Here is a 129,461-nt window from a genome sequence, read left to right as displayed (position 1 = left end):
TTGGAGGAATAGCCCCGGGATGGGTGTGTGTGCCCGCGGCGTGGAGGAGGGTGTAAGAGGATGTACTTCTGCTTGCGGGAGAGCACGCGGTGCGTGCGCCCACGCTCGTGTACGCAGAGTTGGGAATGGGAGAGCACACACAGCCAAGAAATACTTGGGATGGGAGCACCCCGGCAATGCAGGAGCCGGCACAGCTGTGGAAGAGTGCTCAGGGTGGGATCATCTACAGCTGTAAAGAAGTGCTTTAGATAGGATCACCTAGAGCTGTAGAGGAGTGTTCAGGGTGGGGTCACTTACAGCTGTGGAGGAGTGCTCGGGGGGGGATCACCGACAGCTGTGGAGGAGTGCTCGGGGGGGGATCACCGACAGCTGTGGAGGAACACTATGCATCTACAGTCAATGGAGGACTGCACTGGTTGTTTGTGCCTGCAGTTCTGTAGATGCATGGTGCGTGCAGATGTAGGTGTGCAGAACATGGTATAGGATCATCCACAGCAATGGAAGAGTATTCATGGGGCATGGTCTTGTAGCTGTGGAGGAGTGTATGGGGCGGGTGCATCCGTGGTTGTAGAGGAACACTGAGGGTAGGAGCATGTGGGGTGCACACACCCAGAGCTGTGTAGGACCACCCATGGTGCAGGCACACACGGCTGTGGAGTAGTGCACGGAGTGTGCACACCCACACTCATGTAGAGGCACAAAGGGTGTGTGAACCCGCGGCCCGGGAGGAGTTCACACAGGATGGCTTCTGGAGTGCTGTCGGTGACATGTGCGGTGCACAGAGCAGATGGCCAAGTGGTGGGATCATGTCCTCCTCCAGTGGTGGCTCAAGCAAGTATGAGAGAGAACCGAGAAGAGATTTCTCCTTTAGTTTAAGAAGCCTGTGATTTTGATCCCTGCTGACAACTATGAAAACTATACATCCAGACAACTGCATGCTATGGATACACTATCAAAGCTCAGATCTGCATTTAGGACCTAAGTTTCCCTTCTGTTTCTCTCCCTTCCCCCCTCTCCCCATTTAACTCTTTACTACTGATCATCCACCGGACGGGACAATTGGAGAGCAAACAGCTCAGAAATCAAAGGGCTGTCATGTTCCCCTGCGCAGAAAACCTTTCACAGAGCCTCCCCCTGCCTTTTCAGCGCCCCGGCTGCCCCCCGTCCCTCCAGCAGCCAGCCGGCACGCTGCTCCTCTGCTATTCATGGCCAGCGTGCAGCTGCAGCTACTCTCCTAGGCTGACACAGCAGCAGCTGCTATATGCGTGCCAGCTGGCCAGCCGCTCTCCAAAATCCTCTTGTCCGCCCCGCTCCTCTTGCTCTCCTGCTTCCCCACCTACAGACCTGCTTCTCCTTCTCCACCACGTCTCCCACTTGCCACAATCTGCTCCAGTTTCCTGTCCCCCCACTATCCTTAGCCTACCCCTTTGCTGTTCTGGTTCACCTTACTTGCTCTCCAGGAAGCATCCCTTACTTTCCCTCTCATCCCTCCGGAGCTCAAACAGGAGCTCTCTGAAGTGGAGCGGTGAATATTGCTTTTAATTATTTTATGTGTCCTCTCTTTGAAACTGTGCCTCCCAACATAACTGCACTCAAGCATTTTTTTGGTTAAGATAACCTCTTGGATAACCACCTTTAGAAGGCGGCAGTGAGAAAGAGGGGGGAGCTGAGGGAGGGCTGTCACGGTGAGATGTTATTTTGAAGTTGCTGCCTTTTGCTAACCAGACACATTTTGCCCAGCTAAGCTGCTTGCTGGCTTGTAAATGGACAGGCAAATGCTCTCTAGTTTTTAACTGCTTTTTCTGGTGGCTGAAGGGAAGGAGTTTCTTAGACAATCTTTCTGCCTAAAGATTATTTTGTGGTGGATGGCAGCCAAAATATTTTGCAAGACAGGTATTTTGTTTGCATGTATCATCATAAACAAACATAAAACCTCACAATCTACCTTCAGCGTTATGCAGTCAATATGCCTGTGGAGGAAGACATATATTTTTATCACCAAGCTGAGCAAATGTAATACAGAAGAAAGATGATCCAGTAGTTACAGCATATGCTCTGTCTCTACAGAGCCAAGCTCGGTTACCTGCTGCATCACAGAATTTCTTTGTTACCTTGAGCACAGTGCGTGCTCTTTTTGTGCTTTGGTTTCGCCTTTGTAAATATTCTACAGTACTCAAAAACTCTGGTGCCATTTTAAAATGCCTTTTCTTGCTGTAACCTGACTTCACAGGAGCAGAGAGGGGAGGTATAGCTATTTCCAGGAATTCTCTCTGCTTAGGGAAATTTTCATTTTATTCTTCTCGGTGCTGCAGCCCCATTTTCAGCCTGAACTCCTTAGTTCCCTTGCTGTGGTTATTATTTTTCAAGTGCTGTGGAATTTCACTCTACTCTTTGGGTATGGAAAGTTATTTTATTACAGTTAAGCACAGATATAGTGATGGTTTTCAGGTAATGCAGCAAAAATATTTTTTAACAAAAGCCTGGTGGCTAGATCTGAAGGTGAATGCTGAGCAAGGCTAAGAGGAGCCATCGCTCACAGATTGTCCAAGCTACAAGTGACCAGCCTGGAGGGAGGACAGTCCAGCCCCTCTTTCCCATTAGGGCTGCCTCCTGCTAGCTTCCGGAGGGAGAAGAAGTTGGGTAAGATAAAAAGCAAAATGTCCTATGCAGCCTTTGAGTGCCTCGGTCCCTTCCAACAGGCCACCAAACTTCTGCATCCAGGAGTGTGGTGGCAGGATTTGCCCCCTTCTTCCTCCAGCATTTCCCAGGCTCTGGACCCCTGACGCAGGGCAGCTCTCGGGGCTGGGCTTCCCCCGCTCTGAGCAAGCACGCTGGAGGTGGCTGGCTCCATAACTCATTCCCAACCAGCTGCACGCTCCAAGGCCTGCTTGAGGCCCCGGCTGCCAAGTGTAATGTGTCTCCTCTTACAGCCACACCTGCAGCCCAGCCTGCTGTCACCCAACCCGCTGCCTCTCCCGGCCAGCCTGCATCTGGCTGCACCCTGCGCCAGCAGCCATCCTTTTTCCAGTGGGTGAGGCCAAGACCTTTCCTTCCCAGCTGCAGGGTCATCCTCCCCTCACCTTCCCCAGAAAAGGGTCTCCGTGCCTTTCCAGGTGGTGGGGCTGTCCATGCAGTCCCATGCAAGCAGGCACGCACCTGCCTGCTGCTCAGGGGGAGTTAATACAAATTTCCCTATGCCAAGCACAAGCTTTGAGCTGCTGCTCTTTTCCTCCCTCCCTACCAAAACAAGGGCTGTTGAGATCTAGATTAAAAAAAAAACCAAAACATAAATATCCTCCCATTGCTGCTCCCTCTCTTCCTCCTGCTGCTGCTCATTCTCCTTTCTCTGGCAACCCCTGCTGATGGTAGCAAGCAGGAATCAGGGGCTGTGCATGAAAGAGGGGTGGAAATAGGACTGAGAAAACTCATGCTTGACTTTAACTGGGGTTTGAGCTTGAAGCTAGCAGTTACTCATCCTGCACAGGGAACACGACTGGAGAACATCGGTCCCTCTGGAAGGGAAGGGATGCGCTCACCGCCAGTCTCAGGCAGGGTGGAGTGCCGGCATCCCGCACCTCCTCATTCCCAGCCCTCTGGGCCAGGATTTTTTGCTTTTGAGCTCTGGCTGTGAACTTGTGCTAAGTTTACGCCTGTATGCAAACCCTTTGCAATTATGCTCATTAAATAATTTGCATAAAATATCCCTGGAGGATCATAGCATCTAGGAAGTGACGGGGTTCATCCATGTGCCCTAGGGAAGGCATAGGTATAGGGATGTCATTTACGTGTATGCATATGGATATGGACATACATCTCACTTACCCAGGCCGGAATGTGTCCACTTGGGAAAGCTAAAGGCAAGAAGATCACTTTGGACGTTGTCCATGTGAAATTTGGCAGGGTAGGAGTTAACCCTCCCTTTCTGGCCAGAAAGGCTACAGCTGCCTGTCCTGAGATCAAGGCATTGCAGGACAGACCCAGCTGTGAAGAATTAATTTCTCTCCTTTCTCCTCCAGGAGAAGCCTTACGGGCCAGGGCTAAGAATATGGATGGAGAATGCTGCTCAGGAACAGAGCTAGAGGGTAACCAGAGGAGAAGGATTTTTCTTTCTCTCTTGTTTGTGGAACTTGGCTGGAGCAAGGTATTTTGAGCTTTGCTGTGGACTTGGCAGGACAAAGACATGTCTTGTCCCTTGACTTTGACTGAAGTCCTGTTGGATTTGTATGGCTCATGTAATGTCTTTAACAAGTGTGTACATGCATGTGCTTGCTCTTCAGGGCAGCAAAGCAGACTTGAGCTGCAAAGATGTTGTTTTAAAATATCTTTCAGTATAAGACTGGGGAGTGTTCTCTCTTAGTTAGGGTTGAGCTACTGGTACAGCCCAAGAGAAGACCAGGTGGAGAAAACATAAGGTAGTGCTTATATTTGTCTTCCTTCCCAACTACTACTAGGAAAGAAAAGTTATGCTTGATAGAAACTGTGCCAGGAAAGGAGCTAAGATCTTGGCACTACCCTTTCCTATTTCAGCGGTTGCCCAGCTCTGATCTGGCACCAGTCTCTGTGGGCTTTAAAGCAAAAAAAAGGTGGTTTCCTATCATTTCAGCTTTGCAGCCTGGCATGCTTTCTTCTTGTGGGGCCTGGTCTTCTGCCAGCAGAAGCATATGCTGAGTCTGGCCAGAGAAGACAGTTGGACTCAGTTTGTACAGTTGGGTACTAAAGGCCAGCAATATTGATAAAGTGAAGGAGAACCACTGAACACAGCCTTTGAGAATTCCTCCCTGCTCATCACCGCCTGTGTTTGAGCCCTGCCTAAACTGTAAACACTTGGGGTGAGGGTGGAAATGTTAACTGGTTACTTGGGAAAAAAAAATTAGAAAACCAGATCAGTTGATCTCACTTCTGAGACTTGATTTGCCCCCTTAAAAGCGGAGTTCTTGCTTTCCTAGTGGCTCATCTTTGTGGGTTTTCAGAAAACAACCTATCAGAAAAACCTTCTCAAAACTGACCAAACCATACTATGTCTGCTATCCACAACCAGCCTTTGCTCCTCAGGTTCATTGCAGTCAGCCTCAAAGAAACCTCTGCCTATGACCTGCCTGGTGCATGAATCACAGAAAACAAGGTCAGATCCAGAGATTGTCTAGTTTATCCCATTCCACAAGGAAGGACAAACAGTGCCGGCTTCTTGCATAACAGGTGAATATCCCACCTCTTTTTCAAGCATCCCCAAATAGAAATTTCCTAGTTGTAATAGCCTGTGCTAGTGGTTAACCATCAGAACATGTACACTACTGCATTACTGAGCTTTGATCCTGATTCTTGACCTGCTTGCCATGGATGTGGAGCACAGCAAATTCCCTTCCTCTCTACCCTTTGTGTATTTAAAGACTACTGTTTGCCTCCCTCTGATGTCTCTTCTTTACACTGAGGAAAAAAAAAAGGTATCTTTCTGGTCTTATGTGATCATAGACCACATTTTCTAGACCCTTTATCACTTGTGAGGTCCTATTGTAGTCCCTCTGCCCTGTTTCCTCAATTAACTTAAAATCTGATGCCCCAAATTGGACACAGAGTTCCAGTGAGATCTTAGCAGCACTGGATGAGAGGAACGCATCACAGGCCAGGCAGAAGTCACTCTTGGCTATGCACTCAACATGATGCTTGCTTAAATATTTTTTTCCTTCTCTTTTCTTTCTTGCAACAGCATAATGTTGTTGACTTCAGATGTTTATAGAACATTCCTTTATTTTTTCCAATTTTCTCTGTAAATTCCAGTGGCATTGCCTTGTGCTTTATTCTTCAGCTCCTCCCCTTCCCAAAAAGGAGTTATGTCTCACTTCTCCAGTATTCTGACACCTTGCTGGTTCTCTGTGGGATCCCAGAGAGCTGGTAACAGCCGTGAGATTGCTTTAACAAGCAGTCTAAGCACATTATATGTAATCCAGGAGAGTATTCTTTACTTATTCTTTCTTCTTTCTACACTGAGGTCTTTCCCTGTCATCCATGGCACTAATTGTGTTAACCATTTGGGCACAAGTGGTCTCTTTACTCAAAGCTGTGGTGAAGAAGGCAAGTGTTTCCACTCTCTTTACATCACTCATTGGTAGTTTTTCGTCCCTGTTGGACAGTTCTTCTGTGGCCTTTATGTCACTGATAGGGTATTTTATGTTTTCTTGATGCGCTGTTGATCCTGTTGGTTGTATTTCTTTTTGCATCTTGATTTTTCCTTCTTGGTCCCCGTATCTTCAGCCTATGCATTTACATTCCCATGCAGGTGAATCTCTTTTCCATTTTCTGAATTCACTCCTTCTAGTGTTGGAAGTCAATGAAGTGGTCATGATTTATGCAAATAGTCTGACTCTTACACAACAGTTGTTTTCCCTGCTCTGCTGGGATTGTTTGAATTGATGTCCTTACCATTGTTTCTTTAGTGTGTTGCAAATTTTCCTGAGTCCTCTTTCTCAGGATTATCAATTCTATGAGGTTTTTGAAATATAGATTCTGGAAGTCCATTGTGTTTATTTTGCTGCTTTCCTTTGTTGGTTTCCTATGACATGTGAACTCTGTTGTTTCATGGTCATTCTCACCCAATCTGCATTCCTCTTGTGTGTTGTAAGTGATTCCTTCTCTTTTAGAGTCAAACTCAGCTCTCATTTGGATTATGTAGCAAGGTTTTAATCTCTTCTTATTTATTCCTTATGCTGTTTCCATGATTTCAGCAGATGATGCCTTATCCTCTTCAGCATCCCTCCAATGATTTTCTAATGAGTAATGGTATTGGCCCTTATTTATAATATCTCTGCCCAAACACCTGATGTTTGTATTTACCTGTTCACTTTTGAAATCAGTCCTCGTGGATCCTACTTGCATTAATTTAGCAGGTCAGGGCACAGAGATGCTCTTTCTGTCTTGAGCTGAATGCTAGCTCTGATCACCAGTTCTTGGAATGTCCATCCAGGTTCAAGCAAGTCAAAACCTTCCTGATGATACCACCTGCACAGCCATGCATTCATTTCCAGGAATAGAGTTATAAGTAGCTGATGCCACTCGTGACCAAAATAGCTAGTGCTTTATTCATGGAAGGAATTTTCCCTTCCTCCTTTCATACATCAGTTGGCCTGACCAATGCTATGAAAACCCACTCCAAATATGTTGAATCCAGCCAAATGCCAGCACATCAGATCTCTAATTCCCATGGAAAATTCATGGGGAAATTCCCCAAGATGCAATTAGCACTTTATCTAATTGAAACCCAATCTAGATTCAGACTAAGACACTCACATCTTTGATAATCTACTGTGAGAGGAGGGAGACCTGACATGCCTCTCCTACATCTGAACCACTTGGCAGAGCAGGAGCTGTTGCTGACCAGGATCTACTTTTTTCCTGCTAAATGGAGGTGGCAGAATTCAGGAAAAGGCAGTAAAATATCCATGTCTTTAGAAAGGACGTATTCAATGAGTAGGGAGGAAAGCAGAGACCTGTCTATGCAATAAATTGCTATGGTGCAATGTACTGAGGCATCAGGTGTATGTATGCATGTAGATATAATGGTACTTTTCACTCCTTTCACCACGATAGCCATGTGGCTGGCCTTGACCAGCTCACAGCTTCTTAAACTTAAATGTGTGTAAGATAGAGAGTGTGGTAGAAAAAAAAAAAAAGAAAAATATGAGGTATTTAAAATTATTATTCTACCTTCTTTATTTGAAAGCAACCTACTCACTGTCAGTAGAGTAGGGTTCATGCACTCCCCACTGATATTATGCTCTTACACAGCAGCATCCTCAGCTGATAATGTCCATTATTTCTGATGACCTGGAAAACCTACCCAGCATTGGAGGCGTAGAGATTGCTTTTTGTTAGGGTCCTCTGTCATGCAGAGACCACTAACACAATGTGCTTTGCTGCAAAGCAGTCAGACCTAAGGAAGTGCAGGCCTGTACCTGGCACTGCTGAACGTGATGTCGTGATGTCCTAGTGTGAGCATCACACCAGTCCAGCCTCAGCAGCAAGGAGGTACAAGAGAAAGCTCTTCCAGGGCAAAGATCTGGTATTGCACTTACACAGTGACACAGATTAAAAGAATAAAAAAAAAAAAAAAAAAAAAGGAAAATAGCCATGAATTCCTATATATTCTTTCTAGTTACTAATGCATTTATTTGAATTGCTGTTGGATGCACGGTTTGATCTGATGTGCCTGTTCATATGATCTTTCTTCTCACTGACACCATATTTTGATAAATGAAGTCAGGTATCTTTCTAAAAAGTTCTCTCTCTGGGATTCTGTATGGCTGAGGTTGTCAGAAAAGTGATTGTCCACATCATAGCTATTTAACTAAAATGCTTAAGCTCCTGCCTCTCTTAACACTTGGATCTTGATCAGTCTTTGACTTTTCTTTCATCCAGTGCCTTCCAGCACTTTCTGTAAGAAGGCACTGTGCAGGAACAGACCTCCAGCTTGTAGAAGACAGCTCAATTCATTTGAGGTAAGTGACTGGGAGCCAGGACCATGCCATCCACTGTGCTGGATCAGAGTCATGCTCGCAATTCATCTGTTTATGCCCAGATTAACCATTCAAATAAATTTTTTTATCACTCCTAGTTAAAAGCAGACATAAATGAGAGCTTCCTCTTCTGAACAAGAGGCCTTGCTCTGAAACAGAATTCCTTCTTCCTGGAGCCAGGCAAAATAACCAAGTGGGGCGACAGATGATTCATCTACCAGCACTCTTCATCAAAAACTGTAGCTAAAACAAGATTACTAAGAAGAAGAGTGCTATTAAAGAAGGAAACTGCTGCTGTAATTTTGTTAAGGAACATGAGATTATTTAAAAGCCTTTTAAAAAGTGTGTTTGTTCCGGGAGAGGAGGGGTTAGGGAGGATTTTAGAGGAAAGGAGAAGGGAGAGAGATTATTAGTCTTTCTTGCCTATAAAGATTCATGCTGCCTCCCTTGCCCTAACCAGCAACAGTAGTGATTTCAGAAGCTTTTGTAAGTCATTAGTCCAGCACTAACGAATAGGGAACAACCTGCACCTTAGCTTTGCAGGGGCTAAAAGCATGGAAAATAAAACTTTGTGGGACGTCAAGGATTTGGTGCACTGTGCTGCACATAATTGCAGGCTAAGATTTCTTTTTTTCCAGCCTATGTTTTTGTTCCTGAGGGTGACGAGCCCCAGAATACTCACACAGCAGCAGTCTCACATTGTTCAGTTCTCAAAGCCGTGAACAAGTGAGTCTCAAAGCGTGTGCCTCGCTTCACTCACCGATAACCAGGTTTGCACCTGCTCAGCACACAAAGCAGCGATGGAGCAGGTACTGAAACAGGCTGCCACCACTTCCAGCAGGCTCCTCTGTGCCTTGTTCACAGTGAATTACACAGCACACACATGTCAGTGCAGTGACCCTATGCGAGGGGGTGCAGGGGAAGAATCCCAGAGCTTGGGGAGCAGGGATCTGGGTGATTCTGTGGGGATTGGGCTGGACCTGGCTGAAGACCTTAGGGAATTGGGTCTGTTCCCAGTCCCCTGGGTCTCTCACCAAGCCAGGCCACCACAGCTGTCCCCGGGATTGAGGGCAGAACATTAGCTTGGAAAGTCTGAGATCCTATTTTGCTTCTGAATGTGGCTTCTTCAGATACCAACTGCATGTACCACAGGTATTATTGAGAGAGATAGGAAGAGGACTTGTGCGCTGCAGACACAGGTCACTGTAGTCTCTCTAAATGGGATTCTGCATAGAGAAAGCTAAGGCATCGAAGGCATCCATTTAACCACATACTTCATTTGTACAGAAAGCATTTTGTGTACAGTGTCAACTTGCAGCCAGAGCTGTGCATTTTGATCAGGTTCTCAAGGTCAGACAGAACCTTGGTGGTGATGTGGTCTGACCTCAACTGGTTTTCAGACTTTTGCTCTGTTTGCTTTTATTAGAAGAGAGCCTCTGCATCAGGACTCCCTGTGATTGAATCAGGATGGGCCACTCATGGAGCAGAATTTAGACCAGGGGATGCCTAAAATATTGGGGAAACACTGTTGAGCAGCAGAAAGCTCTGGGACCCAGCACAGATTGTCTCTTCATTTCTCCAAGATAATAGAAGAGTGCTCTGGAACGGAGCTGATACCTGTTCATTCACTGTGTGTCAGTTGCAGTTCTGTCATAAATTAATGGATGTTTTAAATGCAGAGCTCTGCTGAGTGGAATGCTATAAAACTTTGGCTTTGTGATGTGCCAGGATGGGGGGTTTGGGAGAACTGCAGCAGCTCTGGACTTCAAAAAAATGAATTTTATACAAAGCAGCTTGGAAGTTGAGAGGCGTTCCAGTAATGAACAATTTTGTATTTATGTTGGGGGAAAAAAAAAAGTTCAGGATGTGGCTTGTTTTCTGTAGTTAATCCCTTCTAAATATTTAAGGGGAAAAGAAAAAAAAAAGGTGGGGGGGGACTGGAAATAGTGGTTTGTTTAAAAATAGGATCAGAGGTTCTACTAAACACATGAAGAAATCCTTCAACTTACTGTGCCCTGGGATCCCTCCCCTCAAACACGTTCACCCTACTCAATGCACCCTGGAAGAGCCAAAAATGAGTTTGCATTTTTTAAATGTATGTCTAGGATTTGGTAGCTTCTGGATTTGGTTTCAGCCCTCCTAGTGTGTGTGTCCAAAGCATGTGTCACACACGAGCTGTGATGGGAGTATGCGAAGAAATAGGGAATCAGACTTGCTCTTAACCATAACGTGCAAACTGACCTGGGGCTGGGGAGAAACCCCTCAGCTCTGCCATCAGAGCCTTTGTACAACTGGCACAGCCTCCGCTCACTGCCCTGCCTTATGAAATCTCTCTCTGCAGGCCAGCAACGTGCCCAAGGCCTCTGAAACCCTGGATCCATCCAGCATGGACCAAAACACACGGAGCTGGCTGCACGCCCAAACGCAGGGTTTTGTGGGTGTATTGTGTCCTTGCATACATTTCCAGGGAAAACATATTACACCTAGCTTCAGATGCCAAACTTTTACAATTATGAGAGAACAGTAATTCACCAAGGAGCAAGTATTCCTTCAATTTCCTTTCCTTGGAAATGATACTGAGAATCTGTTCTGAATGGAGGCAGATGAAAAATGCTACATGTTAATGCATATTCTGGGTTAGCTGTCTTTGTTAAATTAGAATGAATGCTGCTCATTTCCCATCTGGTCCTCTTTGACATTACTTCCAGAATATATTCACAGCTCTTATTTGTACAGTACAAATGGCTGGCTGTAGTACCAACTTTACCTTTTATAGGCTGCTAAAATGTTGGTGCCAGATCGCAAAATAACGTTCTACTTCTAGGAAGCATCTGTGGGCATCGCTTGCTCCAACAGCTTTCTTTTCTTCTTACTCTTATTTTCTTTCAATGTAACCATATATGTGAAGTGAGTTTGTTGTCAAACCAAGTGAAAGTTGACGGTTTGACAGCCCTGGAGCCTGCAATCTTCCTCGAGCAGCGAGGATGCAGCAGGCAGATCAAGCAACGTGCTATCAGCTCTCTCATCTCTTCTGCGCAGCCTTCCCCGAGGGCTGAAAGCGCAGATATTTCTCCATCTGCAGCTGCTGGTTGGTGCTTTTGCTCGCTGTTGTGCCCAGGGATTTTTTTTTTTTGCTCTGCACGCTCCCGGTTGCCCTGAAAAATACCAATGCAACAAGCAACAGAACAGCTCTCAGCCAGCGCTGGATCCGGCGCTGCTGACCTGAGCTGGTTTTCTGATTATTCCGAAATCTTCCCGTCCGCGAGTGTTTGTTTCTGGCAGTTTCCTTAGCAGGCTCCCCGTCCCAGCAACCTCCGCCCCTTGCTCTCCGATGCATTTCGGACCCACCTCGGTAAACAGAGCGTTGTGATCCGAAACGCCCACGTTTGTCTGCCCGAAGTGACCAAGGGCTGCGGCGTCGCGCCGGGAATTCTCACCATAGCAACTACCGGCATCGACAGAATTTGGTACTCATTAAATAGGCTGTTTGTTTACCTCTCGGGCTGCGAGAGCAGACTACAACCTGCGCTGAAACTCCACCAGCTCAACAATGCTGGGCTGCCACTAGAAACTTCACCTGTGAAACACATAATTACTGTGCTCTGCAAGTGAAACAGATACAGAAAGCCCGCGTGGGTTGGGAGTGTTGAAGATGTAGGGTGACACGGTATTATTATCAGAAGATCAGCAAGCACGTTCGTCAGATGCGGCGAGGTGCTCTCGATGGATCCAGCAGGAAGTGAGTCCTTCTAGTCACATCCCCCTGACAGAAGATCTAAATGGATGCGTTCACAGAGGTCAGTTCATGGACTGAGCAAGCAGCAAAAGCACGGGATGGGAAGGGGAGGGAGGAATGAATTATTGCTACCCCAGCAGAAAATACTGAAGCTTGCAGACAGAAGTTCAGTGCTCAGCCTCTCAGGGTCAAATGCACGGGAGTGGTTTTTAAGATGATTGTCAGTGTCCAAAATGCAGAATCACCTAACAGTGCAAAAGTGATTTACAGAAAACATCTCCCATCATCCATTGCCACAACCAGCAATGTGGCATCAGCCAGCCTCTGGGCAACCCTGTGCTTGCAGTGGGACGTAACCTGGAGTGGGGCTGCTGTCAGCTCTGTCCAGCAAAGGATACAGGTGATAAGAGGAAGCACCACAGGTGAGTCTCATCTGCCCACCTCAGAGCTGCCCAACCTCCTTAGCAGTGCCTCTGTCAGGGCAATGTCTTTCAAAGACTACACAGGGGTGCTGCTGGGCACCCACCACTGCATGGATGGGAGCAGACTGATGATCAGCCTTGGCACAAGACCTCTGAGCTGTGCTGTCTGTCCCATGGGTGCTCTGCACTGGCTGAAACTGCCCCTGCTGCACCCTCTCAGCAAAGCCTTGAGGCTGCCCTGTAAAATCAGCCAGTGAGTCCCCAGCACAGCCAAATCCACGGAGAAGGAGCACGTGTGGGCATGGCCAGAGCGCAGACTGGCAGCAATGAGCACTCAACATCCAGCATCCCATGGCACACAGCTGCAGTTTCTGTCCAGCACCTGAACTGCAGTGACCACTCCTCCACAACTCCCCTGCAATCCCACCCTCTGATCTGGATGGGAATTCCTGCTTGCAGGAATGCCTGTTTGCTGCCTCAGCACCACTGAGGTTTAGGCAGTGAGGGGCCCAATCCAGGCAGGAGCCACAATCGGGGGCTATAAGACACTGAAAGAGGAAAGAGAAGTCACAGTGCATACCCCCAGCTGGCATTCCAGCCCCATTAAAAGGGGGCCGGGCTGCTGCTCAGGTCCCTGCCCCAGGCAGGGAGGGGACGGGAGGTGGACAGAAGTCACTTTCCATACCATCACCTAATTAGAGCATTTCAGTCAGAAGGACAGGTCCAAGCACCATCCCCTTTGCCTTTTGGGGAGCACAATAGATGTTCAGTCACAGGTGGCATGCTTAGGACTCTGTGCAGGCAGGGGCTTGCAAGAAGGGAGGGCAAAGGGGATAAATACCTCTGTGACAAAGGTGAGCCTGGAAACCAGCCTCCATAGCTCTGCTGACTGCAAAAGCCCAAGGATTCTGCAGGCTTTTATTAACACTTTTCCTCAGGTCTCACCTTGAATTAACCTTTCTCCATTCCCTAGGCTGTAATTTTTTTCCCTTTTTTCCCTAACCTTATCACCTTGCTAATAGTCCTCCCTTCTTTGCGGGTGCTAACCCTTCTTTTCAGTTACCTAGAGTAATTAACAAAATTAATCTGAGTGACTTGTGCTAAGATATCCCCAGACTGGAACTGCCTCTCCTCTTTCAAACCCAAAGATGGGATTTTAGACCTTTAAACCTGCCTGTTTTCTCTAACCATGTGAGCTTGTCTGATGAGGGTCACTATACCTCCATACAACCCTGGTCTTGCTTAATGGCAGGGAGGGGAAAGTCCTGTGCTCTTGTATCTGTTCCCCCAATTCTTTCAGCATCTGCTCAATTTTTAAAGCACAGGGCTTCCCTTAGGGGTGCCTTGAGCATGATGCTGGAGAGCTGTTTCCACTCCCCAGCTCCTGGCACAATTACCTTTGTTTCACCATCAGTGGCAGGAGGGATGGAGAACCCTGCTGCAGGTGTGGATGCCGTCCTGGGGACTTTCAGTGCATTTGGCTCCTCATCTGAGTGTGCCCATGGTGGGATCCAGGGAGCCTGGTCCCCATATCTGCCTCCTCCCTGCTCCCAGCAACAAGGAGAGACTCCAGAGGGCAGCGGGGAATAAATTGTTACTGCAACAGTGATTTCAGCTACCAGGGGCTTGGGAAGGCTTTGTGCAGGCTGGGCCACCGCAGCTTTGCCACCACCAGCCAGGGCACAGCTCTGAGCCCAGCTGATCTCACCCAGACCCAGATCTTGAGGTTCACTTGGACATCACAGCCCCTCACAACTTCAGTATCCTCTGCTTCTGGATGCTCGACTTCAGATGGCATAGGTTTCATTCTCTGAGGTGCCAGACTCTCCTCATTCCTGCTGCAATCAGAGCAGAGCACAAGCATCAAACTGAGCCTCCAGTTTGGATAGAGAGTGGGGGTAGCAGCAGCATGCCCAGAGGGGAGAGGTTATTGCTCTCCTTTGAAAGGACGGGGATGGAGTTCAATGAAGGTATGAGGATTAAGCAAATGCTAATGCTGAGGAGGTAAATGGGTGATCAGATTAGAGGGAGAGCTGCAGGCCCTTACATGTGGGGACAAGCAGAACGGTGGGGCAGCTATGGGCTGTGGGGCTCTTCCTGTAGCTGCTCCTGCCTCCCAGAGAGGTGCTGCTGTGCCTTGTTTCCAGGCTGCTTGTGGCAGGTTGGGATGTTGCTCTCCTTCCAGCTTTACCACTTATTATGACCAGGCACATTTCACATTTCAAGCTATTTTTCTACTGACTGTCCTATAAGCAACAGTACGACCCAAAGTGTGGCCTTGAATATTTCATGGCAGTCAGAGGAAGACCTTCAACAGCTAAAATTTCTTAGGTGTCAGACATTTGCTGGATCTTGAAGATACAGAGATGTTGAGAGGTGGTTCTCTGCCATTCAGTTCTGCAAGGAGAGGCGTGCTGGCATGTGCCAGGCACTGATGGCATGGCAATTCCCCAGTCTCATGGGGGACCTTTCAGTCATCCTTGTGTGGGCCTTCCCCGATACAGGATAAAATCGTGGTCCCTTAGAAATTCATCATGAGTTTCCATGGAAAAAAAGAGACTTAAAAAGTGTATCTTTGCCCAAGAAGTAAACAATGTGCAAAATGAATTACATAAAACAGGAAAAAAATGTTTGCATGCATGTTGTGGTTTAACCTAGGATAATGTGGATTTTGTATATGAATTAGGGAATAATTCATGTAGGAAGGAATATACTTTTTTTTTTCTCCAGAGTATTTCTTTCTTCTCTCCTACTTCCACGATTTCTGATGAGCTGCAATTCCCCAACTGCACTTCAAAACATTGAGGAGAGCAGTTGTGAACAATATGGAGCTGAACACCAGAAACTGGCCTGTTTTTCTCCGTTTATAGCGGGGTCCCAACCTGGGTCTTTTGCTGGACTCAAATTGTCCCTGAACACCAGGATTTGTTTCTGGTTGCTGCTTTAGAATAACACCACTGGCTTTCCAGGGGCCCTGTTCAAAACACGGGCTGCTTTGGATTTCTCTGTGGGGAGGGAAGGACATGAAAGGGCATTAACCCTGCTGGACCCTTCCTCCCTGTGCTGGGCTGGGCTGCCAGGGAGACAGAGTTTGGGAGATGAGCCTCTGCTCTCCCAACGCTTGGGACTGCCTGCACATCCACCCACTTTAACTATGCTCTTTCCCACTGTGAAGCTGCACATCCATGGTTTGGGGCTGAATTGAAGCTGATCTTCGAGGGCAACTAAGCCCGAAACAGATCTGAACCCCCCACATTTACCCTGGTTCAAATACCTGGGAGACAACTGATGTGAATTAGACAATAAGTCCCTTTGTTTCCTATTTCTGACTCATCCTCTTTTACTGCCTCACATTTCCAGTGAAGAATGAGCCCAACTGCCAGTTTGGAGAATTATTTTTGTGGCAGAGCATGCCTGATGGAAGAGACACCCATTGCTATCCATTTCCATTAGCAGCCTGTCAATAGAAATTAAATTACATGAATAAGGCACTATCAGTGCCAACATCACTGCAGGAAAACATTAATTAATCCTCATTTACATTAGTCAGTGCTACCATCAAATAGACTCTTCTGTTGCTACAAAAGACATTTCCACAAATGATTGTTGCTGTCTGATAAACAGATTCACAGAACCTCACTGACTCACTTGTTGGGCACTTGCCATCATGTTCAGGGTCTGATCGAAGCAAATGCTTTGTGGGAACCTATTCAAAGCCCAGGTTGAACACTGGGCCTCCCAGTCCTATTCAAACCAACCCAGACACTGAAGAGGTCGGGCTTTGGGCTTTAAAGAAAATAAATCCCCAATTACCTTGAAACAATCAGAGCAAATGTATTTTTCTGAGGATTTCATGATGTGCCTGTCACCGGTGTATCTAAACATCACTAAGGGTCTAATGATCTTTCAGACTGAGCTACACAACAGGAGGAAAATGGAGGGGACTGATCCTTGCCTCCTGGCTCGAGGAGGAAGGATCAAAAGCTAAACTCTTTCCCTAGTGAACGTCTAAGTCAGATACGCCCTATTTAAATCACAGTATGTCTTTACTTTGGGATTTTTAAGCCCTGCTGAAATCCAGATTTGCAAACAGGCTCTGCCTTCTCTGCAGACTGAATAAAGACATCCAAAGTCCCACATCCAAACACTGCTCTCCTCTGAGGGGCTCCAAGCCCCGGCTCTGCAGCGGGAGAGATGCAGCACCTTGTGGTGCCTGATCCCTGCCTGCCTGCTCTCTGTCCAGGGAAAAGAAAGCAAGGAGCAGTGCTGCTGCATCAGGAGAGCTGTCCTTTGCACCCACCTTTTGGGAGATAGAGAAGACACGGTACATGGCCAGATTCACATCTGGGGCTCACCCGGTGCAGGAGAAATGACAACATAAGGAGTTGACAATAATGAGTCATCATGACCCCAGAGGCTTCCCTAATGCTCTCACCATCCCATTCATCCACTGAGCTAACACAATTCACTTCACCACCAAACAACATGGACATGGATCTGTAGCATAAGCAGTGCAAACCCTTGGCTTCCCTCCAGGCACCTCCTGGGAAGGGAGGGTCTGCAGACTGGAATAGCTCGGAAAGCCCTTTGGAGAGGTCAGGTGCCTGCTTTGGGATTGAAAGCCCTGTTCCTGGATCTGAATGCTGGGCACAGCAACATTTATGCTGTTTTCAAGTCCTCCCATGAATGTGCAGGAAACACTGTGACCTGATGGAGCAGGTTGTTTCTCCAGGAGCTGTGTAGATATTGGTTCAGGCTGAGCCAGACACCTGGCAGAGCTGGTCACTGCCGGTGTTTCTGCCTGTGGTGGAAGCCAGAAACTAAGACAGCAGTCCTGGTGGCAAAAAAAACAGAGGGATGAAGAAGGAGGATTGAGGGAGAATCAAAGAAAAATCCAGAACATCCCTAAATCATGGCAATGACTTTCTTAATAAGCTGCATTGCAGGGCTGGGTTTCGTGGCTGCTGAGGTGACTGTGTACCGGCACAACAAATATTTTATTCCGCTTTGCTGCAGGAGACAAAATGGCCTAATAGGACGTGGGAATGGGTGGAAATGGAAATTACAATCATCAGCAGCTTTTGCCAAGAGATAAGAAATGCCATTAGCAGCTCTCCTCCGTGGCAGATTGCTGGGTCATGGGCGCTGCTCCTCCTCCCTGAGCGTTCAGGAGAGCATTTCATCCAGCCACCAGCACTGCCCGGGACCTGCTTGGAAGCACAGACTCCAAATTCTTATCTCCACTGGAGACCTGTGTGCTTGTGCTTGGGGTGTTTCTTTAACCCATGTGCAGCAGTAGCCCTGGTACAGGTCTATACACTGAAGACCACTATTTTGAGCTAGTAATGAGGAATAGAGAAATAACAGAAAAATCAGCCTAAAAATCACTAGGTTTTGGTGGTTTTGAAATCATATTAAATGTTTCAGCTCTATAGTATCTGGCACGAACTGCTGGTTACTGTAATAAGTCTTTAAATCTGCTTTAAGTGCCCTTCCACTTCTTTTCTTCCTTTCACAAGGCATGTGTTCAGCTGCCAAGTGACTATATGGGGATGTATTAAGCAATAAACAGCAGAGCCCAGATAAAAAAGCTTAGCTGGGATAAAGATAAGGCAGCATCCACACAATCAGTGCATGCATGGGCAAAACTGAGAGCAGGAAATGTGGGATGCATCTCAAGAACACAGTAAAGCAAAATATACCTCATAACCCTCCTGAAATTTAGATTGAGGAAATGGAAATGTGAACAGCATTTATTTATTGGTCCTGCTCTTGGGGCTGTCCTGGGAGGGCAGGGATAGGAAGCAGTTTCCACTCTGGCTAGGAGATGCTGCAATGGGTCTTTGAAGCTCTGCTGGTCCATGGAGGGGCTGCATTCTGCAGAGCTCAGTCTGATCCTGCTGGATGTGGGTGTGCAGGGATCAATCTCAAGCTCCATCTCTCTCTCTCCATCTCTCCATCTAAGAGGAGAGAGCATTTCTGTGCACGTTCCCCCCCGATGCTGGTGCCTGAAAAGGTCTCCTCAGGGGATAGTGGTGAGCAGCCCTCAATGAAAGCTAAGTCTGACTCACAGGGATCGCTTGAAATGTGTTACCCAGTCATCTGCTACCTTGTACCGTGTGCCAACATTAATATAATGAACCTCTGATCCTGCACTTAATAGCTACACTGTGGCTGAAAAGCTGGGGACTCCTACATCATGTAAATTTGCCTAGATTTCATACGCCTACTGCTGACCTTCAGTCCCTTTCAAAATGGTTTAGTTCCTCAGAATAGAATGGATTTATTCTGGGGGTTTCTTTCAGTGAGATAAATGGAACAGGAGTCAGGTCCCTAATGTTATATTAAACTGCATTGAATCAGATGTGGCAGAAAAATTTCGACTCAGGTAAAATGTCAAGTATATAAGATTTTTCAATGCTAATCTCTAGCTTTCCTTGCATGAACTGTTTTGTTTGGTTGGTTCTTTTGTTCCAGTAAATAAATTTCTACTCCCTTTTCCAGATAATTAACCTTTCTGTTTCAAAGCCAAGGGTGAGGATGTGAAGGCTCATACTCCGGGGGATTCTCACCAAGCTGAACAAGTAAAATAAGAATCATAGAATCACAGAATGGTTTGGGTTGGAAGGCAACTTACAGATCATCTAGTTCCAATCCCCAAGCCATGGGCAGGGACATCTGATTAGAAGTAATCAGATAATGTGGCACCATGAAAGACTGATAGTGCCAAAAGCAGAGAAGAAACTATGGATATTCTTACCTTGGTGTTTTTTAAAAGCAGTGATTTAAAGAAGCCAACTGCAGTACGTCTAAGAAATCAAACCCAAAAATCACCTTCAAATTACTCATCACCTTAGAAAATTGAAAACTATCTCCTTAACTGAACTCATAGACTGGTTGCCGCCAAGACCTTCAGCCATCTGGCCAAAATTATACTCAACATACAGCTGGGATGTCTCCCACATGGTCAGTATTCCCGAGGCACCGTGAACAACTTGGTGTCCATGTGACATGCGTTCCCTGCTTTCTCCCACAGGCTGTGGATAGGGGTGCAAGGGGCAAACCCTGCTCAGTGGCAGTGGCAGAAGTGATTTCCTTCTGCTTTACTCCTGGCTACGAGATGAATCCAGCTGGCTGGAGGTTGTAAGAGAAGGTGGGAGACTCACTTCCCGAGCTATGTGCTGCTTCCCACCAGCCTCTCGGTCTTCCTGCTCCAGGAGGGGCTGGGGGCTCACTGGGAGTGCACAGGACTCTGGGGGTCTGACTGCTGAAGAAAGCAGATGGTGGGTTAGACGAGGGAGAACAGATGGTTCTGAGGAGGGTTCTCGAACACCAGGCTGGAGAAATTGGTTCTTCCCTGCACCTCCCAAGTTGCACAAAGTACATAGTAAGTTACTCGCATGCAATTTTTTTAGTGTATTCCTCATTTTCTCTGTGCCCAGCATGGGACACTCATTTATTTCACTGTGATACATTGCCACCACACTTTATAGCACCTGAGTGCCTTCCACATGGAGAGCCCAGGTGAAGTCCCTGGAGATCACTGATCATTGTGTTTTTTCTCTCATGTCTCTCCTGCCCCTTTGTGGGTCCTCTGAACAGGCATGTACACAGGCATCTGGGGAGGGAAGAGAGGGAAGATGTGGGAGATATCCACTGACTTGGCTGTGTTTCAGTAGAGATGTAAAGGTACAAGCACTGCATTAATACTTGACTTCAGATTTCCAGATGTCTGAGTGCTCATAGGCAGCACGAAGTCTTTATGTTCAAACCACAAAGTCTGCTTGGTGCTATAATACATGGAGCAACAACATTGTGGGGTTAAAGCTTCTGTAGAAAGGAGGTGGAGAATGGCCAGGATGGTGGGATATTGAGTCCATTTGGCTACATACACTTCTTACTTGTGTTGCTGTAATACTCGGAGGCCTAGCTGTGGTCCAGCAACGCCTTTTGCAGAGTTCTTGTTGGTTCTCCTTCTCTTTTGTACATTTGCTTTGAGATAACAGGTAATTGCATAGGAAACAGAATTTGGGCAAGAGACCAGGTCGGGCTTTAGTTCTCAAAGGCTATCCAAAAAAAGTGAGGCATTTCTATGGATAAGTACATGCCAGACATCCCATCAGGATCGTGTTTAATCAGCCAACAGTGATGACCCCCCTAAAAATTGCCACTTGCCTTAGATAAGACATATCTCTCTGATAACCTCAGTATTTGCCTTATTTGAGATAATTCCCATAACGAGTACAATGAACTAGGTGCTATTTATTCAAGCAAAATTATTTATGAAGGGAATGGCTGGTGCTGTGACTCTCACACTCACAGCCACTCTCAGACAGGTGATGGTCACAGTGATGGCCAGGCTGGGGCAGAGACTACAGTGCCTCGTGGCTCTTCCCACCTGCTGCCTCTGGGAAGCTCACCCAGATGCTGCCACAGCCACGGAGAGACTGCGCAAAGATGTTGTTACAATTTTGGTCAGTGTTTTCAGCGTCTTTTTTCAGATTTCAGCCAAGGCCTCCCCTAGTTTCCAGGTGCCTTGGTGGCTGTGGCCAGGAGAAGGTGGTGGGTGAGGATGTGACTGGGTCCATCATCTGAGGGACACTGAGGTGGACTAGAGCTCATGCCGATGAGGAGGTCAAAGTTGTTTTCCCAGCCAGGTGTGATGGGTTTTTCTTACCTGGTAGAACAAAAGATTGAATGTAGGAGGCAATTCTATGCAAGGCAAGACATGGATAAAATACTACAGAAAGGGAACTGAAGAGAAAATCTCCTGAAAGCAAGGCAAGCTTTCACACTCAAGAAAATTGTTGCAGAAGAATCAACAGAGATTTTAACTTTTTCATTGTAGTTTATGAGCATGTACATATATATACATATATCTCCATGGATGTGTGTGTGTGTCTATGTCAAATTCCCCAGCCCAAGCCTGGTATGCTGACCACTCGATTGAACCTGTGAGGAACATTATACAGACCTACAGACCCAGGAATGACAAGGATTTTACAATGGGCATATACACACACAGGACCCTGAAGCCTAATAAGGAAACTCTTTACCATTTGTTTAAAGACTACATAATTTATGTTTTTCATCATCTCACAGAGGAGAAGAGGTTGTTTACTTTGATTTGTTGATGCAGCAATTTTAAACATACTGTATGGTATGTGGAGTCTATCTGGAAAAAAACCCCACACCTTATTGATCATAGCATAACCAACCCAAAAGCCATAGCATGAAAAGAAGGAAACTCTGTGTAAAGGGCAGAGAGTGAACCATTCTCATTCATATTATACATCAGAACCCTTTATGCGATGTTTGTGATTGAAAACACCTTGCATGGTGGGAAAATTAAAAAGAAATATTAAAAATGCCGGTCTGAGATGTGCTTTGGGGGCAGAAGGAGGGAGAGGTACCCATGGAGCCACCCCAGGCGGCACAGTTCCTGTGGGTCAAGATTTGAGCTCCTGGGGGCAGGTAGTTGTGTAAGCAGAGGAACAACAGCGAGGCAACTCCATGGAAAATCCGCAGTGATAAATTGTTTGCTCTTAAATATAAGCAGGCTCATAAACCAATCTGATCCCTGAAGCTTGATAGAGACCAGATACCAGAAAGCACATTTTCAGCTGCAGAGCTGGCAGGAGTCATACCTGGGATCCTGACCCAGGTGTAGCGTTACACGGTGCTTCGAGCAGGTTTGATTATTCGCCATGTTCTCACTGGGTTGTCCGGTGCACAGTGAGGCTCTCAGTGAGGCTCTCAGAGCAAGAATAAGCTTAGATTTTGTCATCACAGGCAGGGTGTTGTGCCTTGGGTGTGCACAGTCTGTCTGATGGTGCTTTGGGAGCGCAGGGTGCTCTTTGCTGGGACATCAAGCAAAGCCCCATGGGGTGTGGGGCTGAGCCTGGCCCATCACTGCTACCTGCAGCACAGAGCTGGGCAACCTGGACAAGCCCCTGGGACAGGGCTCTCCCTGAAGCTGCCCCTTCTCCAGGGAAACCTGGCCAAAAGGTGCCCCCCCTTGGTTGCAGGGCAGGTACAGCAGTGATACCACGGGTATCCTGCCGAAGCTGGGGTGGCCTTTGGATCTTCCTCTGTGCAGGGCTCATCACCCCATCCTGCCCTCAGTCTGAAGGCCCCTCCCTTTGCTCCCGTATCCTCACATCTCCTCTTGTTTTCATTCCTGGTACACAAGCACGCTGATGATAGTAAGCGGGGAGAGCAGACCTTCAATTCTTCAAACTTTTTACAAGAAAAGAGTGCACTTTGCCTAATATGGGCTGCTCCCTGGGCTCTTTGCTTACATCTCTAATTTTAAACAGAAGGAGTGGGTTTTGCTGGTGGCTTTTATTCCCTCCTTGTTCCCATTTGTTTTACTGTGAGGAAAATGTAGCCACATAGTCTTACTTCTCTGTGCAAAGGGTTTGGGTTCAGGCAACAGATGAGAAGTAACAATTTAACTTCGATAGCACATTTTCAGAGACCTGATAATCAAATGGTAGGTGCACACTGGAAAAGCCAGATTCTGCCTTCAGTTCCTGAGCCAGATTGAAGTAGGTGGACTAACCAAACTAAAGATGTAATTCAAACCTTTAGCTTTGTTTACAGCAACTACTTTTGTTTTTTCATCCTGAATGGTCCTAACCTAAATTGTTGTTCTTTTTCCTTTTTTTTTTTTTTTTTTTTTTTTTTTTTTTTTTTTTTTTTTTTTTTTTTTTTTTTTTTTTTTTTTTTTTTTTTTTTTTTTTTGTAATGGTTGCTTTTTATGTTTACATCCTAATGCAGCTGGGAATTTATTGAAAATATCTCTTATCAGGACTTCTTGCACTGTGCCAAACATTTACTGAAGCATTTTGTAGAGGCAGAAAAAATAATTTCATCATGGAGGGACTCTTCCTTGTCCTGCAGTTTAACTTTTTATTAGATGTCATGAAATCAAGATATCAAGCCACAAAGTGGCTAATGGCTAGAGTAGACTTAGAAAATCCTCTCCTTATCTCTTCCTGCCCTTTTCCAACTGAGATATGAAGTTTTAGCTGCAGTGAAGCATTTTGGCTTTCCTCAGGAAAACCTGCATTTCTTTTATAGAGAATAGGAATAGAGAAACCCTTTTTTTATTGTAGAATTTACAGTTTCTGCCAGCAAAAATGTCTCAGTAGAAATGTTTCAACTAAATTGACTAATAGCAATGTGCCTCTGATCCTATCTATTAGTAGGATGTATTCCAGACAGAACTTGAAATGAAGGAGACAGCTATTAATACAACATAGTTTCAGCTTTTGAATTTTTATGTTCAGATGATTCCACCTGAATTTTCTTTGTTCATGCAGTAATCCTTATTTCCCCGTTCAGGACATGCACTTGGTTTACCTCCAGTGTTCATTTTGCACTGAAGTTGCCAAATGTGAACGGCATAAACGTTCAAATGCTTTTCAGCATCTCATCCCTCTGTTCCCTTGGTTTGTACTGGAGTGGTACCCAGGGTGTTATAAACACAAATATGACCTAGTGTTCTGATAAACAGCAACAGCTAAAGGAGCATCAGGGAGTGTGAGGGAGGAGAGGCCACTGCTGTGTTGTCTCTTTTGGAGTCTTTGGAGGCCTGAAGGTGATGCCCACATGGATGAGTTTGGTGATTCAGGTACCAGGGAAACATGGGGTGGTGTGACAACCTGCCAGGATGCACCAGCCCAGGCCAGCAACCCATCTCTGGGCTCCTTAGCCTCAGCCACACTGAGTTTCAGCCAAACCCTTCCAACTCTTCCCTCCCAGCTACTTGCTCCGTTCTCTTGGCCATGTTTCTGGAAGGGTACTGGGGTCTGGTAAGGACAACATCAGAGATCGGAGTTGGTTGTGGAGAAAACGCAGTTTTTCTTTTCTTGTCCCCTATGTTATTTTCCAGCTAGATCAGTTTCCTAGACTGGCTCAAAGATCCCACAGGGGCAGGTATGTGGCAGAAGGGATTTTCCCCAGTCCTGGCTCAGGACGAGGTGTAGAGAGATGTGGGGACACCAAGAACCAGCCATGCTATTGGACAAGACCCCTCAACCCCACTTCTCGGCCCAGGTGGCTGCAGCAGCCTCTGGTGAAACAGAGCCCAAATATCTCCACCAGGCCCTTGATTAAGCCATTATGTTCGTGACTAATTTCTTAAATATCTGCTTTCCTTCTTATGTTCTCTCAAGAGCCTCCCGCCCTGCAGTTGACTCACACGCAAGCAGGTGCTGCTGGCAGAGCCAGCATATGCCAGTCCCTCCACCCCTGCCTCCAAACCAAGCCCCAGTGCTGCTCCTCTGGTATCCCCCATTCCCAGCATTGGGGATGGATTTTGCCCAGACCTGTCCTGCTGCTGGTGGGTTCAGGGAAACGATGCCATGAAGTAGCTCACGATATTCAAACATCCACCTGGGTGGGTAAAAAGTAATTTTGCTGTTTGCTTTACTTCTTGATGAGGAAGAAAAGGGTTTGCAGTGCACAAAGGGGGTTATGGCATAAGAAATTTATGGTTCTGGTGTTTTCCATTCAGAAACTGTCTCATCATTTCTGCAATGCATCTATATTTCAGAAATCACCATTTTCAGGGCTGAGTACTGCGCGGAGCAGGTGATGCAGACCAGGGCAGGCCTGTGAACAAGCTGGTCAGCTGCACAGTGGGGATGAGAACTGGGTTTAACTGCAGCTGTTACACCACTGACAAATGAACCTGCCCTCCACACCAAGTCAGTCTTTCTAAGGGGAATAATGGGAGGGGCCGAACTCACACAATGCTGTAATGAAATAATCACCAGAGCACTTGCTTGAAAATTGCAGATCCGGCATTGCTTGAGAGTAAAGTAATCCAGCAGCCTCAGTTCTGTGGGTACAGCTCACCATGCCCCAAGACAAGGCATGGACACCAGAGCCAGATCTTGCTTTGCATGTACTGAAAAGTCAAGAAGGGAGGAAGTCAAGGGAAGGAGTTGCATTTCTTTGGCAATGGGAGAGGAGATATGGGCTATGGTGCTACTACAGGATGTGTCCTCTGTCTTCTGGCAAAGCCCTGTCATGATTAAGGCATGATTTGGGTTGTTGTGGGCTGTGGTAGAGGAGAGAAGGCACTTGTGTGCACACCCCCGTGCATTGAGGTTCCCTTGGTGGCTCGAAGGTCACATCCCTGTGCAGCAGCTCAATCCACCTAAAAAAGGCAAGGAAGGGTTGTGCTGCCCAAACAGCTTTCCAATTGCTCTGCATGAATACTGGGTTTACTGGAACCAAAATGGCAGATGCCAACTTTTTTGGAAGCTACAGCTGCTGCTTTGCTCCTGCAAGCCATTTGTCAGCCTTGCTCTGCCCTCTCTGCTACTGAAGAACCAGTGTGGTTTCAGCAAGGGCCAGGAAAACCAGCTATCCCTGCAGCAGCAAAAGACCATCACCTCAGAGCTCTGCAGCGAGGAGAGAAAGGGCAGCAGTTGCTTGCCTGCAAGGACCTCACACCACGCTATTAAGGTCTGGTGGCAAGAAAAACATCACCGGGAAACTCTGTACTCTGCAGCGCAGGGGCAGGGCTGGGCTCTGCATCGGGGCTGTGCTGAGCCAGCCGGTGGATCTATACAATTTCCAGACCCCTTCCTTGCTCGTCTGCAGCCTGGGAGAGCAGATGCAGCACCACTGAGCTCATTCCTGCTTTTTCTTCCATATTAGGCAGACCCCTAAGTGTCGTGCCCTTCCCAGAGCTAACATGATCTCCAGATAGCAGCAGATGGCACTCGACGGCTTGTGTTGTGTCCGCAACTCCTTAGGCACGTTGCACCCTTCTCTGGGCTCCAATTCCCTCCCCCAGCATCGCACCCCATCACATCATCTCTTGGGCGTGCAACCACTGGGCCATGTTCTTCCTTCTAGTTAAAGATATTCGAGTGCCACCAGTGGATGTGGGCTCCTAGGGAGCTGGTACCGCTTAGATCAAGCTACTGATGCTGTGGAGACACGTTCCCCAGAGAGGTGGCAGAGATGTCTCTTTGCCTTCACTAGTGGCCTCCCTGTGAATTGTATCAAGCTTGGGGCCTCGTATCAAAGGCCCCAAGAAGAGCCCCCCCTCAAGCAGAGAGATCAGCACTAAGGGAACAGATCCCATCTCACCGGAGGGGATCACGAGGAGCAAAGCAGCTGTGGGTCAAGTCACCCGATTTTATATTTGACAGGGCTTTTGGGGAAGCTTCTACCTGCTTTGTAAAGGGGGCTCTTGGGGGTCCATTCCAGAGCGGTGGGTTTGCATTTTGTGGGTGCCAAGGCTTTGGGTGGCCTGCACCATTACAGGTCACTAAGCTGGGATGGGGACGAAGGGGCAAGGGTGGAAATGAAGGAGGTGTCAATATTGACACAAATCAAGAAGAAGTTGATGGAAAGGAAGGAAAAGAAGGCACTGAGGATGCAAATGATGCAGAAGCAAACAATGATGGGAATGTGGAGGAAGACGACAATGGTGGCAGAAATGGAGAAGAAGGAGGCACTGTTGTCACAAATGAAGGAGACGATGTTGGAAATGGAGGAAAAGAAGGCAACAAGGAAGCAAAGGAAGAAGCAAATGACAATGCAAATGTGCAGGAAGACAATGCTGTTGCCAGTGAAGAAGGGAAATACAATGGAAATGAAGACGGAGACCATGGTGTTGAAAGTAAGTTTGGAAGGCTCTTAGAGGAGCACATACAGCGGCCTGTTCTGGGCCTGAACAGAGGTTGTGTGATGATCACTGACCTGATGGACAACTTCACAAGTACTTTTGGATACCAACTGTTAAATCATTTCTAGCCAGTGCCACAACAAACCATCAGGGTGGAAGCACATTTGAAGGTTGGAGTCACCATGTGGAGGATGTTGTGCCCTGTGTGCTTGTACCCCTGAATCCCCCCCCAGGGCATGCCTTCCACCTGGAGCTGGACACTACAGAAAAGAAGATCCAGAAGCCCTCACAGGGGCCATGCAGGGGCACACTGGCCTGCAACACTGGCTCAAAGAACTCCCGTTTGCCACTGTTGAAAGAAGTCCTCACACACAGAGCTGTGCTTGTGGGGCTCATACCTGAGGACATGCAGATTTTAACAGTAGTTAATATATAAATAGTGAATAGGTAGTTAGTGCATTTACCCCTGGTAATCCTGAACCTGCTTCCCTGTTATTTCAATAAAAAATACTGTTCCAGAATGTGGATTTTGCAAGTTCTTGTTGTACCCATAGTGCTGAATTGGTTCTGATCAGAAATTAACCTATTTGCACCCACCAAGTCGTATCTCAGATGACAAGCTGGAACTCAAGGGGGCTGCTTTTCTGCTAAATTTCTTTCATGCATCAGACACCCTATACCCTCCCCAGGGATCTGGTGCCACCTGAGTGGGCATGCTGGATACAGAGAAGGGGCTGCTGTACCAGCAGTGGGATTTGCTGCTGTACCTTTCCTCCACAGCAAAAGCAGGCTCTGGGCAGGCAGAGTTGATGCAGTTGAGGAGGTCATGGAAGATGACTTGAACGTGGAGGCTGTGCAAGGAGAAATAAGTTGAAATTTGGGATGGTGTTCAGACATTTATGGTTTCCCTTCCCTTCACATGCAGACACTGCAGCCAAGGCGAGAAGGTGTGCACTTAGCTCATAAAAATAAACAGTGTTCTCAGCTGCATTCCTGGATGTAATGTTTGCAGATCTGATTTTCACTTGTGCCACTCCGGCAGGCATTAGTTGGCTCAAATACTAAATATTTACATAGCGTGTGTCACGTGCAGACTGTGAGGAGGGAAAGCATCATCGCTCCCACTTACAGGGGAGTTAAGTGACTTTTCCATGACTGTTCTGGAAAGAACCTAGCAGGACCTAAAATCCATTAGGGCCCCTGGGGTGCAGGGCTGCTCTCTTTCGCTGGAGCTTTGGGAGACATCCTTCTGGGGAAAGCTGTGCCTTGACAGGGGGAAAGGAGCAATAGGGAATTCAGCACAGGCAACTGGACAAAGCTTTGGGCGCCCCATGAAAAAGTCAGGCCCTTGCATACACTGTGATGGCATCATCGAGCCCAGGCAGCTGGGCCTCATGAACAACTTAATTTCATGCAGGAGACAATGACAGAGACTTTAAAGAAGCAGCTGCCCCCTGATTCCAAAAATCACCCAGACTTCTGAGAAGGCTCATCTCTTCCAGCCTGCACGGCAAACAGAACTGTTGCTCTTTCTATTGACAACAAGCTATAAATTATCCCGTTATAAAAGGGAACAGCAGCCAGAGGAGCTGTGCTCCTGCCAGCTAGCAGGCGTTTGGTTTAGCAGGGAGGGGCAAAACACTTGCACTTAAGGGAGATGCCTCTCAGTTTACCCAGGTTTTTGCCCAGTTGCCTGCTGGCTTCTATAGGTTCCTACGGTAAAGGTCGCATAGATGGCTTGGGAATAATGCATTCCCCTTGCTCATGTCAGGCGGATGGAGCTGAAAGTCTCTCAGGACTGGTTGTCTCCTGCATGTTTATTTTATTCAGTGGTATCATGTCAGTGTGTCTGCCTAAATATAGCTTCTGTGAAGAGCATTTCTAAGTTTCCTGTTACAGTTTCTCTCGCAGTTACCTTACAGTAAATGGAGGAAAATCAATGCAATCTCCATTACGCGCCGCCTCTAAATGTGCCCTGCTGGAAATTCTGCCCGGATTGATTCTCTTCTCATACAAACTGCCCATCCTCTCTGCCTCTCTGCCCCTCTCTCCCTCCTTTTTTGTTGGAATAAACCACAATTTTATCATTTAAAAACCCCTCACTCTCCTTTGTCTGATGAGCCCTACAGATAAGGCTTTCACAGGAACTGACAGTGCAGAAACCATGGAGTCCCTGGACAGAGTTGCGACTGCAAAGTCGGGATTAATTGACTCTGTGGCATTTGGACATGACAATTTCAGCAGCTTCAACAGAGTAAATTGAGCAGAAGGGTCAAATTCAAGGTAATCTCTGAAAAGCAAACATAAGCCAAGAGATCACCTCCTTTGTCTTTTACAGGCAAGACAATCCTACAAGTAGCAAGAAAATGATTGATTTAAAAATGTATTCCTTTTGCCATGGAGTTTAAACACAGCCCTTTTACCCGTCCCCGCTGCCTTCCAGTAACGTGTATCCACAGATACACAGAAAAACTACTATTATCAAATCCCCACAGTGTCAGTGTCAGCCGGTCACCAGTAAACAATCACAGCTATAAAGTGATCCAACAGATGTTATGCTGGAGATGAGTAGTCTGAAATAGAAAGGCTAAAAATACACCTCCAGGGCCAAATCACACCCTCGTTTTTATGCCACGCTCTGCCGTTTTTGGCCCACAATTGGCACTTTGGTCCCAACTGTAGGTAGTCACACAGGTCACCAGCACACGCTGGGAGGGGGGCATGTTATCCTATGGGGCCCTCCCTGCCTGCAGTGACCACCCAGTCATTATTCTGAACAGGTTCATTGGAGATTTAGTATTATTGTTATTATTATTATTTACCCCTCAAATGCCCCTGTAATCCACCACCAAGGGCTTTGCTGATTCAAACAGGTTCTCAGAAATGGTCCATACTGATATATATTTTTAAAATCTCATACCTGAGGTAGGATTTAATACCCAGTGGGGTTGTGTTGGTATCTGCAAAAAGCAAAGGATCAAACCCTCAGCTGCTGCAGGAAAGTACGGTGGGGTTATGGCAGAGACAGATCAAGTCACAACAGGGGATGACACCACTGTGATGCCCAAGGCAAGATGGGGCTGGGGCTGGGTCCTATCATGGCAATCCTATCATGGGTCCCCAGTCCCTCAGTCCAGAAGGGATGTTTCATCAGGAGATTTTGCTTTTATCTTGCTTCCACATCCCGAGACTGAGCCAAACGGAGAGAATAGATCCCTCAGGGGCTAAGCAGCTGCTTTACATTGCAATATCTATCAAAGCCTGGAGACAAATGCAGGGTTATTTTGTGCTCTTTTGAAAGGATGAACCTAGAAGACGTGTCAGCAACATCCTCCCCTAAGAGAAGGGTGTGGACAGGAGGATCCCAAAGAGGGACCTGCCACCATCAGGTCGTCGGGAGCTTGTTCCTACAAGTGAGGAGCAGATGACACCAGTAATTCTGGCCTGCGGTTGTACTATCTCAGGCTCTGATCCTATCAGACCTCGTGAGCCAAACAAGACAAGGCCACAGCAGCAGCTGGTTGGGAGATTTCCAGGAAAAAGAAGCAAGCAAGCAAGCAAGCTGTCTTTTTGAATCCGACCCTCTCTTCAGTTCATGGCCCCTGCAAGGAGATTGGGATAATGGGCAGGATGGGGCATTAAAGCCCCAAATCCAAGGTCAGTTCAAAGACCCCAGTCCCAGCCCAGCTCCGTGATGTGGCCTGGGCAGGAGGCAGCATTTCTCAGCTTTCCTGTGCTGTTGTTAGAGTTTATTTGGCTGTTTAAAAGTTGTGTCTTCAGTTTGGACCACCATCGAATGGAGATGGATGGACACAACACAGTCCCTGAGCAGAAATGGAACTTGCACAGCCAGAAAAGGGGGGATGGGATAAAAGGAAGATCAGGGAGCAGAAAAACTCCTGGGACAGAGTAGTAGGTTCTGCTGTCACCTCTGAAGGCAAGTGACCAGCTGCTTCCATAAGAAGCAGCCACGGCCAGAGAAGCCCTGGCAGCTTCCATCAGTGCCAGTCTCTGGGGCAGGAGGGATGATCCAGAGGACATGGTGAGCCAGCACAGGGAGTATCCCAGTGCCCAGGGATGGGTCTGGCTGACCCTCCAGTCTGTTTGGCAGGACTGGTGTGCAGTGGGCCTGACCCACTAGGCACACTGGTCCATGCCAGTGAGGCACAGCCATCAGCCATGTATCCATGCTCACACCAGCACGCTGGTAAGACTGGGGCTGAAGGAATCTCTTCATGCTCATTCTTACCAGCTACTGAGTCTGTTTGCCACCTCTGTTGGCTGCTTCTGGATGATCAGAAAGGAGCCCCTCCTGCTCAGCCCACCTGCATGAACTATCGGCCAAAAACTGCAGGGCAAAAACTGCCCTGCCTTGCCACGCTCCTGTTCGCCCCTCCCAGGGTTGTCCGCGTTCCCTGGAGCCGTTTAAATCTCCCTCTGATGCTCCTGGTCCCGCCCTCTCCTCGCTTCTTTTGGCTTCCGAGAGCTGCTGGGTCCTGACGAGGCTCGGAGCTGCTGCTCAGATGTCCCCGAGTTCAGGACCCCCCTGTACAGCTCCATCCTACTCCCACCTCGCCGACTGAGATTGTCAGTGTTGCTCCTCCAAGTCTGTCGTGGTGCAAAATCAACTCCCACACCTCCAATGGGATGGGGATGAGGTGGGATGAGATGAAGGCCAGAGACTTAGCAACTGTCTGCAGGCACTGCTGCACAAAGTGCTGATTTCTCATCTCCCAGCTTGAATGGACAATTTGATGTGATCACAGCATCCCCCTCGCTTCCCCACTGCCTTTGCCCGGTGGTGAAGATGCTTGTGCCAGCCCAGTTTCAGAGACTGAACTGCCACCTCCCTGTGGCAATTACAGGAGCTACCAAAGACACGGAGGTGGCTTTGTAATTGGAGCCAAATGAGATGTCTTCCCAAAAACGTTGTCTGGAAAGATCCTGGCTCAGCCCCAGGAGAGGCAATGGCCCTTCAGTGCTGCCTGGTACGGGCTTTACACGAGCTTTCCCTGCCCAAAGGATATCAGGTCTGTATCCGCCATCCAGCTCCTTCTCAAGCTGGGGCACACAGCATTAGCTAGGATGTTCATATTCGTCTGTGAAAGAAAATAATAAAACCAGAACAAGTGTTAAGGGATGCCCAGCCTGTGTTTATTTTCTTCTGCTGTGGCCCACACATCTCTAATTTTTCACAGATTAATTCTTGCTCCCTGTATTGTGGTTTGGTTTTTGTTTTTCTTTTTTTTTCAATTTTACAGAGACTTGAAGCTGAACTCATTTGCACTAGAAAGAATGTTTCTTGCTTCAGTTTCCCGACATGGGTTAAAATCAATAACATTAAAGTTTATTTTAAACACTTTAGTTTATCAAAGCAATTTTCTCAGCATTCCAGCCTGCTGTCAGTTTTTTCAATGCTATTTGCAATGCATTAGGTGTAGTAAAAGAGTGTTTCACAATCTGCTTTCAAAGACCTTTCTAGCAAACCCTGCAATGAGGATATAATTCATTTGATGACCTTGGTCAAAAACAAACACAGGCCCCAAGGTGCAGCATGTACAAAGGGGTTGATACACTCACAGGTTTTGTTATAAAAGAGGTTTTATATGTCCCTGTCTTGCCAAAGCTGGCTGGCCTTGGCTACACCAAGCAGCAGCACTGCTGATGGCCAGGGAGCTATTCCTTTGGCTCATTTGGAAATCCTGAAACACAATTTATGGTTTTAAGTAAACCCCATAGCCTGGCCAATTTCTGTGCCTGTGAGATGATGGTTGGAAATGCACCATGCTGTTACCTCATCAGCCTAATAAACACATGCGCAAGCAGAACTTAAAAGGGATGACCAGACATTTTTTGTGAGTGAAAAGGCTTTGGAGGATGCAAAGTGGGCGAACGGATTTGCCACGGATGACACACCTCTGCCAGTAGGTCCCCTAAAGAGAGGGCAGTTGGGTTTTCCATGCTTGGAGCCCTTACAAGCTGCAGACCTGTCCAACTGGTGCAGACCAGGGTTTAAGCAGCTGAACCAGAGCAGCTGCAGGCTCAGCTGCTTCCACGGAGCATCGAGCCATACATGGGCCAGGCTTTGAAATTTCCCCCCACTTCTGAAAACCAGGTCACCTCTTGGGTGCTGGCGGTGGCATTAAAAGTCTAATTTTAGGCTCTTGGCTGCAGCAAGCATCCCTGTAAATGCTCAGTTTCTCTGCCAAGCTTCTGTAGGCTGGAGTGGAAATTTGCATCAGGGAGGTTTTACTGTCAGCACTCCGAGTGGGAATAAGAAAAAAAGACGCAGGAAGATCATCTGGATGGAGCTCCCCCAGAGGAGGGCAACACAGGCAACGGAGAAAGAACTAGTTGTTTTGTTTTTCACCACAATTTTAGGGCCAAACTTGTGACTTTTCCTATCTTTCCACCTTCCTCATATCAGTTGCTGGTGCCACCACACTGACTGTCCCCTGGAGCCCCTGGAGTGGTCCGTGCTCAGCACCAGTTACATATAGGAACAAAAGTGGACCAGAAAGTAGCTCTGAGCAGCTCAATGTTGGTTCTGTTGTCCAATCTCACATCTGCTGCACATGGGGAAGGACATGGGGACTGCAGAAAACTTGTTGTTTTGTGGGAAGGAGGTGGGAGCAGGAGGGGATGGTGGAGGCTTAGAGGAAGGAGGGGATGGCTGCTTGCCACCCTACACCCATGGTTCCACACACATAACTGATGCTCTGAGGTGACCCCTGGGTTATCTGAGGATGCAGATTAGCTAAGTCCTTGTTTGAAAGGACAGCTCTTTTACAGTGGTGTGAGTTATCTGAGATGCAGGCTATATGCATGAAAATACAATACTTGGAGCTCCTCCATTCAAAGCACTGTGATGTGATAGTGAGATACATATTATAGGGTCTTAAATCATGTCTACAGCACTGATTGTGAATTCGCATAGTCCTGTCTCAGCATGTACCAGGATCGGAGTCAGATCTGGAAAAAATTCTTTGGGGATGGACTATTCAAGTGCTCCAAATTCCTGCTCAGTCTCTGGGAGAGGATACTTTTAGTTTTCCAAGCCTTTCATCTTGGAGAAAGCCTGTGCCACTTGCGGAGAAGGTCCTGCAGATATCTGGGGCACAGCAGCTACATCCAGCCACTGCCACCCTCCTTACACAGCATGGCAGATACAGGCCAGCTGGCAGAGAGTCAAATCCTGACCCTACAAAAACTTTTGGATTGACCTGCATAGGCCAGGGTTTTGCCAGGCACATTCCTGCTCAACCTCCTACTTTTTTTAATTGTTCATTAGAGCCTAAAATCCAACTGAACAGACCAGCCAGGCACTGGTCAGGGAAAGGCGTTAACCAGTGTCTGGAGGAACAAGGATATTTTTTATGTCCCTTTGTCCTGTGTCTCTTGTGCCTATTTACAGGCAGAATCACTGCATTAACTACAGCAGTAACTGCCCTCCAGCTGTTTATTCTGCATTTTACAGGGAACATCTGGACCGCTCCTGTGTTTGCTCTCACTCAGGGTCTTGTGCCTTTCCAGGGATCCTGGAGGATGAACCTGCAACTGAGCTACCTGGTGTGAGTGGGTGGGCTGGTTTTCAGGGGAGCTTGCTTTTTTAAAAAATTTATTTATTTTAATATTATCTTTATATTTAAATGTCAATATCGAACTTTTGCCATAAGTTCAGGTCCAAAATGTCATATATAAGGGTGAGATCTTTGAGACAACCATTCTGCCAGAGGATCCAGAGACATCAGGTAAGGAAGGTGCTGTAAGTATATGCCGAGATGTTAAACATCCATCCTGACTCTTCCTGTGTGCACACCAATATAGACCCCTGAACAGGGATTGCTTTCAGCAGCTGTGTTTTCCAGGACATATTTCTAAAGGAGAGAAAAGCACTCAAATATGAAGACTGTGAATTAAAGGCAGAAACTCTTCATCTCCTCAAGCCTCTTTAAAAAAGCCTCTAAACTTGCAAGGCCCAGTGCTGGTAATGATGCTCTTTTTAAATGAGGCTTCCTTAAAGAAGCCCCAGTTGGTGTGCTGAAGATGACTTTAGATAGGGGAGCTAATTAGTTTGCAACCCACAGCTGCGAATATCAAACGCTGGGAAAAGCTTCTTGTTTTACCCAACTCTGCAACTCTACAGAGGAAATAATGGCCATGCATTGCTAGGGTAGCCTCAAGCCAGGGCTGCTGATAAGCAGCAGCAGCAGTAGGCAGGCAGACAACATCTTGAGGAGCCTCAGGGCAGGACTTTATGGGGAGCAACCACAGACAGATGCTGGAGACACTTTCCTGACTGGGAAAAGGTGCTGCGGGGAGCTCAGAGGCAGGTATAGCTCTGGAGGGAGGGAAGAGTCATTTCTCTGCACATGTCCATCCCTATGTCCTTTTTCTGGTGGGCTCTGTGGTCAGAAGTCCTGAAAACCCTTTGAGTACTCCTTTTCCTCAACAGCAGATCTGGATTTCGGTGTTGACAGTTCCTAGAAAGCTGGACACGTTGCTTTCAGAGCTGTGCCAAAACAATCAAGGCAAAGAGAAGTCATTCCATCTTCCTGTGCAGTGTAAGTCAACAGAGACTCTTCTCTGGCAACAACAGAGCTATATTTATTTACATCCATCCTGGTTTGGCCCTGAGGTGGCAAATAAAACCATGTAATTTCTACCAGGGAGCAGCTAAAATTTACCCTCTGCTTTCAGAGACTTCTTGGAGATGCCTCATGTTTCCCAGAAAACTGATGAAACCTTAAAGGATTAAACCACAGTCCTTTATCATTACAGTGTGGGACACCTGGACTTCTTTAGGGTGTGGCAGAAAAAGGTGCCCGTTTGAGGTGATCAGAAACATGACCATGGTTGCTAAGGTCATACTTGCTGCAGTTGAAAGTGTAGGAAAGAGCCTGCACCAGGCTCAGGCTCCCCAGGCTGATGCCACTGAACCTGTGGCCATGTCTGTGCTGTGCTCAGGGGAGCCACCAGCCCGGTGGTTGCCCCAGCCTGGGCAGCAGCCACCCTGAAATATTCTTCCCTGTGACACTGGGAGAGTGAAAAGGCCCTGGAACAGGTTGCCCAGAGAAGTTGTAGGTGGATGTCCCATTCCTGGAAGTGTTCAAGGCCAGGTTGGACAGAACTTGGAGCAACCTGGTCTACTGGAAGGTGTCCTTGCCCATGGCAGAGGGGTTGGAACCAGCTGATCTTGAAGGTCCTTTCTGACACATATCATTTTAGGATTCTATGATGACGTGAGGATGGTGGAAAGGTTTTCATGGTGGATATTTATGGACTAATGATCCTTTCTGGGGCCCTCAGTGGTGGGGGTTGTGTTGTGCTGTGACACAAGTTCACATCCTCTTGAGCACTGCAGGGTGATGATGACAGAGGGCTGTGTGCGTCCAAGAGCTTTCCTCCCATCCCTGTCTGAGCAGATCCCATCCTTTGGGATTCTGTCTCTTCTTTTGTAATGATTTTCACCAGTGCTGAAAAGCAGCTTTTCAATTAATTCAGTGTAAAAACATCCCCTTTGATGGGTACCAACACACAGCTTACTGGGGAAAACACCTTCCAAGTAAGAGCCTTGGTTTAGCTGTGTGGCAGCAAAGCTCCTGCTGATGGCTGTGAACAAAATTAAGAGCTCTTGGCTCGTGCGTGTATAATTAGACTGAGCAGAAGGCAAAATACTCCATTATGACAACTTCAGAGTTGAAAGAAATAGGTCTGAGCAGATGTTGATTTGCAGGATAAACAAATTAATTCAATTCAATTTATCCCCCTCTACTTTTATAGTCCTTTGTTCCTCGATTTAAAGTGTCAAATACAGCACTCATGCTGTATGCATAACAAAAACCACATGCCAGGATAGACACATCAATCTGCAAATAAAAAATATATCCAGTATCCTTGAAGTCTGCTGTCTTTACCTATCGTCCCTTAACCCTCAGGACCTTGGCTGTTACCCAGGGCTGGTGTTCCACAAACACACATTTGATTTACTGAGCTCTTGCAGCTTGACAATGAAACGATTGCCTTTGATGCAGGGACCTCTAAGAGTACAAGGCTGCATTAGGTTGGGCTAATTAGGCATAATGAGCCTCCCAGCCTCCAGGTTTTCAGGTGAAAACAATGTCCCTTGTGAAAGGCTGTTTGGTGGCTTGATACTGGGAGGGTGTTGGGCCCCTTGTGCCGAGTTCTTCCCTGCACATCCATCTGTTATCGCCTGGGATTGCACAGTCCTTTGGGCTGGGACTTTCCTTGAAGCTCTGGAAAGCCAAAGCCTGTAAAGGGTGTTTAATGCAAAGTGCTTGAAGGTAAGCTTGGTTGAAAACACACAAGAAAACAACCAAGCAAACAAATGAGGGATCCCTCCTGAAGCTGAATGGTCTTTCTGAAAAGCTTTAGTTTGAAGGACTTCACTTCCTTCAGAGGTCTTGAAGAGGTCTGTGGCTTCTCTGACTTCCAGGTTTAGACCAAGACATAATTCAGCCCTCTTAATAACTGAAAGGCATTGAGTCTTCTTAGTCCCGAGGAACAGATAAGCAGCTTTCTAGGTACTCAAACTCAGGCTGGTTTTATAAGGGGCATTAGTGCAATAGTCTTTCTGTGCTTAATAATGTGTTTTGTAGCCTAACAGGAATATCAGTGTACACAAAAGTGTACAGACAATTAGAAGAATTGTCTAATATTTTTATTGTTAGGCATCTACATTTCTTTAAGTGGGAAGCTTTAAATGTAAGCTACAACTGTTACAAGCCAAGATGCAAAATCTCTGTTGTATGTGAATACACTAAACAGCAACAGCTGAACAGTGTCATTTGGAAAAGAGGACACACCCTCTTTGGAGGTACATCCAATAAGTCAGTGCTCGATCCCAAGGCAGAGTGTACATGGATGAATGAAAGAAATTAGTAGAGAGGAAAATTAGATCCCAGCCTTCCTGCTGCAACACAGTTCCTGAAATCCTGGTTTTTTTTTCCTGACTGTTTTTCACTCGTTGGACTCATGTACACAAATGCTGAAAATTACAGAAATTTTAGAGGAATTCATCTTATCTAGAGCACTCATTAACTGTACACAAGTGGCTGGTGGGCGGGCTGAGCACTGCATCAGTTTAATGACCTGGAATATTGTGGAGCAGCTCCGTATCGGATGCTGCTGCATGGGATCTAACATCTCCGGGGGACACAAAGGGGCAGGCACACTTCCTCGTGCCTCAGAGTGACCCAGCTGGCCCAAAACAGGTTAAAGGGAAGGAAATAGTTCCCAACCTGCACAGATGGCTCCTGTTAACTCCCCCGTCTCATCCCTGTGGCTCAGCCTGGTGTTACACAGCAGAGCTTGTGCTGCTTTGCTGGAAAAATGAGAGGGGCTGCAAAACGGCCCAAGCTGCCTTTGATTGCTGTGCTGTAGACAAGTGCTTAGTTTTTGTTTTGAACAACGAATAGGATGGGTATTTGCAGCTGTATTGCTCAGGCATGTTGCATGAAGCACCAGACTACTGCCCTGACAGACTCGTGGGCTCTTCCCAAGCACCGAAGGCTTCCTCATGCTGTGGCAATCTTGGCTGGAGGCAGGTCCTGAGCCCCCTGAAAGATTTGGAGTGGTCCTGCCTGGCTCCAGACTCCCCTCCCAGACATACCTGCTTCCAGCGGCTCAGCAATCTCTACTTTTCTTGAAAAAAAACCCTCAAATTCTTATTCCACATGAAAGATCTAAAAATGGTAGCCAAAGGAAAAAAATGTTCCTCCTTTTTGTATCAAGATTAAATGCTCAGGGTTAATTCTGCACTGCTGTGTGCACATTCTGGATGTGCTTTATGAAGCCAGTGAGGTAAAACCAGCCAGGGGAGCACCAGGGCTGCAATGACAAACTACGCTCAGCTCTGACCCACAAGACCCTCTCTCATCTTGTCCAGGAACAGGACCTTACAGAACAACATCCTTTATGAGCAAACAAATTCACTATATTAAAATGAGTCTTTTTTTTTTTTTTTAATGTTAACCTGGTTGCATTTCACGTTTCCATCTTCAGTCTCTCCTTGCTTGCAGCCCGGGGTGGGTGCTTAGGTGCAGATGGCAGAAGAAATCCTGGGAGAAATGTATCACCCTGCAAGAAGCAGAGCTCCTCGTCTGGCTCTGTGGGATGCTCATGTTGCCCTCTCCAATAGCATTATTAAACTAGTCCTGCAGCAACTAACCCATCCAAGAGGTGGAGATGCTGGGGTGGGCACTAGCCAGAGTCCCTGCACTTGGAGGCAGGCTGCATAAGCCTTGTTTCTCTGGAAAAGCAGCTAAAAATAGCTAGGGGGGGATGTGCCGCAGGCTGCACGCTCCCAGTGCCAGGTTTGTTTTATATTGCAGCAGCGCTGGGACTCGATCCCAGGACATGCACGGTGCCTGGGAACCAGGGCTGGGGCTGGGGGGGCAGGGGGCTGAGCAGCCATGAGCCAAACAGTGCAGCTGAGCTGGGGCTACATGTGATGGCCTGTGCTCTGCCCCCCTTCCCTCAGAGCCATCTGGGTCCCATGCCCAGCTCCTGTGTAACCCCCCGACCCAATCCAAGAGCCGCTCGGGACGATCCTTAGGACTGAGGAAGTAACGAGGAGGATCGAGGTGGTCTCAGTTTCTTTATCCCCTGTAAGAAGGTTTGCACTATAAGATGATACCTTACTCCAGAGCAGCCTGGTCAAGTGGAAATCAACACTAGCTAAGTAAATGCTGATCATCCTGCTTAGAGACTTGAATTAAAAAGCTTTGCCAATCAGCCTTGATTGATAGAAAAAGGACAGGGCATTAGGATCAGTCATGCGGCTTTAGAAGGCAAGAGCTCCACTTCAATCTTTTCGTTTCCCAGTTTATCAAACTAGGAACAGACCTGTACCATGAATGGTAGGATATTTAAATAATGCTTTTGCCAGTGAGAAAAACCAAGTGTACATATTAGAATCCACCTAGGATAAATCCTGTGCTAGAGAGAGCTGTCACTCCACTGGGATCAATAAGCCTGTTGGCCTTCACTCAGTGCCTTGGCTCCGAGAGAGCCCCTGGAATCAGATCTGATTATTGTGATGTATTGGTGTGATTTTGCCTGTGCTCATCTGAGAGGCTGGGATCAGATTGCATGGAAGAGCAATAAAAGAAAGAAAAAAATAGAAGTAAAATAATACCCTGAACAAAGACATTAGAGGTAAAAGAAAGCCATTTGGAAAACCGAAGCTGGCAGCATGACTGCGAAGATGCAGCAGATGAGAACATTGGGTACAAAGCTGGTACCTGTCTTGGCTGTCTCCTGGACATTGCTCTGGCTCTGGGCAGCCCAAAAGCTGCTCAGCATGATGCTGCTGCTGCAGATAGGACAGTCTCCACCCTTCCAAAATCAGCTGTTTGGGGATGCGAGGGGTCAAGGCTGCTTTGGAGGGCCAGTGTGAGGCTGTGCAACTTTGATACACACCCTGCACCAGTCTAACCCTGTTCCTTTTTTGTCCTGGGAGCCTGTTGCAAACCCCCCTCCCTGCTCTTTACAGATATTTCATAAATATCAGACAAAAGTATTGGAGGCAGAGGTTGCTCGCTCCAGCAAATGCAGTTTTCTGAAGCACTTCCATGACTAAGCAAAAACCTTGGATGTGATTTCAGCTGCTTCCCCCTGATGCTTGTCTCCCAGTAATCCTGACCACAGTAGGAAGAGATGGGACAGATCCTGATGCCAGTCTCAAAGATGAAGGAGACGTTGTTGTCGATGTCCCCTTCCCTCTTTTGTCACCTCTGGAAGGTCCCAGCTCCGGTGGCTGCATTTACCCCCTCCAGGCCTGGGGCTCCCCTGTGCTGCTGACACCCTGCTAACCTGCCCTAGCAGAAACAACTGGGCTGCAAACCTGCCCCGGGGCTCTGCACATGATTGATAGCAGGACAGAGCCGAGGGGCTGGCAGAGTGGATTAGCAGCTGATGGATTGCTGTAACTCAAGCCTTCACATCCCTGCTGCACCAGGGTCAGCAGCACTTGGGCTGCAGTACAAACCCAGCCAGGTCAGAAAGTCTGCTGAAGCTGGGAATTTGTGGAGCAGCAAACCCAAAGTTTTGTCTCTGGGGAGACCCATGGGGAGTGCTGAAGTCCTTACAAAGTCCCTCACCCTCACTGCGAATAGAGAAGAGGCACTAATGGCACTAAAAGCACGGCATGGGCTTGCAATACCTCTGGGTTTGTTTTCCTGATTTTATTGCAAAATGAGGACCCCAAAACCCCAGGGTGGGAGTGGGGGGAGCCTGAAGGGCCAAACGAAGGAGGTTACAGGAGGAGTGGAGCGGGTTATCGGTGTGAGTGCATTCCTGTGGGGCCGGGTGGGCCGGCAGCCGGGGCCCCTTCCACAAACCCCGGGGAGCTGTTTGCACAGCGCCCGCCGTTGGTCCCAAGAACATTTCTTAAATTGTTTCTCGCACTCTCAAGTGCGTGACTGTGCCTTGTCCAGTTATTTTAGCGATTGCTGCACGAGCAAGTGTTATCCAAACACCCCCTCCCCACAAGCCAGGGCAGGGCTGCTGGAGGGACCCACACGATGGGCAGGAGTTTGGAGGCACATTTATCCAACACCACCTCCATTGGCCAAGCGCTCTGGAAACCCTGCTAGTGACTCTGGTCCCCAAACCCATCCCCATCTTCAGGCTCACAGGAGCAGCTGCAGCTCTGGAGGGGACCAACAGGCTGGGGCACAGCAATTCTCATGGCCCCAGGCCCTGGGGAGGTTTCGGAGGTGGTGGCTGGGCTGTGCCATTCACAGGGCATGGAACCCATCTTTGCCCACCATCAGCTGTTGAGGACTTTGGAAAGGGCCCACACTGCTCAGGGCTCACACAGCACCTGGTCCATGCCCAGCTGGTCGGATGTGGCTGAGCCCAGGCTGGCTCCTGGCTGCCACAGTCGTGTCTGTAGCCAGCACTGCAACATTTTGCTCTTGCAAAATGATCAAATCATATTTATCTTACTCTTGAATGCTCTACCCATCAAACCCATACCCTGAGAACTGACCCACAGGAAGGCACAAGAGGAGCCCAGGGATCTTTCTGTTAACGATTCTGAGGCATCGTTTATGATGACAGGTGACAGCCATTCCCCCCATTGCCTATTTCCAGCCCATTTTCATCGTAACCAAGTGTCCAAAAGGGGTTTCTCAGAGCGCCACTGCTTTTGAATGTTTTATTAGAGACCAAAGCCAGCACAGGATATTGAGCACTTCAGCAGCAGAGCAGTACAGTGCATGGTTGTCAGAGTTTAATACGTATCTGATCATATTTCCAATTACGAGAAATGCACTGAAGCCAGTCCTGAGGCCAGAGAGCCCCAAGCACCACAAATCTGGGCCATTTAGCTGTTATGAATTCTTCCTCTCTTCCCTCATGATTCATCTCGAGAGCATTTAAAGTCCTTGTAAAAATGCCTTCCCAATTAAAGAGTGAGACTGGCTCTGAAGTACTAGACTAATTGAGGAGTACCTTTTGCAGCAGCGCAGGATTTGTATGAGCATCCCTTTTTTTCATTTATATCAAGAAAAATCCTTTGTGAACCAGTAGGAGCGAAAACTCCTGCTGAAAACCTGCTCCAAAGCCCCGCATGCCCTCCCTTAAATAAAATCCAAGCATGGACTGGGGATGGGGGGTTTGGAGCTCCACCTTAGTGCTGTGCTGTGTGAGGTGTAGCATCCCAAATCAGAGCAAGCAAAATCCTTTTTTTTGGAGGGGCTGAGTTCCAAAACAGGGGCTCGATTGCAAATCACTTGTACCACCCTGGGGCTGCAGAAACGTGGACCTGCTGCATCACTGAGTCATAGAATGGTTTGTGTTGGAAGGGACCTTAAAGATCACCTAGTTACAACTCCCCTGGCATGGAAAGGGACACGTTCCACCTGCTCAGGTTGCTCTTGTACCACGTCCCTGCTCAGGCAGCAGCACTGCCCTGCCTATTGCCTCCACCTCGGCGCTGACACTGAGGAGCTGCAGATCCATCTCTGTGTGCACAGGCCTTACTCTGATCCCCTACAAGCTTCAGGCGGTGGCTCCCAGCAGCTTCAAACAACCGCATTAATCTGCGAGAGCCTCCCCTGCCCCTGCGCGGGGCGGCCGCGGCACAGGGCGCACAGCGGGGGCCGCCCAGCCGGACTTTTATGGCCACAAAGGCCACCTCGCACCTGCTGACGGTTGTGAATAGACTTGCAGACAGCGCCAGGTGTGCCGCTGCAACAGATTGCACAACTGGGCGTGCCTTTCATCTATGTATAGAGCCCCGGAGAGGGGATGGAGCGCGCCCGGCAATTGCCCTAATTTAGAAAAAATCCTATTTGTCCAGCGGGTCGCCCTGCTCGGTCGGCACGTGTATTTCAGGAGCAATTATCTCGGTTGCCCTTGGCCTGGCCCCGGCCGCAGCCCTGTGGGGAGTCGGGAACGTGGCTTTTATGGTTGTCGGGGAGGGATGGTAATGAGGGAGCGGGAAAAGGCGAGCTGCCGCCTGCGAGGGCAGCACTTCCAGCGGCGCAGGGAGCATCCCTGCGCGTCCAGGGGAGGAGGGCAGCCGGGACCCCGTGCCCCATCCCTGTGTCTGCCCCTACCAACCTCAGGGTGTAATTCGGCTCGTTTATTTACAGTGTCAGCCTTTTAGAGAAGACGTTTTAATCACGTCACGTTTTAGTCACTGTTCGGTGCTAAATACCATGAGACCCGGGAGGAGCTCAGGCCTTGGAGGCACTTTACAAACAGGGTCGTAAAGAGCAGGAACAAACGAGACACACGTGCTTGAAAGGTGCTGGTGACGTCTCTTCTGCCACCTAACAGTGAGTCCCACAGTGACACTGCATTCAAGATTCTATAATTTCATGCTTCATTAGAAGTCTTAAGTCATAACTTTGGGTTCATTAGATTATTTTTATATCTCCAAGTCACATCACGGAGGTGGCAGAGATGCTCAGATCTGTATTATGAATGCAGACCACTGAGTGAAAGACACTGATCTCATGGGGACGGTGGGATGAGATCAGATCAGAGTTCTGCAGGCTGGAGCCAGTATTCATTAGCAGCAAACGGGGACTCTGAACTCTTCGCTCTCCATGGATGCATGAGTGGTGGCACGTCTGAAGGTTGAATCTAAAATGCAGACGCAATTCCGAGATTCCATTAGAAGAACTTTTTTCCTGCCTGGGCTTGGCCGATGTATATTGGATTTGCTCTAATTATGATCTTTGAAATGAGCCCTGATGACAGAATTGACATCTGAATTGTTCTGGGTTTATTTTTATAAATATGAATCATCTACTTTTTTGGAAAAAAAAAAAAAAGTTCAAGCCCTTTCTCCCACATTCTCAAACCTTCCTAATTACTGACAGAAATCCCCACCAAAATTACCATGGAAAAAGTAAAGTTTGAAGATATATATTTAATACTGCAAATTCAAACACCAGATACTCCATTGCTTTGTGTACAGCTTTCACTATATTGCATCACACTGCTGTTTCTGTGGAAAATTCCTAAAACTGGGGAAGAAAATTAAAGTAATCCTGTGATTGTTTTCTTTCTGTTTGAGAATTGCATATTGTGTGGGCAGCCAGGCAGAGCACAGGGACGGGGTGTAGCAGCCTTTGGGGTGTAAAGGGCCTCAGAGACACCAAAGCCCCCCAGGATTTTATAGGTGTGTGCCCAGCAGAACCCTGGGGAAGAGCGGACTGTGTATTCAGACTGCTGAATCACACCCTGAATGTCCATCACACACAGGAGGGTCAAAGCCACGGGCTCTCACCATGGTCGTCAAGGCAATGGGAGTGCACTTTGTGAGGTACCGACTCCAGGTCCTGGATGTGGCAGGGGAGGGAATGTCTGACTGGAGGAAAGCTCTCAGCAACACATGAAGAGCCTCATTAGAAGTGGAGTTGTGTCCATTTGTAATTCTGGTGCAAACAGTGTAAATAAACAAATGATGCTTTGAAAATTTTCAAACTCTGAACACTCTCCAGTACACCAATTTATTTTCCAAAATTACTGCATTATACAGAAAAAAAGGCTTTTGACATGTATACACTCACACTTTTTAGATTGATACTAACCAGGTAACAATCTGCTGTGTAATTTAATAATTTCTAATGGAATCAAATAGATACTTTGGTAACTACAGCCTGGAATAAAAGTAGTTCATAAAGGGCTCAGCAGCAATCAGGACATACTGTCCTAGACAGAGCAGTGGAGACCCCACCTTAAAACACCTTCCTATGTAAATACATCAGACAGACAGAATTTATTTGCCTCTCACAATAACTCAGCCCTTGACTCACCACAGACCAGGCCCAGCTCAACATAGCTGTGTCTGAACTCTCACAAAAAGTGTCTGACTCCACAGACAAAGGCTGCTCTTTCTTCAGTGGCTTTCCAAGGACCTTTCCTCCAAGTCAGCAAAAGAACCAGCAAGTAGCAGTTCTAAAAGCTTTTTTTTTTTTTTTTTAAAAAAAGAATTGTTTATTTATACACCTCTTAAGACATGCAGTGATGTAAAATCAGCCACTCGACAGCATCAGGCACCTGATGTGCTGCATTTATTCCAGCTGCTAAGTTCAAGTTTGCATATTTGCAGTCCTCATCTTCTAAACACCCCTAGCACCTCAATATTCCTGGAGGCACACGCAACGTAGGCATGTTGATTAAATCAGTTAATAACATAAACCAGTGCATAATTAAATTGACAGAATCGATTCTCTTTCATTTATGCTCATAACAGTTTCACATGACAAATAGTTCACATCTAAACTATGTTGATACAAGGTCTATTATATATTCTAGTTAGGCCACTTTATTAAATCAAATTGTGTTGCTCAGTATGTCTGTGCAGGTTGCACAGGTTTCCATGCAAACTGCACAAATCATGATTAAAAAAAAATTAAGCACTTCCAATCATTAGATTCCCAGAAGTGTTATCTGAGGGATAAGTCCCATTCTCTCCATTTGGGTTATAAGGAAACTGAGACCTCAGAGAAATCACTTGTAGTGTACTCACCTCTGAGTCAAATTAAAAGAATTTGGCCTCTCTAGTCCTGGCCTAGAGGACAAAGTTTGATCTAATTAATCAAGTATTACCCATAAAGCAAACAAAGGAGCATGTGTTCCAGCAGAAGCCCCCATCCTTCACCCCTCTATCACCATCACTGCTGCTCGGCATTGTAGTGGGAACAAACAGAAGCACATAATCTTACAGCTGCTCTATTGTCAAAATGACACGATAGCAGAAGGATTTACAGACGTGTTTGCTTATGATAAAGGTCTGCATGTTCAGAAATGCAAAAGCCTCCTCTGCACTGGAGCTGCACTCCACAGAGAAAGCTGCTCCCTGGAAGTTGTGCTGGACTCAGGAACACAGTTAAGGTATCTGTGACTATTAAGGTTTGCTGCTTCCCTCCAAAAAGTATCAAAACCTGCAGTGAATACACAGCTGTCACGTACAGACCATGATGACAGGCTCGTGTGGCAGCCACACTGAGGGCCTGAGCAGCTCTTCAGAACAGTGCTGTGAAAAAGGAGGACTGGACACATTTACTTAACCTTTGCACAGAAATCAACATTTGCCTCTCAAAGGCAAATCCCGGCCCCAGCCATGCCAGGAAGTGTTTTGCTAATAATGGAGATTGGGTCAGGATTTTAATTCAGATTTTACTTCCAAATTTATTTCAAGAAAGATTTGCTCCGTGAGAAGTTGAGTTGATAAGTCAGGAAGAATTGCAGCTTTCTGTATTCACAGAACCAGCAGGAAAGCTTTTCTTAAGATCATGGTGCTTTACTTCTTTGGTAATTTGGGTGCTATGTTGTTTTGGAACCACATGAAGCTGAAGATGACACCCATCGTCTTTGGGAAAGTCTCATCATAAGCAAACTTCATGGATTCTTCTAAAGGTATTTCCACAACTTCAATCAGCTCTCCTTCCTCGGGCTGGCCACCTCCTCCACTGGTTCTCATCTGGTCTGTTACTTCTGCATAAAACAGTGTCTGCCTAGAACCCGTCACACCAACTCCGGCCCTGGAAAAAAAGCGGAGAGGAAGCTCTGTTTTAGATAAAAAGAAGGCAGCAAGGAATGGAAACCTGGGTCCTTAACATGTGTCACTAAGCAACATCAAAATGCATGCCCTTACTCTCTGCTGATGTCAATTAGAACCTCTATTTGCCATTTTGTTACGACAGAAATTGATTGCAGCTTTCAGGCAGAAATACCAACACTTTTGAATACAGCTGTATATGAAATGGATCCATCTTCAAACGTATTCTACAACTTTGGAAAAATGTGAGTTTGGGAGAATATAATAAAAAATTTGTATCGGTGAACTGTTGTTCTGTACATACTGAAGTCAACAGAAGTTTTTCCAGCTGACCTCAGGGAGAGCAGAACTGCAGGGTGACTCACAGAGATGCACAAACAACAAGCTGAAGCTCCCCCAGAGTATCTGTGTGCTATCGTGCTACATTTGTTTGCTTGTTTTTACACAAATATTTAGATTTTTTACTCTTAAGAAGATTATGTCCATTCACAGCTGGGGCCCTCCACTCATGCACTGGATAGGTACAAGGGCAGAAAGGCAGTCTGAGGCTCTATCCTTTCTGAACTTTAGCCTTGACCCAAATGGGCCACTGTAAGCACGCACATATCCCAAGTAATTCAGTCTCCCTGCTAAATTTGCTTCAGTGGATTTAGTTGAGGATATTTTAGATTATGTAGTCTTTCTTCAGCTAGACTGCTTGCTGTGTATTATACTTCTTATTTGTTAATCCTCCATTTCCTTAGGACTATTTAATTTAGGTATTATTAAATGAGGGATAAGAACATAATCCACTCATTTAGTTCTTCCAAGAAAATATTCACATTATAATCGCAACTTCTTCATTTCACATGATTACAAGTGACTTTTCACATTAAATCTGGATCCAAAGTTCTCAGAAACTATGAATGAGGCTTTAAGGCAAGCTGAAAAATTAGCTTCCATGTTATTACACATACGGAGGATTTTAAGATCTGTAGCAGTGTTATGATCCTAAGAGCATATATCCAGACTTACCCAACCATTAGTCAACTAAATCTTTCAGTTAATCCAGCACACATCACACCCCACAGCAGGAATTAATCATTTGTCTCTCCATTTTCTAAGAACACTGGCAATTATTTTGTTTGGAGGATTAACAGTGACTACTGAAGTTGGTTTATTGCATCAATATAAATTCTTTTTTTATTTTTAATACTGACTAGGGAGCAAACCAGTGACTTTATTTCCTAAAATTACTTCTGATACATTCCATAACATTGGACAAGAGGTTTTAGCCCTCCAGGATCATTCCTGAACATCTGAGAAGAGAAACTTAACCATCTTCAGCACTTCCAGGAACTCTGAAGGCTGCTATGGGACTGCTTTCATTCTGAGCTCATCACTTCATTCCAATGCCAGTGGTAGGATTTTTGATATATGTTTTAAACAACAAAATGTGACCTCCCAGGACACCACAGGAGGTGAGATGAACAGTGTTGCCTGTCTCTGCCCCTTCACCAAACCACGTGATCTCCTTCCTCAGTCAATCTGATTTCACATTTAGGACCTCTCTCCTGCAGCCACTGTCCTTGGTATTTGTGCTCTATTCTGACAACCATCAGAGATGGTTTGCCAACAAAAGATTCACCCAGGGCTGACCACTGACCCATGTACTGCCTGTTCCTCACTGTCACAGCTATGACCACTGGAAGGAGCCTCACTGAGAGAACGTATTTGTGACAGAGTTTGTGATTGTTCATTTTTTGTTGCCTCTTTTCCTTCTTCTTTTCTTGTGTGAGAAGGCAGAAAGGCTTTTTGTTTTTGTAATCAACTAGAGATCCAGATTTGTTTTTCTCTATATACAGTGATTACTCTTTTTTTTTTTTCTTCAAGAATTGCATTTTTAGTAATTAAACAAACATAGGAAGCCTGGAGTTCAGAGATTGTTTTTTGGTACTTGATAGTATGAATAAAAACCACATGTTAATATATAATGTAAAATTTTCAAGACAAAGAATGCAGCTAGGTGGTCTCCACAGGCACCATAAAACACACAGGGCTGAGCATAATATATTTAATGTTCTGTTATTTCTGATGAGTGTCAAGTCTGAGCTTCATCTAGGGTGCCCCACCTGGAGAATGGAAATGATCCTAAACTGAGTACTTCCATGCCCACTTGATATTAAATAAAGGTTCTATACAAAAACACAGAGACTTTTTTTAAGAATCCTTTCTATGAGAATGTTCTGGCTTGATTATTTACAGGACAATCTCCTTCTATATCACCTGTGACCATTTACTTATGAAATAGCTGCAGCTGTGGAAATCTCAGGAGTTCACCTTCCATACATTTTTTCTTTAAAGTAAAGGGAAACGGCTTCCCAAGGTGCTACACTGTAAGATTCAGGTTCTTGCCACCGTGGCTCAAACAGCAGGGAGTGATTTCCATATGCTGTGATTTCATTGTATTTATTCACATGATACTTGTATTAAGTGTTTCTCTTCCTATGAACTAAATACATCAATAGTGGCTACTATCCCGAATATACTAACAGATGAAAGCCCTGGACATCAATATCTTTCCTTTGTTATGGTGTCCAAAGTTATGTCATTTCTTCACGTATATATGCTGCATATAATTTGCACTGGAAATCAACAGGAAAATTGTAACAATATATATACAAAGGATGACATACCCACCATGACCATTTTTTCTTACTTCATTATCTAACTTATCTTTCTCTGGTGCAACTCTGCCATAAGGTATCAATTAAAAACTAATAAACCCTTCCAAATGAGCTATAAATAAAATCAAAGAATGCTGGTATTTATACTCATGTCATTCTATCCTACTCCTTCCTCCCAAAACCAGCAAATCTAACATTTCTAAGACTATTTAGAATCCCTTCACTATTTAGATGGTGACTTTGCAGACTGTCGCATGACATTATTTATAAACATATTCACTGATTTTATTTATTGTCTAACTAAACTCCCTCAAGGGAGTCGACAGCTCCTCCTAATTTGATGACACTAAATAGGGAGGAGCTGTCGACTCCCCTGAGGGCAGAGAGACCTCAACAAATCAAAGATGTGCTATCACCAACTGCATGAAGTATAACAAATGCTGGGTTCTGCACTTGGGATCCCGTGTGTGTGTGTACAGACTGGGGAATGAGAGGCTGCAGAGAAACCCTGAGCAAAGAGACCTGGGGGGTGCCTGGTCAATGGCAACCTGAACATGAGTCAGCAGTGCCCTGGCAGCCAGGTGGGCCAACCATGTCCTGGGGGCATCAGGAAAAGCATCACCAGCCAGGCGAGGGAGGGGATTGTCCCGCTCTGCTCTGCACTGGGGCGGCCTCACCTTGAATACTGAGTGCAGTTCTGGGCACCACAATATAACAAAGATATTAAATTGTTAGAGAGTGTCCAAAGGAGGACAATAAAGATGGGGAAGAGCCTTGAGGGGAAGGTGTATGAGGAGTGGCTGAGGACACTTGGTTTGTTCAGCCTGGAGGAGACTGAGGAGAGACCTCATTGGGGTCTTCCACATCCTCATGAGGGGAAGTGGAGGGGCAGGCACTGATTTCTTCTCTTTAGTGACCAGTGACAGGACCCAGGAAACAGCATAAAACTGAATAGGGGAGATTTAGCTGTTGATTATTCACCCCAAGAGTGGCTGGGCATTGAACAGGATCCCCAGGGCAGTAGTCACAGTACCAAAGCCTGACAGAGTTCAAGAAGTGTTTGGACAACATTCTCAGGCACATGGTGTGACTCCTGGGGTGTCCTGTGCAAGGCCAGGAGCTGGACTCGATGATTCTTGTGGGTCCCTTCCAATCCAGCGTGTTCCATGATTCTACGATTCTAAAGCCCATTTCAATGGTTTCAGAAAGAAGTTGGAAGATACAGAAATATGTCTGAATTCATAAAGGAAGCATATTTTTACTTTTGTTTACTTGGTACTTCTTTCTCTGGATGCCCTGTCTTACACTGCCAGTTGATCATTTTTGCATAGATCCACATGGAATGCCCTTTACTAAATTAAATATTCTCCAATATTCCTTACTGCAGTCTTTAACGACATTTCCAGACTGCTAATGTATCCTGCTTGTCCTTAGAAAATTGCCCAAAAATCAATGCTATTCACATTTCATCTGTATTAGTAGCTTTGCTTTTAACCAAAATCAGAAGTTAGGTTTGTTGTTTTGAAGCTGTTCTGGTTGGAGCAATGAAGTGTCTTAACACACACCTTGGAAAACATCATACATTTCAGGTGTTTTTGGATACTGGGGCAGAGGTGGAAGAGGGCAGAGAGGGAGAAGGAGGGTCTGACTGGTAAATAGGCTACAGGTACTATGATGTTTGCACTGTGCTTTCAGGTTTATCTGCCACTATGAACTTCCTATGCTTTTGCACAACTACTTGCACTTTTTGAATATGATGTTTAAGGAATTTTGTTGTGCCTTTAATCCCAGTTATATTCCCTTTTCTGCTACCATCTTCCCTATCCCAAGTCTGTGGCACATGCTTTTCCTTACTGCAGTATTTCACACTACAAATAAAATGCTTTTGCCGTGGTCTGAAATGAGTCACCTATTAACAGATTACAGCTGTATTCATTAGCTCTGCATCTGTGGAAATCACAGGGGTCAGCACACCCGAACTGCAAGTGATGAGTTTCACCCTGGGAAAACCACCCTCCTGATAAAGGTGCCTTCCCAGGACAGGAGAGGTTTGGTTTGGGGGAGGGTGAGCACCAGCTCGTGGTGAGAGTTTGGGCTTCAGTGTCAGTCCAGGGGTTTAGCACCGCGCTGCCCAAACCCGGCACGTCGTGGCTCATACTGACCCAGACCTACTAAGCCTGGCTTGACCTAGCTGATTGTTCCAGATGTATTTAGATGTGTCTGCACAGTGCTTGGCTCCAATTCACCACTGTGGGACAAATGCAAATGGCCTATACAAAACACAGCTCTGCTTTCCTCCTCTCTTTATCGTGAGGATCAGCTTCCTCTGAGAAGTTTACGGTTCCAATTAACAGCTACAGGGCTGACAAATATCCTTGTCAAATCATTAGGGCTTAAGCTCACAAGCCCTGTAACTTCAACAGAGATATTTTTTAAAACCAAAAGTCTATTAGCACTGAACTTCCAGCATTGCTTCAGAGACAGTTTGAAACCTTCATTACCTTTGACAACAGCAAGTCTAGGAATGTAAGCATGTCAAAGTAGGGATACCGAAGTGGTATGGTTTTCATCACAGTAGTAACTTAAATATAAGTTTAAGACATCAAAACAAGATTGTATGCTGCCTTCCCATATTTCATTTTAAATAAAACACTGAAATACCGAGATTAAATCATGCGATGGCTTTCGAAACCCTGGGCAACACACTTAGGACAACACCACACCAGAGAAGGAGTTTCTGCAGGATGGCTGTGAAGTGCTTCTCCTCACCTCCTGCCCAGGGGTGGGACTGGCTGGCAGCACGAGGCTGGAATTAGAGTGTTTCTATCTACTTCCTTCTTAGACGAGGGAAAAACACAAGAGACAGATTGTCACTCCAATCTGTTCTTGAAACACGGCAATAGCAGCTACCACAAAGCCTTTGTTTAGCTCTTCTCTTTTATCAAATGCATGAGGAAATACACAGCACATTAAATGGAGCTCACAAAATAGGACTTTTCATTTGTCATATCTAAATTCATAAGCACAAAGATACGGTACACGCCTTTTTATCCCAAGTGGGTAACAGTTTCTTACTGCTTATAAAATAAATGCTCAGCAGTGCCTGAAAGCCACAAGTGAGACTGAACCCATGTCATATGTTTGTCAACACTCAGTGAGTTCCTTCTTCAAATCGAGTGTGTGCACGTTTGTAAGCAGGGTCAAAATTCAAAGCATGTATTTCAGATTAGCTCTGCCTTTTATTCATGTCTGGATGCTCACACCTATGCCAACCACTTACTTCATTTGTAAGTAACACATTCATAAATATTACATTTTTAATTTGAAGGAAGAAACATGTACGAGAAAAGAAATATTTTATATTCTACTCCTCTGCTGCAACATGGGGAACAAATGTGAAGGCTTTTGAAGGCTTATTAGCTTAACTCAGATTTCTGACAGACAGCAATTAAAAGCTAAATTTCTAATAATTTCTTTATATTTAACAAATACAAATCTATAAACAATCAACAATCCTATCAGCCCAGAAATACTTTTTTTTTTTAATCTGACATAGTTAAAAGTGCAAATTCCTGAAAGCATTATATACTTTTATAAGATTTAAGCCATCTGAATGCAAAATTTGGGTATATAGTGAATACATAATTCATGTTTACAAAAAAATGTGACACAAATCTCCGTTATTCATGCTGAAATCAAGATCCATTTAGGCATGCAATATGTAAACTGAAGATCAGTGACATGCAGCTCCTATTGTCACTTCTTAGGACCTTTGTACAGTTCTGACATTATAAGCAGCAGGTGCAAGGGAAAAAGCTCAGAGGTAATTAACATAAAATTATATTACATTATGCCATCACCCAACAGGTGTACTAGCAGGTGATCTTTCTAATTATAATGCACTCCAACATTTTCAGGGCTATTATTCCTTCCACATAAAAACCTGCAAACACAAACCATTTTTACCTCATTGCACAGAGGGTAATAGCCATGACACAGTAATTGGAACATACAATATTAATTCTCTGAATGCTCTTCTTTGTTGCACACTTTTGGAAAAAAAAAATCAAATGTAGAAAGATTAAAGTAAGTACCTATGTTAATACAGTTAGGCCTTTAAATTAATGCATCTGATTTCTTTGCAGCAGGGCTGATAACCTACAGCTCCTGTTGTATCTGGTTCACAGCCAAGAGTTTTTTACAACCTCTGGGAGAAAATAAAGAATGAAGGGAAAAGGAAGTTGAACCAGAAGATCTGATGCAACTTTATCCTGATGATCTGAGGTGCTATTTAAGTCCAATTAATTTTATAACTATTCTTCAAGAAAACGAACATTTTCAAACAACTAAAAGGAAATATTCTGCAATGGCAGTAATAACATCTTTAATAACAACAAAAAGCCCATCATATTTCCCTGCCCCTGTCTTGTAAGGAAACAAGTCTCAAGGAAGATAGCTGGAAGTACTTCAACCTAAGAAACTAACTCACAGTTGAATTTCACATGGGATTCAATCTGAAAGCTGCTGGGATACCATGACAGATAGAAAATTTGTTATATATGATATATGAGTAAGTCCAAAGTAAGTAATTCACTTACAAAATTTTGCACTTGGGAAAAAACCCCAAAACCTTGAGGGAAGTTCACAGATTTCTTTCAGAGCGTTTAAAAATGGACAGTTTAACTGGCAACCTTCAACTTTCATGAAGTCTCAGTTTACAGTTACACTACCACAGAATTAGCATAATTTTATTATTGAGCTAAGTGGTTTCTTTGCACCACTCACCATCTATTTTTGACTGATGCCACACATACAGTTGAGAAGAACTCAGGACACCAGCAGCCACCGGAACTTTCAGGAATCCTCCAAAAGTGGATTAGCTGCTGACAGCATAGAAAACAAACTTTGTGCAATATCAAAATAAGGTTACTTACTGAATACCAAGCACAAAAGTAGCAATTTGTGTAGTGGTGATGAAAGAGGAAACTCACCAAACAGGTTGCAAACACCACAGATTTTTTCAGAATCATCCCTGCCTCTGTCTACACAGCAACATGAACCCCCTGCATTTAAATTCATCTTCTGTCTGGCATTTTTCTATAATAGGAGTAGATATTTCTGATTTTCAAAGTGTGATTCCTCTGTCCTCCTCCAGTCAAGTCCCTCTTAATACGTTTGTCTCTCTCGTTATCTCCCCCAATCCAGCCTCCTTCAGTCACCCACGCCATACTGTCCTCCTGCTGCTGGAACAACTTGTTCCAAAGACTCTTACTCAACTGGCATCAATTCCCCAACTCCTGGCTTCCTTCCTGATTCCTCATTGACTCCACAGCTACTTTGTGGATCATTCAAGGTACTTAAGTCTGAAATCTGCTTAATTCAGTGCCTGACTTCCATCTGATGAGCATTATGTCATAGGGGCTTTGACAGAGCTTAATAACGGAGTCCAATGGGTCACCTGCATGTGTGTATGAAATACCTGGGCCAGTACTGTGGCCAGTGTTAGCTGGCCACAATAGTTTTCCTGTTAGCTGAGAAACAATAAAAAAATAAAAAAAAAAAAAATCCCCCAAACCACTGCTACAGGCCCTGACAATACATGAGGAAAACCCCCACTATCTTCAGATGACTCCAATCTGTACTGCTCCCATTGCCTGAGAACGGAGCAAAGTTCTGTTGAATACAGTCCAAGTACTTTCCTCATTTCCTTACAGAGAATTCTTCTCCAACACAATGAAAGTACTTTCCCCAGGTCCATTTAGTTCTCAGCCCATAGTTTTTCTCTACATTGTTCCTTCATCTTTTCTTCCTCTTTCTCCACTCTCTGTTCCATTTTTCCCCATATTCTCAGTTCTTCCTAAGCGTTGTCCATGCCCTCCCCTTCTTAGTTCATCAGCCACAGAACTGTATTGGCTTCTCCAGCCAAAACCATTTCTCCCTTTACATTTGATGTGTCTTCTGCTTTCCACGTGCTTCTATCAGGTCTAGATCAACTCCTGCTTTTATTCCAGGCAGGCAACTTCCTCCTCATAACCATGATTCCAGAAAGGGGTGTCACAGAAGACAGCTCCTTGCCTTCAGCCCAAGTGCTGTGATGACACAGAAACCCTTGTCTGTACGAAGCCTTTTCACTGTGCACACAATTAGGAGTTTTTATCTACAAAAATTTAACAGACTTCACTCAGTAATTATTAATCACCGCTATCTAAATATTTTAACGCGGTTTTACTTGTATCAGGAAAGGACCAACAGCTAAGAGATTTATCGGGAATAGATGAACTGCAGTCAAAAACATCAGTTATAACTGGATAACAGGTCTTGTTCACGGGGCAGCAACACAAACAACACAGCTTCAGTTTACTGGGGCTTTGAACCCTGTCTAATGTGACAGGTTCATTAAGAAGTTAGGAGATCATGATATACTTAGAAATTGAAGAAACTGTGAAATATGTGCAACACTAGTAAGAAAATGGTACTCACAGAATGGATATCACTGTCAGACTGGAAATAAAACTAAATAGAATTCCACTGAGGACCATAATTTATTCAACATAATTCAATACTTTATCTTTGAAACACAGACTGCAGGTAGCAAAGCTGAGACAGACTATGCAGAAGAAGCTTGAGATGAATATTAGAATTCAAAATCGTCGCAACAACTTGGATCAATGGTCTGAAAAAAATTGTAAGCAATTCAGTAAAGGCAAGTTCAGGGCTGTGTGTTCAGGCGGCAATAAGGAATGGCACAACTGTGGACAGGAGATGAATGCCAATGCAGTACCACAGAATCACTGAATATTCTGAGTTGGAAGGGCCCCACAATGATCACTGAGCCCAACTCTTAGTTTTGAGATAGGGGAGGCATTGTGGATGATAAACATGTCAACAATGCAATGCCTCTGCAAAAAAGGCAAACAACATACCGCAGTGTATAAAGAAAATTATCCGTGAGACCAGGGAGATAATGCTTCCCCTCCATCCAGGAAAGTCCCCAAAATGTACTGTGCTCCACTTTGGGCACTAAGTCATTAAGAAATAAGCAGACCAGACAGAGAGAAGGCAGAGGACAACAGAAGGGATAATCAGATATCTAGAAAACATGATCCAGACAGAAAGCATAAATCAACTAAGATAGCTTTGCACAGGCAAAAACAAAACAAAGGGGAGATATGTTCTAACAAATAGGTAGAAGGTGCAGAAGTACTTAATGTCCACTGGAAACAGCGTATTAAGTCTTGCACTTTAAGTAAAGAAAGGAAAATCTAGGCATGACATGAGGAAAAAATTTCTCATAGTACAGAGAGATAAGACACTTCAGACAGAATGCTGAAAGTTTCCAAGAGAGGCCATGGAATGATCAGATTTTTAGAGGAAGCACAGATGCACATTTGTCACAACGGATGTCAATCCAGCTGAGCCTGAGTTTTGGAAAAGGAGCAATCTAGATGACAGTCCCCCCAAAATTCCTTCCAGTTCTGTTTTCTAAGGCTTCTCTCTGACCCAAGGCACTGGATCAATAAATAAGACAGAGCAACTAATACACAGATCGCTGGAATGGCAGATAAGAGTAGGACATGATGCATTGTAATTACAATGGCATGCATATGCATTACTGTAATGCTTTATGCCAGTGCTTTGTATTGACAGTCACAGCATGAAACAGCAGCATAAACCATTTGGAAAAACCTGCTACACTTGGAAACGACCCAGGAATTGTTATATGTAATACAGCCATTACAGAAAAAATGTCCCTAGCAAAACATAAGTGAACCAATTACTTCCTGTCTTTGCATCAGATCCTCAAGGATCAGAAAGATTCACCAATCCTTGACTGAAGGAAGAACAGGACAATACTAATAGGAAGATATTTAGAATAAAATTCTAATACAGAGCATGGGAAGTCAAACAAAAGAAATGGTAAAATACCATCTCTGAGGCTTCAAACCTTCACATTATTCTAAAAAAGTAAATACTATACAGGCCCTTCTGTCTTCAGCATGGATCTCCACGGGCAGAAAGCTGTGTCCACATAGACAATGGAGGATTAAGAGCCCCTTGCATGGGTCTCAACAAAGAAAGCTCCAATTGTATACACTCTTCACAAGTCAGTGCAATTAAAAAAAAAAAAAAAAAGGGCAACTGAAAGAACAACCACCTGTAACACACAAAGACATTTATCAACACCAAAACATACAGAGTTTTAGATACATATAAATCATCAATATTGAGTCAAACCTGTACACTGAAGAGACAACCTCCTACCGCTACAGAATCTGTATTCTACTTTTCCTGTTTTGCATTTGTATACACATCTATACATACATATACATATGTATATATCTGCATGCTACAGCCTGTCAGTGTCACCCAAGCTATGAAATTCTATAGACAGCTTTTGCTCATAAATCTAGAAGACACTTTTTCTTTCAGTAGAACAAACCCTTAATCTGGTTTCAATGAGTTGTAAAAGACAGCTCCTGTGATTCACCCCCTCCCCTCAACAGAAGCACTGCTTGTTAATCCAGCAGGAAATAACATTTGCCAGGATTGACAGCTGTGGATTTGTATTCAATTCTCAAATTAAAAACCAATGACAGGGCCTAGTTCAATGGAGATGTCAAGCAAAATAAAGAAAGTAAAATCCTGCTGCTTTCTCTGTAAAATACAAACATACATACATTTTGGATAACAATACTAAAAGCTGGGAATGAGATATAACAGGATTAAAGCCGTGTGCAAAGTTTCTCTTGAGGGGTTTTGTCCCCCCCCCCAACTCACATTTTGTATTTTTTCACTTACATATTAAAATTTTCTCTTACTCCTAGTAAATGTTTTAAAACATGTTAAAACCCATATTTCAATAACTATTTGAAATGCTGCAAAAATATAATGTAAAAATTTTCAAGTCAAATTAGAAAAATCTTCATATATAACAGTAACTACTGTCCAATTAAAAGAAAGTTTAATTACAAACCAAATACTATGAAGATATCTAATGGCACAGTTCTCATGCTTCTGCAAAGTCATGTTAAAGGTTGATCAGAGAGCATCTTGGGCACTTTCTACTGTTAATCAGAATAATAAGAATCAGAGATGGAAAACATCAGATGTAGTAAAGAAGGATTGTTTTCCAGTGCTGTAACAAACTGATTTGAAGAGCCAAATGCAACTTTTCCCAGTTCTAACAGTCTTTGGAATAAGTCACAATAGTATGATTCTTCCTGTGAATTCAATCCCATAATTATGAGTTCATAATTCCTTAAGTCTCTGTGAATACTCCTCTCACTTGCTGAAAATTACACCTTTCATGTACTTTCAGACGTCCACGTTCCTCCAACACACTGCCTAAATAGGGGAAGAGGGAACATTAAGGACACTGCAGCAACCTGTGAAACAACAAAATGCAGAGTGTTCTAACTTTTTACTGCTGTTTACCTGTAAGAAGTGATCCTCCTCAGGTCTGCAACGGAAACACGATAGCCACACTCTTCCAGGACTTCCTCACACGCAATTTCTTCTAAAGAAAGGTCTGGTTTGTCCACAATGCCAGCACAGAGTTCATAGGTCACTCCAACCGCAGCAGGTAAGGGATCCTCCAGGCAAGGGAACTTCTCCTTGTCCTGATTCTTAAAGACTTCAGGACGATGCCTTTCTACTTCGCACATATAAACAGCTTTAAAAATAACCCCAAAACACAATAGAAAAAGAAACAAGGGAGGGGGGATGTTAGTTTATTCATGTTAAATAGAAAAAAGAGTGGAACACAAATTTTGCCTGGAAATTTATAACCATGAGAGCACTTGAGAGTAACAAGGAATTCAGCTGTGTTATCTATTAAAATAATGACACACTGAAACTGGAATTTTTAAAGAACAAAGGTTCTCTTGCCATGTTTGTAAAATTCTTCTTTAAACTCTATCTGTGCTTACATCATCTGGAAGGGATTCATGCACACCTTAAAATAAATAAAAATTGAAAAAGGAAGCTAATTCATCCAAGAAATCCAAGTGCCAGAAGTGCCATACAGCTTCCATTTGTTGGGCAATGTGGATATCAGGATTTAATTTAAACTATGCAGTTATTTCACAGGAAAGTTGGGTTGCACATTAAGTACCATGTGCACAATGATGAGTCTTTCAGCCTGTCAACTCAGCTGTTATTTAGAAAGGGTATGAAAAGCATTTATGTTTGTTTGAAAAAAAAAAATCCTCTTTTGAACATATAGTTCCTTGCACAGATTCCTGTCTGAAAAAGACTTCTTGAATTTATCTACAAACAGCTGCCACTGTAACGCACTCCGAAAGAAAGTGCAAATGCCAGATTTTAGCCCTTCTTTAGGCAAAAGTCTCACTGATGTCAACAGAAATTCTGCCTGAGAGAGAACTGCAGGGCTGGATGTTAACACTGACAATTCCAGATCACTGTAACTTTAACTTACAGGTATAAACCCCCTTGTTTCTTCTTTGAAATTTCCTTATGTCTATCCCCTGGCTTTTCATGAAAAGTTACCACAAGGGTGTTATAAACCACCCTGAATAAAACTATCTTAAAGTTTTAGACTATTTTTATTCCATTAAAATATTTTACATGCATATTTCACATACTCATAACATAGTTTTCAAATGAGTTTACCTTTTATTTCCCATTCTAAATCTCACAGAACTGGTATATAAGAACTCAAGTTTAATTGACAACTTTTTGTACTTCCAGGTACTGGATTTAGCTTGTTATTTCTTAAAAGAAGGCCTGCAGAGAAATGTAGTTGCTTAACAGTAAAGTACCACAGTAACTTCTTAAGCCCCTGGTCTCTGAGAAAGAGTCCACACTCCAGAAATTTTTGCCTGGGCTCCTTCTGCAATGCTCATTTTGACACCTCAGAAATGTAGAATATCAAGATCAGCACTTGAAAGGGAGATGTCCAGATCAGTCCATTGTCCAAACTTCTCCAGAAGTTAGAACTTTGAAAGCTGCTTGTTTTAGGGATATCCAGGCCTTTCAATCAAATAGGTAAGGACAGGAGCCTCCATTTCCACTTGGAAGACATGACTAGAGCTCAGTTTTCTTTTTAAAATGTAGCATGAGCCAAAAAAGAAAAAATATTCCCTGCCAGCATTAAGGGACAGATCCCTGAAGGGTGTCTATTGTCATTGTTCCAAAAACTTCTAAAAGCTATGACAATTACCATAAATGACAACCACATCCAAGATCTCTCTGAGATGAGCCAAATCCTCTCAAAGTTTAATTTCTTTTTTAGTATTGATGTATCCATACAAGAAAATAAAAAAAGGAACAACACATGCATCCCATTAAAAGCCCCGGGCATCAAAAGAGGATGCAGGTAAGAGTGCAGGGTACAGAAATATGAAACTGTGACCGAACTAACCCTCTATTATAGGTCTGTTGTATCCCTGAAACCCATCCTGTCATTCCATCAGGCACCTGCCGTTCCCCTTCTCCCTCAGCACAACTGGGCTCCACGTAGATCAAAACCTACATTCCCAGAAGGACCTAATCCAGCAGCCCTCTTCAGAGCAAAGGCCTGAGATATGCTGACACTTAAAGCCCAGCAACAGCCTTTCTCTGTAGATAAGGAAGAAAAGAAGCAGTACCAGCCACTTCTGTGACAGTCCAAATATTAGAGCATTCACCAAGGAGTCTGATTATGAATTTAATATCACCTGGCTCGCAAAGGTTCAAACTCAGTTTCTCTGTCACAGATAAGCAAAGCCTAGAAAACCACGCTGCCTGCTTGGGAACAAGGAGTCTCCCACACCTCTCCTGAAGGTGTACAAGTGATGCCCTGGGTGACAGAGAGTTTGGAGAGCAGAAACCACAAGAAAGAGCTGAGCTCCCAGAACAGTCACCCATCCACCAGTCCTGTGCCAGACTGCTCTCTTGTCTTCCAATAGCTTGTGCTTCTTTGGTAGAAACTGCCACTTTGTCATCACCAGGCAGTCTCCTCCATCGTGAGATGGACACATGCCATGAGCAGCAGCAGCAGCATGAACCTCCCAAGCTGTGCCAGGAGAGGTTCAGATTGGACATCAGGGAGAATTACTTCACGGAAAGGGTTGTCAAGCATTGGAACAGACTGACCAAGGGAGTGGTGGAATCACCATCCTGAATTGTTCAAGAAATGACCTGACAAGGCACTTAGTGCTATGGTTTAATTGATAAGGTGGTGTTCAGTCAAAGGTTAGACTCAATGATCTTGGAGGTCTTTTCCAACCTTACTGACTCCGTGATTCTATGACTCAAACAAATATCTGGTGCTTGTTAAACACACTGACTAATTACCCTGGAGCTACTCAGCTGTAAAAAGACTTGGAGTGGGAACTCCAGTAGAACTGATGCACTCGCCTTCCTTTCTGCAAAATCTGGAACAAAGGATAGGTGGCTTAACTGAACTCAGCAAATAAGATCACAACTGTTACTCAAAGCACCCTTGTTAGGTGACTCATACAGGGACTTGTTTGCTATCCAAGAGCAAGAACAGTACAGAATGAGGAGTTAGTGGAGTTTGGCTGACTGGGGAAAGTGTGCTAGCTCCTCTCTAAGCTTCTGATTTCTCTTTGATAGCACGGGTGGTTTGCACCTCCTGAAATGGAACATGGCTTATTATTCAAATCTTTGATACTGTTTATTTTAAGTCAACGGAGAAACAAACATCACAACCCACTGAAAGGGCGTTATAGTGAAAAAAAACCAGGGTGTATGTTCATAGGTGCTACCCTTGCCCTTCCCTGGAACATATAATTTTATTATATTGGAAAATGTGTGGTCAATTGACTATCTAAATAAGCATTGCCCAAGACCTTTGGCAATCAGTCACAAGTAAGGAACTGATGTGAAAACTACTCAGATACACATGTAACTTTCTTCTCTCTGCTCCACCCAAATCTGTGATTTCATGACCATTCAAGATGATCTAAGCCCAGAGCACACTGAAAAATACGGTCCTGCCTCACTTCTTGTGTGTTCCTGCCACCATTCAGGTCAGCATGAATGGCCTTCAGGCCAGTCAGGTGAGCTGCCTAGTCCTCAAAATTTTCTGTTTGCAGCCATATAGGACCTGTGGTGTCACTGCACAAGGGAATGGTGTGGGAATGTGCGGGCAGGGAGGGGAGACTGCCTTTACAAGCAGCATAGACACCAGTGGGAAAACCTGACCATGACACCACAGCCCAAGGAAAGGCCAGCACATATGTCACCCAGCACACGTGCAGGGGACGTGCCTGGTGAGCGAGAGGCAGCTGTTGGCTCACAAGCAGGGAGCTTTTGCCTTCCTGGTGGGACCCTGGTAGGATCCAGCAATGAGAAAAGGCCCAGCCTTTGTTTTTGCTTTGTGGAACAGGCACCAGGGCAGACAATAACCATGGAATGGAAATATAATTATAATTACAGGGATGTGAGTAACGTCAGGGCATGGCTGTGATCACTGAACTGTCATAGGGCGTCTGATTGGCCCCTGTCCCTAAGGGCAGGTTTTGGAGTAGCTCCAGCCTCTGGAATGGTTTAACTCCAGGAACAGTCCAATTTTTTTGAGGCTGATGTAACACTTCCATACAGATAATGTAATGAATATTGTGCTGCTTAGTACACATATATAGATGTGTATATATATATATATAGATGTGTATATATATATATATCTGCACCGCGTGAAGGTTTCTGCCTAAGATTGCCTCAAAGAGAGCAACAGCTACAGGAGCCATTTTATTTGGCAAATTAAAATTATGGCAAATAAAAGACACTGGATTGATAAACAAACAAACAAACAGTTTCTAACAGTCAATTAGCACTTCCTGAGAAGCACGCACTGCCAGTGCAACAGTGCTGCACAGCACTGGAGAGGCTGTCCATCGCTGACAGTAAGAAAGGGCAGCGTGACACTACACTAGAAAGTTTCCTATAAAGTCTACCATGAACAGTCTTGAAATGGTCTCTTAGCAACAGTCAGTGAAATATCTTGTGATTTCTTTTAATTAACATGCAGAGAATATGCATTTCTTTTAAATTCCAGAAAGTAAATATTACCTTGAATTAAAATAATTGATATACAGCCTCAGGAAAAAAAAAAAGTATATTAACCTAAATTCACAATAACAATTGATAAAATGAAAGCTGTACACACACTGATGAAAAATCATACAGTCCTGAATTTCTCTCATTTTAAATTCCCAAGTATACACTGCACAGTAAGACAGTAAAAAAAAGGAATATTTAGGACAAAATTAAAAACAAACAAACAAACAAACAAAAAAACCCAACACCCCATCCTCTGCACAGAAGCTGCCTACTAAATACTAGATAGGTCAAGAAGGAACTTCAAATTAAAGCAATTTCTTGCATCGTCATTGTAGAGCTGTTTGTAATTTCGTCCAAAAGAGGACAATAACCAGCCCAAAAGCAGAATGTAAGGCTACCCTGAGCACTTGTTTCATCTGTAATGGAAATTTCCCTGGTTAGAAATTCTGACCAACTGAAAAGGAGGGGTTTTAATACAAAGAAACAGAATACAGAACAAAGATTTTATCACCACAGATGCACCAATTTTAAACTGCTAAACCCTTAAAAGCTTGCTTCACTACAGAGCAAAAGTAAATCTAAGAAAGAGGATTACCTGGGCGGAACTGCTTCACCACAACAAAGCACTGCCGAGAAGTATTAAAGATCAGGATTGACACACTGAGGAGGAAGATAAAAAAACCAAAAGATCAATGCTTTATGAAGGATTAATGCAAAACCATTAAACTTACATCTTGTGAATTTAATTTTAACTACATAAATACACAGATTTATTACTAAAGGTGCAGTGCAACAAGATTCTTGTCAAAAATCTGTCTAGAGGGATAGGTCATGTTCCCATAAGAATTTACCAAAAATTAAGTCTCTTTTGTCTCCTGCTAAGCAAAATAAGCACCAATCAATTCCTTCTTCCCAACAGGAAAAAAACTCCCAAACTTCCAGTCTAAGAACATTGGTAGTACATAAAAAAAAATCCTCAAAATTAAGAGCATTTTCTACTCTTATATCAATCCCAAATTAGGATGGTCAAAATCTCAGGCACAGTCTGAGATTAGAGTCATTCAGATTAGAGATTTCTGTACAAGCACAGAGCATTTCTCTGTAGCTGCTTGCTGAGCTAAGGCCTTAACCCAGACACCAAGTCCAATTCTGAACAGATTTAAACCAGAAGCAGTTTCAACTGCCAGCATATTAATGGTTCTCTGGTTGCTTGAAATACTTGCCATGGGGAAACCTGACGGGTTGAGTATTTGGAGATGCTCTAAAAATGTGGACTACTGATATTTGCTGCACACTCTCAGATTTTACTAGTTTAAGAAAATGCAGACAGAAGTCTGTCTCCTTAGTTGGTAGCCCACTGCCACCTGCAAAAACCAGTGTATATTTTGCTCATTACCATGGCAGCATTCTCTCATTTGTTATGCCTCACTGTATGCAACTGGAAAGTTAATTCATTATTCTATTAATTGTACAATGGCTTAGTCTAACAATGGCATTTTTGCAGGGTTGAGTCAAACTTTCAACTTTCCTTGTAAAAGAGCTTTATATTTATTTTCACTATTTGATGTAATAATGAAGTCTCCAGCTGCCCGAGAAACTGCTATTTGATGATTATTAAAAATAATGTTAATGTTTATTATAATAATATATACAAACCAAAACAGAAGGGAGAAGTCCAGATGTTAACATTTATATTCATGGTTGATATTCTCAAAGACCTGTACTGCATATTGATGTCTTCCTGCCCCAGGAGATGCCATTTGCAGGGAATTTTAAAGCAAATGTTTTAGGCTTCAGAGAGGCTGGAGGAGAACATTCACTCTGTTTACTGGCACAGGAGTTCTTCCTGGCCTAGACTAAAATACCTGGGAGTTATAGGGTAGGTTGCCAGAAGAAATGAAGTTAAACCATGGACCATAATATTTTTAAGCTGACTTAAATATTGTTCTTTTATTCTTTGGTATTTTCTTTTCCTTTGTTTGACTGTTCTTTTCCCCGAATAGGCACTGTCTACAGGCAGACACTGCACTAAATAAAAGGGGAAAAGGAATTACTGCTACTGAACCTCTGTTGCCTTGTCCACAAGCCTAAGGATGTGCACTGCCTGAAACTACAGACAGCAGCAGCCTAAAGCTCTGGATGAAGAGTGAAAGCTTCCTGAAACACATGGTTGCCCTTTACCTTTCTTTACATCCACCACCTCAGGCCCAATCTTCCCCTTGGCTTGCCTTCTTCGGCAAGTCTCATTAAATAACTCATACCAACTCATTAAAAATGGCTCAGCTATTAGACATTATTTTTTCCTGGGAGTCAATCACTTGAGATTTTTATGGAACAGATGGGAAAATTAAAAACAATCTGTCAGAATTAAGGAACAAGATCAAATTAGCTGGAAAGGAATAGCAGCAAGTTATTTCAATTGTCTGCTTCTCACACCATCTTGAGATGAGAGGGTACAGAAATGGCACAAATCTGTAGAACTTTCTATTTAATTACTTCTAATTTTCTGAGAGACTGACAACCAATTTTGAACAGAAATTTACATTTTCTAACAAACCACAACACACAAGTTCCAGTATTTCCTGTCAGAGTTGGAGAACCATGGAGGAAAAAAGTTAAGAACTGCATCTTCTGAGGAGGAGCGTGACACTGGGAATGCTGTTTGGCGTTTCTCAGTCCACAAGAAACAACATTACATGAAATACTCACACAGGTCACCAGGTCTGTAACTTCTGAAAACCCATTCAAGGCTGCCTTTAGGACAGTTATTTGAGTATTACACAAAGTTAGAGGAAGAAACTTCAATAGATTTAAGTGGAGGATCCCCTGAGCCACCCCTTTCAATGGGCTTCCTTACTGCTGCACTGACCCAAATATGTGTGTTCAGCTGTTTGGTCTGCTCTGTAACATAAGGAAAGGATTTATCTTCTAGAATTCTAAACCATCATACCGAGAATTTACTACAAAATTAGTTTGAGATTACTACTTTCACAGATGATACAGGTACAGAAAAGAACTACTGCAAATCCATTAGTAGGTCCAAATACATCTTTCAGTCATATCATACCACAGGGCATTACAAAAGTATTTGATGTTTCAAGGCAATTCCCTTTAAGCTATTACAACCAAACCTATTTTAGGGTATTAGATATGCATGTGTAAGCTTTAAAGTGAAGAGTAAACATATAAAATGAAAAAATTAAAACATTCACAAGGACTTTTGTTAGCATCTCCACATGTAAAAGATACAGAAGAGAAACAAAGCCCAAGGCGTATGTTAGAGAAAAAACACACAGAAGTATTAGAAAAGAAAGGGGGAAAAAAGCCCAGCAACATTTCCTAAATAAAGGCAGGAATCTTAGACAAGGATTTAATCTAAAATGGATATTAAAGGTCCGAATGTAGCAACAGGCTTCATGTGCCTCTGTCTCAAACAGGAGCACAAGACCACTTTTTTGTTAGATTTTACAAAGGAAAAGAATACCCAGATATAAAAAGATCACGATGAAGCCTAAAATTTCCATCATTCCTTAAAACAAGCTATAACACCTCTGCACTAAGGAAACGCTGTATCATCCTAGACCTGTTAAGATTTCATTTTATCGTGCAGATCACAAATTTTTACCATATTCCACAGGTGTGCATCTTTGCTGGCTATTCCCCCAGCAGCTGACATTGAGGGAAATCGCTGGTGTAAAAGGGGAGGCCACCAATGCAAAGGGAATGCCACAAGCCACAGACCTGCAGCTGTACTCAGGGAGCACACCCAGCACAGCGGTTGCACGCAGACGTCACACTGGGTACCAGCCACTGCCAGGGCCTTGACACCTCTGCAGGCAGGAGGTGGCTGAGAGGGGATCCCTTAGAAATGTGCTCTAGGTTTCATTCTGGAGCTGTAATTTGCTTCTGTAAGACATGGAGCACTCCTGGCCAGTGAAGGAGAGTCGGCTCCCCCACACCACATGTCAGTGGCTGCATTAGGGACTGTGAACAGAGAAAGAACATAGTAAGAGGTGGGTTTGTGCAGGGTCTTCCAGGCCTGGTGAAGACCACAAGCCTGCTCAGCCTTCAGCCAAATCCCTCCTCAGCTTCCCCTCCTGCTTACTTTATACACACAATAAATCTCTACTCCAATTACAGTACAGTTTTTCCCAAAGGAGGCATGCAGGTAAAACAGCATACTGTGCAATAATGTAGGATGCTGTTCTTTCTATAAATATAGGAATAATTAGGGTAGCCTTAAAATATTATAAGAAAGAGATGTATCTAAAATGTCAGCAAGACATCCCTACTAAGAGCAGCCAACCTGTATTGGAGATGTTATTGTACTCAAGTTTGCAGTCTGCAGTTAAAGTGTGTCTGGTCTTGTTAACTAACACAATGTTTTCTGAGAGGAATTCCAGTAATTCATCCAAGGCTCTCACGTAGCATTTAACCATTTAAAATCCAAAGGAAAAAAATCTTACGGAAATAGAGAAGTATTATCATTCTCTAATGGGTATTTGTCTTCTCTAAAATGTCTAAATCGATGTGCAGAAATGACATACAACTGACCCATGGACATCTGCAACCCAGGAGTCCAGAAGTTTCATTCCTCCTTCTCCTCCTCCAAAGACTCTTATTGAGAGACAGGATACCCACCTGAATACAACCTTTACCATTAAAAACACTTCTTGGAAAGGTTTAGAAAATGTGTCCATTGTGTGCCACAGAACACTATTTCTACATTTGTTCCTTCCCCCAACATAGCACAGCTCTGTATTTATTGAACTCATGGTAACTGCTGCTGTATGAAATTCCAGCCCAGCAGACATTTACACAGAAATACTACTACAACTTCACACTCTCAAACCTGAGAAAGGAAGGTGGTGTTTCATGGAGCAACGTAAAACATTTGACCACGGCAGCTATGAGGTAGGGGACAGATGAAAACTGACATCCTGTTAAAATGTGCACACACACGCACATATGGACAGATTCAAAGTTAATTATTTGGAAATACATCCTAGCAATTAAGATCAGCAAATGAACTTCACCACAGCTTCATGAGCATGTACTTCTAGAGCTCCAGTTTTTGGGGGTGGGGAATAAGGGGGTTTGTTTGGGGTCTTTATTGTGTTTTGTTTTTTTCTCTGAGGATTTTTTTTGCTTTTTGTTGCTGGGGGTTTTTCTTCAGGAAGACATGTAATTTCACCTTGTAGTCATCAGTTTGGTAATCTGTCTGCACGGTTTGTCAGTTGTTAACCTGAGCTACAGTTAATCCACAAGCAACTGCTTACTAATTGCTTTCCATAAGACAAACTTTTAAAAGCCTTTAATAAATGAAGATTCATTCAGCCTTTCATTATTCTTGAATGTGGCCCTAATGCAGCCTTAAAAATGTGAATTTTAAAACTAAAAAAAAATTTAAGAAAACCCCACAGTATAGTAATAGGAGAGACAAAGACAAGACTCTCTTGTGTTTCTTTCAATGAAGTAAGACTCTCAAGGCTGGAGGTGATGATTTTTAATGACAAACTTGTACTATTAACTAAAATACTAACATGCTTAAATAATTGATGAGGTAACAGAGGCAAAGAAACTGATCTTTCTTAAATCATGGGTATGTGTGTGTCGCACACAAGTTGTGATCTGACATTAATGATGAAAGCAAAGACTTTTCAGCTATTAACCTCAGCCACTTTAACCTACTTTTAAAAGTTAAAAAGTATCTCAAAACTAGTTTAAAGCCTGTAATACTGTTAAGTGCTGCTTACAAACAATAATCTCAGCTTTACAGGGGAGACTTTAGGAACTAATGACATATGAATTTAAAAAAAAAAAAACACAACAAACAAATCAAACCAAACTACCCAAACCCATGCAACGCTATCAGAGCCTGCAGTAGTCAGTTACCATTCTCAGAGAAGGCAATGCCAAAAGAATGGCAATAAAGAGACACAAAAATGGCATGGAGGAATAAAAGCAAATAAGTAATTTAATCAGTCCCCTTGACTCTCAACAGATATTTGGTTTTAAAAATCCCTTTGATACAATCAGAAGAAAATAATCAAATGTACTGTGCAACCACAGAAATACTTAAGAGTTGTACTAATTTCAGCTGGAGAGCATACATACAATATTTTTGCCGATGTGGCTCATAAAGGAGAAATTGTTAGGGCTTAAAAATCTTACTAGAATAAAAGTTAGCAAGAGAGTAAATAACTTAGAAGTCCCCTAATTGTTTTTAGGTTTAAAGTACAAATTTTTCTTCTTCAACTTCTATAAATTTGGATTTCTTTGTTCACAGTGTTGATTACAGATTGATTTTTCATATTGTTTTCCATATCAAGACTACAATTCCATCTAGTCTTTTTAAAAACACCCCAAATCAGAATTAAAGTATGTTAGTGAACACGTCTTTTTTTCTTCAAATATAAACTGACTGTGATTTCAGTTTTAAAGTGATAATCAAAAAACCTCCAAAACTTGTTTGAGAGCCAACATTCCAAAGTAATTCTTTGGGAGGAGTCATCCTTCAGGAGGGTCCTACTTCATCTTATTTCAAAATTATTTTTGATGTCCACAAGAAAGAAATGCATGTAGCCCCCGTGTCACTTCTACATTCAAATTAACCACCCATTTCACAGCTGGACATGTCCCTGGAAACTTCTAATGTAGTCTCTAAAGCGCTCTCTTCTTCCTTTCATCAGCACAGCACCCAGTACCTTAAGCCAGAGAAAACAGTCCCTTCTTTTTCAGGACAGACATGTAATAAAGCTGTACCCTTTGATTACTCTCCAGCGCAATTCCCTTAGTATCCCAGAGCTTTAACTATAATGTAGACAGTCCCGAGATTAAATGTGTGTGCTTGCATAATCTTTACTGGGTCATTTAAGTCTTCCTTCAAAGCGTTTTACATTTTTCAAAGGCCAACACCAATCCAATTGGCTGCTTAAAATGCAGCCTATTACAAAAGCAAAGCTATAAGCTCCTGACAAAAACATTCACCCTTTCATACTAATCACAGATAAAGTGGATTTGGCAAAAGATAATTAGACACATCTAGAAGATTTCTGTATTCTGATGAAGTTTGAATGCTTTCTCCATACAAGGTAAATATTTAATACTAAGTAATACTAGAATAAAGTGGGGAGCCAGGTATGCTGAAGAAAATAAATGTTACTTTGGAGAAAATCAGAAGGAAGATTGGTTTCAATAAACTGCAGCAGGAAGTTGTTCATGACACCATAGAGCAAGAAGCATATGTTTGGTTAATCATTAGACCAGTGCAAAAATGAAATAAGAAGTGGCAACAAACCCATATATGTGCACTTGTAAAACATAATTTAGATCTACTTGTAAAGTAGCAATTTGTACCCAACCAGAGAATATGATCAGGACAATCTCTTTGGAATAAACAATCCTCCCAGCACCCTGTTTTCATATAACAAAGAAAAAAGGAGAAAGTAAATTCAACTACAAAATAAATGAGACATCAAAGCACATTGCTCTCAATAACATTCCTGAAGTGTCATATCTTGGCCAGTATCCCAGGATACCCTTGGAAATGACACATAGCATCTCAATGGGTTTCTTTCAACAAAATATTTTAATAAATAAATTCAGGTTTTATGCTAACTTATTTGATTAAATAAAGCTTTGTGGGCATTATGTGCAACAGATGTCAGAGTCTGATGGGCTTTTGTTCCAATTCCTAATTATTTGTGAAACTGCCATTTATAACTGCTATCAAATGGTAAGACCAATAAATAATCCACCTAAAAGGCCTGAGTATGACTCCATTCTGAAACGGCAAAAATTAAAGTTTTAAAACAATATCAGGTTTCAAGGACAGTTCGCAAATATAAAGTTCAAGTGTTCTGCCCTAACTAAGGTGAGGGAAACCAGCAACTTTGTTTCTCACCTACCAAACCCCAAATGTGATGTGACTAACACAACCTTTGGCCAGGTATAACTGCACAGTCTCAGTCCCATCAGTGAGAAACACAGACTGAGAAACTGGCAGTTGTTCACATTTTCCCCCATTTTCCCATTTCTAGAATGATGGTTTCAATAGTTTCCCCTTTTCCAAGAGGTATTTTCAGCTGAAATTCTAAACCTACGGGAACTCCAATTACAGAACATTTCCTAGCTTTCCTAAGATTATTTTTACCAATCCCAAATGCAGGTCATGACCACGCTACTGTCTCTAGGCCATGTAAAACCTTTTGGCACTCTTCAGAAAGAACTGGTTTATTTCAAAATCACATTGAAGCAGAGGGAAGACTCTCCTCGATTCAAGTGACTAAGAGAATAAACACATTCATTTCTTTTGCATATTACTGCAAACATTAATAGATTAAATCCCTAAAATTGTAAAACCCAAGATGCTTGTAATCTGGATACTAGAAACGTGTATTTAGAAATTTATGACTAATCAGCCATAACTCTTGTACCTGCTTAGTTATAAGACTTTTCAAGGATTCCAGCCTTAAAATTAGGCAAACATTTAATTTCCCAATGAAGCAGTTCCCTCAACAGAGATCTTACTGCCCTTTTACCCTGTTTCAGTGGCACAGCAGAGTTTATACACTATATGGTGTTTTCATATCAAATACTTTGAAAGGAGAAATGAGAATCTGAAAATTTGGCTTTCGGTTTTGTTTTTCTCTCTGATAACTTTACAGCATCAAATACATTTCTGTTTGCCTCATTGCTATGCTTCTATTTAGATTGGATCCTAAGGTAACAACATAATATGACATTTTAAAAGACAGTAAATATGCCTGCAGAATTCCTGGCACACAAGCAGAGGATTTGTCAAGTCTTCGCTTTCAAAAAAACCCAAAAATGAACAACAAAAAACACAGCACTAAGTGCATTTTATTTGCAAATATCATATGCAAACAAATAGTGTAATTACTTGGGTTGAAGGAAATTAATAGGCTACTACATTTTTTCCTTCTAATACCAGGAAAATTATCATTATCCTGATAGCATCCTTGATAGACTGATATCAAGCCTAGACGTGAGCATTTTCAATGACAGCGATTACAAAACATGCCTTCCCGGACTGTCTTATTGCTTATTGGTAAAAACATCTTCTTAGTGTTTAATTTAAAAAATACTTTCCACATGATCCACATTTCTTGTTTTGTGATTGATCACTGATGAAATTAAATGATTCTAGCCTGCTCTATAACGTTCCTGAACATTTCTGTGATAAGCAGTAATTTTTCTCCTCAGTTGTGTTATCCTTTGCATGAACATGCCCGGCCCTCATTACCTTCTCTCAGCTATTATTTCCCTAAACTTTTCATGATTTTTTTTTTTTGTTTGTTGAACTACATCCAGTTGATTTTAAACAGTGCATTACCTTCTGCACTATCTTTTAAGATAATCAAGAAAATTCCACATCTTTGACACCCTGGAGGAGACATTACAAAGACAGACAAGGTTTACAGCACAACAGCACATCATTGCATGCAAAAGGCACATGCCACCCAAGAAAGACTTTGCTTTAACCTATAAAGATGTTAAAAAGTTGTATTTTACCCATTTTAAAGCTGCTGTGATAATTCTTGCACAAAGGAAGCATCTGAGTTAAATTTCATGGTGTCTTATAATACACTAGGACATAAACCAGAAAAATACATAGAGGATTAAGTTTCCATAAAGCCCAAACGATCTGGCATATGAAATAGGAGAAGGAATTTAATCCACTCCTATAATGTGGTCAGGGCACATGACTTCCACCCTGTCTCCATAGCTGCCTGCTACAGCCACCGAGCCAGAATAGCAACCCTGGCTCCTCCAGGCCACTCTCCCAGCTCTGGTGACCCCGTCCCCTGGCCGGCTCCCCTGGTCAGGGCTGGGATGCAGGAGGCTCCTGGCGCAGCTGTTGGGTGGCCACATTCCACGCTCCCCCTGCACAGCCACACTCCCCGACCTCAGCAGCAGCCAAACCTCAGCCAGGTAGCTCCAGAGCACAGAGGGAATGGATGAATAAACTCATCCTCTCCTTCTGAGTTATATTCATTGTTAACTTGCCTCGAGAAGCACTTTCTGTTTGTCCCTCAGGGCTGGTACCTGCAGGACACAACATGCAGAGGTGCTGATTGCCTCGGTTTCCTTCGCCCTGCAAACTCCCTCCTGAAGGAAAACTACACTTTTCAGTTGTCTTTGCAACTGATACACTGTTAAGCCATTTTTTTTCCTCTGAGCAAACAAATTAAATTAGGAATTAGTTTGTTTTAAATGTGAAATTAATTAATTTCTTTACTTAAAAGAAGCCAATCTTGTAAGGCAGGAAACTTACTTCCATTCTCTTTTTAGAGAGATAAGAAAAGACTTTCAGCTTTTTCCATTAAGAATTTTTAAGTCAGGAACTGAGTCATTGTGACACGTTTTTGAAGGTAAAAACACAGCATAAATAGAGTACAATGCATGTGCAGAGTTTTAAGGTTTTTAGTCCAAATGCCTTATACTTGTCAGATGATATTTTCAGACCTGAGAGGAACTCACATAATAATCTTGCACACAATCCATTTTCCTAGAATTTGTTTCTCGTAAATGTAATGAACTTTACAATGAATTTTTCGTACTTTTAAATGGAGAAGCAGCAATAACTGTACTTTATCCCCATTCCAAATGCAATTGGAAAGCTGTCCTTGTACTTGTCAACTACCAAAAGGTACACTTGTGTCCCTGTTCTCAAAAGTTATTACTCAAAGCACAGAAGGGAGCACATGACTGTACAATGACCTTCATCTGTTCCCAAATTATGTCTTTTAAAAGCCTTGAATCTGTTTAAGGGGAGCTGCTGAAACCTGAAACGAACTTGGCCTATTGCTTTATAAAGTAGATGAATGTAAAACTTAAGTATTACATTTCAGGCTCTTACTGTACTAAATATAGCAAAATTAGGATGAGGGAGAATATAACTGTAACCTGAGTCTGGTTTTAGAGAATAATTTTTTGTTGCAGGTATCGATGGTTACCCTGTAATATTTGGTATGTTTCTATTTCTAACAGAAAATCACCACAAACATTCTCCTGACCAAGATTTTTATTTTTAAAAGCAGAGTCCTTAGAAAAAATTGCCAACTCCTCACCCCGCAAATCACACCCCCACAAATTGCTAACCAGTTCTGACAGACCCAGGTCTAAAAAGAATCTTGAAATACACCTTGCATCTAAATTTTCATTGCTTGCATTCTTCTTGATTTTCATAAGGATATGTTTAATAATCAGCAAACGCACCAGCTGAATATTAAAGGGAAAATTACACCTAATTGGAAAAGTAAGTAGTGCATTAAATAACTGCAGAAAGCATCTTTTGCTGTGTGTCACTGCCTAGCACAACATGCCAGAATTATGTAATGCTTACAAGCACCACCTCAATAAACTTGTTCAAAAATTACACTGGAAAAGAGGTAATCAAGGATTTTTATTTTATTTCGTCCATTCTTAGTAAACTTCACTGTTGCTTCTAAGGACGTAATAAAACCTTCTAATGAGCTCTGGTAATGTTTATCTTTATGTTTCAAAGAAAGATTAACTAAAATGTAACTCCACAGGACAGCAGTAAACTCCTTATTTTCCAAAAGAAAAATGGCTTAGAAGTTGACAGATCTCTTGACAAGCTTGCAAATTTTTGACAGTTGTCAGATGAGAACTGTAACATTCATTAAGTAATTAATCTACTTAAATCGTAGAAACCTTCGGGTGGGAAGAGACTTTTGGAGATCATCTGATCCAATATCCTGCTCAAAATCAGGCTAAATTCTAAGTCAGGTCTGATTTCTCAGAGCCTTGTCCAGTCAAGGCTTGAATTTCTCCAAATGAGGGTTCCTCAGTGTCTCTTGGCAAAACATTCCAGGACTAAACTACTGTCCGTGGGTATGTCCTTGTGTCCCGGGTCTTCCTTCTGTTACAATTTAAACCTAAATATGGTAAGAAATGCTGCTTATTTGTCTGTGGACTCAGTTGACTTTTGACAGCAGAGGTTTTGAAGGTTTGCCTTGGCAACAGTTTATTGTGTGACCAGTAATAGACTGCAGAAAACTTTTTTTTAAGTGGCATGGAGGAATTAATAACAAGCAATTATTTGTTCAACACAAATTACAGCGGTGATTCCAGGACTGATACTCTACTTCTGAATGGTGTTGGTCTTACAAAAGCTCGGGAACCACACACTGCAGACTCATGCCCAGATCTGCAATAAATACAAGGGAAAAAAAAAATAAAAGAGCCCCCCAGTAATACCTAATAACAATTCTTATATTTTAGCTTGTGCTTGTGGTATTCCAGCCTGCATATGGTTAAATCATCTTGCCCTACTGTAATATACAGTGACATCTTAAAAGGTGACTCACACTTTAGGCAAATGAAGGCACTACTGAAGTCTTCATGTTTTTGTCTTTATATAATTTAATCAGCTGTTCATCTGAACAGTTGGAAAGGATAAATTTATGCACCTTCATCTCTTGTGGTAAATATATTCCTGTATCAAGTCTATCTTCTGATACAAATCTATTGAATATTTGCCTATCTTGACCTAATTTGAAATGAGAAAGAACACTGGGGTTCTAAAGGAACCCAGCACACGCTGGGTTCACTGTCATACAGCAAGGAAGTCGATCTTAAGCACATTTACTTGTGCTGCTAAAAGAGGATGACAGACAAAGGCATGAGTTAGACACAATATCTGGTTTTATATTATTAGCACAGTTGTAGGTTTTTTTCTTGAGCATCAATAAATCCATTATACACATCAATTATATGCAAATATCTAATACAAACATATGTGTACTTTACAGATCTGACATTCCAATGCATATGTTCAATTTAGGTAAACAGCTTTATTAAAAAAAGGCTGTTTTTCTTTGAGCATTTAAGAGTCTTACAGCACTTTCAGAAGCAGCAGAACTTCTGAAAAACTATTATGAAAAAGAGATTTTATCTATGGAAAACACCCACAATCTTCCTCAAGAAGACATAAGCACTAGGAAATCCTGACCAACAGGACCACGTGTCCTGGAAAGCTCTCCTCTCCTTCAAGATTTATCCTTCATTAAGAGTAAAGAACCCTTAAGAACTCTCTAAGTATGAAGTCCTCTATAATCCTCAGCAACTAGTTAACGTGACTTTTCCATATAACAAGCACCACAGCTGCCCTGTTAAGATACAGCAACACGTAGGGCTTTAATGCATTATAAGGGATTTCGAACCTGACGAATGTATCTGATAATAATTGGGTTCCTAGTCACAAGCAGAATTTATGTGAAACCAGGGATTTCCTACACAGAAAGTTCACATTATTACCTCTGGTGTCAGAAGCTGCAATGAATTTCCTCGTGAAAGAGCGTTAGACATTCTGCAGTTCAACAGTAGTCACTAATAGGTTCGGGTGGCAGCTGTTGTACATCTGAAGCTAACAAATGTTATGTGACCAGAGATGACTGGCACGACATGTGGCCGTAGCCTTTTTATAAAGTTATGTTCTCAACTATTTTAAAAATGCCCACAAAAGTCCTTCAGAAATACTGTTCCCAAGAAGTTCATGGAAAACTGATCCTTTAATACTTACACCACTCCGTTCGTTGCATATATTCACACATTATCACACAGTGATAAACTCCAGTTTAAACAAAAATAGTAATACAAATTCATCCCTAAGTCATGTTCTCAGCACTGTGACTTGAGGCTGGATTCATATGCTACAATGGGCATATATTAAATTTCCAGCAATCAATTATCATTTCAGCCTTTGTATCTGCGATCATAAATTCAGGCACATGCCCATATGGACAGACAAAGTGCAAAGACAGAACTGTCTTCCAGAAAAATTCCAAAAGCAAGTGTGAAGTTCAGTAATGAAATATCACTCCCTACTCTGTCCTCATTCTCAAGCAGTACAGGCATTTTTAATCTAGCTAATACTTTCCCAGTCTTGCTGGAAATTTTACCTTCATAATCTTTATGCTGATAAAAAGTGTTGCTATCCTTTTATGTCCCTCACAGGTACCTACACACAGAAAGACTCCTGTAAGGATTTAGAGGGCTCAACAGAGCACCATGTCCAAAATGCAACTGATTTTACTTATTTCAAGCACAAGAAAAACACATCTCTTGACATGGTTCTGGTTACGACACAAGTGTTTTTTTGCCATTGTGTTTTGCCCCATTTTTTACATTTTATAGATTTAGAAAAGCTTTTTCTAGGAAAAAGTTGTTGCCTATGTTTTTTATTTTTATCATGAGCAGATAAACTGAAATATTTATGTGTCTTTTTCTAAAAACCACATAAATATTTTAGTTTTTAATAACTCTGAGACTAGGTCTGTTTCATATATACCTTATTTGTTATAATCTTGTATGAACTGATCTTAAGTCAGGAGTTAGTTGCTTTTCTTCCCCAACAGAAGAAATACAATTAGAAAGACAGAAAAAAGTCCTTCCTTCAGGTGATATATTCCCACTCAAAAAAGAAAATCCCATACAATCTGAACTTTCATTTCCATCTTCTATGTAATCACTAAAATATACAATAAATCATGCACTAAAACTCAAATATTTGAATAGTCAAGCAAAGTCAAAACTCACTGAAAACATAATAAACCATTAGATTTTAAAACTTCTGCTAATTCCATCTAAAACAGTGAAGAACTACCTGTAAGCATAACAAAAGAAGTGAGAACTGAAGAGGAAATTGGAGGGGAAAAAACATCACCATCTGACCAATGGAAGAGAATACAATACGAAACACAACATAAAGACAATGGGAAATAATGTGATTCCATCCTTACCTGTCATGTGCTCTCATAAAATCCCAGAACTTCTTCGTACCATTCTGAGGAGAAAAAAAAATTAAACATCCATCAGTCAAGTTAATTCCAAGTGAAAAAAATACTATAATGAAATTTAACAAAATTTAACAGGCATTTCTTTAAAAACTTAGTATAGCTGGTTTTATTTATGAGACCATCCTTCTGTGTTTCGACAGTATTACAGATGATGAGAACTGTCTTAGGACAGTTCAAAATCTTTGATCCAAAATATCATGATGACAGCTAATGCAAGATTACTGCAGTCTTTAGGCCCAATTTTGGGCACAGCATCAACTTCAGACGCCCAAGCTAATCATTCAAGGTGTCAGGAAGCTATAAACAGCCACGTTTTAAACAGTAAAATAACCCATAGATCTATGTTTTTCCATGTCCAGAAATGGTCTGGGGTGGACAGCTTGGCATTTACCTCATAGCTAAACTCCTGGGATCCAGGAACAAGACATCCTTCGCTCTCACCCCTTACAAGGCCCAAAATAGCAGTTTTGTCCACACCTAACATACTCAGTTCTACACAGCAGCTGTTCCTCTGCACTGCTGGTGGTGATGAGAGCACTGTCTAACAGCAAGCAGGTTCGAAGTCACAGCACTCATCCAAGAACTGCGAAACATAAAATGGATTATTTTCCCAAGATGGGTTTAAAAAGAACAATATCCACTACAGCACAGCTGAAACTGATCCCCAAAACCAGGTATTTTTCCACAGTTATAATGAACAGGTATATACTTGCTTACATTTATATCTTCTACAGTCACCTATAGCAATTCATACACCAGGTGAAGCCATATATATAATTCCTTACCCTGCTTATTAGAAGTGTGATGTATTTCAGCTGAAATACAAGTCAAGAGATTTCACTCCCAGGTCAGTTCTAAGTCTATAAGAGGAATCAGAACGCAACCAGAGGAAATTCTTGTGGTTGATACTTTTTTCTTATTAGCAACACAAAAACTAGACCTGCTGAAAACCTACACACCCAAAATATGCTTAATGTGAAAAGCAGCACTAGGTTTCTATTATAAAGTATGGTTAAATGGATGATCAAACCCTGAGCAACTGGTTAATGATTTAAAGCAGGTAAATGCGAGCAGTGACAGAAGAATCAAGTTCAGTTGGTGGTAAAGGTGCCAACCAATATAGACAGGCCCTTCAGCTCTTTTACAGATGTCATGGCTACCAAGTACACAACAGCTGGTGGGGATTAGATAACAAGCACTCTGGTTCAGAGATTAAGCTCCCGAGCTTTATGAGTTTACCAAGCTTTTTGGAAGAGTGACTGTTTGCTTGCTAGCTGGGTTTTGCTTCATTCCCACAACTCTAATTATAAACAGTTGTTCACCTCAAGAGAAACTCTAGTCTACGCTTCCATTGGTGCCTGCACATACCTTCTGTGAGCACTGACAGCAACCAAACGTCTGCATTACGGGAGAAGCCCTCTCATGGTTTAAATGCAATATAACGTTGAAAGAGAAATAAAGACAGCAAATTCTCAGGGTGAACGGAAATGTTAAGGCTGAGTGCTTATCCAATCCATTCCACCTGGGGAGAGACGGAGGAACAACTTTGATAGGACTGTGACGCAAGACACAGTTGCAACACTTGAATGTAATAGCATAGGCTGTGTTGTATGGGAAGATAATTTAAGGTATTAGACGTGTAAGGTCAGCTCAATCCTTCTGTAGGTTTATTTCTAACTGTATGGCAGGATTTTCTCTTGTTTGCAGACTGCTGGGCAATTTTCTATTTAACTTGAGTTGGAGAGCTGTGGACCAAGAATGATGTCTTCTGCATATAACTTCATATTGCTTCTCCAGTTTCAACCTTCCCCTGCCCAAAATGTGCTACCATCATCCATTCTACCTTTGTAGTGTCCACTTGGGAGAAATGTGGGTTCCCAGCTGATGGAGAAGACAAAAAAAGCCTGAGTCAAGTCTCTCCTTGCATTAATTTAGGCTGTTAGTCCTGTGGTACTACTTTTGAACATACCATCCCAGCAACAATCTTCCTGGCTCTTTCCTCCTGCCATCATTTTGCAAATTATAGACCTTGATTGCTTTGGAGCACTTACGAGAGTCAAATAGCTGAGGAAAATTACACCCTAGAGATTCATCCTCATCCAGATGGGATCCATCAGATCTGAATGACCTCTTCTCAAGGATGAGCTCCATTACCATTAACAGAATCTACCTCACAGACACGCTCGTAATTTTTAGCAGAAAGTAAAAGAAAGAACTTAGTACCTAAAAGGAAACTAATAAGAAAATAAAATCTGTAATTTTTCTATTTTCTAAGCCCACGTAATACACTCTCTCTAGAACATGATATGATTAGTTTAAGACCCAAATTCAAAACTAGCCACAGGCTAAATTAATCTGAGTCTGTCCGGTCAAGACGTTGGTTAGCATCATACACTCTTACTGGACACTGCTTGTTAAGCTATTTTCTGCCTATAGTTGAATAAAAAAAAAAAAAACAAACTTCATATGATCAACCTGCACCTGTCCAAATAAATAAATCAATAAACAAATGAAACATTCCAACATCTCTTTGTTTACAGTGGCAGAAACTCAAATGAGCCCCATTCATGCCCTATTGTCCAAGTCAAATGTAATTTGAACCCAACCGTATGGAGTTGAGTTTCTGTTGTACCCAAAGCATGGTTCTTTCCTAACAGACTAGTAGGAAGGTTGCTAATTATTAATAGCATGTAAACAGTTACCAATGGTTCTTATGGTGCTTTACATACTTCACAGAACATTAATTCCAGCCAGTTTCCAACCAACTATGTCAAGCTCTATGTAGTATCTCTATCTTATCTTTAAGACAAAAGTACTAATTGCTGGACTGATCAAGATTCATGCTTTTAAAAGCCAAGTAACTATGATTACTTGTTAAACTGTTCCATTCCATATTATCCTGGTCTTTGATACGGCTCTGCTATTACTGCAGTTACAGACGGCTGGAAGATTAAAAGTATCAATGGTCAACATCACCTCTGAAAAAGAGAAGTATCCTTGTGAAAGACAAAAGCTGTCTCAAATTCATAATGCTCTTCATCTTAATAAATATATATAATTGCATTATTACAAAGTAGTCCATTCTCTGAAGTCAAAAAGGAACAATCACAGTGCCCTTCAATGCGGTGAGAAAAGTAAGTATAAATGAATGCTGGGAGATCTAAACACTGATGACAGAAAGGAGAAAGGACTATATAATTACATTTGAGAAAGATCTTAAAAATTATTCTTCAAACAGGAAACGTGCCCTGTGATGTTTTATAAAGAAAAACATGTCAAAATTATTTTACACTTGCTTTCATCTGTTCAGAATAGTTGTTCTGATACTGCAACAACTTTGTGTAACACATAATCGATTTGGTAAATCTTTAATCACAGAGTAATCACACACTAGTTCTGTGCTCAGTGATCAGGTTCTGTGATGTTGCAATGCTGAACTAGTGCATATAGTATCTGTAAATTAATAAAGCTGTATTCCAGGAGAGGCAGCATGTGAGACAACTTAGTTTCGGGTTACACAGAAGACAGATCACTTACATAAGTACTAATTGCATAAGAAAGCCATATCAGGTCAGATGAGATGTCCATCCTGCCTGGCATCCTGGCTCTAAAATTTAAGAACAGAAAAACCATACAGCAATGCTTTCCCAGAACACTCTTACATGACTTTGACAAAAGGCAGCTGAAGACTGGTAAATGACAGTCCCTCAAAATGCATCCAAATTAAACAGTCCCCCACTGACCCCAAAAAGGAAGCAGAAACAGCCATTTCTATACTATTTGAATGTGTGTCACAAGTCCTGTTCATGTTTTCTATGAGACTGACATGACAATGGCATCAGTAACTTAGTCAGAATTACAGCAGCACGCTCCCAAGCTTGACAACCTGCACAAGGAGCATCAATCCCTTTTGGATCGAGTGATTCCAGGACAACCAGGCACTGCAAGGAGCTCTGCTAGACAAGTGTTGGCAATGGATGCAAGTTCAGCAGATGTGACTCCTACCTGCACAGAGCTGTTTATGTCACTCTCACTTGATCTTTACATTCTCTGTCCTCCTTTCATCCTTTAAATCATTTTCCTAAGACTCTTCCTGCATCTGCTCAGTGCCATAATTACAAGCAGGAGCCTCTTCACACCGTCTGTTATGGATAAGTCAGACTTGTCTGCAGCCTATCAAAACACCATTCTTTTTCCCACCTACACTCTGTCTGTCTCTGGTGAAAATGCCTTAAGAATCACTGTGCCAGTGATATCACTGTCCTTTGCTTTCCTCCACCACCTGAGGCAATATAATGTCTGAACAACAAGGTCAAATTGCTGTCAGAATGCCTGTGCAAAGGATAAACTTTTGCTTGCTAGAGAAACTTGTCTAAGATTCAGTCCAGGCTGGCCCATAAGGAAAAGAAAAAGGACATGCTGTGCTAATGATGTAGGAAGAAACATCCCCTGGTACTGACTGTATGGTGACACTGGGCGAGCTCCACATGTGACAGACCCTGGACATGGTCTGACACAAGTTACTGGGAGTTTCTACTTTTCATTTGGGGCAGCTTGAATGCTGCCTTCCTCCTTTTCCCTGAGGGCAGGGCCCATGTACAGTCTGCCACCTGAGAAGCTCTTGAACCAGCTCATACACAGGGAGATGTGTCTCCACAGGTACCAATACACAGTGTTACACTGATTCCATCCCAAGCCTTCAAAAAAAAACCCAGCCCAAACAAACCAACCCCCCTGAGTCTGGCTGAGGTGTACAGCTCTCCTGAGACTAACAATTTCTCTGTAGGTGCAGCTTTTTCAAATTGAGGGAATAAGTACTTAAACACAATAATAAAGAGACCGATGTAGGATTTTCTTTACAAATCACGACCAAGGACCTTCCCAAAGAATGGGATCTTTCTTATAAATAATATAAGTGAATTAGAGCTCTGGTGCCCCAGTTTGAGATGAGGAAGAGAAAGGGACAGTAGAGCAGCAGGCCATGCCATGCAACTTATAGTAACCGTGGTATGGGGCCACACTAAGGGCTGACACAGCAGAAGTCTGTAAAATCATGAAGGACACTGAGAAGGAGAATGTGACACAATTATTCTTTCTTTTTTCTAATATAGAAGCACTATGTCATAGCTGGCTACCTGAGAAAAAGGCTGAGGTTCATCTGGGCACTGACCTGTCTCCTTTCAAGTCCTGCAGCCACACAGAGAGGTTTGCCTTGCTTCTGTATGAAAGAATTAACTGACAGCTTCTGAAACAGCTACATACAAACTGTATTGCATGTATGTTTTAAACAAGTAATTAAAAGCTTATACTTCTTGTATTTTATTGAAAGTTTTATTCTGAAGAGTAAACTGAAAATGTGCCAGAGTAACAGGTGAAAGAATGCTCACAAAACCTCTTTAAATGTTTCCTTTAACTCTGCATAATGGTAGTTTGACAATATTACAGAAGGGTGCATAAAATAAATCCTCCACATGCAGATTTACAGTCACAGATTTCCTGTCGTTACTCTGTTGGGAGTTCAGACCATTCAAAAAAACGAAAATTTATGTTAGATTGGCACCGATTTAATGACTTCTTGCAATGAACTCTGGACAGACAATGCATGACTGAAGTAGAAACAATCTTTACTCAATATCTATCTAAAGCTTCTCCTGTCTTATTTGCCTTATTGAAGTATTTAATAATTTAAAAGTGACCAAATTAATGTCATCTCCCATGTTTATCCACAGAACACTTCTGCTTGGACAGGCAAAGTCTAAGTGACCAGGAACTGTAAAGTTACACCAAAACCACCTCAGCAAAAAAGGCTTCACACCTTGTATTACATATTTTTTAGGAGAATGGTTAACAGGCTGTGCAGGCAGATCATTTAAAATGCAGGAGACATATGTCCAAAAGAACCAAGCTAACTTCACATATGCCACTAAAAGAGAAAGAAAAAAACCTGCCCGTGACAATGATTAACTCCTGACTGTTTACATTACAGGACAGACAACATGACGTTTGGCGACCCATTGTGAAAGGCACTAAACATATGTAGTGGGAACAGTTCCTGTTCAATGATCTTACAATTCAGTTAGAGCCCAGACAAAAGTTGGTGTAAACAAACAGAGGCAGTTAAGAAAAATGACAAATACGTTATGGTATAGATAAGCTACGTGCACAAGCTATGAGGGTTCAAATGGCAAACAACAGTCACGATCCCCTGGTCTCTACCAGTTGGACTGGGTTTAAAGCAGTTACCCAAGAATTAAATGTTCCATATTTGTGAAAAAATCCAATTTGAGAAGTTGAAGCAATTATAACATAAAAATAACTCTGTCCTTATTGCTCCATTTACTCTGTTTCCACAGCCCTGAGACACAAAAGCAGTTAATGTCCTTAATGCAAAAGGATAATGAGCATTCTTCATGTAATAAAATAATTAGACTATAGGTACAGAAAAACAGATAAGAGAATTAATTGGTAAATAACGGTCTTAAACCAGAGTCAGCAGAGCCAAGCAAGTGTGCAGTGCCTGTTTAATGATTTACATGGAATAAGGCAGTAAAATTCCCTAGAGGAATAATGAGGTTTTGCTTTTTTTCTGTTCTCAGAAAAAAATTTTAAAGGTAGGAGGGTTATGTTTTTCTTGAAAAACTTGTGTAAAACTTTATTTTCTATTGCGCTTACTTTCACATTCACCCAATCTTCTACGAGTGGATCTGCACAATTTAACATCAACGTGCACAGCAATGCCTCTATCTGGAAACTCCCCACACGTTCTCCTGCTGAGGTGTTTAGCTGCTGCCCAGAACAGCATGGTGAGAGAACACTAAATTTGTCACTTTATTAGATGCGTTTTCATCAGGTTAATCCAGATGATTAGTGTTCCTGGGGAACCAAGTAACTGACTCTTGGAGACAGACAAAAATCTGCACCAACGCAGCCAGCTCCCTCTGCCTCCTACCACGTTTATTTCCTTAAGTGGTCTTACCTTAATGCTTTTCACCCATATCCCCCTTTTTATGATCAGTAAAAGCTGCCAAGAGATAAATTTGCAATAAAAGAAACTCAGTAATTCAGTACTTTCTGGTTTATAACATATATGATTCTACAATGGGAAAGATGTGTATTAGCTGCTGCTTCTCAAGTCACAGTTCATGGGCTAAACACAGTGGACTTCCCCTGTGATAACCCCAAAAAAGTCAAGCCCTCACCCCTCTGTAAATGAACCTTCCCCTTCCTTTCTCCACTCACTACAGAAAAGCTTCTATCAGTTGAGATTTCCTTGTTACATTTCTTTTTTCAGCTTAATGGAACCTGATGTCACATCTGTAGCGGTTTTCAGTAGAAACATATGAGGATTTATAACCCAGTATAAACCACTTCTTGCCAGCTGAATTATTAATGCCGTAACTCTCTGTTATACAGAATCGATACATAATGTTTCCAGCGCCCACAGAAGCTGCACTTCCAGGACAAAATCAGGGCTTTATGCTTTTCGCTTCCCTATCAGACAACTCCTCACCAAATTACCTTGCACTGCCTGAACACTTTTCATAGTATTTTCAGTACATGCTATGTAAAAAAACTATGTGAATAAATAAATAAATAAACAATCGGCTTTGACCCCCAAAAATCCAGAGTTTGGGAATTTTTTTAAAAGAAATAAAGCATTAGTAGTCATCATGACGCTGTGAAACTTGTATGAAGAACAGAAATCAAACAGAAAGACAGCTAAAACAAGTTTGGACTTCTAAAGTTTTCCAGATAAGAATAAAATAAAATACCTGTTTCATACACTTCTAAAGTTCCATTGCTTCCTGTTGAATTTTTTTTTTTTATTAATGAGTTAGTGGGGTGGTTTTTTGTTTATGGAAGCCAGAGAACTGCCACGCTGTTCCTAAAACTCTTCATCCACAAAAAAAACCAGTGCAAATGAACAGTCAAAAAAACAATTAATATTCAACTTCTTCATCTCAAGGAAAAATTCTGTCCTGAACAGACTATTTTTCATCTGAAATCTGTTTGAAATATCGTAATTTTTTTGTCTACTTTAAAAGTTTGATTTGTGGCAAGCAGGAAGAAAGCTGTCTTCTTTTTATATAATTACAGACTTCATAGAAAGTACTACATATCTTTCAAAATGAAAGGCAGCAGTTTCAGCTGGCATGAAACCATGCAACACAGTCAAAAAAAAATAAAATCAATAAAATCATTTTAATTTGCATTAGCTGAGTAGCTTTTTTTTTTTTTTTTTTGAATGTATACATCAGTACTGGGGAACTGTCTTATGCTGGGCTATCACATGACACAACTACTAATTCAAATGCAAAGTGTTGGCGTTGAACCCACTCAGTCCTGGGGTGCAGTCCCAAAACAGTGCAAGTAATGGAAACCAAGGCTGCTCCTTTTGCTATCCCAGCTGCGCATCTCTGCTCTACCCCAGCACTGACATTTGTGTAACTACACAGGAAGCTGGTTCTGGGAACTGACCTAACTAAAAAACAAAAACAAAACCAAAAAACAGTGCTCTACAAAAAAACCTGAAGAAAAAAATGGTATTTAGTAGTCAACATGAAAGTAATGCCATTATATACATTGCAAGGTTTTACAAGTGACTGTTAAACAGAGCAGCCTTGGTTTATCCACAACTACTCCAAGAGGACAGAGATGTATCTGATAGGGAGTGTTCTACAGAGAGACACATGCACACAAAAAAAGCCTAAATTACAATTTCACTCCACACCCACTAATCCACTCCATGAGACTGCACACGCTGGAGTAAATGAAGCCTCATCTTCAAAAGCAATTTGCAGAATTACTTGCTGATGTTGAAAAACTACTTCAAAAGAGTTTAAGTGTTATGGAATTTTACTGTTTTTTTAAACAAGCCACTGTTTAAGCCCAAGAGGAAGGGGGGGAGTGTTTGCTTTTTAAACAAAGCTTGCAAGATTTCATTACTAAACTATCCAGAGTGTTTATTTTAAAAGCATCATGATTACAAATAATGGCGTTTTGCAGTTTTTAACTTCCCTATTCAACTACTTCTGTGAGAAAGGACTGGGTTTAATGCATCCAAAAATACACAAACTGATGACTTTTTAACAACATTAAAAGTGAACACTCTACCTGGAGTGCAAATACTACTTTTGCTAATTGGCAAAATTAACAATATTGTTAATATTGCCATTTAAAGCCAATTAGCAAAAGCAGTATTTGCGCTCCAGGTAGAATTCCAGAGGTAAGACTAAGCAGCAAAGCTCAGGGGGACAAATCATCCTGCACACTAAAGAAGGACATGCCAGTCCCAGATGACACAGCAGTTCTGGACAGCACAGGACAAAGTTGCTGCACTCTCACAACCCTCATTTTAAGCCTTGAACAAGAGGCAGGAGTGCTCAGTTCTGTGTGACAGCCAACTCTTTGAAGCATTGGCTTCTTATCTGAAATTAGCTGGAAGACATAAAGGTACTTCTTGAAGAAACCATAACGTATTCCAGTGGAGACCACACCAGGAATACCTCAGGAGACATAAAACCTAAGGTCATAGACTGCAATTTTTACAACCCATATCAATTTTCTCTTCAAAGTGAGGGTTATTCTGGTAGGAGTATGTAATGAAACTGCAAACAGATGGTTATAGCAATGGAGTTTACTGTTCAAAGGTGCAATTTTTTCACACTTTGGGAGGTAAGATAAACAATGGAGAATGCATTAATTTATTCAACTGTTAATGCAGTACTGGGCCAAGCCACTTTGTTCATTTTATGTACATCAACTGCCAGAACAATTACAACTGAGATACTTGATGTGTAAGTAAACTTTCTCCTATAATCCTCTGGAAGTTTACTTTTCAGGTCACAGTTTGTTTTTTGTGTGTACTTTTCAACAATGGAGTTGTTGCAGTTTAGCTTGGCATTCAGCTATCAGTGAGATCGCTTACCTTTGAATGAAATCTATAAAACACGAGAATTAAGCACATGTAAGTACACTAAACTAAGTCAAATCTCCTTTCTCACCTTGTTTTTCTGTTTATGATATCCATCATTATCAACAAGAATTGCACACAGAGATCAAACACACTGTATTCCAAGGCAAATCTGTAGTAGCACACTGAAATCTATACTGCAAAGAATAAGGACACAGTGCGTGCGTTCAGAAACACGACATGCACAAAGGTCAAATTTATGACTTTTCTCACATCATTTTACTGCCAGGCCAGCATATAATTTAAGGTTATAAGTCGAGATACAGATGGGGACTTCCTAGTACTGAGTTAAATTCAATTCTATACAAAGGAACCGATTGCTAATGGGTGGAGTTTTCAGACCCCAGTGTGACTGTATACAAATGACTAAATTTCAAGCGAGTATTCAACTACTCTTTTATTTAAATTCTTATCATGTTATTGAATTTTGCTGCATGTATTTTGCCATTTTCACTAAACTGTTTTCCCCTCTGAAGTCTGTGACACACTTGCTTATTTTGCAGGGATAGAAAGAACATGCACTTTCCATAGTTACAAAATTACTAACACTACTTTTCCCGTAACATTATAGTAAAACATAAAACCTGAAACTTTGACTGGACACAGTTAAGGAATATATTCCTAATAACAACCAATGTTTTAACAGAGACAATATAATTTGCAAAAACTGTGCATTCAACTGATGTGACAGCAAAATACTGTAAATAAGTGCTGTACTTTCACAAAGAAGTATTGCACATCTCACACAGCCATTTCTATCCGCACTTGCTGAAAACCTCCACAGCAAAGGCCATTTCTCTAATCTTTTACCAATATTTTTCTATTCTTGTTAAAGAAAAAAAAATCTCCCACGATATGCAGTAACTATAATAAGAGGCTGAGAAACACAGAGCCAGGAGGCTCTAGCTCAGAGTATAAAAACCAGGTAACTACCTCAGCCAGAGGCTGCTGAGAGCTCCTGGGTGTTCCCTACTTCGTTTGTTTTTCTGGAGTTTTCCCTATTTGTATAAACTGTTGCATGTTCATTTATGAAATATCAGAAACAAACAAACAAACAGCATGGCCTTTGTAGTTGGGTAATAAATGAATCTGGAAAACACAGACACAGGTTCATATTCCTACTCCAATTTATAATAATTAATGAACAACTCTCGAACAATGAGATTTAAGAAAGCACTTTTTAGCATTCAAGGCCCTCACTGGAAAGATGGAACAACTTAATTTAGACTTTACTCTGGACCACTGTAATTTTAACCAAACACCAGAACCGCCAAACAGCATCTAAACACTTTTACTGAATAATGTCATACTCCGTGGTGGGATTTAAACTGCAATATTTGACTAAGATTACAGAACTATTTCTACCTGATGGGGCTTTAGTGAAATTCAGTGAGACTGATTCCTGAAAATTCCTTTAGAAAACTTAAAATCCTAAGTTACTAATGACAACATTTTCCAAACTGCTAAATTTTGCTGAGACACAGATAACTGCTGATTCTTTTGACCACAAAGCTACCAAGTTATAGGGTCTGACTGAAATTTCGACTAGTGATATTTAATGATAGGCAAGGGAGATAATTCTGCACTCATCATAAAATATCTAAATCAATCATGTCTGTCTGTAGTAGCTGTTTCAAGACAGAGTGAAATTCAATATAAAGTATCCACTGCAAGTCTGAGACCCCACAGTTGATGAGAATTCTCACTCAATATTCTTGAGTTCCTTCCTGTGCACTCATTAGTCAAAATAACCTTTCAACCCCTTAGGAAGAGGACTCTGGGCAAACACTGCTTTGGTCCACATCACATTCCTGTAATTTGTGATTCCTCTGACTGGTGTAACACCCCAAGGCATCTGGGACTGCTGCCTCATGTAGGATCTCTGACTCAGAGAGACTTTCACCCCACTGACGTCTCTTGAGATTCAGGGCTCTCACCTCATCTCTGCAGGCCCAGCAGGGAGAGAAGCGAACACAACTACAGTGAGTAGAAGGAGTAAATGAATCTTAAAATCATCAGTCCCAAGGCAACCACTACGCCTACAAGCATAATTTCTTCTTTGCTACCCAAGGTCATGACCCTCATCCCAAAGACGAAGGAAAAAAACTGTCCTTTCATCACTAATTTTGCTATGCCATTCAGGAAAACAACACCGACACCATAAAACCACAGTTTAAGTTGCCACTGGTAATTCAGCCAAAAGCTAATCACCACCATCAATTGCCTAATATTTCTCATTAGCTCTTTAGTCATTCTGACAATCCACTGCAACTCATACAGGATCTGATTAAAATCTTCTCTGGCTGACAAAGAGCTAGCAGGGAAAAAAAATTATCCCTCTTCTACCGCAGTACTGGACCACTCCATTTTGAGATAGATAATAAATCTGCGCTCAAAAACTATGCAGTTGATGAACATTGTTCTAATTTCAGAAACAAAAACTATGGACCACATCACCTAAAGCAGAATACTGATAAGGAAAAACCTGTGCATAGACTGTTGTATCATTAAAATTGGATTATTAAAAAAAAAAAAACAAACCGAAACCAAAACCAAAGAAAACAAAACCAGAAAGCAATCCATCAGGCATAACTGCAAAGCTACTTGGTTTTCCAGATGTATCCTAAGAGCAGTAGTGTGGGTCACACAAGTATGATATTAAAACAGTTAACAAATCTATTCATTGCTATATAACTCACAAAGGACAAAATATTTCTGACACAGAATTAAAACCAATGCAGGAACGAGAGAGCTCAATAACTGGACACCTTCCTCACACTCCAGGCGGGTACATGACACACAGAACCAGCATTAACGAGACTGACCAAGGTTAGGAGGCAGCACTCGGGAGACCCCGAGTTTATCCAAGTTGGGAACTAAGCCAGGTGCAGCACTGCTGTGTCTCCATGGTGAAGGAAGAGCAGGGAAGGACACGTCCTACACACCACGGCTCCCAGGAGCTCCAGGTTACCGCTTCCTGCAAGGATGTTCATAGACAAGGTCCCAGGATTTTGAGCATGTCTCCTCAGCAGTACTGAATATCGGGAGAATGTTTCAACTATTTATTGGCCATTGCTGTTGGCTCCTTTAACACAATACCAAGACACTTTAAGACTTTATCCCGAGCATGCAATGGCACGAACCCAGCATGTACAGAAGAGACCAAAATCTTAGACAAAGAATGAAGGTCACAAGTTCACTCCACAGGGTCAGCAGGGCTGGTCTGAGAATGAAGATTTAACGTGCACAAGTGTTACAGAGAATTACACACCTTCCCTCACAAGAGCAAGGCACACTTTTCTGACTGAAAAGTACACAAAACATAGCACTGCAGAAAGTTGTTTCTTTTCCCTTTCATCATCTCCCCAAGGCACAACTGTTAGGTGTGGTTTGTCATCCCGCTTAATGCAGGACTGGAAGGCATGACACTGCTCTATCCTAGGGGAATGTACAGACAGAGGGGAGGGAAGACACAATGCCAACTGGCATTCATCTAGTTTTTTTGAGAAACACTTCAAAAGCAAATATTTCAACAGTTTTTCCGTTTAGTGAAATAGTTTCCCCGACTAACTTTTTTCAGCCTCTGGGTGTGATTAAATCTGTACTCTCCCACCCCCCAACATAATTCTTACACTTAAATCTTGACATTTATATTATTACTTTTACAAATTAATCTTTCTCTATAGAGTGAACCATAATGCTCTAGGGAGGCTCGTACGTTCCCATGAGCCTTGTGAGAGTTCTGCCAAGACATTTTAACTCCTAGACAGATCAAAGAAAAAAGAATGAGATAAAAAGAAACAGAGTTCTCCAGACTGACAGGTCAACCACCTCTCCTTGACAAGAAAAAAGGATGGTTTACGGAAACAATCAGGGAGACATTTAAGTTTCAAATTTGGCGGAACTATTGCATAAAGTACTACAGTAGTAATTTCTGTACTAACGTTTAGTGAGTGGTTCCACTGAACAGGAGGCCAGTAATCACAGAATGATTTGGGCTGGAAGGGACCTTCAAGATCATCAAGTTCCAAACCCTCTGCCATGGGACACCTTACACTAGACCAGGTTGCTCAAAGCACCATCCAACCTGGTCCTGAACACTTCCAGGGATGGGGCAGCCACCCACAATTTCTCTGGACATCCTGTGCCAGTGCCTCGCCACCCTCACAGTAAAGAGTTTCCTCCTAATATCTAATCTAAATCTATCTTCTTCCAGTTCAAGGCCATTTTCCCTTGTATTATGACTACATGAAATAATCTCACATTATTTTTTAACTTATCTGAGCAGCGCAAGTCAGATGAGTTATAGATCAAATTTTACACTGTGTAAACTGCCATGCTAAGGAAATGTCACTCTGAAGAGCAACACAAGCCTCGCAGACAGAGTAAGCCAGAAATTGCCTAAGTCCAATATTTTCAAGTGTCACAAACACCACAATGCTGAAAGCGTAGTGCTAAGTGCAGACATACACATGAAATTCTATGACAGATTTGCCAAAAGATTTGATGGCAAATTTTTCTTCTAATCCTGCTGCTTCACAAGCTCAACAAGTTTAAGCAGCCAAATGATAACAAAGGTAGGTCTCAAAGACAAAATGAAACTGAAAAAAGTCAACAATAATAGTTTATTTCAGCAGTTCTGGGTAAGAATATATACAAAAGCTCTGCAGCCTCATATCCTAAATACCTTCTTTAATTATTTACCATGTTATAGTCAATATACAAATTTACTGATTTTTTTCCCCCTATTTTTTCCAGTTTTGCCTAAACTAAGAATGAGGAGAAACAATGCAAGGGAGGACCTGGCCTCATCATTGAGAGGAGCAAAACTATAATTCTATTCAGCAAGGCTGGAGTTTCAGGAGGTTATAAAAATATGTGCTAAGGATCTTAATGTCTGGCCAGGCCCATTTACAGTCTTGAATCTTTTTATGCAGCAAGTGCTACCTCCATTCTGAATTCACAAACAGTTAATTAAAACATCAAATAAAATGACAAATATAATTGAAAAGAATCCTTAAAACAATAACACTAAGTCACCAAATTCTTTGTAGTTGATTGCATAGTCAACATTCTTATGCCCTATTTAAATGATCTCATACATCACGAAAATCTTACTGAATCACTTAAATAATGTCATTATTTTGATGATAAATAGGATTTTTAAGCCTGTCATGTGCACAAAATCCAGTAATTGCAGTCACCACATATTATGGCCTTGGAAAAAACAATTTTTTACATTAAGAATGAGACCTAGAGTCAGAATCATGCATAGATGTTACTGTTTAACTTCAGAAAAAAACTTGTGAATTAAAACTAAAACTACAACACGGAATATTTTTGAAAGCTAAAGATGGACAGTGAATTGGGCACAGTGTGCTTTATCAGCTTGCTGAAGAATTCTTCTAGCCTTTTAAAACAATTGTTTGCATTTGCTTCCCAAATGTGCACCTTGGTTATATGCAGTATGACATCAGAACAAGCATTTAGCTTAAAAGAATGAAGCTCAGAGTCTCAGTGGAAACACAGTTTTCTAGGCACACTCTTTTTTTTTTTCTTAACAATTACTACACAACTCTAAAGAACATACTATTTACTGCCTGGGAGGACTGGGGAGGGAAAAGACGGTGGGGAGAGGACAGGAAAGAGGACCAGGTTCCAGAAGAAACACACAATTACTAGATGACACACAAATGCACTTTGCACACACTGAACACACAGAACAAATATTATGCACTGCAACACAAAGAAAAACAACAATCTCAGAAACAGATAAGAATTTGAAGCAATAGGTAATTAAAACTACCAGAAGAAGGTATCCCTAAACACAGAAAGAAAATTAAAAAGCACAGTAAGAACCAGGTACATTTGTATGTTTGGGTACTTTTCCCTCTGTACTTTGGGGAAAAAAAAACCCACACTCAGAAAAAAAAAAAATCTTGCAGACACACAGAAGGTCACAAAAGCTATGAAAGAGATGCTTAACATAGGTTCTTGAGCAGATGACAAGCCATTAAACTTTCACTTTTAGGCAGTTATGATGATATGATGTCTCTTTTATGATATCTCCCATTTTTTTAATTAAATCTACAAAGTGTTTAACAAGCAATTCTTCCATCAATCTTTGATGTGTTTCACTTATAAAGCAATGACAGTTTTCAGTTCATGCTCCTTAAAGTTCCAGAGAAACCATTTTCCACTCACTTGCTTTGAAAGCCATTAAAACAACTTGATGAAGAACAGCAGCAGGGGGCTAACAGAAGCCAAAGCTTAGGAACAATCTTTAGATTTTTCTCCTAAGACTTTCTCACAGACCCTCCACACAAAGATCCTCAGGGCTTTTCATCCTCTCCTTTCTCCCCATCCCCCCAAAAATCAGTTCAAAGTGACAGATGCAACTAGCTCCAGGTTCTGTTATTTTCTTAATTTCACTTTTACCTCTCAATTTTGATAGACTCAACTGAAATCTGATTCCCATAGAGGTGGTCATCTCATCTTCCCATTGGGAGAAAAATAACACACAGAAAGATTCAAGTAATTTGTGGGAACTTGTAAACATCTTCTAACCTGTCACCCATTCTAAAGAGAGCACTACTACAGAGAAATGTACCTGTTACTTAAAAGTCATGTACAACTGGCATTCAATACACTGAATTAACTGGTGATTAATTGATTAGTGATTTATATACAGTTATATATCTTACTGCAGTATTTCTGAAACTTTATGATGACAGTGACCCTGCAGCAGTTTCAATACTGGGATATAAAGAACTATTCAAGCAAACTGCAAATAATCTTCAACCGTTTTTTTAAAATGGCAACTGCCTGTGACAAATGGTAAATTCTTTGGTAATAGTTTAATGCAAATGCAGAAATGAAAGTTTTACGGAAAACAGAACGATTAGGGCAGTACTTACGCTGATCAGAATCAGTTAAGCATATTTTTTAATCTAGGTTTGCTGTGCTCACCACCATTTTGTGTCTTTGATTACAGCCAGTTGAAAGACAAAATTTGTTGATCAGTAATTCTGGGGAATTTCTGGAAACTCCAGAGCTCTACAGCTGCTGTATTCAAGTGAAGCCGCTGTGGTCAAAACACTGCACAGAGGATTTCTGGAACATGAACAGCTAACTCCATGAAGCAGGGCTATAGGACATATTAATCCCAAATTCTGGTTGCAATCCCTTGTTCTTTTAGTAACTAGAGCTACAGTTACACTGCACACGGCTAGGAGCACACGGGGACTAAAGGAGACCAGATCCATGTCCTCTCATCTGGAGGACAGAGGCAGCACATACGAGGGATTTGAGGTCAGGGAGGACAGATGGTCACCTCTTGTCCTTACACCATTGAGCTTTATGTTTTCCAGTTGGTGACTCTCACAGTTTGTGTTTCTACATTATTTTAGCAAGCTTGTGTTTGTAACTCAAACTGGGAGAATACACTGTGGAATAAATTTCTATTACGTCTTGTGAACAAACCTTATTGATGCCTTCTCAGAACAACACCAACAATCATCCTTCCTGCACCTCCTCCCTTCAGCTAAAGTAATACACTCTTAAAATGTTAGTGCAAAATGTTTTTTAAGGAGTTTTTCTTCTAAAAAATTGTAAAAAAACCCAAACATAAATTCTAAGTCAGAGAACTGACATGCAGTCCTATGAGTAAACATACAACACCTTTCTGTTGGCTTTCTGAGGTAAATGTATCATAAATACTGGAAAAGGATCCCTCAAGAATATAAACTAAGGAAGTCGAAGTACAGAAACAATACCCAAAGGAACAGGAAGAGTTATGCATGATTTTCTGCAAGCATTCAATCACTTTACAGAACTGAAAAAAATGTTAAGGCTGGAAGGACCTCACAAGATCACTCAGCACAAACTCTCTTTATGGTGGCAGGATCAAACACATGTTATGTGAGTGCTATATAATACATGCCAGATACAGAATATGTATCTAAGCATTATCCAGTCAGAGCCTCCATCCCAGGCTGTTCCATCATTCAAACTATTCCACCGCTTGTGCAATCTTATGACTAAAATATATAGTTTCAATACTATCTCTGCAATAGCACTGTAAGACTGCACATGACCTAGAGTTCATTGTGAATGCTACTGTGGAATAATAATTTATTAAAATCATCATCTTCTTTGTATATATTTTTCAATTATCAATGCTTACTTCTCTGGGGGGCGGTAAACTTTTCTTTTCCCATATTTTCTACTTTCAGAGAAAGAACATCCCTCACCTTCAGGAGTTTAGCCTCATTTCCCTATAATGTATTCATCACCGCTCAGCACATCTGTCCCAGCAAATCCCATTTCCTGTTCTATTCATGAGGCTCAGCAACCTGGAGCTTTAGTGATTGCCGCCACACTTTTCCCATGGCCTTCTCACCTCTCGCCCCCCCCACGCACCCCGCTCCCATTGTTTATCATCTGTTCTCCCCTGCTGCAAACTGCTGTCAGATGTTCACTTATCCCTAATCTTACTCACTGCCTTTGATATTCTTTCTAATCCAACAACCTGTCAACTGGGGCATCAGCCCATGTCCAGACCAGCTGCTCTGTCACAGGCCGTAAGATTCCCTCTCTGCTCCAAGAGGTATTTAAAGGATTTTGACACAGCAACCGCAACGTGAAACAAATAATTAATGCTGTTTTGATCAGCGATCAGGGCTTTAGTGTGACATGAGCTGACCACTAAGAAAAACTGAGCTTTACTTTGTTTAAACTTTGGCAAACTTTGGTGTTACTCTATTAAGAAGATTTTGATCAATGTCTGAAGGACAGGACCAAAAAGCTAAGTCCTTTAACTTGCTTTAGTTAAAAATTATGAAGAATAACTAATCTGAATACAAGTCAAAGGGGAAGATAACATTATATGCTTGCTCTGTAAAACATGCTTACTTATGCAGTACCAACTTGGGCAGAATTTTCAAAGCACAGGAGCTGACCTTTAATGAGTTACAGATGAAAATACAAATGTATTTTAAATATGACAGCAGTTGAGGTAAAACTGTTATTTAGAACACACTTGTATCTTCAGGAATACAATAGGATAGTTCCATCCCATACAGATCATGAAACTCAGGCATTTTAAAGAATACTGCCATTTACAGAAAATGTCTAATTTCCATAATATTCAGATTTGCTATAAACACTTAAAATTTTACAGTGTTCATCTGCTTTAAAACACATCAAACACACATAATGTCATAGCTGAGACTGTGATTCAGATGACAGATTTTTTGTAAGGAAAAAGAAGTTTCTGCTATTTAAGCAAACACGAGCATTTTGATCCAAACTGAAACACAAATAAAGCACTTAGTTGTTGAAGAACCTGAACACTGTTTTATTTCTTACATCTAACTGCAATTACTACAAAAAATATGGCACCAAACAGGACAAAAAAGCCTACTTTATACCCTACAGTAGTTATATTTCACACACAAAAGCATAATAAAACCTCAGTGATGGATTTTATAACACGGTTCATTTGCTTAGAACTAAACCACTTTTATTCTTAGGGCTTGTCTATACCAGGACATCAAGAAAATGAATCTGAAATAAGTACCTTGATGAACTTGAATTCTGCTACTTAAACTCCATTAAACCCCAGTGTGGACATAGTCATCCAGTTTAGTTTACTGCTCCCTTAGGGCACGCACTGAAAAGTTAACATGGATTAAGGTAGGGTACGAATTCAAAGTGCAATTGTACTTTGAAAATGGTTTAACGTAAACAGAACCAGACTCTTTGTTGTAGAATGAGACATGGAGTTAATCAGGAAAGTCCTGTGTAGACAAGCCCTTGCAGTTGAGGGTACTGGAGAGGAATTGTCAGAGCTGATGCTTTTCAACCTCTTCATCTGCAGACCTGGAAACATCTTACAGTGAAGCTGCAGACCTTGGTAGCACGTTAAAATCTGTTGATAATTGATCCTGCTTTCCTTAGTTGGCTCACATGGGTAACCTAAAAGTATTCCAATGGTTCATCAACGAGCTACACATCAGAACTTGAGAAGTACTGGTTTAAACTAACTACAACTTATGTACCTCCCCCTAACACTCAGTCTTAATTTCATAGTTGTTGTGCAGTAACCCAAGTAGTCTGGCTACTGATGGCATTAAATGAGATCTCACTGATCGTTTATGCAAGCGCAGACACATTTCACCCCTCTGCAAGGATGCTACAAAAGATGCTCAACAAAGCCTTACTCCTTCCAATCAGTGACATTTGCTGTCACAGGGGTGTTAAATCGTAATATGACTGACCTAAAAATGTGAAGTTTTGTCACTGCCAACTACGTTTCATGTGCTTACTTCAAAGAAGCCTACATTCACTTGTCAAAGCATGCTGGATAAAGAAATTAAGAGTAACACGACATAATATTCACTGAAACAAAAACAAGTACTAGTGTTCTTTTCAACTACTACTCTCATTAACTAATGTTTCTCATTTCCCCCTTTAGTAATTCATAGATGTCTCATACAAAAATAACTTGTGCAATTTTCCAGAGTTGGATTCAAAGCATATGGCAGAGCCAGAAGCAGATACGCCTAGATTCCTTAATTCCTTTTCTTAAATCTGTGCTCTAATTGCAGAGAACACCACTTCTCTCAAAGGAAATTATGTTCCCTCTGTATTTAACTCCCTAATGCTGTCTTTTCAAAAACTTCATGTTTCTTTTCTTTCACCCATATAAAAGAATTATACTGCACTTCAACCGTAATTCCCAGTTAACACAGCAGCAATCAGATCAGTCAGATCAAAAATTAGTCTTATCCAGAATCCTACCTCTGACAAGATGCCCAAGGAAGAATATATTGTTAAAACACTCTCAGATTCCTGCAATTCACAGCTCAGGGAGTCCCTGAGCTAGCAGCAGTATGTTTCCATTTAAGATTAATACTATATACTGACATATCAGACTTGACAAGCTGAAGGAAATGAGACAAACTTTGCAGCAAAAAATGGCATCTCCTTTTGCTGCTCTACTGCTTTGAAAAAAATGAACTGCAAATAAGTGTATTACTTGGTAACATATTTCCTACTACTGGAACCTTTTGAAGATTCAACAGAAGACTTACTTGTTTGAACAAGTAACTCAAAAATCTGTTTACTCCCTAAACAGCGTAATTTTTAACTGTCAAAATAGAAAAGAATGTTTTATGTTTATAAAAAAGCAGACGGAAGTTCCAGAGAATATTCCAGGCAGCTGGGCACATTCAGGTTGCTATTACCTTATATAAAAAAATCTGAATGCCAAATAAGATGTTAATATTATTGTAGCACTGCCCTGCTTTGCTTTTTTTCATCTTCAAAGTTTTCATGACATCAATGATATTTGCCTCACTTGTTTCTACACATATTTTAATCTTCATGACATCTCCAAGACAGCTGAATTGTAAGGCACAGAAACAGTGGTTGCTCATGGTCACAAAAGAAAGCACTAGCAAATCTCTGATTTGAAACAGGAAATTCCTTCTTCACTGATGGTTTGAACCCTGATTACGAAGTACATATTCCACCCATTACAAAGTTCGTGATATGTTAAAATATGTTAAATAAAAGCAGCCTTGAATATTACTTTAGAATGACTGAGAAAACTCAAAGATATAATAATTTAATTCCCTTAACAATGAATGAAAACATTATGCATTGGGATGAACTTAAAGGGAGCATTTTTCATGTTTAACTTAAAAATGAATTATTTTAAATATTAAATCAATAGAGATAATGTGATGCTCAGGCACTGGCCTACTCTGAAGTGTGGAAGGAATGTGAAGCTCAGAAAAGAGCAAATATTTCCAATTTACCACTACTGACTGCATGGTTCAGTCGACATGCACGGAGTTTTTGAGGTTTATCCCACATCACTGAAACACATGCCCAGCCACCATTCCACAGGTTCAGAACACAAACTCACTCACATACATACACACTGGGAGAATCACTGACAATTGATTCTAGTCTGGTGGCAAACTTCTAAAAGTTCCTGGGCAGAATGCACATATATGTTTATACAATGCAAGGAAACAGTGGCAAGAGCTCCCTTGCCAGAACCACCCTCCAAAACAAAGGTATAGGAGTCTGGGTGAGATCCACAAAGGCTTTGATATGTGAGCTCTGGACAGAAGTTTTCGTAACAGCTCAAGGTATTATTCCCCCAGAGAGATGCTTCCCCCCAGCTCATGCTCTGCTTCCCCTTTGAAGGGTACTGTCCCTAGCACAGAGTTCACCAAAAAGAATATGCAAAGGCAGTTCACTTAGTTCTGTGTAAAACTCAGTGATTTGGCTTAGAGGGCTGATGGAGGTGGGTTTGAACTGGAACAGCAGAGTAAGAGCTGGAGCAAACCTATTCTCTGCTGATTCTCAAGGGGTAAGAACCACTAGCACGGGGAAAAATTGCATGCAGTAACTTCTTAAATTACTACAACAAGATCCACCATAGCGACCTCAAAACCCCCTCTAAGGGTCCAAAGACAAACCATGCAGAACCACTGAAATCTCTGCTCAGGTGCTGATTAACAAGACTACGCTGAATCCAATTTGGATTTCCCACTTGGATACTTAATGCAGCCCAAAATCCTAACAGCTCTCCTTAACTGTGTGTTACTTTCTGGCTTAGAGTCTCTGCAGAATTCTTAAACTTGGTAATTTTTTGTCTAATATATAGGCCAGTGCCTGGCTAGCACACACAAAAGAGCTGAAGATTTACACACAAATGTGTTTCCCAGCAGTGAGCACACTCTCCTGTGATGTGGGAAGCAATATTAATTGAAGTGAGATCTTGCAGCCTGACTCTACCACATCCCAGGGAAATGCCCTAGCCCTTGGGCATTGAGTTAATCTCTCATTAGCCATCCCTCTGGTCTCTTGAATAAATTATTTATGAAAAGCAGAAAAACTTCAATAGGAAAAAGTGAAAAGAGATTTACCATGGAGTTGCTGGTAAAAAAGCCAATTCTTCAGAAGGTGATATATGTTTAAAAAAGAAAAAAAAAAGCTAATTTAGATAACAAATCAATTTGCACTTCGGGGGCAAGTACACAGTAAAGCTAGCCAGATGCTATCCTATATGGGGGAAAAATTAATTATCTCAGTACCAAGCAGAACAAAAATACATACATAGGGTTTCTCCTGACAAAATGAAGAGAATATTCCTCAGTCTGAGGTACCTCATCCATGTCTCAACCCCAGGCTACCTCACCTTAAAGAGCATGGTTTATTTGACCAAGAGCCCCACCTGGAGCAGGGCTGACAGCTGAAAATCCTAACTAGAAAGTGACTTCCCTTTTGAGGTACTGTCAGATGCCTATTTTGAGGAACACGGTTTTAATCTGTACCTTGCTCCCCTACATTGGCCCTAACCAAATCTGACAACAGTTTCCTGAATTCCACAGCTCCTTGGCTGCACTTCCATTTCTAGCTTTACACTATACAAAAGCAGAACAAATAATTTCAGTATGTGACTAGTACACTGATTTGTCTGACAAGGCTATTCCCCATAGCTGGGATGCCCAACATCAAGCTGCACAGTGCCTCTCTCTGCATGGTTCAAAACCTAGAATTCCTTCAGAAGGCTGTACACCCACTTTTATGCTCCACAGGAAAAATTCAGAGCTCATCACTTTTATTCAAAATGCCAGTGAGCTGAGGAAGAGGACAATGAAAGATCTCACATGAAAATACCTTATGACGCTCTATGGGAAGGGCAGATCCACTGTGGGCATAAATCGCTGTTAACTTCAGGAACTGCCATGGCTTACAACAATCCTCACTAGTGCTATGTAGCCAGAAAGCGACATTTTTTCTCATGATCTTTTTGAAGAGTATTTCTATATGTAGGCAAACACAATCCAAAGGATGACTCAAGCTCCTACAAGACAGAGGAACTTTGGACTCAAGCACAAACCTACAAGGACACCGCTGGAGTTTTCTCTAACATGATAGTAACTGCCTGACTTGATTCTGTGTACATACAGTGCTGTTCTTACGTGTGTTTGAACAATCATATACCCAAGGAAAACAGCTGGCCAAAACACTAATTCTGGGCCTGCAACTGTAAATGTGTACAGTGCCTCTGAGCACAGGCAGATGACATCTGAGTCTGTGACTCCTCCCTTCTTCTGTGACCGTCTTCTTCAGATGTGTAACCTGTGTTGGTTTACAACAATATTTACTGAGCATTTTGTTTAGATTTCAGCCCCCAAATTAATCCCTTTCCGATGTCTTGCAGATTTCGAGTGGTTTGTAAACCTGCTAGAACAACAGTGGTTTACAACTCAATGGGGTGAAGGTTGAATGGATAAAATCAAACCAGCACAATAAACTGTGATATAAATCACCTATCTAAATTTATCTCAATTTATGTCTAACTGATGAAGACTTAACTGTCTTAGCTCTAGCAATGGGATCCAAATTATCTCCACATAAGTAGCATAGTTTTGACATGAACTAAATCAATTCTGTAACTTAAGCATTCATGAATATTTAAAAATAATCATTCGTTGTATGAAAAAATTCTTTCTGTTTCTTATCTGTAGAGAAAAGCAGTAACTGTGAAAAACTAAATGAATGAAAAAACCTCTTACTGTATATTCGACCTTGGACAGAGGATTTATGTTAAAATATCAATGCCTATTCTAGGAGCATACCTGTTTGAAAAGAGATTTTAAGTTCTCAGTCTTCAAAGCCCAGATTGTCCTTTATTAATACTACATGAACACACAAAAAAATGCATCAAGGAATCTTATTTGGAGTACAGTTCATGTAGGGATGTGGGGGACATGATACAACTTCACAAAAAGTACCTGTAAGACCACCCCAAGCCTTCCAATTACAGCATGATGCCCCATATTGCGTAATGCAAGTGTCCAAACTAGCTTCAGTTTTCACAGTGCAACAAATGTTTTGCAATAATAAACGAAGTATTTATGTTTTCTGCATTTAGATTCTTCTCTTATTTAGAAAGACTTTTTTTGTTAGATTTGGGTTAAGTTCAGCGAGCAAGCTCAGGGAATTCATGGAAGATGGAAACTAATGTTATTATTATAAGATATAGCACCAATTAGGAAGTGGGAAAAAGGAGTTTCTTTTCTTTTTCCAGCTAGTGAATTAAAAAATGTTGCACAAGGAGAAGGCCTACTCAGCATAAAACCATTAAGATTAAGGCCTAGATTTTGGAAATAATTGCCAGTTTTAGAGGAGTGGTGGAATTTTCAAAAAAGCAATCAGGCATCTAACTCTCTTAGCTTTTACACACTTGACTGTTTAATAGGGTTTTCAGCAGACCTAAATGCTTTTGAAACAATTAGTCAAATAATTGAAAATATTTAGTATTTCCTCTGGTTAGCAAGTCAGTTTTTAAATGCAAAATGTGTTTTTAATAAACATAGGGCCTGTCTCTCAGGTCAGGTGCAGACAATCATGCTTGCACTGAGCTTATGCTCTCAGTAGGCTGAACCCACGCCAGACTCTGTACAGATGCCATAGAAACTACAGTTTCAAGTTCATTTTAAGACAGTGCTGCGGCCAAAAGAAACAATCCCTGCCCTCAACAGGCCCCAAACACTCATCCCTAACCACCACATTACCACCTCCCCTCTGCCAGCATAATGAACTAAATCACTGATCTTGTTTAGGTTAAAACTAACTTCCTTTTTCTTGGCCAGATTAGGTTTGATCCTGGTCCAGCTCACTCTGTTGCTGCACAGACACTTGTGCAAGGAGAGGAAGTAGCAAGAAGGGCAAGTCTACTTCATTTGGTGGCAATGCTGGTCTCTGTCAAACCACAGCACATGAGCAAACATATCGTTATTTCTTCTTTACAATACTCATCACATTTAAGGTACATCTATTCAATTATATGTAATTTTGTAATTCTGTTTTGTACATTTTAATTAAATACCGTTTTTCACGTAAATATAGCATGACTCAGAAACGAAAATGAAATTAAGTAGTAAGACCTGTCACTTGTAAACTAAGCCAGCAAAAATTCAGAATGTGAAAGAATGTTTTTCAGGTTTATTTCTTATGTATAAAAAGAAATAATTAATTCATTGTAAAGCTCTCAGCTGTTCACAAATGATTTTACTTATTCCAACTCAGGAGAACTTTCTTTGTGAAAATAATATTCAAAAAGTATTTTAAAAAGGTAAAAAAATCAGTTCCTCTGCTTTGGTGCAAGCTCTTTGAACCCTTGCTTTTCCTCTTCTGCACCTTCTCTCACTGTTGGACTTAACACACCTCCTCCATACACATTCCTGTTCTGCCTTTCCAACTGAGGTGTCCAGAAGTGAAGCAAAGAAAGAATAAGAGATGTGTTCTGCAGCATGTATTTCTAGGGGTGTCCAAATTTTCATGTGTTTTCCCTTCCACCCCTCTGCCTGGGTAAAAGCTTATCCTGGACCAGTCAGCCAGAGGGACATCTGGTTTTGTGCAGATCCAAGGAAAGTGTTCAAGGAACATGCAGCACTTTGCGCTCTGAGAAGTGACCTTCCTATCACACCCTGCACTTCTGGCACTGTTGGAGATACCAGTTCTCTGTGATCCTGTGTGAGGTGGCTCAAGTTGATCTAAACATGATAAAAGGACAGGATTTCCTCTCCCGCTTCCCAGCGGCGGGTGCTGAGGCTGGGCTGGTAGAGCAGTGGAGTAATTCATAGAATCACAGAATTGTTAGCACTGGACAGGACCTCTGGAGACCATCTAGTCCAAGGCAGAACCACAGGAACACATCCAGGTGGGTTTGGAATGTCTCCAGAGAGGGAGACTCCATGACCTCCCTGGGTACGATGTTCCAGTGCTGACACCCTGAACGTAAAGTGCTTCCTCATGTTGAGTTGGAACTTCTTTTTAGTTTATGGCCATTGCTCCTCGTCCTGGGTACCACCAATAAGAGTCCTGGCACCATCATTTCGACACCTGCCTTTGAGATATTTATATGCATTGAGATCCCCTCTCAGTCTTCTCTAGACCGAACAGGCCCAGCTCCCCCAGTCTCTCCTTATGAGAGATGCTGCAAACCCTTCCTTGTGGATGTAAGCAAAGAGCTGGCCAGCAACGGGCTCAGGATGTGAACCATCCGCAGCAAGGCAAAGCCCGAGGCGTGAGGTGAACCACACAACCATCACGGGGTGAAGGCCACAGCGCCAGCCCCGGGCGGGCAGTGGGCACAGGGGGCACCGCACCGCAGCGACCCCGCGGTCTCTCGGAGTGCCCACCTCCAGCCCCACCTCGGGGCGGGCCGCGGGGGTGCCGGGGGCAGCGCGGCCGCCCGCGGGGCGCTGCGGGCGGAGCGGGGCGGGCGGCGCCATGAGGCGACACCGCCGCCCCAAAATGGCGCAGGCGGGGGGTGACGGGCACCGGCGGGGGCGGGGAGGGAGGGGGGGACGGCGGGAGCCGGCGGCGCCACTCACCTGCCGGTAAGAGAGGCGGAAAGGCCGCAGGTACAGAGAGGAGGTGCAGGGCTGGAGCGCCAGCTCCTCGATGGCCTCCATCCCTGCCGGGGGAGGAGGGGGAGGAGGAGGAGGAAGGGGAGGAAGGGGGGAGGCGCGCGCAGCCGCCGGCGGCCGGGCCGGGCAGGGCAGGGCCGGGCCGGGAGCGGCCCCGGGGCGCAGGAGGAACTGTTGTGCCCTCTGGCAGAGCCGGGATCGGTGAATGCTGCGTTTCTCCCCCAGAACGGGGACACGGGGGCCCCGTCGCCTTTGTTCACACAGCCACAGAATCGTCAAGGTTGGAAGAAACCGCTAAGATCAAGTCCAAGCGTCAGTCGAGCCCTGCCCCTGTAACCCCCAAAGCACCAAACCACATCACCCAGCGCCAGGTCCAGACGCCTCTTAAACACCACCAGGGATGGTGAGTCTGGCACCACCTTGGGCAACCTATTCCAGTGCCTGACCACCCGAACAGTGAACAGTTTTTTTCTGATATCTAATCTGAATGTCCCCGGTGTCAGCTTAAGCCCATTTCCTCTCGTCCTTTCACTGCAGGCACGGCAGAAGAGCCCGGCCCCCACCGTGCTCTAACCTGCCTTCAGGTAGTTGCATCACTCCGCAGACACTCCGATTTGCGATGCTGTTTGCTCAAAAGTTTGGCACATGTTCTCGGGGTCAGTTATTTCCACACGTTGCACCAAAATTGATGGGTTGCTCCTGAACTGAACTGAAACCAGCCTCCAAAGCCTGGATGCCACCTGGGTGCTCCCTTTTTGTCACAAGTTATCCCGATCCTGATTATACATCAGGCTTGCTGCACAGTCACTTATGCCGGCCTGTGTGGTGCTTCCGTGCCAGAATGGGGGTTGTATGAGTGGCGTGGAAAATGCAGGTGTGAATTCATTGCTAACCTGCAGCGCATCACTCGGTGCTTCTTCCAGCTTTCCCTTTCAGGGCCAGCTTCCAGTCATGGCCACACACCCAGCCCGTGGCAGAAGAATAAATGCTGCTCAGTTAAATTCTTTTGTCCATTTTCAACCAAGTTACAGAATAATTATCCTCTCTCTCTTTACTTCATTTTTGTCTTAAATAAATCACTATTAGATTTAGCAGTTTTCTGATTTTTATAGGAGTTTGATCACTAATGTTAACATTAGGTTAGATTACCCTTGTTGTTTTAATGTTTCTAATATTGATTTTGTAGGTTCATGAGCAACAGAGCTCACTATTTGTAGTGGTCATTAGCTCTGATTTGTGATCACTTTCCATGCAGATATTCCTGTGGTTGGTATTTTGGTTGGTATATAAATCAAATTATTTTGTCAATGTATTGACTCTGCTAAAACTAATCTGAAATTTCTTGCGTCTGTTTCTTTTTTTGTCTTCTAATGTACTTCCACTTCATCACTAAGAAAGTTTATTATTTAGTCCCGTGGTAGTAAGAATCCCAGCAGTCTGGCTAAAAGGAACAGACCAAGCAATTACAAAACTCACTAAGAAGTAAATGAGGCAGCACTTACATTGCAGAATGCTTACCATCAGTTCTGATAACGCAAGTGGCTAAAAAATGTTTGGTGGGGCAGAAAAGTGTGGTTTTAAAAGTATGTTTGCAAAGCTATCGTAAAAAGTAGGCAAGGAAATGTATTTTATTAGCTGACTTTGAAAATATTTGCGTAACTCTGCATCAGTGTATATGTCCATATATTTCTGCTTTTTTCAGAACGATCTCGAGGTCATTCAGAGCTCCTGGGAACTTAAGCTATATTTTTCTAGTAAGTTATTTCAGTCTTGTAAGTCCAATTTAAGTATAAACACAGTTTCCATGCTCAGCAGGTTTACAGTATCTCTGTTTGCTTATGTTAAAAGTTACCGGCTACCCAGGTCGGTTCAGCCAGTCAGATTGCCCTCTTCAATAAACATTCTGACACCGCTTTCAGGTTTTGAGTGTGTGCGTGTTTTGGGGAACGTGTCATACTGTGTGATGGATTGCTTATTCCATTCCTAGCCTTAGGTGGGAAGCTTTTGGGGTTGTGATGTGTCACAGACCCTGATCTCGTTAATGTACCTGGAACAGTCGAGCGCATTGTCGTGGCAAAACACATTTTGGGGTGCTCTGGTGTTGCAATTTAGACTTGGTGATGGAAAATCTTCTTTGTGAATATACCAGCTGAACTAAGGGTTTAACAGGCTGAGAACGAGTAGCTACCTCGGTGTTCCCATTTTACAGGTGAAATCTGAGTGAGAAAATAAATAGGAAAAACATGTCCTGCATAGTGGGACTAGCATTCACCCTCTGGACCTGAATTTTATTACAGTTCTTTATTAAGGCCTAGCTAACCTGTGCAGCAAGTGACTTTGCATTTGGTAGTCCAAGAACAATCCCAAGAAGGAAATTCCACTAATCCTCACTTATTCAGATGGATAGTAATGAAGGGGAAAAACTTCTGGATGGGTGAAATGCACTCCTGCTTTTCTGTTCCCTTTCACTGTTTTTGTGGTTTGCCTGTGCTGACTGGAATGGGGCTTCACAGCAGTAATTATGAGATGATACAATGCAGAGATGCTGCTCAGCTGCTCAACTAGGGTTGGGAGAGCTCTGTTCCCACGTAAAGTCCCACCAGGGGATGTGCCCACCATATACACACCACTTTTTCTGGAGTAACTTGATTCCAAAGGAAATGGAGAGACCAGGTATGTTTGCTCAGTCAGAGCGCTGCCCCAGCTACTCTGTTGGGTGTTACTTGACATCCCTGTGTGTCTGCTCCTTTTAAAAGTAGCAGTACTACTGGTGGTGTTCCTCCAGAAACTTGGGAAAACAGGCATCCGTAATTCCAGTGTCCAAGGACTCTGTTCATGTCTGTTACTTTCGATGAGATGGTTATGATACTTAAGTTCAAGCCCACATTTAATTGCTTGCAAAGTCTCTTGGGTTTGATTAGCACCACTCCATTACGTATCATTTACATTTCTATGATACTGTCCCTAAATCATCAGTTCCCAAACTTCTTACATCCTGGACTACTCTTGGCTGTCACAGTTTCTTTGCAGAGTGCTATCCAGGTTTACCATTGTGCTCCTGATTGAAATAGCTACTGCTGATATCCGTCCACAAACCAACTGCCTCATACCATCACATCTTCCTTGTTAAGTGATACTGTTAATTTGACTCCCAGAAACTAGGAATGTGTTAGAATGACAGGTTGAATTTCATTACATTAAATATTCCCTTATCCCCCTTAACAGTGGCTTCTGTATTGTATGTTGTTTTCTTGCCTTTTAAAATAACACACATAAGGATGTACACGCTGCTGTGAGTGGTTTCCTCATGAGTTCTTTAGTTTCCTGGTGCTGCTGGTCTCCTCTTGTAAAATACTGAAATCTAGATGTTTCACCCACACAGGCTCTAAAGGCTCTGAGAACTGTTTGTGTAACAGTGTGATAAACAACCTAATAAAGAAAGCAAAAACCTGAGTAGAAGTTTGTTTCTTTCCTGGAAAGGAAGATCAGCGGAGTACGTCAGCAAGCAGAGAGAGAAAAAAGGGGAAATGTCCTGTCTGGAGCTGAAGAGTCTTAAGGGAAGATTCATAGGGATTTCTTACGAAAAATGAAATGTTAACATTGGCGTTAAAAAGGAGTTCTTTCTGCAGGGTAAAGTTCTTTGTTTAACAGCCTTCTCTTCAAAGCAGTGTTTGCCCTGTGTTACTTCGTGAGTTACTTTTATTACCAGCAAAGTACCCAAACATTTTCTTTTGCATTGCTCTTTTAAAAAAATCCCCTTGAGCTTGAAGTTTCCGCCGTCACAATCCTTCCCTTCCCCTTGCAGTCACACAGTCCTTGGGCACACACTCTGCAGAGGGTCAGGTTGCATCCTCATTAGCGGTTTGTTTTATTGCTGTTTGCTTTGGGACACAACCGGGAATGTTTCCGTCGAGAGCCCGGTGCTACTGCCCTTCTGCTCGCTGTGGCTCCTGGAGCCAAGCACGCCCTCCCACCTCCGAGTGCATGCAGGTTTGCCGTGGCTGGACACCCAGGAATGTCCCTTGCAGTACTTCCCTCTTGCCACTGGAGCTCAGCGAGGTGCCTGAGCCGTTGAGTTCATTCATGCACAGTTAGGCAGCACGTTTTCTATAGCGATTTTTGTGTGAGAGAGTGTCTGCATGTGCTTTTAATCTCCATCAATCCCTGCCTGGTCACTTTGCTCTTTGACGTGCCAAGGCTCATGAACAAAGAATCATCAGGTCCTGTGCGTTTCATATCTCCAGAGGACTCCTCGAGATATTGCAGAGTATCATTACTTTCTTACGTATTTTGACAGTTGTGAGTAGTTACAGTAATAGTAACAGTAGTTACTAGGATACTACAAATATGGAAGCCTCAGGAACTAGAGGCACACTGACTTGCAATTTTCAGCTTTCGTTTTTAAAAAGCAATTTCTAACCCTCATGGCTGCAGGAAGGAAGAAAAAAAATCCAGGAAATGGAACAATGACAAACCTGTGGTTTGTGAGCTGTTAAGCACAGATCCTGTGCCAAGGTGATGCCACATATTTGGTAGAAAGGCTTTGCTGTTGGGGTGACAGAAAACCTGAATCCCCAGCTCTGGGTAGCACAGGCTACTGAAGCCGAGGGGCACTGGCTGACCCAGGATCCAGCTATGTGCCCAGTTCAGCCTGTCCAGCAGCAGATGGCTTGGGATGCCAGCAGAGCCATTTTCCGCTGCCTGGAAGCTTCTTCCAGAACTTCCTCATGAGCTCCCATGTGTAGTTTTTGTTCAGGTCACATAGGGTATCAGGAAGGTTGGACACCTTTGCTGTACAGTCGTAGAGAGAAAGGTGGGTGAAAGTGTCCAAAATTCAGTATATTTTGTAAACTCAGGTTGGAAATCCTTACGGTTGACAGCATGAAATCTTATCCTCTTCATGTGGGTCATCCTTGCATTGCCACAGAGATGTTAGTTTTGAGTACCTTTCTTAGGATCAGATGCATGTTCTTTTCATAATCAAGTGGCTGTTGTGAAGTTTGCCTTCTAAGGTTTACCCCTTAGGCTCCTGTGGAAAAGCAAGCCTGAAGCTGCCAATATCTAACTTTTAATTATTATTCAGTTCTGGGATATAACCACCCTGGTTACATTCATGAAAGTCAGGAATCGTGCTTATGCAATTCTTTTGGCATTGTAAATAGAGACCTAGAGAAATTTGTTTTGATTTTAGTAGTAACTTTTCTGAGAGACGCCTTTTTTTTTTTTTTAAATAAATTATTTACATTTCAATTACCAAATATAAAGTTAGAGGTCTGTACTGCAGCACATAACATTATGTGGCAGCAATTTTGTTCACCATCAGTTGGTCCAGAGCTGCTTTAATCCCACAAATAGCCTGAGTCTGAAGAAGTTGGAGCAATTATTCATGTATGGATTTGCAGAACTGGGTTTGTAAGGACTGACAGCAGGAGCAAGACAGGCATGGTGTGTTTTATCACTGGTGTGCACCACAGTGAGTTAGAGAAATATTTCAGTTTGTTTCTCTTAGATGTTTTCATTAGCTCCTCCTTGTTTTCAGAAACCCAAAGTGTGTCTCTCTTAATGAGATCAACCATCTTGGTCTTTACTTTGTGAAGTTAAGTACTGTGTCCTGGCTGTGGTAGGAAACTCACCTGTGTCTTGTAGAGTAGTGTGATTTCCCAGAAGAACTGAAATGTATCCATGTACCTTGTGAAATGAGGGTCTGATAAAAAGCTCTTTTTTTAGTGCATATCATCATTAAAAGCCTTGAACTAAATATGGTAAGGAAAAAAAGTTTTAAACATTCAGTATAAATATAGATATGTATATCATGACATGTAAAATTGATCTATCTAAAAATAGTGGAGGGAAAAAGCTCTTCAACATAAATATGCAACTAATATGTCAAATAGTCCTTAAGATATTCACAATGTTAATATGACAAGTTGCAATATGGCATAAAATAGAGGGAGGTGGGTGAGAACTTGGAAAGTCAATTCTCATTTCTAGCTTTTCATCTGGGGGAAGAACAAACACATAGCCTGTGAAAAAAATAGGAAACAATATGCATGCAAAATTTAGATACTTTTATATTATTTTAATTACTATCCACCAAATGTTGCCTACAGCTAGCAGAGTGAAAATGATTAGAGGGAAGGCTTTGATTTTTCAATGAAGTTTTCTCTAATGAGGGAAAAAAGAAAATGATAACACTGTGTTGTTTGTATTACAGAACCATGTACAACTAATATCTGGATCTCATTATGCTGGAAACTGTTCAAATACAGGTAGAAAAATGGTGTCTTTCACCAAAAAAAGCAGCAAACTAATTCATACAAAAGAACAAACAAGATGAACGTACGGTAATAAGGAACAGCTGAAGGAGAGGAAAAGATCAAGGAGAATCTTCTTTTGTTTGCCACATATGTATGCAATAGAGCTGGAAGGAGAAAAGTATTTTGATTTCTTAGGGAACCTTGATGTTCCAATAGTTTGAAATTGCCTGTAAAAGAGACTGGAGCCCGAGCTGTTGGATACTTGAATGTTGGCCATGGCTCTAGCCGTGACCCTGGTATCTCTGAGCTCCCCAGTCACCACGACACTGTGCTATGCCTGGTAGCCTGCCCTGGACTGTGGGCATCATAAGCCCAAGGGTCCTTAATCTTCAGGCAGTTTTGTTGAAGCTGTAGGAACTGGAAGCCCTGGTCCTCAGGAGAGTACCAGCTGGGCTGCTCAGAAGCTGGGGCTGGCAAAGCTCCAGTGGAAGCTTGCCTGTTTTCCGAAGGAATTTAATTGAATACTTGTCTAGATGAAATCTTTCTGTTTGGTAAATTGAGACATTCCAAAGGAAAAGTATAGTCAGAGGGGTTTTATTCTACCAGATGTAGGGAGCAGGTATCTGGCTTCTATTTTGACATATGTAAATATAAATATTTGTATGTGTGATTTGTGTGATAGAAAGGTAAAGAGACACAACTGGCCATTTTCCTGCCTCCTCTTCATTAGGCATACTATATCATTTTCGTGTTTATTTCTGTTGCACCAGTACTTTGGAATCCAGAACTTTATTGTGCTCATCATCGATATCAAATCACAGAACAAACCAGCCTAAATGCTTTAGTGAGATTTGTTAGAAGTGAGTCAGAGGAGAGCTCAGAGGAAGGACAGGGTAAATGCTCCACGAGTTACTTTGAGGGGTTGTAACTTTTCATCAAAAAGCATGTGATTGAAGGACGGCACAGACAATGATTCTGGGAGCGCTACGGCAGTGCGGGATATGGGCTGGAGATACAGAGAAGCAGGATTTCATTATCAGTGACTGGAAGTCAGGAAGCAATATTAAGGGTTGGACTGATTGAGCTGAGGTGATTGAGCAAGTAACCTGCAAGAGGCTGAGCTGATCTGTTGTTGAGAGCTCAATGGAATGTTAGTGTTTGGGTCTGTAAAAGACTGGTCTCCAAGAGATTGGGTCTCCATAAAAATCAAAGTTCTGAAAAACAAAATCTTAGGCATTTTATACTGGAGTCTCAAAACTGTTGGCATTGACATTTTCCTGTCTTATCAATACTTGACTTTGAAACCTTGACAATTTTTTTTTTTTAATAAATGTTCTGCGTTTATTATTTTGCACTGTGTTCTTGGAGGCTGCAGTGAAGGTTTCCAGAGCATTTCAATTGCAGATGTGGGCATTAGTATGCTCACAGTAAAACTGAGCCCAGGGATATCCAACCATAATCTCTCGTGGAGCAGCCTATTCTCACTTGATTTTTGCAATGCTCCCTCTCTTAATGCCTCTTCCTTGCCTGCAGCCACTTCATTAGGAAGCGTGCAGAGTGGAAGAGGTGGATGTGTTTAATGTTGACAAGAATCAAAACCAAAGGAAAGACACTGTTTGTTTGGCCACCTGCTTGTGCGTGAGGGTGTTGTACCCCAGCTGAGCAAGGACAAGGCATGGGGTGTTAAGCGTATGAAGTTGGTTCGTGCTGTGCAGAGCATGTCATTGCTTTCCAGTTGATAGGGAGCTACTCAGTGCATTGCCTTTTTGCCTAGACCAAATCCTAGATTCTCATAACTATGCAAACTGTATGAACAAAATGCCCTCCTCCATCAAGATCAGGAATTATATATTGTTTTAACCATAGTGTTCTACAACAAAAACTATAGTTCTCTACTTGGTATTTTAAAGATATGAAATCCGTGCATGCTAACATATCAGCATGAGAGATTGTCCAGACTTAGAGCCAATTTTTGGCAGAGACAATAGAACAGACTCACAAACAGGTGGTTCTCATCACTGGTTGCATAATGCTATGTGTATGCATGTTAGCCCTTGCCTAATGCCCTGAAGCTGGAGAGAAGGCAGTTCTCTCTGGACATGGATTGGGATGTATTTGCTGGAGAGGGTAACTAAGCACTTCCTTCACTGAGGCTTCCCACTTGGTACCTGTAAAAATATCTCTAGGCAAGCAGGTGAACCAATAGCACGTAATCTGTCACTGCTAAGGACAGCATTGCTGTTCTGGGAAAGGGAGATATGTTTAGAGTGAACATGGATGTTCTGTTCTTCATTCATGTGTGTCTAAATTTTAATCTCTTTCAGTGTGCCGTAAATCCAAAATAACTAACCAAAGTCAGTGCAGTTCCTGGGGATTTGTGCTACTGTAAATGAGAACAGAATGGTAAATTTTTTTCTCCCTCTCTGTCCTACTAGTGAGAAGAAAAGCTAGATTTTCAGCCTGACTCTAGTTCTTTGCTTTGCTGACGCTGTCACAAAATGGACATCATTTAAACATTCTTTATTTTTTATATTTGGAATATAACAGAAGGAGAGCCTTGATGGCTTTTTATTTTACAGAAATATAAACATTACAGTAATTTTTCTTTTACACGTGTTAGGAAGCATAATTCACTTGAAAGGACCCTATTATATACTCAGTCCTGTATTTGTTTATCTAATTGAATAGAAGAGCATTTACTGCAGTTTCAAAGTTAAGCCAATAAACATTTGTCTTTGTATTGCAGCAGCGATGTTTGACAACTGGGTTGGGCAACACCCATTTTAACTTGGGTTTATTTTATGGTATTGACGAAGCTGAACTCCCAAGTACATTTTCCCTCCCTTGCTTTTGCACTGTTGCCACAAGTTGGGTATTTGGCAAAAGATGGTGAAAGCCTTTCATACAGGTTTCTCGTGTTACTTACGTTATCCTTGTTCCCATCATCATTAGGTCGTCTGACAACTCTACATTTTGTTTCCCATATCCCTGGTTACCCTTGTTGTGTGCAACAAGACATAGAGATACGAGCAGTGGGATTTTAAATGGATCTACGTTTATAATTCCAGTTAAAATCAAGAAGAAAGCAATGGAAAACAAACAGAAGCTTTTTCACTTATGTGCCATGCTCACACCAAAACATCTGTCCGTCAACTCTGCTTCCTTCAAGTCCAGGAACACCATGGTTATAGGAGTGCTTTGAAAGCCTTTATTTTCACTGCCAGTTAGAGGATGCTGTTGGCATTCCTAGACATGAAAATATTTGGGATTTCTGTATGCTGTGTTTTTTTCTTGTTTTTTTTTTTTTTTTTTTTCACTCTGTAAATTGCATTCTGGACTGTGCTGCCTGTATCAAATAGCTCCTGGAACATCCCTCCTAATCAGTTCCTTTTGGGATCAGGATCGTCAGGCTGGTTCTGAAGCCGTGCCAGTGCCGGCAATGCATGGGGACTACAGATGAGATCTTTGTTACAGAAGCATGAGATCAATTCACCATTCCGGGCCATGTAGTAAATGCATTCCTGACTGAATGTTACATCGTTTTTATTTTCCTGGGACAGCATTGCACTGTGTCTCCTCTCTGAAAGAGCTATGTTCATTAGATACAGGAAGTCCTGCTAATCATCCATAACGTTACATTAACAGCTGCTGGTGGGTCTTTTGAATGCCCAGTGATCAGGGGAGTTTGCAAGAGATTTGGTGCTTCTTTGCTGTGATTGTTTTCTTCAGCATGCTTCAGAATCCAAAGTTCTGTTAAAAAAAAGGCAGTTAATCCTTAGGGTTGTGAGGAAAACTTTTAAAACACGCACCAGATGGAAATCAATGCAGTAGGGTCTTGCAAGCAGACAGATAGGCTGAGAAGAAATCTGAAGGCTGATATTATTTGGATTGAAGGAAAAAGAGCTGCAAAGCAGTCGTGCAACTTAGATACCATCAATACAGTACAGGGAATATGCAAGTCTGAGGTGAGCTCTGTCTCATTTCACATCGTTGACAGCTTTGTTTTTGCCAGTGGCTCAAGATAAACCCAATTTTCTCTCCTGTTGATTTGTGCTCCCTTTCTTTTGTATAGACAACTTCCATTACTTCCTTTGGCAGTGCACACGATAGCTGACTCAGGAACAGAGCTGACTGGAAAAAAAAGATTTCCAGTCTATAGACAATAAATTTATGCTTCTGCCCTTGTTTTCTGCACATTTTTTTACAACAAGGAAAAAAAAAAAGAGCAAAAAACATGATTAATGAATGGTGAAATGTTTGATTTGAACTGTTTTGCATGTATGAAACCTTTCTGTTGGAGTGGATAAGGCTAGTGGCTTCTTTATGTGTAGTGAATTCTTTGGGAATCTGTCCTGGATGCCAGTGGTTACTCCTTAGCCCCAGCCTGGGATCTGTGACACTTCTCTGTAGATGAGATATAGCAGGATTTCTGCAGATTATTCTCCAAAGCAATCCATTGTTCATGTCACCAGGAGTCCTGCATGTCCAGCTCCAATCCAGTTTATGGGACAAACTCTCTGCTGACAGTGTTGCTGCTTTTAGTAGAGGAAATATTAATCCGACATCCTCCTGGTCATAGTAAAATAAATGGTAAAATAAATCCCAAGGTGTTTGGCAGGAAAAATACATAGTAAACCATGTCTTGTGCCCTTGAATCTAGATGATTCCCCAATGTCAGCAATGAACAGGGGATGCTGGAGCTGGGATATTCCATGTGCCACAGAGGTGATGTGGGCCAAAAGCACGTGAAAGCACATTCATTCCTGGTCCTTCCAACACAGGAAAATGCCCATAACCATAACCTACTCAGGAGTGAGAACTCTGACAAATGAATAGCACAGAGCTGACAGCAGCTGCTGGCTAAAACAGGTAGTATCTGTGGGTGCCATGGAGGGGAACTGCCCTAAGAGATGGCAAAGGTAAAACAGTAATAATCAAAGAAATGCCCATCTGATGGGTGTAGGTATTTGCATGCAGCACCTTGCAACACTCCAAGGTAGGTGCCTCGCAGCTCTAGGCTGTTGATACTCTGCAAGACCATACATGGTACTATTTGCTTTAATAGTAGCAATTAGTGGGCCAGTACAATAAACAGTGATTTCATGAAAACGAGGATTGATCCATTCACGGATGGATCTGAGACAAAGATTTAATCCCATGCTTGTCATCAGTCAATGCCCTCCTCAAGGTGTTCAGTGTCCAGTACATATTTTGCCAGCTATTACAACGAGATCCTTACAACAAATCATTTATTTTTGCACATTAGCTGCATTGCACAGGTACCCTGGGTTGTCAGTAATACCTGCTGTATGTTCTAGTGCAGGCAGGCAGAAGAGCAGGTCCCAGAATGTGCTCACTAAAAATCATTTTGTCCCTCATTTTGGCCTGATCCACCCTTGCGGGGAGGTACCATATGGCATTGCAATAGTCAGAATTAGCAGTAGGAAGCTACAGAAAGGCAGCTTTAAAAGAAAAATTCATTCACCATTGGAGCGCAACTTCCAAGGGAAACCATCTCATGGTTGGTGATGGTTAACAAGATATTTTTTGGTAGTTCATAGGCAAGTTGATATGTTCTACCAAGTCACAGCTGTTACGGACTGTGTGCTGCAAGGCAAATAGGGGGTTTATCTGGGGAGAAGTGCATGGTAGAAAACATTGGTTTCAATCCTCCACTGCCTCCTGTCTCCTCTTCCCTGGTGTTCCCAGCAGGGAGTCTCAGGAAGACAAACTGCAGGCACCTTTTGTGCCTGCAGCTCGGTGGCAACAGGGCTACTCCCTTTGTATTCGAGGTGATGTAGGGGAAAGAGGACTTAGGTTTCATGTTTCTGCCTCTTCACCCTTCATTTTACCCTCACCTCCCTTGATTTGGGGAGTTCTGTGCTGCTGGAAGAAAAGGATGGGAGATCTGACTTTAAAGGAGATGAATCCTAGAACAGAACAAGAGCCTTCAGGCTGTTATTTCTACCTGATCAGGGGAAATAAAGTAAGTCTCTGCTGTCACTGGATGCTACATCCAGACAGGATGAGATGTTTGAAGCCCTCAAGTGTTGTTAGTGTGTCCTGTCAGCCAACAACATGAAAAATGTAGCAGTCAGGCTCCAAGTCCTGGAAATTGGCCTTGATTTAATAAGGATTCACAATAAATAAGCATTTCAATTTCCCTCCACGATGAGTCTTTAAGGATTTGGGGCTTTTCTGTACAAACTTGGAGACTTGAAATGAATTATTTAGGTGAAAGATGAGTCTTATGATTATGATTTCTTGCCTTTGTATACTTAGACAACCACTCCTGTAGGATAAAGAAACATATCAGAAGACTTGCTTGGATATCCTTGAATATGGAAACAGCTGGTTTTTTAAGCTGGATGCTGTTGTACCAGAGAATGGGACTGCTGTGAATCCTGGGTTTAGCTGCAGAAGTAGTTTTAACAGGCGCCCACATGTGTTTAATAAAGCTAGATTTCCACCTTTCCAACTGCAGCTTTAGTCACAGCAGCATATTTTGTAGTTCCCACTCAAGCCAAGCTTTATGTGACAGTAATGGCAATGTTGTTGAAGCAGGGAGAGTCAAATCAAACACCCTGGCAATCAATCTCACAGTTCCCAGCTAGCAAACTGAGCTGGAAAGTGTTAAATCTCCTCCAGCAATGCTGTCTGGGAGACCTCCAATCATCTTTACCAAGTAAAGTGGATCCTCCAAATTAGGTCGTCTGTTTGCTTCATTCTGGAAGATTTTTATTAAAATGAAAAATATTTTCTGTTTCTTCTCCCAGAGAGAAAACAAACATTGGCATCTGGAGTGGTGGAAGAGAAACACTTGGAGCTGGGCAACTTGATTAAAGTGTATTCCTTGTAATGAGCGGTGCCTCCCTTATCCTGCCATTGTGTTCAGACAAGAAAAAAAAAAAAAGGAGGGCCTGCCCTTTCCCATTGTATAGTCACATTTTCCAAGTGCAGTAAAAATGGGTTTTATAAAAAGCCCTAAAAAATAAAATAAAATTAAAAAAAAAATATGAACTCTATCTTTTAGTAAACCACTGAAGCAACTCTTCAAGGAAAACAATCTTGTGCACCTTGTATATAGGAGAACTCTTGAAGTTAGTGCCCTATCTAACCTACCAGAGAAGGAAGATAATACTGATAAAAAAGGTTTGGGATAAATGCTATCTGAGCCTTCCTTAAAGGTTTGCTGCTAGAATCAAAGCTGAATTTTACTTGGGAACGGTAATAAAGGAAAAAGTGATTTGCAGCAGAAGACTCTGTTTGTACTGCTACATTTTTATCACTGCCATCACCAATACCAACATCTACAATTTATCTACCCATGTACATTAACCAGCAGTCCACTAATAGATTAACAGACCTTATTAGCTGTAATAGCCCAGTTCAGTCAGATTTAATGGGAGAATCACAGAGTCTTTACATCACACTTGCCATTACCCAGAAAGAGAGTTGCTTGTGGGCATTCACCTGTGTGCAAACTGGGCAGGAAAAATTAAAACACTGCATCATATGCTTGCATTTTGGAAACAGTAAAAAGAAATTGTATTCAGTAGACAGACTCAGGTATCCTCAAAAAAAAAAAAAAACCAAACCAGAAAAAAAAACCAACAAAGAAAACCTGAGTCTTAGGCTAAGCCATGTCCTCAGCTCTGTTTTGTGGCACTTCTATTTGTTTTAAAGACTCAGCATGGATTTTCCTTGGTGTCTTTATGTGCTGAGTTTTGCTGTATTGGTTCCACCACCACCAGACTCAGTAAACAAGGATGTGCCCAGGGAAAAACAGACATGGTTAAAAAGATCTGTGTTACCAGCCAAAATCTGGTTAGGTTAGTGTGGGCTTCTAGCAGCCAAAATAAAACAGTTGTGCAGGGCCAAGAATTTCAAGATAGAGAGGGCTGGAGGAATTCTAAATATGCTACAGAAGTGGAAGCAACAGGACTTGGCAAAATCCCTGGTCGAGATAGAGAAACAACGTGCCTCACTAGCCAAACAACAGGGTGGTGTTGAAAGAGAGAGTGCAATGGCAAAACCCTTGGGCAGAGAGAGGATATCCAGGAAGGAATGTTTGAGATTTGGGCCTGGATGGAGATTAAAAGTTAGCTCTAATGAAATACCCATTTGCTCAGATATTTGGTTCACTGTAAATATAAATTCTTGATCTAAAATTCTTCTTTAGTATGATCAAGGGATCTGAACTGACCAAGTAATCCTGAGATCCAACAAAAACACAGCATTCTTGAGTTATACATAGGTAAATATATATACCTCCACACTTAAAAATATGTGTGTACAAATGGAGATGCTTTTGACATTTTAAATAATAGAGACAAATATTTCATACTATTATAGTATTTTACAAGTGAAGAGCCTAATTTCCTTGTGCTTTGGTTCTGTATTGACACATTTGGGTTTAGATTTTCTTTCTTTTCTTCCCTATTTTAGGGATAATTGCATTCTCCTTAGCTGCTTCACTAATAGAAAGAAATTTATCTGTGGAAACTGCAGCAGAGAAGCTTAACATATAAATGCTTATGCCTTCTCTTGCCTATGGCAGGAGAATTAGCAAAGCGGTGCAGATATTTTTATAGTCCCCAATTACACACTAATGTGTATTGATTGAGAGGGAAGCAGTGCACATCCCAATTTCTCAGCACAAAAGAAATATGCAATCAGCCAACATGGCATTTTTGCTGTCTGTTTTTCTTTGTATTTAGCACCAACTCAAATATAAAAGGGAGGTATTTTCAGTTAATTAAAATTACACATTTTATCCAGGAACACATCAATAGATAGGCGTGTAAAAGGTAGAGATTCTATCTCACTCAAAGAGAACATGGGTTTGGTTCACTCTTACTCTTTGAATTTGTGTTTGTGGCTTATTACCATTGTAATCAACAAAATATAAATCTCCTTCTAGGCGCTTGCTTGTGCCTGACGGCTCCAAGGGAGCATTTTACAGCAGGACCCCTCCATCCAGACCCCTGGACTGCTCAGGGTCTTTTTGTCTTCTCGTGTTGGAGCTGTCAGAGCTCACAGATTTAACACTGGGGTTAGTCAGCAAAAACTAGCCCCATGTTGCCCTGCTGATGTCTGGCTCCCAGGGCCTGGGCAGCAGTAGGAGAAGAGTTGCACGTGCCCTGCAGGGCCTGGAGCCCGACGAAGGGCGGAGACACAGCTCGTGCCAAAATATGCAAAGAATTGAAATGAAGATTCTCCTAACCCTATACAACATGCATTTTTAAAAAATGCCTAGATCTCTCATCAAAGTAAAATGTAATTAGAGGTATTATTGCATGCCTTCTTAATTGGAATGGCTTGTGACAGAGAAGTATTTGGGAGGAAAGCAAAGTGCAAGCATTGTGTGTGCTCGGCTCTGTTGGAAATGCTGCCTGGTAAATCCGTGTCCACACAGAGCAGCTGAATGGTGAGGGTCAGTGGAACTGCCCAGGTGCCCAAAGTGATTCATGTGCAGAAAGATTCATGTGCAGGGCTTATGCTATAATCATAGTAAGGCGCTGTTAAGATTCCTCTGGACTAAACGAGAGTATGTCACTTCCCTGTGAGCAGTAGGGAGTATGTTAATAAGTCATGTATAACTGTAAGTGACACCTTTTCTCCAAACATAGAAAGAAGTGATCACATTTTTGCCCCATCCTGACATTATTGTCCCAAATTCAAAGCTGGTGATGTCAATGAAAGAATGAGCAACTCTGCAGCCAGTTCAGAAAACTTTATTCCCATGATACCCAGCCCTAAGAGTGAGACACTAGCAAATGGATGCGAGGAATTCCCATAAACAGGGCAGTGGAGAGAGACTGTAGATAGGATTTAGGCACAGTCAGGGAGAGATTGAAGCCAGGGGGTAAAAGACCCACATTGTTCCGGTGTGATGGCTCTGCACTGCCATGGACAGAGGAATAATACCCCAGGGGACTGCTCATCCAGACAGTCTGGCCACAGGCCAGGTATTAATTTCTCTGGGTTCCTGTGTGGGAGCAGGGAAAGTGAAGAAAAGTGTTGGAAATTAAAATAAGACGAAGGCATTAATGTTGTTCGCCACGGTATTTCTTCTTAGGCAGCATGCTTCTTGCACAGCCCCAGAGTAAATGTAGAAACAAGTTTGTTGTGTTTCATTTGTACTACTACTGATTTTCATATGATTAATAAAATATTCTTCTTTTTTTTCCTTTAATATCCTGTAATACACAGGGGAATGTAGCTGGAAAGAGTAATTTAAATGCTTCTCATTGAGAAGAGCTGTTGCCCGACATTCAATAGTTAAATTATGAAGTATTGGACACTGGAGTAATAAAAACCTACATGCTTTGATCTTGTAGTTAAAAAATGATTAAAGTATAGAATTGCATGTGCTGACATTAGACCTCCACCCACAGAGAGATTTAAAGCTGTCAGGGGGAAAAGGAAAGTTGAAAGACAGCTTAAATATAATAATTCAGAAATTGAGCTGCTTTGTTATTTCAAATATGGCCAGAGTAAAAGGGATATTTCATACCCTGTTTGCTATACCAGATCTAAGACCCTTATCCCAGGACATTTCCTCTTGCATGCAACCAAAAAGCTGAAAATTGCTAAGAAGAGCCAGCATAGGAGTAATCTGCATTTCCATATTGTCGTTTGAACTGACTCAGTGCATTTACAGCCTTGAGGATTCCCTCTTCCCCTCCTGGTACCTCCACGCTGAACAAGGTGACCCCTGCCCTCCCTGCTCCTTAGTGCTGCAAACAGAAAAGGCTGTAGAATTCAGTAATACAGTTTGCAGGGATGAAAAGCTTTCTTCTTTTAATTGTATGCATATTGTCATCTCCCAGGCGCATGAAATTACCTTGTGGAATTGCAATTATGAACTTATTACGGGTTTATCTAATTGTTAAAGAATACAGAGACTTGTTGAGTTGGGTTTCTGGCCCCTGACATGTAAACTGCTCCAGTGAAGGCACACCCTTCCACCCACACACAATCCTGATTTAAGTCAGTAGGAAGCCTCTGGTTTTGCATAAGTGTTTTGTAGCCAGTGTAGAGACTTACAAAAATGTATTGGCTGATGCTTGCATGATTACATCTGCCCAACCAGGCTTCTTAATTCTCCTGTAGTGACAGCTTTGCTAATGCAAAGTCAGTATTTGATCTTGCAGTGGCCTTGATTGTATAGATAATTTTGATTCTCTGACCAATTACAGACGCTTAGCATTTTGTCAAACATTCTTCAGTTAGAGGACTTCTATGATAAAAAACCACAGTAGAATTCATTGCAAATGACCCTGTAGATCAGACAGAACATTAAATCAGTGAATTGGGTTTCAATAGTGCTGCTTAATTACTATTGACGTTATGATCCTGGTCAGAAATTGCAGTTTGACTGATGGTAACGTTGCTGTTCTCTGAGAATACAGACCTAGAAAACATACCATGTCATCTCTGGGACATAAAGAGATTCCAAGACATCTTTCAGGAGTCAGCTTCATTTACACAGGATTTAGCATTTTAGCATTTGAATTGCCTCCCATGTTGGCCATGCCCTGCTGTTCTTCTGCTGTATTCTTTACCAGATGTTCATTGCTGAAAACATGTTGTTTCTAAGGATCAGTAGGATTCTTGCAACTCACTGTTTCAATCTGCATTGCCCCTCTCAATATCAAAATTTAAATGCAGTGTCACTTGCTGGAGGGGACACAAAGCTCATTTTGTCCATCCAAGCAGCAAGGATCCACTTGCCGTTTGAAGAGGTCCCAAACTGTGGCAGGACAAACTCCTGAGGCACCAGTGTTGTCTTTTAGGAAAGCTACGCTCATCATGCCCATGTGGAGAAGGGAACCTTCCAACCATGGAGAGTTTCCCCCCTGTTCTTTGCAGGAAGGAGAATTCCTTTCCTGATCATCTGCAAAGCACTGTGAGATCCCCAGGGAGAGACAAGTTCAAAAGAGAAAAATAGTGTTAAGCTCTCAGATTCTTCCGTCTGAAGGTGTGTTTCCTGGATAATTTTGAATTTTCATTGCTCCATGAGGTGGAAGGTGATCCCAGAGACAACAGCCCAGCATGATGAGGCAGAGTTGGCCTCTGGGAAGTGCAGGTGTGTTTCTCCAGCATCCCAGTCCCTTGGAGGCAATAAGGAACTGGTTTAGGATCTCACTTATCCTTAAGTTATTCTTAACAACAATTGGAAGTAGAAGTGTAAAAGTAGGAGGTAACAGGGGATGTGGCAGCAGTGCATAGCACATGGATTAAGTATAAACAGGGAAAAAAGTGACAGTTCCACAGAAAAGTGTAGCAGAGGAGATCTCCATGTTTGGCCAGCTTGATCTGCACTGACTCTGGCTCTAAGGGTATGTCTACTGGGAAACGAGCACTCTCAGGCAGAGCTGTAAAAAAGAGGTACCCAGTCAGATTTGTGGAGAACAGGACATCTTATGCCCCTGTGTTCCTCTGAAAATTGATGGAATTAGGTGTTTGCAGTTCATTTCAGAGGACTGGGTTTTGTCTTGTGATTTTGCTACAGCGTGGTGGAAATGGAGATATTTTAAATGGTGAAATTCTCTATGCCAAATGCAAATAAACAACGCTTTCAAGTGAAAATAGCAAAGAACATCTTAAAGCTTATATCTGTAGAAATAAACCTTCTAAGCTAATAGTAAATGACTATTTATAATTGCCTGTTGGGATGCCTGACATCAGATGGTTGTAACGAGTAACATGAGAACGGTATCTGACAGGTTGGGAAAAACACATGGCAGGAGATGGGAATATTGATTTGTAGGCAAAAATTAGAGGGAGGGGGAGGGAGACAACGGCCAAGAATGTGATTTACTTTTTAAGAAAGTGACATTCCTACCATCAAAACAAAAACCCGAGAAAGAAAGCGCATTCCAAAATGATATCATCACATTCCTTCTACACAGACAAACATGCAGCACTGTAGCTGCTGTTTCCTGCATTTGTGATTTCCCTCAAGTTGTGTTTCAGTGAGAGATGTTTTCAAATAGGAAAAGAAATTCAGTTTCCATGTCCTTAGGAGCCTCTTGGCAAAGTTAGGCCTTCTCTCTAAGATCAAAGTGTCTTCAACATCTGGGTTGGCTAATACACCAACTTGTAAATTTGTGATGGAAGTAGAGAGTAGGTGGCACTTTATAGAGAATATCCATATATTCTGATTTGTGGTGGATGCTTTAGGCTGAGTAATAGGCCCAAGAGGAGATTTTTATTTGCAGTGTACTGGAACAGAATCTGCAAAGTGTCTTGGTTTCCAGGTCTGCATGTGTATAGGAGGCCTGTGAGGTTTAAGAGGATTTGTGTTGAAGTGACTCACAGAGTGTAGCAAACCACAGCAATACCTGACAAGTGATGTGGTGATTCTCCATCATCAGGAGACTGGAGCAAGGCATGGTTTTTAAACCACCAGCAACCTCAAATTTGAGACCACAGGGTTGAGCAGGAGCTTCTGCATGAATTTCTCCACCTTGGGTTAATCCAAAGGTCAGACTGTCAGATCATGAGACCATGACAGCCTCTCTGGCCTTAAAATCTGTGTGATGACAAATCCATGAATTGCATTTATTGTCCAGATTGATGCTTCTGTTGCTGGAGAAAGCATTCAGGCCTGGGGAGCTGTGAGTGCATGGGCTGCCACAGCCTGAGATCTGCGTGGGGCTTTGCTGTACCATTTAAGATGGGGAGAAATGGATGAGGGGACACATTCAGGCTCATGTGGAAGTAGTTTACAGGCTGGCAAACGTGTCTCACAGCAGCAGTGCAGGCAGTCTTGCTGCAACTGCATGGCAGGTGACTTGCTCTTTGTCTGCTTTCTGTCAAATTCCATTCTGAAATAACTTAGTGGTTTCCCACAAAGCTGACCCTGCTGTAACAGAAAGGAGAACAAATTCATGATCAATTAAGAAAATGAAAGTCTCATATTCCTATACTTTTTTGGAATACTGACTGCAAACCCATAGCTGTTATTGATGGAGTGTTATTCTGAATTCTCTTGTTGTGAATAACACAGAGTGTTATTCAGAAACCCTAAATTTCATCATCATCTATGGGATGAACATCTGGGAGATTTCCTTCCTATTATTTCCCCATATTCCTAGCTTCTATCATTAGCATCTGAAAATCAGCATTGAGGCACATCCACTAACCTCTTGCGTGATTTCTGACAATCTAATCCTTTCCTTTGCATTTCTGTTATCTTTGTTACACCACATAGCTCTCACTGATTTCAAATGCAAGTTTGGAGGGACAGCATCTGCCTCTGTGAGCATGAAGAGGTCTTGTTCTTGCTCATGGTTGCAGTGCAAGCAATAATAAGAAATGATATTTATTTTTGAAAGGACAGACACTTACCCAATCCTTGATTCAGGTCATTAGCTCAATCCTTATACCAAAAGGGTGCTTTTTGCAAAAGAGATGCCAAATTATGGCATCTTCACAAACACCAGGATCATTGTAAAATCTCTCAAGGCTTCAAGATATTTTTTTGAATGAGGAACCATCCACCACAGCAGAAACCTGGTGGTCCAGCAGAGAGAATTGCCATGACAAAACTGTGCCCCTCACAGCCTTTTCCAAAACATTCCCCTGCTGATTACAATTTCTCTCCGAATCCTATTCTGCTTTTATGCAGTGTGTGATCCTCCTTCATCCTGCTGCCCCCAGACTGACAGCTGCTCCTTCTGTCCTTGAAGCACCGAGGGAAGTGTATGACTGGCATGTAACTCTTCCTCCCCTCAAAGCAAATGACAAGGTTATATGGCAGTTCCATGTTTCCTTTGTTATCTTTTTGTTTGAAGAAATAGGAGTTGCACCTGACTGGGTCTGCAGAGGCATTCAATTAAACAAAGACATTTTATTTTAGCAACTGTTTAATGAAGAGGAAACCAATAGACAATCTTCTCTTCCTCTGGGTGAGGAAAGCATTGACAAGTACTATATTTAGTTGTGAACTATGCAACCTGCAAAAGGATTTTATTCAATTTATCAGGAAATGAATCCCCCTTCATTTCTAACAACTTGAACTTCAGGGAATGTAAGCAGCTCACACTGCACTGGAAACTTTTATTCTTAAATGCATTTGTGTTTAAGGAAGAAAAATAAACAAAAAACCCCCACTCAAAACAAACACAAACAAACAAACCAACCAAAACTAGGCCAGAAAAGGGGCATTTTCAGGCAAGCAATTCTACTATCTGTCATAATTTGGGATACACTTGCTGACATAAGAAGGCAAGGTAGCTTTTTGCTCTTGTTCCTCTCAGTGCTAAGATACTCCAGGGGCAGGGATGGCTGAACTGGACTGGATGAGGGACTGTGCACAAGAAATGGCATGTGAAATGGAGCTCCATCTCCAGGGATAAGCACTGGCCTCGGTTATGCCAGACAATGCTCCTGAACTACAGGACTTTGATGTATTTATTGCTCATGATGATTCATAGGACACTTGAGAAGACAACTGGTTCCTCATATCCCAAAACAAGTTTCCAAGTCTGCGTAGTGTAGATGTAAACTGAGCTAATTAAAGGTAATTTTTTGTATGTGACAGGAAAAAGCTGATAACATCAAACCCTAATGGAGGGAGATGGGAGAATTTCCCTAAGCTACATGCTTTGCTGCTGAGAAAGTAGAGCTTGGCAGATGGAGGAAGATGAAACTGATTTCCAATTTAGCCTTCTATTAATGTTTTATGAATTTAAATTTAGCATAGTAATTCACTTTTCTGTAATCTGTGCAGGACTCCTGTTTCCTTTCTATGGACTGCTAAATGGAATTCTGTAAAAATATCTGTGTATACACATATCAGAAGTCTCCCCTGTCCAAAGAATGAGAGAGTCCCAGTTCAAATACCACAGCAACTGCTCTTCCTACCAAATGAGGCTCAACATCCTCACTCTGTCAAAACTTCCTCTGAATGCTGTGGCTTAGATCCCGGTCTGTCTGGGTCCAGCTTTTCAGGTACAGACGGGTGAGAGAGAGCAGAGGACACAAGTTGTTCTTCCTCTCCTAATCTGGCTGAGCAATTAGGCTTTGGCAGAGAAAGGGTGAGAGATGCAGTGAGAGTCCTTTCCTCCCCACTCTGCGTGGGCTTGAGCTACAGGCTGTAAGATTTTATCCAGTGCATTATTATGGCACATGGGGAGTGCTCTGGCATCAGGCCATCAAAGGCATAGTGATGGCATCCCAGGAAATCTCTTTAGAGAAATGCAGGAGAGTAGAATACATATCCACCTGCCCTGGGCACCAGGGACTATCTGAGAGATGGGTGCTGATTCATTCTGCCCAGGAAAGGTACACAGAGTGCACTGCATGAATTGCCTTCTGCCTCTCTTCTCACTGATTATAATTTAATTGTGTAGTGATCTGGCTTGGACTCAGCAACCTGACATTTAGGCAGGTGAAGCTGGGCAAAAAGCATTCAGCTCCAAGGACCAAGATGGAAACAATAGGTGATTTCTCTTGGGGCAGGTTTTATCCCTGTCAGTGTCTCAGGCTTAATCCCTGGGAGCATCCCCATTACTTTTGTGCTGCCAGGCCCTATATATGTTGAGGGGCCATTGGGTGAAGGGTTAGTACATTCTGGCAAGTTAACTGGGGTTTTGGTTATACTGACATGAATCTAGAGCAGCTCTCCCAAAGCCAACAGCAGTTGCTCTCTGTGCCACTGACACTCAGAAACCAGAGAACAAAACGCTGCGAATTTGGGAGCTCCAATTAGCTGTTCCAAAAATGATGAAATCCTACGAGGTAGTGTGTCAGCCGAAAGCAAGCAGAAGGAATCCCAAAATATAAGCATGATTCTGTAACAAATCAGTAAGAGAAACAGACTGGGGAGGGAATTTTGCCC

At 42.5% G+C, this 129,461-nt stretch overlaps 1 protein-coding gene and 1 long non-coding RNA gene across 4 annotated transcripts; one reads left to right on the top strand and one right to left on the bottom strand.

Moving 5' to 3' along the window:
- Positions 1-45,856: 45,856 nt before the first annotated feature.
- On the bottom strand, positions 45,857-106,465 carry NUDT14 (nudix hydrolase 14). 2 transcript variants are annotated; one of them, XM_027894454.1, is made up of 5 exons: positions 106,314-106,465; positions 78,855-78,898; positions 64,658-64,722; positions 59,470-59,707; positions 45,857-47,351 (listed from the first exon to the last, which is right to left on the bottom strand). In XM_027894454.1, the coding sequence occupies exons 1-5, from the start codon at positions 106,392-106,394 to the stop codon at positions 47,111-47,113; spliced, it is 669 nt and encodes a 222-aa protein (XP_027750255.1). In that variant the 5' UTR covers positions 106,395-106,465; the 3' UTR covers positions 45,857-47,110. The 2 variants fall into 2 exon arrangements, with proteins under 2 accessions (XP_027750255.1, XP_027750256.1); XM_027894455.1 differs by lacking the exon at positions 106,314-106,465 and adding an exon at positions 82,917-83,106.
- A 146-nt stretch (positions 106,466-106,611) lies between these two features.
- Positions 106,612-116,813, top strand: LOC114062716. 2 transcript variants are annotated; one of them, XR_003572436.1, is made up of 5 exons: positions 106,612-106,752; positions 106,887-106,933; positions 107,286-108,103; positions 114,931-115,009; positions 115,559-116,813. It is a non-coding gene; the product is annotated as an uncharacterized LOC114062716 (long non-coding RNA). The 2 variants fall into 2 exon arrangements; XR_003572435.1 differs by lacking the exons at positions 106,612-106,752; positions 106,887-106,933 and having other exon boundaries at positions 107,154-108,103.
- The last annotated feature ends 12,648 nt before the right edge of the window (positions 116,814-129,461 follow it).

This window comes from Empidonax traillii, unplaced genomic scaffold, assembly GCF_003031625.1.
Source record: "Empidonax traillii isolate 1590-97213 ecotype Southwest subspecies unplaced genomic scaffold, ASM303162v1 scaffold428:size834259, whole genome shotgun sequence".
Taxonomy (NCBI): Eukaryota; Metazoa; Chordata; class Aves; order Passeriformes; family Tyrannidae; genus Empidonax; species Empidonax traillii.
This window is presented reverse-complemented; position numbering and strand designations above follow the sequence as displayed.

Coding starts and splice junctions, on each gene's coding strand:
- NUDT14 (XM_027894454.1), bottom strand. CDS start 106,394: ATGGAGGCCATCGAGGAGCTGGCGCTCCAGCCCTGCACCTCCTCTCTG. Junction 78,899..106,313: donor TCCGCCTCTCTTACCGGCAG/GTGAGTGGCGCC, acceptor TTTTCTCCTCAG/AATGGTACGAAGAAGTTCTG. Junction 64,723..78,854: donor TTTATGAGAGCACATGACAG/GTAAGGATGGAA, acceptor CTTCCTCCTCAG/TGTGTCAATCCTGATCTTTA.